Here is a 144,179-nt window from a genome sequence, read left to right as displayed (position 1 = left end):
AGCCGCACTTGCATATTCTGAAGCAGAATTTGGTCTGCTGTGTTCATTAAGGGCTTCTGAACTCAAGATGTTACTTTGACGTTCCAGAGGAGGCCTGAAGTACAGATAAGCTCCTGTCGATTCCCAGGGGAGCTCCCTCTGTAGCTGTTTCAGGGCAAGTCCCAACACTGAGCCTGCTGGTGTTCCCCTGCAGCGTGACATGCACCTACAGAATAATGAAGACATTGAACTCCCTGATTGACAGAGCCTTACAGAAATGATGCACGGTAAAGAACAATTATTGCAACATCGTGGCAAACCCCATCTTGGGGTTGAAATTCCCTTTTCATCTGCGGGCTGAGGAGCACGCCAGGATTATAAATGAATTATAAATGGCTATTTCAGGTACTCAAACACGCACGATGTCCTAGGAAGTTAAGTGCTACAGCTTCAGGCTCAAGTGGCCCAGTAGTGTGCACATGTTCCTGGCAGCTGCCCAGATGTTCAGGCAGTGGCTGGAACTCTAGCAAGAGCTGCCTGCACCCCTCACTCACCTCCACCCACCCAAGGATGGGCTCTGTCATTGGGCAGATCACAGACCTGACTTCCAGGGCCAGCTCAGGGCCAGCCCACAGCCTTTTTGTGGCTCATGGAGCTATTTGGCCCCAGGGACCTCATCAGCCACTTCTCCTCCTCCCAAGCCTGCCTTATATGACCCTCCTGAGATGAGAAGGGTTTAATCCCTAAGGGAGCACTTCCATAGAAACTACTGTCAAGGTCCAGGAACAAATAAAAGGATGGAGCAATTTTCCATGTTTGTCAACTTTGGCACAATTTGCACTATTCCGATCAGTGCTGCTCTTATTCTCTAAAAAGAAGTGGGTTTTTGTCTCAGCAGAAGTACTAAGCTTGTCCTCATGCCCTAATTTGTGAAGGCTTTGCATTATCTGTCTTACATTTCTATCTGGGTTATCGCATTACCTCCCTTCCTCTCTTCACCCTGTTGCCCTGGATAAGGCAGATTGTTTTTGTACTCAGGAATTCTGCAGGTTACAAATCTCGGGCACGGGCACCAGCTCAGTCCAAGCTCGCCTCAGGGCTCCCGTGGCACTGACAGACTGCAGAGCTGCAGACAAGGGAGGGCCACTGTTCCCCCCAGCATGGCCACTTCATCTGGAATCCTTGGAGCACAACGCCTGACCCCCAGCAGCTCCTGAGGAGCTGGCACATGGGCATCTTCCCCTGTGGCAGGCCCGGGGCCTGCAAGGCCTCCTTGGAGATCAGAAGCCTGAGCTAGGGATTGCCAAGTCATCATGACTGGGCCTTAGAAGCCCCTCTCTTCCACCTTTTGGACCTTGCTTATCTCTCTGCAAGCCTATAGGTCACTTTCCCCTGACCCTTACTGTTGGACAATTTCCAAAACCCCTGTAAGGTATATAAACCCCTGCCTCTGCCTGGTTTGGTAGAAGAGCCGTCACTGAGAACCTTCGTAGAGCAATAAAGAATTCTGCGGAACCTCACACTGCCTTCTCCTCTGTCTCCCTGCATCTGCTGCTGTGGCACCAGCATGCTAAAGAGCTGAAATCATAAAGAACTGATAATCACTAAGAGCTGAAATCACTTAAGCTTGCTTAGGTTGCCTGCAGCTGGGAGCTGCTTGGGAATTCGGACGCTGTGCTGAGCCCACTGAGCTATCCCAGCCAAGGCAGCCCACCGGGCATAGCCCGGCTGGAAGCTGCTGCAATATTCCCCAGCCTTCATCCAAGGAGAGGGATCTTCACAAGAAGAAGAAGGTGGCAGCAGGAACTGGGGAGTTTCTAGTTTTGGAGCATTTCTAGGAACTTTCTGATTTAAATCCACTGTTTTTAGGGGAAGAGCTGTAGGCCGGGGTCTTTTCTCCTGTCCCTCTGTGCCTCGGGGAGGAGCAGAGCCAGTGGATGGAGGGCCCCACATGTCCTTGCACTCTGGGTCAGCAGAGTCACGCTCCCACCTAATACATTGCCTCCAACTGCACTAGACCAAAACCCACACATTTAAAAGAAACAACACACTATTCCTGGTGCTCAGAAGCAGAGCAAGCAGATCACATCTCCCTATCCATCCTCTGCTGCTCCCCACCTTTGAAGACACTGCAATGCAGATGACCCTGTTCATGCAGCACAAGAGCCTGCCCCAGTCCTCAGCTGTGTGGGTGAACCAGCACAGCTCTCCAGGTTAAAACAGCAAACATATATTCTAGCTACAGTGAGTCCCATCTCCAGGAGATTATGCATCTATCTAGGAATTTGTTTCATCCATGTGCCAGAGATTCAACCTCTGCAGAGAGCAAAACAACAGCAGTAGGATTTTTCCAATGCTAGGTGCTGAGTGACACAATAAAATAAAACCAATCTCTTTCATTTCCCATAGCACCTTCTCTTGGAGGGCCCAAGACAAGAAGAATAGGCCTTATGGCCCCTCCATGGTTTGTGATCCTGAGGATCAGCTGTGCAGGGCTCAAATGATCTCCCTAAGACTAAACAAGAAATTTATGGTGGAGGCAAGAGGGGGACATGGCTCCTGTCTTTTGGACTTAAGATTGATCTTGTTCTACAATCCTGTGCTCCACAGATCCTGCTGCTCCTTGGCTGGAGCAAGGAAATAGCTATTTAGATTTTTACACCACAGCCCAGGCAGAGGCAATGAAATCTGACACCAGACTAACGTTTTAGCTGCCGTTCAACAATGGATTCATTAAAACAAAATGACCCTGCAGATTTGGATTATAAACAAAGCAATTAACAATGACAAAAATTTGCAACCTATTAAAACTATTTTGGGAGCCAGGCCCTCAGTGGTATCTCAGAAGGTCATACCAGCTGCTATCAGCCCAGCCTATGGTTCCTTGGCTCTGGTCAGTGTCAAATCCATCCCCCAGTGCCCACACCAAAGCAGCCCTTGAGTCAATCCATGTATTTCCAGCTTCCAATTAATTAATTTGGCAGCTGGCTGACACCACACCCTCCTTCCCTGGCCACACTCATTATGCTGAGCTCGGGGGAAAGAGGGGCTGCAGATGCTGTTGCACTCTTATTTCTGTCAGTGACTTGTGCAGGGAATTGCTCCCATCCCAGGGCTGAGCAGGTTTCATCCAGCCCTGGGAAAGGTCAGGAGATGAAGCCCTGACGCATGCAGATCTGGCAGCCATCTCTGTCCCACCCTCCAAAACCAAAGTCCAAGGGAATTCACTGCTATTCCATAGCTCTGTTGCCGTTTTGCACCTCGGTCTTGGGTTTTGTGGGCTGACATTTCCCCAGAACCCTTTGGAGTGGGGTGGGAGCAGCTCCTAGCAGGTGACTCAGAAAGTCTACGATCACCCAGGTGCACCCAAACAGGAAGTTTCTCTCAGGCAGTGATAGCAATCAGAGCCAGGCCTGGGATTTTGCCCCAAAATGTTTCTAAGTGATTTAAAGCCAGGATTTTATATAGTGATGCCTTAACTAGGGCTCTGGCCATCTCCTGCAGTTCTGTTGCTGGGTATCACAGGTTCATTGCTGTTTATTTATTTTTCCCCCGACAACCTTTTGTCAAAATCTCACTCCTCACCAGGAGCTTTGGATACTCTGAGTACTCCACATATCACTTTGACTATGAAGTTACATCTTATGATTCTTGCAAAACTCTGCTATAGACTCCTAAGTGCATACAATGTACTCAAAAATATAACTTGTTGAATCGTTTGCTCCACCTCTAATCCACTATTAAGGATTCTCTAGAAAATATTAACATGCTAGTGACTTTTGTTCCAATGTATTTTCAGTGGATGACAGTAATTCTCTGAGGCTGGAAGTAATGATGGAATGGCAGTGTACTCCTTCCACAAAGTAGAGACTAGTCAGCTCATAATAAAATGTAGAGTAATAGTTAGATTATAGAGATACTTCAGCACATGCTTTTGTTTTTAGAAGTTTTGAATTTCAAGATAGCTCTGTGATGCCCAAAAGTTTCTTACGTTTTAATCACAATACAAAAGTCTGTCTACTTACCTTAATTATTCATATTGAGGTTTTCAAGGTTCTTTGTGTTCCCATCCTATGAACACATCCAACATCAAAGTTTGGAGGGGTTTTTTTTAGCTTGTGTTCAGAATGTATTACAGTTGGCACTACACCATAAAACACTTTGGCAGCCAAGCAAATAGCTTTACACGAAACCCATCATAATCGTGGGTTTCTGAAATATGCTTCCTGTACACGTCTGGAATTCCCCTAATTACCAGAGTATTTTCTAATCTGCCCAGAAAATATCATGCCAAAACCATGATGCATTTTCTTAGTTGTCCACCCAGGACAGACAATCATTTCACTTCATCAGTTTTGGAAAACCAAATTTGGAAATTAATCACTCGCTATCTCTGAATTGACAATTTTTTGTCCCATTGACTTCATATAGAGATTGGTTGTCCAAAGGTCTTTCCCAGGATAACCCAAAGCAATCAATGTTAAATTGATTGTTAAATCAGTCTGTAAAGGCACCCTTAGGTGATGCAGAACTGCTTTGACAGCCAATACTACAAGTCCCAGCATGCACATTCACAGCTCATGACAGGAGATGGGTTTTTGTTTGGTTTTGGGTTGTTTTGGGTTGGTTTTTTCATTAATTGCATTTTGGGAAATGTAGTTCTGACCACTACATACTTCCCATTGACAAGACCCTTAATGTGCAACAGTTTGCCAATGCAGTCCTCTGCTGGCAAGTGTGTGATGAATTCCTTTGTAAAAACTTTTGTTAAAAAAATACACTTTTCCTTTCTGGGTATCACTGAAAATGCCTACATTGGACACATCTTCATTATTTATACCAGAGAAGATTTCAGCTTTAATATTAGATTATCTATATATTATTATTCAACTTAACTAATAAAGATTATTCTGTATTTCACTATCCACTGCAGACCTAAATTTCTCAGAAAGAAGTACTGCATCTTAAAAGCTTTCTGTGGTTGTCAGCACAGAAACTGGAAGAAAAAACCCCAAACCACATGCCTTTGGTGGCCAATCATGCAGAATAAACAGCAGCAATGATAAACTCTGATTTCAATGTAAGTGCAGTCCACAGGCTGGAATGTATTCAAATAAATCTTGCCATAAAATAAACAAATGTTGAAGGTCAAAAACTATGTGCAGATAGCTCACAAACAGCCAAAAAGACTGAAGAGTACAATGAGGTGTTCATTACAAATAAACCATCTCCTTTATTGATTGGATACAGACCTTTAAATAATACAGTTCATAAGTCTTTAAAAAAAGAGAAACAATCTGTGAAAATAAAATTTAAAAAATTTTCTGTTGTTGTGGTGAACGCTACCAGGGTTCGAGAATATAATACATTGTACAAAAACAGATTTACCTTCCCACAGTAATTTCCAGATTACAATCCTGTGGACTAGGTTTTGAATGTGTTGACTAGAGCATTTACTGAGATGATGCATAATCCAGTTGATTTTAGCAGTGATTTATGGTCTCACTTATGAAGTTCTACATCAATCTAGAAATTAATATTTCAGCCTAAACACCATTTCACATTCTCCACAATATAACTTGTCACTGTTAATCTCCAGCCTTGATGTTAAACATCTCCTTGCTACCAAACTGTGAGTACAGCATGGACTTAATTTTCTGTGCTGCTGGAAAAAAATGATTGAAGACTGAATTGATCGAAAATCTTGATTTATCTTGTCTACAATTTTCAGCAGTGTGCAGTGATTTATATACCAGAGAAATTTCTTTGATTAGCTCGCCATAATCTAGAAAGACTAAACATTATGGGCATTAAAATTTCAGCACAAATGTTATCTCTGCAGTAAGCACAATAGTGACATCTTATGCCTATCAATTCGTGTATTAACTGAAGTTCTGACACTTCTCAGCAGAGATTTACCTCCAGAGCTTTGAGGTTTGAGCAATCAATATATAACCTACTTTGATGCATTCCACACACCAAACTACATTAAAATAACATTAGGCTTTGCTTTAAGCTGACAACAGCCAGGAAATGCACAGCTAAAAGGCAAAAACTCAACTTTTAACCGATCCTTACGTAATTTCAGATCCTGTAAGCAACACGTGATGTTGTGCCACAGTAACCAGCTAGAGCCTGATTTCAGTGCCCCAGTTTTCTAGGCTGTATTTAACTGTGTTAAACTACCTTCTGCCAGTCTTTTATAAAGCATAAAGGAACATTATCAGCGTCCTTTTGAACCACAGAGGCCTCCAACAGTTCTGGGTTTGCTTCTTTCCCTCACACAAGGTTCTGGGACCCCTCGCCCTCCTCCTGATGCAGGTTCCTGACCAGCCCAGCTCAGGAAGGACTCTGGATACTTTTCCTTACAGCCACCAAAGAAAGACTGAGATTCAGTCATTTAAGTGTCCTAATAAATAGAAATGCAACCCTTGAAATAATCACAGTGCATTGGAATGTCAGCATTCAAGAACATTTGATTAGACATTCAAGGAATATGCCAGTTTTAGCAAATACTTTCTAATTCTATTTGAAATATGAAGTGGTTTTCTTTGTAAAAAACTATTCCAGTGTAAGTTCCACCAATTCCACAGAATGGGCTGAAAAGCCTTCATTTTCTCCCAAGAGGCAATTACCTGTGTAGGTTATTCATTCACAGTTCATCACACAGAAATCACTCAGAGCTTTGGATTTAACTCCTTCACATCAAGTGAACAAATAACCTGCTCTGCCATGACTTCAGGATTCTTCATAACTTTTGAGTTTCAGATCTACAACCTGCTTAAACAGGAAAGGCAAAACTTACTGTGAGGGAAGAAACACACCAAGAGAACATTACTGACAGAGGTAGCACCTCTCCCAGGCACCAAGATGCTTCCCAAGCAGGACTCCTTACTCAGCCCAAAAGAGCCTTTGGACAAGACTGAGGAAGTGTTCAGCAGAACAGTTATATTTATTTCACCTAAACAGAGGGAAAGGTAGATAAATGTAGAAAATAAGACCACAGGAGACTGTAATGTCTGATGCATTTGGAGTCAGTGATCTTTTCCAACCTAAATGATTCCATGTTTCTAATTAATGAAAATGAGTTCACTCAGAAAAGCTGGGTTTGTCTGTTGTGAAACTCTCTGTGGTGTCAAGTGGGTTTTCAATAGGTTAGAACTGTCAGCTGGGATCTGCTAGAAGGCACCCTATGCCAGCCTCAGACTACTTAAGAGCACTAGAAATAAGATTAACTCAGGGAGCAAAAAGCAAAGATGATCATCTCCTCAGGCCTCAAAGCCAACAGGGAAACAGTATTGTAGAAACAGTGAAGAAATCAAATTTGTAAGGCCAGTATATTCCATAAATGCTTCTCCACTGCCCCCTTAATGTTAGATAAATAAAGTATTCTTTTTATTCTATTCCTTTTTTGCTTTTTCTACTTAGATATCAATGAGGCCAGATGAATTCTGTGTAATTTGGTGAGAATGCAGCCCATACTCTTAAATTTGCAAACCAATCATTACAGTGCAGGTTCACTACTGCATGGAGTAAGTGCATGCATGATCATAAATAATAAAACCTTGAATTTCTACAAGAACAGGAAGAGATAACTTAGATAATGGATAAGATTGGAATACAACAGTTAGATAAGCTGAAATAGTAATAAGAACTTTTTTTGAAGGTTACAAATTCAGGTTTATGTTCTTCTTACTATTTCTACTTGCATACTCCACCTGTACTGACATTTGGGGAAGATAAATGAGATGATGCGTGCTTTTGGCCTGGGATTCTTTTGCTTGTGTAACTCAGACCTAATTGCAGGTCTGCACTGCAGTCCTGAAACTCTTTTGTATGGAGCATGCATAATCAGCAGACTTGGATGATTCTGCTAATACCACAGTTAACTGCCTTGAGCAAACACACTATTATAATTTTGCACCAATTTGAAAATATCCATTTAAATGTTAAATGAAGAGGAACTAATCAATAAAAACATGCATAGAGTCTCTGGGGAAGTACACTGGAAAATACAACAATAATCTGCCATTAACATGCAAATAAAGACACAGCAGGAAACAATAAGAGTATTGACTACACTGCAATACTTTCAGAAGAATGTTTTATCAAAATTTGGGCCAAATTTAACTTTGATTGAAATAATTGTAAACATAGAGCAGCTAATTTTGACATAGTGGAGAAAGGAAGAGAAGTTCCAAATTCTGGAGGCATGAGCAAGCTACTGGCACTGCTGACAGGCCAGGCTGACCTTGTGTGGCATTTGAGGTAAGGTGCCATACAAATATTTTTAATTAGATTGCTTAGCATCTGAGACAGCATACAAAAAAAGTAAGGAGTGAAAGGAAGTAATATAATGCACAATCAAAGGCTTGAACTGACAAGACTGGCCAGTGTACCTAATTATGTTTTATGCTAACATAAACACTGCTATGCATCTATAACCTTCTACTTAAAGCTTGTGAGCTAGCTCCCTGAAAGGTGCACATCAGAAATAGATATTTAAAAAGAGATTAAGTCACAAAGAACAGAGAGATTCAGACCAGGATTCTTTGTATCAGAGAAGAGAAAATAAAAATATGGACACATAGGGAAATGGACTTGGCTGGCTTCAAAAGAAACTGAAGAAATCATAGGCAAGAATGGGCAGACTGGTACTGACAGAGGTGTGAAAAGGGTGAATGAAAAGCCTGCTTATTTTTTTGAAGCAGGAAAGAATGAGCTTTTTGAAGAATAAAAAAGCTGGAAAGATAAGCAAGGAAGGTTTTCACAGCAGCTGCAACAAAGAAACAGGATGCACAAGAAAAAAGCAAACCCCTCATAATAAGTAGAAAAGCAAACAGAAAAGCTCACAGTAATCAAGATGCAAGAATAAAAGGGGTTTATTTTGAGAACTAGGTTGTTAGATGATTTTATAACAGTTTATCCTCAAATGCACAATTCATGAACCCTCTGTGCCACTGGATATCACTTGGGTTCCCTCTTACACAACTCCTCTGCAACTCAGCTGCTGCCATGCTACTGCCACATGCATGAAAAAAAAAGGCTCATTCAGGAGTCACTCTCTATTAATCAATAGTCTTTTGCTCTGTGAAAATAGTATCCTGGACCAGCCAGATATTTCTGGAGAGCAAACATTTTTAACTTAAAACTATGAGCATTTTTTTCTGTACTTTGTAGGGCATCATCTCAGCTCTTGCTGGCAGTGACAGAGCATTCCCACTGTAAATCATGCTGTCATTGGAAAAGTGAAAAAAAACCTGCAGTGTTCTTCTCTGTGCTGTCTCAAACATTGCTGCCTGCAGATTGTCATTTGCAGACTGGCAAGATCTTAATGCTTTGCTCTTCTTGCTGTGCTCCTTATCTGCCTCAAGAGCCTTTGCTCTGCCAAGGAGGCAGCTGCAGCTCAGTCCTTAAGCACTGACTGTCCTTTCCTACAGTTCAGAACTTGCTCAGAGAAAGGTAAAATTGAAGTGAATGCCTGGAAAAGGAATGTTCTAGCACTGCTAGGTCACTGCTAGAGGGTGATTGGTCATGTTGGAACAGACCAGTCATCCCCAAAAGAGGTTGAATGCTCATTTAGCCAAGATGCTCCACCTGAAATGAGGTGAACAACCTTTTGGAGAAAGGGCATGAATTCAGTCACCTGCCTGTCTTCTTCTCCTCACCTGCAAGGGCACACAAAGATGGCAAATTAAACCAGCAGCATTTCTTTTCCAGAAGTTCTTTGCCATCCTTCAGTAACAACTTATTTTCTTTAAGCCAACACTTATCTTTAGGATAATACTTCCAAATATGTTAATGTGGTAGTGTTAAAGAAAAAACACAGAGACTCCTAAATAATCCATCCAGGGTAATTCTTGCCTGACTTTGGAACTATTTAGCTTTTCTCTCTGTAGTCAGGTAACCCTGCTAGCAGATCTGGACATTGCTTAGTGACCTGCCTGCTGTAGCTCACTAACAAAAAAACAGAGAAAAGAGGTTGGCCCCTGCATGAGAATGTAAAGCAAGTGAAGACTCCTTATTTCTTTACATATTTCTTTATAAAAGCTGGCATAGATTCCTTTACATGCCCTTAAACAAAACCTCTCTAGCTAAACAGTATTTTAGCACTGTCACCTCGTTTATCTGCTTGAACCTTGCTTTAGATGCTCAGCCCACCTTACACACCTGATCTCAGTGAAATCTTTAAATTTAGCCTGAGGATAAAATATTGTATACTGTTCCTATTTATACACTTCTGCGACCAAACTTTCCTTCTTTTCCAAAGAAGGAAAAGAAAAAAAAATCACCTGATGAATCAGAGGAGAGGAGCACTGGCATTGGCCCATGCTCTGATCTCACTCCCAGCCAAGCTGCTGCCTGATTAATGAGCTGTGATATCATAGTCTGTGAGCAGGCATACTGAAGTGGCAAGGAGGAGAATAGCAACAGACACCACCAGGCTGCTTCTGTCTAAGTCTAGGAGGAGAAAAAAGTAAAAATAGAGGCTGTAGTACTAGTTTCTTTAAAGGAAAAAGGAAATCCCTCATTTATCAAGGCTCCTGGACCTGGGGAGATTTGTTGTTGGGGGTTTTTTTTCCCAATATAGATATATAAAACTAGCCCTTTCCCTGAAGTACAGAAGATTTTTATGAAAGTGCTTTGAAATATTAGTGGTTACTGGAAAAACAAAGGGTATTTTTTAACCTGAAGAACTCATTAAAAGCTGACAGCTTTTAAAATTGCTTTGTGTCTTGCTTACAAACTGGCAAAAAGAATAGCCACAGTTTCTTGGAAAAAGATGCTTCACAGCTATTGAAAGCAAAAATTGATGTGTCAGGGGAGAAGGATATTTCAAGGTCAGAGCTGGTCAGAGGAGACTAATTTCTGTCTTTTATGATGAATTTCCTAATAATTTTTAAATATGGCATCCAGTACATATTGCTAAATTGTCACCTGGCCCTACAGGCCCTTGGAGTTTACAAGAGACAGGAAGACAATACATAGATATTTTCCAGTTCAATTATTGGACTGGGATTCACTGCTGCATTTATCCCTGGGTCTTCCCACATATTTCCTAGGGCTGCTCTCAGCCACTTGGGAAACAAGCTTTTGGACACTGATGATAACTGGAAGATTTGCACCAAAAACCTGGAAAAGGAGAGTTTGGAGGCTGAATTTGGGGAAGAAGTGCCCTGGGCATGCACCTCCCTCTGTCTCCCTTTAAACTAGAAGTGAGGAATAGGAATATTGGCAGGGGGACATCCGCATATCCCTGGTATCAGACCCTGAGTAGGAATTAAGAGGAGGACTGAGGACAGGGCTGGTGCAAAGTCATCCCTTCCCAAAAGCATCCTCTCAAACATCTGACAACCCGTGAGTTGGGGCTTCCTCCAGGTGTCTTGCACCACGGTCATTTTGGTGATTTCTCACTAGAAAGGGACCAAACCCTGCTAAAACAGAGAAATTCAAGCTGGAGTGGATCCCCTTGTGCAGCAGGGAAGAGCAACAGTGCTCTTACCTCAGGTTTTACATACTAGGATTTTTAGTGAATGCAGTCACCTAGAATCAGTGACGACCTTAAAATCTTGCCAACTGCATCCAGTTATGCCAGTGAAGAAGACACAGACTTCCATGGAACTTCCAGACTTCCATGCGGAAAAAAATAACCAATTTAGAATTAGGGCCATCATTGTAATTCATATTAGAAAAACAGTGGGCTTAGACTCCATATGCAAATTTAATATAATCATAATAAAGCTACATATAAGTCTAACAGACAGGTAATATCTTTCCTTAAAACTAACCAGCTTCCACGGATTGATTTTTACCATAGAGATTCCAGTTTATAGCACCATTTTTCTAAGTGATTCTCTGCACTAGAGTATAATTTAGATGATGGATCCCTCTCAATTACTGTCCATTAGAAGACAGGAAAACATTAAGTTCAAGTGAGTATTATAAGAATTATGGGTTACCCTTTAAGTGAAGAGATTGTAAGTGAAAATTAATTTTTAACATGTTCATTTCTGATGTTGTGTAACATGTTTTTGAGGAAAAGAATTTCCCAATAAAATAATTGTTTTTCAAGTAAAAGCATCTTTCATTAAAGAATAAAAACACAGCGCAGCATAGTAAAACCATGTAACTCAAACAGCAAATATTGCAAAGTATTTCACATGACTTCCTTAACTGATTTTAAAGGAACCCTGCACCAGAAGGTAGAGGATGGCTGGAGTATGTTGCAGATGTTCTGAGCATGCAGATGGTAAAAGGCTGTGAGAAAGCACAAGATTGTGCAGCACAAGAAACATACTGGTGTGGCACATGCACATTTTTGTGTAAGTCAAAGTTGAAGCTGAAGGCTCTTACCTCAAAATATCAGAGATAAATAGTAAAACTTTAAACCAACTCACAAAACTTGAAATTAAACTCTTCCCTAGGCAAATTCCACATTTTTCACATGAACATGCCACGTATTTGCAGCAATTCACTTTAGTTACCTATTTATCAAAGTTGCTTACTAAGTTCAAAAAGCCAACTTGAAAAATAGAACTCTTTTCATATAACCTTGATACTGAGACTAATTTAGAGACATAACATGACCATCCTGATTTTAGAAGATATTTCTCTGATCTACTATTTCAAAATAAAGTTAAACCAACTTGAGGATTCTTTCAGACTGTTTTTTTTTCCTGTTTTTTTTCACTGACAGTATATCCTAATATGAAACATCATGTGTTTACCCTTTGAAAATTACTGGTATAAATTCCTCAATATTATTAGAAAACAAAATCTTTCTCCCTCTGTAGAGACCCATGTGGAAACAAGACAAGATGAACATTTTGCATGACACAAAGAACAATTGCTCTGCAGCTGCTGCCACGACCCTCAGGCTACACGAGAGTCATGGCCCACTTCCTTTCCCTATAGGGATCTTATGGTTAATGTATCCATTTAGTTTACAGCCCAAGTATAAATCCTATTTTATGCCAATTTACTGATCATTTCATAGCAGGCTGCTTTCTATCTGTGTGTCCTGCACATTCCCATACAATAAAATTTCTGCATTTAAGCCCTTTCTGACACTATATGAAATCCAGGGGATTTGTATGGTGAAATCTTTGTCCTCATCGTGTGATTGACAAAACTTCTAGGGACAGGAAGACACCATAGGTCCATTTCTTTGCTCAGTGTCTCTGGAGAAGTGACCTGGCTTGCCTATGGAGCAACCTTGTAAATTTAATATTCAATAGTTAACACTCAACATCTTTCAGAACTAACACAATGCAAAATGTTCCTAGGAATGCAATGCATGTCTAAATACCATTTATGTCTAAATTCCTTCACAGATGTCCATGCACACTCAGTCACCAATATTGTCTATGATTTGCATTCTTTTGGCATCTGCCGTGGGAAGACCTTGACCAGGATTAGTTAAGCCTCTCCCACAGCACATCTGTGGGATGGCAGAGCTCTCAGGGACTAGCACTGCATATAAAAGCATGTTACAGAAAAGGGAAAAGTCCTCACTCAGGGTGGAATATTGGCCTTTCCAAGGTCAAAAGATGTTCTGATTTCAACTTAAATAGAAACAGGAATTGAGCTCATCTGCTTTCTTTTTTATTTTTTTCTTTTAACCTATGAAACCAAGGGACCTTTCTATTCCTCCTCTCCTTTTGGCTGTACTCCAGCTCCTACACATGCAACAGAGATTGATAACAATAAAATATGCTGGTATTGAAAATCTGCCCATTATTAATAAGGCAGATGACTCATTAGTCCTTCAATATGTTGTTAACTCAGAATAAAGCCAGCCTTTTATTGCTATGGTGGTTTTGTTTGTTTACTTCAGAGCTCTGTTGCTCTTGCCAATGGTTTAGATCCATAAGAAAGTGAAATCATTACAAGTAATGCCTCAGTGACACTGGTTTGACCCCTGTCCATTCCAGACAGTGACAGCTTTTCCATTCTCCTGAATTGGAGTAGGATCAACACCACTGTAAATCACTGGAAACTTCCACACCCTCCTGTTGCTGTTTTACAACATCAGATTAGGACTCCTCTATGACTGTGCAATTCTTTAAGGTTTTAATATACACATGTGATAAATGTAAATTTTTTGTGTGTCTTCACACAAAAGGTAGCAAATGCAAAGTCTAAAATGCTGCCACACAGCAGTCCAGGCTGGACACTTGGCAGTTACACAGCCTTTTATTCCCCACCTCCATGAATCCCAATGTTTATTTAATGTATATTTTGAGTGAATGAAAAACTGGAGCATAAGGGGCAGAAAGTGAGACCAGGATAGTGATGGCAAAGCCACTGGGCCCAAGTATTCATCAGTAGTGGACCATGAAATGACGATATTCTGTCAAATTAGAACTGAAATGTGTTCTCAGATCTTGTGGTTGAAGCAGTTTCTTAGGATGTTTTGTTAGACTGACTTCTGTTCACCAAGTCTTTCTACCTACCAGTGAATTTTGCGTAATGTAATGATCTTTGATTTTAGGATTGTCCAAGACCAAAGACATCATGAAATTTTGAATCCCAGAATATATTTTGACTCTTCAACAGGAAGAAGATGTAAACATACCAAGATTTCCATTTAATAGCCTAAAGCTGAACAGAGCAGGTACTTCTCTGGGACATAGGAATTGTGCTTTCCTGAAGATAAAATTGGTGAGAAAAAAGCAGTCTGTCTCTGCTTTATGATAGAGCTGATACTGCTTGTCATAGAAAAGCTTTGTCATTAAGTTAAAAATGGATGAGAGGAAACTTCCCAGGCTGTATCTGAAATGAAGCAGCTGAATATCTGGCAAAACCCATACATCATAAACTGTGCCTCTAAAACTTCTCTTTCTTATATGTCAGAAAACTAAGAATTTCTTCCTTTTACCAAATTGCAGGAAACATGTCATCTCATTAATGCCACTCTTTCTCAGAATCTTTTAATATGTATTTTTCATTAAAATTCTAATTCTTGATAAACTGAAAGCAAGATCTGGTGACAAAGAGGTTATAATTAATCTAGCAAGAGCAGTCAAAGAAATCCATGTAATTGAAAGCGAATGTATGAATGAGGAGACTAATGCTACAGAACTTCCAAAGCCTTTTCTGTGGAATTAATACTACAGAGACCCATAAAAGATTAATCAAGATAAGCAATCGATAACTTCTCAAGTGCTAATAAGCACTGCCATGTTCCATGATATGTTGAGCAGTTTATCATGTTTAACCATATGAAGATTTATAGAAAATCCATTGTTAAAACCAAAGGATGAGGTAATGCACCACTTAGTAAATGAAGTGCAATTAAAATTTATGCTTGATATTACACATTCAAAAGATCTGTAAAAATCATTTTGATTTCCTCTTTCTAAAGGAACAAAATTAAGGTACTAGTTGTACCTTTCAGTCAGTAGTCCTGGGAGAACAGTGAAGACAGCAATGGCATTCTTCAAGTTAATATCTGCTTTCAAGTGAAAGGTGATGAAATAGACTTAAAAAATTGTTAAGCTCTCTTCTCACTTCATTTTACTCAGGCATCAAACTTTGCTTGAAAATTTTGAAAGTTAAATAGAATGCCTATTAGGAACATAAAGGTCTCTGCTATCCATCAATCTGATAGATTTGCAGGTCAGATGAGTGAATTACTTAATGGCTAATTAATAGTCCATAAACTACAGGTCTTGACCTTGGGGTCACCGTGACAGAACTCCACACTACAGCATATTATTAATTAAAACCATCAAATTATGTATTTAGTAATCAATTATTTAACATTATTAAGATCTCTCAAATGTATTGACATGATTTGTTATTTATTTACATGTCATTGGGCAACAATATATTCTGACAAGAACACCACAAGCATTCCTAGTGAGCTTTGGACAGAGTTATTAGAACAAGATGTATACTTTTCCTTTATAGGTACCTATTGTTTGTCTCCTTTTGGTTTTGTTTGGGGCAATACTTTGTAAGTGAGAATCTCCTCCACAGCTTAGCAAAAAATTTAATTTAGAAATCTTTATTAAGTCATAAACGTGTCATAGGGAAAAAAAAGTTAAGATCCTGCCTGGTTCCTTTATAAATTGCTGATTCTTAAAAGCCTCGTACTAAAACCAGTGACACTATGTACATCACTTTGCCTTTGCAGTGTCCTGGACCATATATTTAAGCTTATACCTAGATGATCAACTATGTACAGATATATACACACGCACCAAACCATTGCTATGTTCCAATTACAGTCACTCCTAAAGCACAGACGATTCCTGTTTTCCTGTGGCATGTAGATGATGATACAGGAGAGAAAATAAACAAACTAACCACTACCCCAAGAAGTACAAAATGACAATTGAGTTTCAGCAAGCAAGAATCAGATTTTCAAAACAGATTACTGTCACCTTGTAGGACAGAGGACAATCACTTCACTGGTACAAGCAGGAAACAGAAAGAAAGAATGAGCTGAGGTGCTCCACAAACAGATAAAAAATCTAGGATAAGAAGGAATTGTATCCAAGGCTGTGGAAACACAGCCTAGTGATTAGTGCTTAGTGCTCATCCTGTCTCATAAGATAAATTCTTTCATTTCATTGCTGCTGCCCACCAGAAGCACTTTCATGTGTCCAGATGTGCTCGATTTGGATTGCACTCAGAGGTACCTCTCCCTCTTCCCTAACATGGAAACTGAATGTCCTAACTTCTGGTGTGCTAAATCACAGCTAAATCAAATACCTTAAATAAACAGCACGGGTTACATCCCTCCATGGACAATAAATTATCCAGACAAATGTATATCACTATAAATTATATCAGTATGATAGATACATATAATTGAGGGTGTATAGTTCCTAATTAATTAACTGGCATATTCATCTGCAATTAGCAAATAAGCTCTCAAGTCTTGGCATGGGTACTGTAAATTGACTAAGGCATGGATGCATAATTACAATGAAGCATGTTCTTTTCCATGGTAGTTTCTTCAGGAAAACATATTTACTCGAACCTATAGTCACAAATTGCTCTGACTCACCCAAAATTACATTTTTTCAAAACAAGTATAACATTTAGAAGTCAATGGAAGGATTATTAAGGTTGTATTAAAGACATGCTTTGCTGGGACATCGCTTTTATTACTAACGTTAGCTGGTTGGTTTTAACCAGCTTTGCTTCAGAGTGGTACGAATCATTTTGTACCACCTACAACTGAAGATATAACACTCAGATCAGGACAAAAAGTGTTCCAGAAACACTTACAGCCAGGGGAAGTTTGCTTGTGAAGCAGGACCATCTTCTTCTACTATATAAGTAGGATGAATGAAATATTATACAGTGCACACTCGTGTGAACTGACTCTGAGTCGGCCTTGGGTCTTTGGGTCTCCTAACAGCTGACTAGCAAAAAAAAAAAAAAAAAAAAAAAAAAAGAAAAAGAAAAAGAAAAAGAAAGAAAAACTGCTAAAAGCTGTTCAACTCTTCTATTGATAGGCCCAGAATTGGCTAAATTGCCTCTGAAGCAGACTTCTCAAGTCAAGCCTGCTATTTTTTGAAGTATTCATTCTTAGCAGAACATTCCTATGCAGCCACCACCATTTAAGCAAGGAACCATTTAAAGTTTTGGTGCCTAAACACAATGCCAACACTTCCACTCTGAACTTCAATTATTGCTGTTTATCTGCAAGTCTTGCATGACTGAGGGAGCCCATGACACACCACCTTGCCAAAATCACGCTCGAGTACCATGTAACCAGTGGCACTGAAAAGACACCCAGTGCCATTTACATGCCATGCTGGAGGTATGACCTGCAGAGCAAGCACTGCATCCAGAGCAAGGAGCATTGCCTATGGAAACCACGTTCCTTCCTGGCATCTCCAGGGCACAGGACTCACAGCATTTATACTGAATGTCTTCATGTATTATTATTATTATATTAAACATCTCGGGCACTTTCACTTACCTTTCAGAATTAAAGATTAATCAATTCCATGACTGTGGACATCTAAACAAAATGTATTGATCCCATTCATTTTTAAAAGCAAGACACTCAGTTGTATTTCAATATGTCATATTTTAAGGCAACCTTATTGATCACATTTTGAGAACTCTTGATATTCCATTGGAATTTAAGATACAGAGTAAGCATAAGATTTTCATTATGATGATGTGCCCACGGAAACCACACTCTTTTGTATTGACATGCTTTTGTTTGCTTTGGGATCCACCCGCTTCTCTTACTGTAAGCAGAAGCTCAACCTGAGAACCATTGTCCATTTTAGCATTCCTGCTGTTTTCCCTGGGACCACACATACACATTGAAAATACTCCTACATGAAGACATGATCCTGAAAACTGGGAGCAGACTTGTATGAGTTTCACACCACACACAGTCTTATATTAAAAGCCTGCAGAAACCAGCTACTTTTCTGGGAGCCCTTTTACTAAATTCAGTTACAGCCTTCCATCTTTACAGCAGTTAAGTTCCTCAGTGCAAGACCAGAACCTTTGTTTTCCTCTTTGGTACTTAATGTTGACCTAGTTTGCTAACAGAGGATAAATTCCATGGAGCACCAACAGTTTATTGATTCCAGATATGACAGTGAGGGTCTCATAACACAGAAAGGTTAAGCAAGGAGGGGCACTGATCACATCTACATAATCAAACCAGCAGTCTGGAGGCATTAAGCAATGAATCAACCATCATTGGTTTGATTTTCAGGATTTACAGCTCTAAATGCTCTTGGAATGTTTATAAAGCAGCAAACAGAAAGTGAGTCTCTTCACAAACACCAGACACACTCCTACATGGTTCCATTTTTTGGGGTGTGTATTTCTGGATGCATGCACTGAAGTTGAGCCATAGTCCTGTTGGTATCCACAGAAGTCCAAATGCTACATACACACAGAGAAAGAATGCTGAAAACATGCTATTCATGTAGGAGTTCACTGAAACAGGAATACACTGGAAAAGAAGAAGGGAATGAATCATTTCTGGATGCCACTTGGAACATCCAGCTTCATAAGAGGGTCTCAAAGAAGATGGCAAATACCTTAAAACTACTCATCTGTGCATGCATTCCATGTGTTACTCTTCAGCATTACCACTGGAGCCTCTTCCATAAGTAATAAATATGCTATGTAAATAAAAACACAAATAAATTCTAGTGCTCCAGGCAAAAAAGAGCTTATATTATAATATCGTAAATTATGAAGACTGTAATTGCTACAGCCAATAACTTTTCAAAACAGAACAGTGCTGATAAATATGTGTGATAAGGCTGAGTAAGGCTTACTTAGTTTCAGAGTGGAGTAAATCAGTTGATTTAAGTCAATGTAATTATAGAAGGCAGGCAATACAGTAAGGTCCTCAAAAAGTCATCAGCTTTTTCACATTTTTTTTAATCCTGAGGGAAACAAATGTGAATGAAACCTGTGAAAGAGGCAAAAAAAATTATTTGAGTTAGAATCAAATAATTGTAGAATATGCTGGGTTGGAAGAGACCCCTCAGGATCATTGAGCCTAGCTCCTGGCTGTGTGCAGGACATACCAAGAATCTCAAAAGACACCAATGCTTCTTTAAGCATCTTTACTCTTTAGCTACTTTTAAGACATCAATACATTCTTTTCAGAAGAAATCATAGTCAGTGATTTCAATTTGTAAAATACAGAGAAGAATAGAAATTATGGGTTTTACACTAGATCACTTCTGAAAATGTGGTGGTTTAAACTACTAATTGAACAAATCTGCAACAAACAAACACATACACTTTGTGAAACAAAACAAAAAATGCAGCCCTGTCTACCTAGCTATGAGGGTTTCTCAAAATGCATGCTGGTTCAAAATACAGTTGAGGCAAAATCAGGGGTTTTTTTCCCAAGATCCCAGAGTGTTGATGAAACTTATTTCTGTTTTAATGGAAGATGCAAATTGATTTAATCCATTTTTTAAAACAGGATAAAATGTGCAGACTATCACTCATTTTTCTCAAGAAACAATTTCTCTTGTTCTAAACACTAAGCTTTCTGTTCCTGTATCTGTGTTCCACCAGTAGCAACTGCTTGGTGCAATAAATGTCTTTTATAAATCTTTAGGAGAGGTAGAACTGATAAAAAACAGTGACATTTCTCAGGCTGCATTCTGAAGCTTTTAATTTGATTTTTCTCTCAGACAATTTCCTCCACTCTAATAACCTCTCTCAGTCTCTTAGGTGATCTCCTCTGCCATACCCTGAAAATTTGTCTCCCTACATTCTACAGATCCTGTAGTTTCTAAATTCTAATCCTAAAATGTCTATATTTTTATTATATCATTAATACTCAAGATCACTTCATAGTGCACCCAGTAGGTAAAAACTCTTTCTGGTAAAGTCCATTTAGTTCACAGAAAATATGACCCAACATTAATAATTTTCCTTATTACTTGTTTGATAACACCAGCCTTTTTATTGATGAAATCCACATTGTTTTCCCTTGCAGACCCTGAAGTTTCTCCACTTCCTACATCTCCACTTGTGTCTTCTGTTGTCATCCTCGTTGCTATGACTCAATTTCCTATTTTCCATAGCACATCCTCACTCTCCCTTCTGGCTCAGCTGCACTTTAAACTCAGCTCTCTGTAGCCCCTCTCTCTTGGTGTATCTCCTCCAATCTCCCACATCCATGTTTCTTCTTTCTTTCAAAGCTTTCTTTCAAAGCCACATCTCTACTTTCATCTCCTCCTACACTCCTTAACTCTGGCAAATCCATCCCCTTCACCACCTTTCATGTATATTCCTTACTTTGCACCACCCAATTTGTTTGGAACAAACTCAATTATTTATCAAATTCTCTCGCTCTCCTTCTTCATCTGTGGAAAAAAAAATTTCACCTTTACTAGACATATAAGCCCCTCGGGTTGGCATGAGTGCATAAATTCATGGACATCACATCTTATAACATGCAATTGATGTTTAGGAAAGTATCCATGGCTGGGGTGGCCTTAAAGAAGGTAAATCACAAAGACTTCTTTCAAGAAATCTTGATCTTCATAATAGAGCCATATCTAAGAAGTAATTAATCCTGCTTCTGAGCACATAAATGTAGTCCCTCATAAACCCTGCAACATTTAAAACCAGATACATTTAAAATTTTCTTCCATAGATAATCCTTTATCAGAGCCAATCATTGTACCAACTCATATTTGTAAAGATGGACATCTAACTCTCCCCAGAAATTTACTCTTGAGGACCCAAAAAAATGCTTATGGTATGCCAAACTCATTGAACACACAATACTTTCTAGATTTCTTTAGCTTTGTACAAGCATCATGCTATGTGGTAATACCAAAGGTTGTCCTAAGGGTTTGACACTGGTTCAGATCTCAGGGCTTTGATTGCCATCCAGATTAAAAGCATTTTGTAAGTATGCCAAATTAATAAAAATGCCTCCTTGATACATTTCACCTGGCCTTGCACTACCTGTCTATACCCATCTACACCAGAAGAACAATGTAATTTCAATTCTGAGATTCCAGAGAGAGTTCAAAAGATCTTTCACTCCACTTAAGAAGACTTATTTATCTCTAGTACATAAACTCCATAAAATTAGGGTAAGAAACAGCTCCTTTGCTGTAACCTAAGCCTGTCTATGCAAGCAGTGTTTTGTTTTCTACTAATCCTGATTGTAATCACATTGTAGGTTCAATCTCTCTGCAAAATATGGGTCCAAATTGGCTTTTCCTACTGTTATGCTTTAACATTTCATGATGACTTAGCCTAGACTAAACTGTGGATTTTACATAAGAGAACTTATATTTTTTTAATTAAATCAAGAATGTATTCTAGAAGATAAGTACTTGAATTAAAACATTTGTCGCTTAAGACAGGTCCCAGTATTTATTCTAAGAAAGGAAAAAGAGCATATGAAAATGTAAATACATCAAAACACATTAGAATGCTCTAACTACAAAGAGAAACAAAGAAGACTGCAAGTTAAGGAATAATAGGGTAACACCACTCAATCCTAAAACATATCTGCAGAGGAAATAAGTCTAAAGCCAATGTGGTTTATGGGTTTATTTTAAAGGGTGGGAAGGAGAAGGGGAATGAAACAGGTTTCAAAGGCACAGAAAATTCCACACCATAGAATCAGTCAAGATAAAAAGCTTAGCTGAATCTGGATGTTCCATGGAAAATCTAAAATATCTTCAGTTCCTGAGTGGATTAAATATCTGTATCACTAGTGTAGACCAAGATTAGCAAAGCCATAACACTGTAATTCGATAATGGCCTCATCCCTGAAACTCCACATAATTAATTGAAGCAACAGTGAAGCATTGCCAGAACTGACATCAAATCTCTTCCAAAAACAAAAGTTCTGATCTTACAGGGTACATCATCTGTATCTCAAACACATTCTTGAGATATCATAGGTAGACATTATCATGTCATCCAGTCAAATTCTTTCTCCTTTTCCAGGTGTAACTTGTAAATGGAATTACCTGAGTTGTGGCCCGATAATTTCCACAGAAAATCTTATCTAGAATCAAGTAACTTCCTTCTATTCAGCAAAAATCCTCCATAAAATGTTTAGCCAAAGATAATGCTAGCAGCCTTGAGTGCTGGTAGTCTGGTATAAATCTTAGCCCATATAATGGAGAAACAGTGGCATGTTGTCAGGATACTGCTCACAATTGTAGATACAAATCTACTTCACCTTCCAGCTTATTCCAAACACTCATTACCATGCAAAATTGCAAATGTTATGTAGCCTCCATGTGCACAGCAGATAATCTCCTAATAATATTATTAATGTGTTGATATTAATAATATTGGCTTATGGTCAGAAACACCTGGTTGCAAAAATCACATGCTTTCCTTCTGATGGCAGGAGATAAAAGTCTACTTTTGAACAGAGAGCATGACAACTTGAATGGAATGCTGATCTCCTTTCGTAGAGTGCCAAACTTATCTACCATCAGCTCCAGAGTTTCATTCAATATCAGCCAGTCCCACTTCTAAGAGCACCTCTACCTCTTCTTGGAGAATTTACTCTGGTTATGTTGCAGTAAACAGAAACTTATTAATTCTATTTTCACATGCATAGATTTTCCTTAATCTCAGCAAATCAACATAACATTTAACTGATTTTGCTCATTCAGTAGGCTTTGGAGTCAACCTATATTTTACTTACTTTGAGGCAAATTCACTGGTATCAAAGTTCTAAAATAGGCTTATATCCTCAATAATTTCTGTTACAAATGACATACAATGACATCTCAGGAAACTGACACTTAGATTGAAGATGTCACTGTTTACTCATCAATTTAAAAAGTGGGAGAACACAGGTTACTGAAGAAAGAGTTGCAGAAGACAAGGGGACAATACAGACTCCAGACAGTGATAAACATGTTTGTGTTGTATAGAATCATCTGTTGGCTGCTTCTAAATTGTCCTCTACAGCATGGTTTAGTAGTCAGCAGCAAGAGATATTTCTTCCATAACTCACAAACTACGCTTCATATAGTTTTAATTACTTCATTTCTAATGAGTTCATTAAAAAAAGTCTCTTAAACACATATCAAAGCTATAGATGGAGGAGCACAATATATCAGCATTATGTGCTCATGTTCCACCAGCCCTACAAACCAGAGATCAGCACAGCTGAGTTTAACTTTCCCAACTTCTCCTCTATTGACTGTCAGGGCTTGGCTCAGCTGCCCAGACACAAGGATCTAAGGCCATTGGAGATCCTTCTGAGATGCTGCAGCATCAGATGTGACACAGGAGTGGCAGCTGAAGGATGGCCAGGACACCCAAAGGAATCCCAAAATGCACTAGATATCTATGGCTGGGCAGCTGAATGCCCCCCTGTGATTTCAGCAGTGTGATGACTAGAAGAAAGCTCTTGGGACACAGTGTGAGCTGGCATAATTTCCTGCATTACACTCTTTTATAGACTGAGCACACTCCACTCTTATTTCCTTAGTTTCTGATGGGAGGTGGCTCCAGAACTTTACCTGCTCTTTCTGATACAAATATTGTTCATGTTGCCAGCCTTGCTCACGGATGGCTAAGCCCGTTTGCTTTAGTGCCAACATCTTCCAGCTCCACCAGCACCTGTGCTTTTCCTCCCTTGCTGGGTGTGCAGAGAAGACATATTCACTTACACTGCTGTGTTTGCTAGGCTAAACAACCCTAGGCTTTAACCATGCTTTTTGGGATGATATTAATAGTCTTTATCATTACTGGAAACACTGGTTCTGAGGCTTTCCATTTGCCTTTTCTGCAGTCACTTGGGTGAATCACAGCCATCCTGTTGTTAGCTACCAGACTCCAGATTTTCTACCCTCTTTGTCATTTTGTGTGGATGAGCTTCCAGATTACAGCAATTTCTTTTTGTTAACTGCTTTCATATCATGATGTTTTATGTATTTTTTCCTCTTCCTTCTTACATACCCAACTAAGATACCTGTATCACAATCCAGTATATCCTTTCTTTTATAATACATGAGCTTTCACCTTCACTCTTAATCACTGGAAGCTCTCAATTTTTTTGGCATAACTGATGAGGTTCATTATTAGCTCAGAATTTACATCCTAGGCCAAAAAGGAAACAGGATTTCTTTCTGCTGAGAGGATATGAGAAAGAGAGAAGCAGGGAAAAGCATGTGAAAAAGCAGATTAACTTCAGAAAGACAACCTAATTCTTGTATCTAGAGAAAGATACTGTGAACTGCATGTTGATTGGGCAGGAAAGAATGCCTAAAGTAATGATGAGACTCAGAATTGGAGTTACTGTGGCCTTGCATGTACTATTGCTGAGATGGTCTGCACAAGGCAGTTCCAGACTCTCCTAAGTGGTATCCAAAAAAACAAGGAATTCAAGCAAGGAATTATATTTATACAGAAGAAAAAGCTTTTACCTTGTAGAGGTGACTGAACACTGCTATAGGTTGCCCAGAGAGGGTGTGGAGTCTCCATTCTTGGATGTATTCAAAACCCAACTTGACATGGCTCCAGGTAACTTGCTGTGGCTGACCCTGGTTTGGGCAGGAGAGGCTGGACTAGACAAATTCTAGAGGTGCCTTCCAACCTCAATCATTTTCTGATCCTCTATAATTGGGAAAGTAAGTTGAAAGCTACACAGGACTAAATTTTTGGCCAAATTTTGCTACACAATAGAAATCTTGTGGCCAGAGTTCCTTGAAGTAGTGAAATCCCTACTTCTCAAAAGCCTGCATCTTTCACTTCCCCATTCTGAAAAACACGTCTTTGGAAGGATCAAACCCATCTTGTTTCTTAAGTGCCCTTTTATTCACATGTCACAGACTCTGAAATGCAGATCTCAGAGACTATTCCATGTAACTGCAGCATGGACACGTGCAGCTCACTCCTGAGCTGGGATTAGCTCTCACTGTCAGCTTGGAGGTGACCCTTCCTCAGTGAATGCCCACTGCTTTCCAGAGCTGCAGAACCCATCCAGAATGGCCACACTAAGCAGTGTTGGATCAAAGCCACTTCTCCTTCACAGGAAACATTTCATTTCCTTCCTTTCCACAGGGCCCAGTCCAAAACCCACTAGAGAAGAGTCTAGATAAATTAAATGGCCACGTAAGTCTCTCACTCCTTGCAATCAAGCAAAGAGCAAGTCACACCTATAGGAAAGAACCAATTTGGTATTTCACCTCGTTTAGTTCTTGGACTAGGCTTGTAGTCCAAGATGGGTCTGTAGGCTCCACCTGTGCTGAATGGGGCAGAGCAGGACTTCACAAGAAGATCCAATTCTCTAGGACAGGAGGCACAAGTCACCACCTGAAGAAGCATCCCCTTCCCCCTTCACTCCATTACACCTAAAAAAGAATTTCAGGAAGCAAGTCAGGAGTGCTGAACCCTGTGGCATTGCCTCCACACCACCCTTGTCCAACTCCACAGTCACACAACCACTATTCCCCTCTCCTCAGCCAAATGCAAGTCCATTTGAATTTGCTTCCACTGTGTCTCCCGACTTAGTAAATCAAATCCATTGTAAGGCACAAAAGCAAAGGCTTCCTTCAAATCCAAATAAATTATGTTCAATGTTTCAGGATTGCCTCCCAATCTGCTGGTGTCTATAATGCATTTAAATGAAACGTATGCATATGAATGGTGATTGCTCCTTATTGAAACGCACATCTCTACACACCCTGTAATCTTGTTTCTTACCAGTGTCTCCCAGAAATTATTCCAGCATAAAAGGCTTTCTTCTTCATCCTCACACCAGATTTAAAGCCATAAAACACAAACTGTTACTCAAGCTTTTATATTGTCATTGTATTTATTATTTATTCCCTTTCCTCACACACATATTTATAAGTGTTTTGCAAATATATAAAGGAAAATTCTTGTGACTGGAATTTGGACAAAGACTAGGAAAACAAGCAATATATGATAGACAGAAAAGAAAGTCTCTAATATTCTTGTCAAAAATTGGTAAATATTTAGAGACCTCATCTGATGGTTATTGCCAAGAGTGGGAGACTTTTTCTTTCTGCAGTAATTTTTTTGCAGCCTGAATTCTTTTCCCATCAGTCAGTCCCCCAGAACCATCTGATCTCTTAAATGAGCAAAGTAAATGAGTTCTCTTTTCTCTGCCTGTGTCTTGTGTGTTCAGATTCCGTGTCCTGAATGACTCAAAGAGGCATTAAAATCTGAAGACATTGTCTCACAAAAATATATAAAGGCTTCCTGAGAAAATTTCTAGCATACCTGGGGATATATTTTTACTGAGTCTCAACTGCTGTCAAATTTAATTTCTCCCAATTTGCCTACTAAGAAGTAAATTTCACAATGAAAATTACTTTGAAAACCTAAACTTCATTTCCCAGATGACCGAGGTACTTCAGATTCAAATCACATTGAAAACCTCTTACCTGCCTAAATCCCTTTTGAAAACTGATTTCTTCACAGCCCTTTCCCAAAGAAACCTACACTCTCCCTGCTAATTTACAGATCTGACTATTTATTTTCTTTCAAGTAACAAGGTGACATTTTTTTCAGAAAACAGATTTCATCTACCAGGAAAATAAAATAATTTTCTAGAATGACAACATTTAAAATACACTAGTTGCAGTATGATTCGTGTGTGAACGGGTGATGAAAGAAATGCATTTCTTCCTGCCAAAACTAACAGCTGTATTATTAAAAATATTGATAGGATGCTGCAAAAAATCCAGTCAGATTACTATTGTGAAAAAGTACCTCATCTGCTGCTTCTTTTTAATACAGTAGCAAATATACTGCCTGGTTTGGCTTCATGCCAAGATTAATTTTAAATTGGACCTCATGAAATATTTATGAGGTCCAATTTAATGGGATTGCTTTCTCTGGCATTAAGCCTGTGTGTATAGCATCTTAAACACTGATGTTTTTAACAGAACCTCAAGACACACACACCAAAAAAATCCTTGGGTATTAATAGGCTTATTAATAAATTGTTTAAGGCTGTGACAGTCTATGTTAGAAGTATTTTGACAGGCCCTTTGTAGTGAATCCTTACCTGCTTTTCTCTGAGCCCTCACTTTGCACTCTGTCAAACAAATGCTGCTTAGCATTTAGCTAAATGGTAAATCATCATTAGTTAGAAACAAGCTGAAGTAAGCCTGGGTAAAGAGCTAATCACCCTTAGGTAGGCTTCCTGGGGAACTGACAATGCTCAGAAAGCTACAGACACCACTCAGCTCCTCTGTGGCTTTCTTGACTCACTGAGACACCATTTACCTTTGGTTTCTAATTACATTTAATAGTTCAATAAAAACACTATATTGAGACACACATACTTACAAAAACCCTCAGTGTTTTGTACAAAGAAAACATACTGAATAATTGATAAATCATTTTCCTTTCCTTTTTCAATTAAGAGCATGGGCCTAATCTCTAGAGCAAATTATTTCAACTGCATTTGAATCCATTTCTAAATAGCTGCTCCACTGCTTCTGCTCAGGGTCCACAGTGGACCTTCAGCAATCAAAGACCACGAATGGAATCAAAGCCAGTGCAGACCACAGCCAAATTTGCCCTCAGCCTGCTACTACTAGGCAGCACCATGGATATGTGACCCCTGTTAAATGTGAAAACAATGCTGCTGAAATCAAGTGACCCCCTAAGTCTAGGGATCAGCTCTGCAGGCTGCAACATGAGTCCTTGAGTAGAGAACCAAGTGGGTAACAGAGCACAGAACCTACAGAGAGCTTTGGGATTTCTGACCAAGCAAGGTTTGTCTGGAGTGGAGGGCAGTCATCTTCTGCGCCACAAAACAGAAAATATATTCCTGTTTTGTTTCCCAGCACAACCCCTTTTAGAAGGGCCACAGACAGCTCACATGTTTTGCGATAAAACAGCTAGCATGGGACAGTCAGAAAAAAAGATTGTCCATCTGGCCTGCTTGGTTTAACAAACCTTTCCAAAAAAATAAACACTGCCCTCCAGAAAAGCAGAACGCATCAGGTAAGCAGGAGTGAGTAGCACACAGTTCAAAAATTAGAGTGTGGGGAGAAATCACATCAAATTATGTGTTTGGGTAACTAGGGATCAGTAGCTAAAAGATACATCTTTCCATAGGATGCCCTCTGATTTTAGAACAACAACTGAGTCACAGAGTGGGACATGATATTGCAAAACATGCCTCAGTCCCTTTGTGCTGGAGCTAGATAGATTCCCATTTAAATCCCATATCCATACCACCAATACTGCACTCAAGGAGCAGAAATTTGACTTCACCATTTGCCTTCCCAGGACCCAACATGCTCAAGAGTGAGAGCCCTTTAACAAAAATAGAGCCGTGCTACCAGGAGTTTGGAACTAAATATAAAAAGATAATGATCTAAATAATGAAACTACAAGGGAGTTTTAGGAAGGCAGATTGTAATTAGCCAACTGGAATTTAGCCAGGACACCACAGCTAACACCTCTGTGACCTTCAATCAACACTCTTTTAATATGCATGAAGTTGAGTTTCTTTATCATTAATAAACTGAATGAAAATCCAATTGGAGCAAATACTCTCTTGGTTGATTTTCATCATTACAGAGCTGCTGGGATGATGAAATTCTTGGGGGGAATATTGGTGAATAGCCAGTTTTAAATGCATAGCAAGCTAGCGTTCTGTCCCCTCTCCAATACTTCTGAAGCTTGACAGCTGTTGGATGTGGACAGAAAATATTTTCACACTCATATCTGGGGTGAATAAACAACATACTTCAGATGTCTTCCTGGCAGAAACCCAGCCACCCAAATTCCCACTGAAGCCAGTGGGATGGAAGAAGAATCTGTGGAAGGATACCTTGAATTCCCTTTCCCACTCCTGTGAGGCCACCTTAGGACTTGGAACCTTTTCTGCACCCTCCCACTTTATTAAGGCATAAAAGTGCCAGGTCAGAGAGGCACAAACCCTGCTCATTTTGTTGTTCTCACACAGATCAACACCCCCAGCATTAAAGAAAAGCTAATCACAGAAAAGCCAGGATTCACAGGCAGATATTTCAAATGAAGGAATCCCACCCCACACAAAGCAGCTCTATGGAATAAAAACTTTGAAGCAGCTACCTCTGTTTAGGAGTGTTGATAGCAAGATTAATTATACTTCTGTTGAGAGGCAGAAGCTGCCACAATGATGTGTCACCAGCACTTACCGAGCAAGGATGTATTCATCACAAGTGACAAGAGTGCAGAGAAGTGAAATTCTTGTTTAATATGTGTCTGTATGCTAATGCAGTTTGAAAACAAAGTTCTCAAAAGCTGTATGAGAAGAAAAAAGAAAAGAAAAAAGAAAAGGAAGAAGAAAAAATGCTTTAGCCAAAGTAAATGACAGGAAGAAGTAAAGCAATTTAATTTTTTGACTCATTTTACAGACCTTTTGAGATTTAATCTGCACAGCCATTAGGGATTTAAAGAGGACTGATGTTTAACTTGTTTGCCCATTTGACTTAAGACAAATCCATCTGACAACAACAAAGCACTTTCTTTGTCTTCACCACCACTTAATTTAAAGGGGACATGTTTACTAACAGCTTAATCTGTTTAATACAAATAGGCTTTTACATTCTTTAATCTTGTCCAAAAAAATAAGAGAAAAAACCAAAACAAACCTTCAGAAACCATTTGGTCCCTTCCAAAGCTCAAAGCCGGACATTGTGGAACGTGATATCAATAAAATACCTTAGCTGTACAAACACACTGAACAATTTAAATCTTCTTTATAAATGCAGGAAAAATATGTTATTTTAAAAGTGTCTGTTGAACACTCTATGCTTTTTTTGGGAAAAAATGCTGTTGATCTGCAGGAATTCTATGGCAAATGCACATTTATTTCACAAAGCTGCATGTACAAAACTTTAGTTAGCATTCATGAGGATTAATGTCAAAGAACATAAAAACTATAACATCTCTCAATGTCACACTATTTCTAAAAACTGCTCAGGAGAGTTCAATGGGTTTTGTTTCAATGCAGGTATAGGCTTGAACTGCATATGGAATGCCTCTTTTTCTAGCATATTCTCTTCCATCACCACTGGTGTCACTTGGTTGTTTAATGCTAATAAAGATGGAAAATGTCTTATTCTGTAAAAGTGTTAACCACCTGCTGGTCAGTTTTATTCTTTTTTGATTGCATTTTCTCATCTTTGCTGTTGATGTTAATCACAATCCAGTGGGGAAAAAAGAAGAGTAATGAGAATCTACAGATTCCAATAGTCTCAGTTCTGGAACTGTCTGCTGTACCACCCCAAACAATTCAGCCCCAAGCCAGCATAATATGTAGGCATATATTTTAAAAAATTCATCATAAAGATGCATTTTATTGTCTCATTGCATTGAAGCCTTGCCTTTCCTCTGCATTTCATTTTCTCCATCTGCAAAATGCACTAAGAACAATTCCAGCAAAAACGTATTGCAAATACAAAGTAATATTCTTGTCACTTTGCCGGAGAACTTTGCTAAGGTAATGTCAAACTATCCTGTAAGGTGCCAAAGATTGAATTTTGTAGTTTGCATTTAAAATTATTCATCCACAGGGTTCAGAGCCTTGCAGAGCACTGTAGATGTACCATGTTACCATCAGATCTCTTTGTATTTCAAAAATTCTAGCAGCATCCGTCTTTCCTCTTCTATAAATATGAAGGAGAAAATATATATTTGTAAAATGCATTCAGAGTTTAGCATTTTTTTAAAAGGCAGTATAAAAATTGTGTACAATTTTACTTAATAAATCAATGCTGCTTCAGGAATTAGACAGTTATTAAAATAAAGTCTTTTATCTTCAGATTCAAAAAGGAATGTAACGTAAAGACACCTCTGTCAAAATACTCATAGTGACTACATTCATGAGTGAATGCAGGCACACAAAAGCTAAGTGATTATTAGTCCTGGTTAAACAAGGAGCTCATGGAAGAAATGGGAACAAGCCAATAGTAAGCATTTACACAGGCTTTTCACACAAGAATTTAAAACATTTTAAAAAGAAAACAACAACAAAAAAAGCAGCACTTGATTCCTGAATCTCAGTCTTCTGCTGTATCTACTGCACATCGATCTTCTCCAGAAAATGTTGGGTTTAACATTTCCTTTGTTACACGTATTTTCACTCTGCCTCTGTATCAGGTTGCTGAGTAAACTGCAGTTTTATACAGACATGCATGCTTTTGAAATCAGACAAATATTTGAATTTCACTGTGAAGGTTTCTATAAAATCCGATTACACCGTGTTCTGTAAAAACAATCTCTGACAGCAATAATAAAAACTGTATGAAAATAATTGTATTTTCATGTTAATGGCAAAATAAGGAGCTGCTAGAAGGTAGTCTTTATCAGCCTAACAATTATGCTATATTTTAAAAAGACCATGGCCACAGAATAGGTTAGATTTTCAGAGGTTTATCTGAAAATTTCCCCTTAAATTATTATTTAAGATTTTACATGGCTTTGGGGGAAGGATGTCTTTTTATTTCATGTTTTTATAGCACTGTATCCTATCTGTCAAAATCCTAGCCATAATGAAAAAAATCCTGGCAGTATTTTCATTAATATTGTGCTCATTGATTGATGGACACTTCTAGTTTGATCTCAGAAGTCTTACCATTTTAATCAGAGGCACAACACCTTTAAAAAACAAACCAAAATCTGTTGCCTCAAGGCATTTGTGAGAGCAGGACTGAGGGATCCACTTGGCTCTAGGTGTAAAATGTGCATCCCAGCTTTACAGACCTCTTTGGAAAGCCTCACTGGGCTGTTTTTGAAAGCATGAAGATACTCACTGAGAGGTTGTCTTTCTCTTTAGCTGCAAAAGTATACACAGGGGGCAATTAAATTGCAATTAACTTCTAACCACCTCGTCTCTCAACAAAGTGATTCTCTCCTGTGGGAAAGGAGAAAGTAAACGGGATTTGGAGGTGTGGTGTATTTCCCTCCCTGCTTTCCCAGAGCTGATGAATGCCTGCTCCAGCTGGAAAAATATAAACAGCTCCAGTGAATCACAGAAGTTTGGACATCTTGCTTGGTTACTTGATGCCAGATATCTGATAATGCAGACACTCACTAATCCCCCACGTGCATGGCTTTTTTGGAGTAAGACAGAGTATTAATGGTCTGTTGGTGAAGACAGGGACTTTAATTAACCTTACTTTGTGGGGATTTACAGTTTTAGACTATGCAAGTGGTGGCATTTAAATTTTCTGCCTTATCTCTTATCACACTTTCATGCATATAAAGAGTAAAAAAAGCCTTGGGTGTCCTCCTTTTTCAGAGGAAGGCCAAAAAATTTCCTTGGATACAAACTCAGTTAAGGAAAATAGACATAATAAAATAATTTTTAAAAAAGAAATTAAACATGAAGAATTCTACAGTATGTAACTATCCTAAAGGCATGAGAGCAACCAGGCATTTTCCAAACATGACCTCTGCCAAAGCCAGAGAAGTTCTGGATGTCAAACTGAGAAATGGGACATGTTTTACTGGGTTTTAATTAAGAATAATCACTTCAGCTGTGCAGGCAAAAGAATATGCCAGAAGCAGGTGCAGGTGAAAGAAAACAGCTTTTTGCTACAAATTTTTGGTGCAAGAATCTTCTATGCCTGCACTCCCACTCTAATATCTCACCATCACCCAAAATCAGTTGGAATTGGACAGGTTTCTGCATGGCAGGGGATGTCACGATAAGGAAAATCCCCCTTACAGCCAGGGTCCCCAAATCTCTGATCATTTTGCTGTGTGCTGCTTCAATTTCATCTGAAATGATACAACATGCAAGACAACCAGTAAATCCATTGTGGAAATGAAAAATTCTGCTTCTTTGAGAACACCCCATCTTCTTCAGCCTTTTTATGGGTGGAAGATTTATGGAAGCATTTTTCCTTGCCTTTGGACTTGATATTATTTCTTTATTGAGAGTGAATATGGACAATTTATGGATCAAAGACTCTCAATTTTTCTCTAATATGTCCATGTAAGAAAAATTAACCAACCCAACCCTGACATGTAAAAAAGATTAGGCATTTGGTGGGATTGTCTGGGTAGGAATTTGAAAATTTCCACTTTCAGTGCATACTTTCTTGTGTCTAAATCCATTTCACATTCAAAATATCCTTACCAAATGTGCCTCACACATTCCTCTTATTTTTAAGAAGCTCTTCATTATTTTCAAAATCATTGTCAACCTAGTCAGAAATCATCAGTATCAAGAGTTAAGGTAAAGATTATTCATTTATTCATGTCCTTTGCATTAAGAGCCAGGTATTCCCTATGAGGCAAATGCTGTGTGCTTAATTTACAGCAGCTGGCCTGAGCTCCACAGTAGAACCAGGCAATGTAAGAACGATGTTTCTTCACTGAAAAACAGAGGAAAGTCAAAAATGCAGCTTGTTATTACAGCAAATAAAAGAAAAATTGCTTAAGACATTTTCTTGTACACTTCTCTTTTTGCTAAAGGAGTCTATCAGGACACAGGAGGGTATTTGCAAGTGCACTGAACAAAGACCATAAAACGGATGACAAGGGAAATAAACTTGGAGCACATCAGGGCTCACAGTCAGACTTTCACCATGAGCCTGAGTGTGCAAGCCCAAAACAGTCCCAAGGATACTGAGACCTTTCAGCTCCTGATTCTGTCTCTAAGGGAATGTTTGGTTGAAGGTGCTGTGTGCAGGAGAACATTTTAGTTAATTTTGCTCACTGTAACTATTTTTGAGGCCAGAGAGAACTCCACTTTCACATGTCTATCAAAGAATGTGATGCCGAGGCTTCCAGAATAAGGTATGGAATCCTTTTACAATTTTATAAGTAATTAAACATTGATTTATGGTAAGTTTTGTTCAATTGCAATAAGAGCTGAGAAGGTATTGCAGAAAAGGTAAATTATTCACGTGAGTTCCTGCTTTTATTATAAAAATGCAGAAGAGGGCCTGTAGAATCTAGACATGCAGAATCTCATTTCATTATCTCATGATCTTTTATTCATGTGAGGATCTAATCTTATTTTGATGCAACTCTGTAAATCTGGCACAGGAAAAAATCCATTCAACTGTTTTGGTTGCCATTTGTACCCTTCCTCCTCTGTTTCACAGCTCAATTCTCCAACCAGCCTTCACCTCTCATGATGCACCAGCATGGTTCCATCTTACCTCACCCTGGACAGTTCATGGCTCAGGGAAGATTAACTGGAGAGGTTTTCTCATGGAGGAAACTGGGAGGAAGAAACGCAAAGATTGTGATCACTAAAGCCTTCATAAGCATCAATTTGATTCTTAAAATTGCAGTTCCTTGTAGCAGAGAGAATTGTAATAGGTTGTATTAGTGACAAAATATGAGTATTTGATGAGATGTCAAAGTGAAATGCAAACACCTATAATCCAAAAGGCATTTCTTTTATTGAATGTGTACAGGATAAAAACTGTCAGCAGATAACATTAGTAGCTAATATTTAATTAATGTCTGATTAAGCCAGGTCATGGCACTCAAAGTTTAAGGTCAAATAATGTTATAAATTATCAGAGGTGATGAAGAGAAAGACACAGATTAAAAGAAAAAAATGGTAGGATATGAGGTACAAGAATGCTGAAAAGAGGCACAGATATTAGGAATATGAAAATGCACCACTGGCCTTGATTCTCATTTGCATTATGGAGTCTTTATGCTTCTCTGTTTGTTTAATGTGGCTTTGAATGAAAGAAAATTAAAAATCCATAACCCCGCTGGACTTACTAGCATGACTTCATCTGCTTAGTGCTGATGAGAATTTAAATCTTATTCTTCAATAAAATTAAATTATTTAACACTAGAACTGGTTAAATACAGAAAAGGGGGGGGGAAAGTAACATTCATATTCCAAAATCTATTCAGACTAACTAGATTTCTAATTTTTTATTCTTCATTCATGGATATTTACCTGAACTCATTTTTAGTTGCATGAATAGAGAATATTTCAAAGAGTCTTTCTTGATGAACACCCTGGGATGTGCATCAGTCTATTCAGAGAGCAAAACCATCATCAGGTAACCAATCCCAAAGTACCAATATATACTACAAATATAATCAACTCCTTGTTGGACAAGTTCAGGTCAGGTTTTAGTTTGAGCTGCTTCAAATTGGAGTGATTTCAAATTTCTTACAGAGAATTGCACTGGTTCTGCCACAGGAATGGGTGTGTTTCAAAACAGCTTTTAAAAGCCTAAACCCAAGTGAAAGAATAACCCAGTCACTTAATTGGAAATATCAGGTGCAGACAAACTGGACTCATATCTTGCAGCAATAAATCTGAACACCAAATGTGTTAATGTCTAAGTCAGAGAGCAGAAATTCCTTACACACATTACCCTAACCAAACCTCTCTCAGAAAGGAGGGAAATGGAAAACTGTTTTCATCCCAGCTTCCTCGTATGAATCTCACTGTCAACAGAGTACCAACTGCTAATGAAAGGTTCCTTCAGACTGCCTTGTACTCTACTCTGAATCAAAGTATCATGACTGCTTTCACCTGCTGCTGCCAGGATAATCATCTGAAAGTTGATCAAACATATCTGAGCCTGTACAAGGGCAAGAAGGGATGGGACAGATGCTGTCAGGTAGGAAGATGTCTTCACGGGCTGTTTGCTCAGCACTTGTCACCTCTGGATCACAGAACCTCTGTGTGCACCTTTCTTTTTTATTATGACAACACTGCAGTCCAGCAGCTTTCATTCCTGAAAGCTTGATGAAAATACGTGATGATTTTTTGAAATATGAGAAGAAGCTGCCTATCTTTGGAAAGATGTTTTCTTTGATGCTGGTGTAAAAATGTATGGAATGCATCTAAACTCAATTAAGGAATATTTGTAGTATCACTTAACCTCTTGCAAATGCTTCCTGGCCAATTGTAAAGAGAGCTGACATTTTCTTTGAACAGAAGAAAAAAAGGATCAGGGAGATACATATTAAAACTTACTTCTTGTGGGAATATGGTCTGGGAAGTTTCTTTGTTTCTTTCATTTTATTGGCAGCCCTAAAATTTTCTGGTCTGGGAAGTTTCTTCCCAGAACAGAAAATTTTAGGGCTGCCAATAAAATGCAATATTATATAATAGCATGTCATTGCTTAAAGGCTGGATGTATAAAATATTCCAAAATGTCTATCTAAAGATGCTGGGTAGGTTGCAAAGACATCAAAATTTTTTTGTATTTCATTAAAGAATGTAACTACCATGAAGCACTGTACCCTAGTTCTTCTACTGCACAGATTTTTACCACTTCTTAATAAGAATATAAAAACATTTCCCACCCATGGAGTCTTAGATTTGAATACTCAAGAAAAAATGGTATTTTATTCAGAGGTGGCTTCCAGTTCATTCAATTCATTTAAGAGTTTCGTTACAGCAGATAAACAGGAACATAATGGAAAAGACCTGATAAAGAGCAGACTGTGTTAGTAGGATATACCTGTAACATCCCCAAGTCTGAAGGAATACAGAGCTTTTCTTCTAAGGTGGCCATTCCAATCTAAAGTAAGTCACAAGATGCTGTCAAGTGCTGTTACTATCTTACTATTCAAGTATTTTACATGCCTCAAGTTATTAACAAAAAAAATTAAAAAATAAAAAAACCCAGCTTCTGTACTCCCAGCTATTCATACCCACACCTGTAGGAAACACTCTGGTGGTCATTCTTCAACTCCGGAGGTCTCATGGTCCAGATACTTGCAGCCCAAACTCCAACTGCAGCTGTATGTTGCCTTTAAGCTTTCAAGGAATCTCAAGCATCAGAAAGCATCAAATAAGTGGAGATTAGACTGTGTGAATCAAGGTTCCCCATGTCCAGACCCATACCGTGTCTCTCCAGGGCTTTTTTAACATAAAGCCTTGGAGGAAGAGGGAAGGGAGAGTGCAGTGCAGCACACAGCATTTTCCTCCTCAACTCCTTCAGCTGAGACTGACACCTCCAGGAAAGTCATTCCCAACGGGTCTACAAGCATAAATAAGAAGTAACAGAAACTGAACTGATTTGGGGTTTTAGATAAAGTAATAACAAGGAAAAGTGAGCATAAAAACACTACATACTTTTGGGAAAAATCTCAGCTGTGTTCTTTCATTTACATGGATGATACCACCATGGCATCAACAGGCTCTTTAAAGAATGATAGTGGGCAAATAAAAATAGAAAATAAGAAAATTCTTGGTCTGCTCCAAAAATGCTTGCTGAGGGGGGTGTGTATTTATTCTGCCAGCAGTGGGATAAAGCTGAAGGTGACAGATGAGGAATTAAGCAGCCACCTGATAACATCAGCATTATGAAATACTATTCACGATGACAAGGCATCAGCTGTCCTTGATGACCATTCAAGAATAGTGATGGAATTGCTAATGTACCATGGAAAATCTTCTCCACCACACTTCTGCACACTAGAGGAACATGAGTGGAGTAACCAAAATGAGTGGAGTTTATGCTGGCAAACTGATGGAGTTTGCTGCTCAAAATAATGTGCACTGCCCCAGTATCTGCACACAGTCACTGCCATGCACCAAGCCATCCACAACCCGTCCTGAATGAAGTTTGCTCAGATACTCTTCATGCCAAATACCCAAGCATTTGCCAGACTTCCTGGAAGGGATTTACAGCCCATACTCCCAGGACAATATCATTAGTACTGGCCATTATCTACTTTTTGCACAAAGGGTACAAGCTGTTGACCAAAGGCTATTGTCCCATGAGATAAATGACTTCCTGGAATTCCCTGGATAAAGGCACTGAGAGATAATGCAAAATATAATGACCTCAAGTGGTCTTTAGACCAGGACTAAGTTTCCATAAGCAAGAGAAACTGGAATTTCCTATACTGTTTACTGAATGGAGCATATTTTAGTAGCTCCCAGTCAGTCTGCCTTTAGCATCAAAGAAACAACAGATCAGTGAAATTTGGAATTTTGAGTCCTGGTTCTTAGAGGGCTTTATTGCAAATAAGGACCAATCACATTTGCATATGTCTCCTGGCTCCTTCTTACTGAACATGGCAAGGTAACTAATGAACACAATAAACCATATGAGAAACACAAGTATTTCCAATTTGATTTCTCCAAAATATTTTTCCAATTTGTTTTGTTTCGTTTGCAAAGTGTTTCTTCATAAAGATTTATCAGAAGGGGAATGCTCACTTTTCCGCTGTTCCAATTCACACTGTTGGTGCTCTGCCCTCTGAACACCCCAGGCTTTTGATTTTCTTGTGTTATCTAAGTGACTCAGACTGGGAAGATTTGCCCTCCTTCAGGTTTTTGGATCATCATGAACAAAATATTCTGGGTCACTTTGGTGATTAAGCCTGAATCCAAATGCATTAATACCTGATAAATAAATACTTCACGTCTAATTTAGATATTGTATCCTGCCCTGGAAAAAGGATATTACATTGCATTTACTGTGTAATGAAGGACCAAAGACTCCTTCTACATGGAGCTTTAGTTATAAATCATATTTCTGTGGGAGATCAATTGAATCCTCTGCTTTCTCTTTTCATTCTTTCATTCTTCAGGTTCCTTCTCCCATGTAAGTCTTTCCTTCTGTAATGCTCCCTTTTTCATCCCTCTTGGAAAGAATGCTCAAATGCTTTCGATATATAAAAATAATGAAAATCCTTGAAAACAGGGGATCTTTACTGGTGGGGCTGAAGAAGAAACAAAATCACTGGGATGCAATCAGAAATAATAGAAACAGAATGGAAAAAAGTGTGGATTTGATAAACATCTATACTAAACATACTTGCATGTAATTTGCCTGAGATTTAAAGCCTTTTGATAGCCTAATCTAAAAGTTAAACATCCCAGGAACTGGGAAGAGCTGTTGATTGAACAGGGAGGATATCAAAGAGAGGAAGCCCTTGCATGTGGAGAAGTGTAGGCAGAGTGAGGTGATTGGCAGGTCACCACAAGAATCAATGCAGGGACAGTTTCACTCAAACTGGATGTAACATAAAATAAGAGCACAGAGCATGGCAGAAGAGCTTAGCAGTAATAAAAATAAAAATGGAGCCATATTAACTTGGCACTAATAATTTTACAAGTGATCTGAACAAACTAGGAAAGCATTTAGCTTCCTTATTGTAACCAGCATAAAAGCAGGTTACAGAGACTTTTACAACAGTAAAAACTAATAAAACAAAACACATTATGTGCTGAAAAACTTGGCAAGAAAGCTCTTCCTGATGAAGAAGTACAATTTCATCTCTTTGGTCTCTCCTGTCTGCTTAGGTCTCAGTGCTCAGCAACACCCTCTTTAAGAGAGTCAGAGCAGTAGAAAAAACACATACACATCCTAATATTTACCTGGAGAAAAATGTCCAGCTACACTTAACCTTCTCAGTGGGCATAAGAAAAACTTTTTCTGAATCTATTTTGTTCTAGTACAGACCACTACTTAAAATACTCTTTCAATGACAGAATTAACAAATTAACAGCAAGTCAAATATTTTCCTCTAGCACTAGGTTTAAGAGTATTATATCGCTTCTTAAATAGCTACCTAAATATTAAAAAAAATTACATTTTTTTTTACTTAAGAGACATGACACAGCAAAAATATCCTTAACAATAAAATCCTTATTCCTTGGCAGTTAGAGAGCAAGACCACTTTTTAGAGATCAATAAGGAAGAATGACATTAATTTGACCTACAAGAAAATTCTACTACTGGAAGTCCTAAGAGCACAAATGTGAATATGAGCAATAAGCAAAATTTCCAGGTAAACACATTTGGAAGCGAAGCACGCTGGTTAGTCACATTGTCAAACAAGAACAAAAAATTCTTGTTTGACAGTCTTTTAGAAATTCAACCTTTGTTTCTCTTATTGCAACCATTTTCAGGGAACTCATCATCTTACATCTATTCTAGCAATAGCCTCAAACAATCCAGGCATCATATTTGGATTTCAAAGCACTATTAAAAAAAAAAATAAAAAAAAATATATATATATATATATAAATTCTTTTGACGATGCCAGAGGAAACAGAATTAATCTGTGCGAGGACTGGAATTAATCAGAATAGGTATTTCTCAGGTGGTTAAGAGGCACTACAAAAACAATGAACAAAACTTTCTCACCAACAGAAGGCCATGGTTTATGGCAGAGGAGATACTACCTACAGAGGGCAGTGCTCTTAGACAAGGCTGTCTCAGACTCCCCACTAAAATACCATCTTTACAGGAGTTCATATCTTCCCCAAACTGTGATGATTTGGGTGGAGAGACTTGAAAATTGCTAAGGTTGAAATTTTTGGGAAATGTTGACCTAGAAGTATTCTGCTCTTTCTCAGGGCTGGGAGGATGAATATATTTCTTTCCTTATTCCCTCCTTACCCCACCTTTTACATTTTAAGTAAAAAATACCTTTTACAGCTGTTTGGTGGAGATGCTACTGCTCCCTCCATGACTCAGATCAGGATTTGGAAACATGACAGAGCAGTTGCCATAGCATCAATATTCTGTTGTTCTTGTGAAAAATGTCCACAAATTCAGCCAAGTGATGAGTTTCTGCACATCTGCCCACACAGACTGAGTGGAAAATTTGACTGTAGAGAGAATGAGCACAGCTGGACCCACTGAAACCTGCTGGGGCAGAGTGTGTCTGATCCTCCTGATCAGGTCCATCCTGATCCAGGGCTTGGTGAGCCTTTCTGTCTGTGTGCACCCACCAGGCCCACCAGCAATGAAAGCTGTACATTTTTTCCTTCTTCCACCTTTTATTTCCTCTGTCTGCTATCCCCCCTCTCCTTGGTCATGGTTAAAAAGCAACACTGCAAATTATCCCAGTAGAATGAGAATCAGGCAGAAAAGTTTAAGCATGATTAGATAAAGTTCAGTTATAAAGTTCAGAGTGGAAACTGGGCCACATAATGATGAACAAATGGCAGCAGATTGTCCAGCACATCCAAGGATTTTGTCTTTGCCAGTGTCTCAAGCAATCAACATGTGCAGTTTTACAACCACCTTCCCAACAAATTTGAAGTCTCACTTCCTTCCACAGAACAGCATTATGAAAAGTAAGGCTGGGAAAACCCAGCAGTCTGGAATCCCCCCATAACTTTGCTCCAGCACCCCAGTAGTTTTGGACCTTTAGATTTCATCTACATTAAAGCATTTCATTCCTTGCGCCAAGAGGCCAGCAGGCTGGGATCCCATCAGAGCTGGAAATGGGAATGCCATCTTTAGGACCCTCCCTCACTTAAAGCAGGAGTTGAAAGATGGGCAGTGCATGAAGAAAGTTAAAAATGAGGTCATTAAATAAAAGAATATAATCCTCAAGTATTGCAGTCAGGTCAGTTTTGGCCACAACCCGTACAATGTTGAAAAGATTGCCCTGAACTTTTCACTGCTGAGCTCTGGCCTAACTTTCTGCAAACCCAGATTGCCTGAAATCACAGGTCTGATTTATGAAAGAGCTGGGAATCCAGAACTGCAGAAGTTGGCCACAGACCTGCTTTCCTTACAAGAAGTGTATTCTGAAATGTCAGAGGTTTAAGGCATCTCGAATTCATAAAATTGATCACTTTACCTTGCATTTCACCATTTTTTCTCTCCCTGTGCATTAAATAGCAAAAAATCATTTAAACAGTGATTAAGCAAAGGATTAATAAACTACCCTCTTATGGTAGCACTATATAGAAAGATACTTCAGGAAGTTGAGAATCATGCATTCAATGCTGGACAGAATGGTGTGCAGCAAATAACTCAGTGGCATACAGTGAGCAATTCAGATAAAAACATTTCATAAAGCTCCTATTCAGCCATCTCTTTTGTATATGTTAAAGGCACAGACATCTCATAGAAAAAAGTAGCTGTGCAATCATGTAATTTAATATCCCTGTCAGGATGATGGTGAATGATTGAAAAAATAACCAGAATTAAGATTGTCTATGTATTTTCTGTTTTCTCTACACTTGACTTTACAACCTTAACACTCTTGTAACAAAGCATGTGATATACTGACTTAGGAAAAACCATTTTACCACTTTTGGGCACTTCCATATCAGGGATTTGTAAACAATGGAGTTTTTCTTTATATTGAAGTTCTACTAACATTTAGAAAAATCAGGAACTTTAAAACGTCACAAAATGTTATATTCAAAAATATTAGTTTATTATGCATTTCTAGTAATTTGGAATACTGAACCTGCCTTTCAAAAACACATGCAAATGCTATCATTTATCAAGCAAAGGTGTAAGACCATGTTCAGTGACCCATTTAGGAGTGTATGGGGGTAGAGGCCAGGAATCTGAAAATATCCACTTTAAAATGTCTCCCTTCTTTAACTTGGATCAATTAGGGAAATGGTTTGCCATTAAACTATGGCTCTCCCACACACCATTTAAATACACACTTGACTCCCATTGAAATGGTCAGTTCAACTTAAATTAGATTGAACTGTGCATAAACAAAAGGCTACTGGAGAGCACAAAACTCCCATAGCACCCTCTGCTGATAAAGAGGGAATGGGATTAACATTCACACAGAGCAATTCCACAGAACAGGCAAAGCAACAGAGGAAAGTGAAAATGGGTTTTCACTGCAGTTCAGAATTTAAGCTGCTGCTTTATAAAGGGACCCTTTCAAGACATTACACTCAAAGGTCCAATCCTGCAGTCCTTACTCTGGCAAAATTCCAGCTGAAGTCAATGGGAATATTGCCTGTGTAAGGACTATTCAAAATTAGTCAAACTGTCTGAATATCATTCAATCAGCTCTAATCACTGCATTGAGAATAAAGGCCGTAATTTTAGCAGTTTTTGTCACTTTAAATTCTTCAACAAATACTTGCATTATTCTCTGTAAATCATCTTGCCAAGCAGTATTTGTCAAATAATTGGACAATTTTTTTCCATCAACCATTGAATAAATTATGAATAACAAGCACTGATTTAACCATGTGACTCCCATCAGTCAATTCTTAAGTTTCCTGTGAAGGGCTTAACTGGAGGTTTTATTGGTGGCTTAAACATTAGAGAAAATCTCATTCAACAAGAACTACTCAGCAACCTTTCCATCAGTATTGACAACACTAAACCTGAATGGCAATTTACTTTTTTAATTGTATGGACTACCATAAAACTTAGCATATTTTTGACAGAATGTCTGATTTTACTCATTCTTCCAAATCCAAAGCATAATTTTAGAAAAAAATATGCAAAGCTCTACTTAGGAGAGATGATGTATGTAAAGAGATTTAATAATATTTGTCAAATTAAGAGATATACTCAGAATAAATATTTATTTTCTCTTGTGCACATAAGCCTCACACAGGCACAATAGCTACATCACATTAGCAACAGCATTTGTGCCTCCTATTCAACAAATATTAAGCTGGTTCTTTCACATCTGAGATGAATTCTAATTAGAAATATGAGGGTTATTAGGAAATTTTACTCTCTGTTAACAAAAAATTAAACAAGAAAATACATACACATTTAAACAAGCATTTAAAATTAAAAAAATAGGGGGGAAAATTAATTTTAAATGAGAAATAGTGGGGCATCAACATGTACAAATAGCCCAGTGACCAGTATCTAAAATATTAAGTGACTTCTGCTTTAGAAGAAGAAATAGTCCATTTAAAGGACTATTATTGTGCAATACAGTGTAGGGGAAAACCTTGGGTTTATCTGAAGTTGGATGGAACTGTAGTCACTATGACTTGGAACAAATAATTTTGGATATTAATGATGCCATATGAACTTGTTCTTCAGTAACACCTATCCCAAAATTATCGAAGGTGTTACTGTTCCATGCAGTGCCTTGCCCTACAGAACCAGCAGGGATTGGTTCTCTCTCTCCCCCATGTGGATGGAACTATTTGCACGGGGGTTTTGCCTCATTAACTCTCATTAACTTTGTGTTTCCCTCTCATTAATTCACCTTTTATTTCAGGTAGTATCAGGAAGTGCAATTAGCTGCATCAAGCACATCTTCTCTGCACAAATTATTTAGCTGGTAACTGTGTTTATAATTAAGTGGTTTAACACTACTTTATTACATATTTTCAGTTGCTCACAACCTTGCCAAACTTGAGTTGTTTTCCATGCCAGGTTTCTGTCTTGGGAAGAAACTTTTCTGGAAAATTTCTGTGGAAAACCTTCTATGTGAGTGGAAAAACTGTTTTGTCTGCATTCAAGACACACACTCCTTTCTCAGATATTGCTGGTTCGGTAATTGCAAAAAAAGAGATAAAACTGGGGCATGTCCTTCTCCATGTGCTCAAGGGAGTCTTGTTAGATTTGGCAGATATAAACCCTCAGTCTTTGGATAATATGTTCCATCTTCCCAGAGCTCTGAAAATGGAACCACTTTGACCATATTTTACCCCCAGAAGCTGACCAGCCTCCATTCTTGTCCTATTAGCCTACACAGAATGTTTTCTGCACCAGTGTAGGAGAATATAAACACCTAGGTCAGAGAAATGTGGCTTTTACACAGCCTGAGATCTGTGGATCCCCATCTTGGTGGAACACCCTGGGCAGTTTATCCACATCACCAAGCCTGCCTTGAGCTCAGTGTGGGCCACCCACACAAGTATCAGCCTGGTTTTCCAGAAGGATTTTCTAGCTCCCACGACATCTGTGTGATGCAGAGTCAGAGGCAGAAGGCACGTCCCCCACCTTGAAGGTAATTTGGGCAGATGGCAGAGGAGCAGAAATACAGCCCTGACAGCTCTATGGGCTTTGGAACTGCCTCCTGCACTCCCAGTGCTCCCCTTTTGCTCTGTGGTGCCTACGTAGCAGAGTTAAAAAACCCTCCCTGATGCCAGAACTGGAACTGGGAAAAGGTAGGAGAAAGGTCTAGACTGGAGCAGACTGGGATATGACAGAAGAAATCTGCATCCTACAGCAAAGATTAGAAAGCAACTTTTCATTGACTGCAAAAAACTGACCCTAACCAGCACTGAAAAACCCCCACACCTCTAAATACACACCCTGTAGCCTTTGCACAGCCTTGCTTTCATAATTATGTCAGTCTTTTGCTCTAGGTCTCTGCTATAATCACCCTGGTTTTTATATTAAAAACATATTGGGGTAGGTTCTCTGCTGGTGTAAACTGGCAACGTGCCCTGATTCTCATGGAAATGTGCCAATTTTCATCAGCTGCAAATCTGGACCATTCTTGCTAATTTACTTGTAAAGAAGCTCCCCACATGCCTCTAATCATTTCCATTTTCCCCCTTGACCCTTTCTGTGTTTGAGGTTGTTTTTTTTATCCTAGAAACATGGTGAGAAAATGCTTTATTTTGTTTCATCAGCAAATTGGGATGTTGTTAGTCGCCACTTCTAGCCTCTCCTCCAAAATCAGATTCACAATAGGGTGCAGCACAGAAAGGTCTGTGACACCTCCATGGTTTGGGAAGGTGCAGGAATGGACACACACAGGGCAGCTCAGGAGCTGGACCTGCTGTGTCAGAAAAAGAGGAGGCACATGCCCTGTCCCTGTGGTAGTTTAAACACACCTACAATGATCCTTGAATATCCCACTGATGTATTTTTCTAAGGATATCTTTTGTTTTATATCATCAACATAGTTTTCCCCCTCATTTGCATTATTTTTATCTCACCCTAACTATTAAGTTTTTATTTTTATGCTGAGCTGTGCTACTAACTTCTCTAGAAAAGCTTTGTCTAGTATTTTTTGGGGAACTCATGTCTTTTTGATAAAACTATATATGTACTTGTAAACTGCTCCATTAATTTGTTAATCTTTGAAATACACTACAAGGCTGGAGCAGCAAGATACACTGTTGCAACCATCAGGATTATTTTTCCTTAGAATTATATACTCCATCCAGGCTCTTTGTAGATTTGGGTCTTTTATCTTTAATGACTTTATCAATTAAGTTTCCTGACACCAAAAAAGTTCACCATTGTAATTCCTGGAAGCATTCTCAGAACCACTTATCCCAACAGGGTTTTGTATGAAGCTGGCTACCTCCAGTGTTCCTCCATTGTATCACATTTTCCTGATTAATTACCTAAGTTTTAATAGGAATTCAGTTAGCAATTCTTTAGCTCCTTCAGATTCCTTGGACGAATGCCACAAGTTCTGACTTTCACTGTCATTTAATTCCATGGGTTGTTGCAAACCCTGTATATACATCACTGCTTTTGGCAACACTTGCTCTTTGTAAATAGCAAATTCTAAGGCAAGTGGTTCCTTATGATCTGCTCTGCTGAAGTTCTAAGCCACCAAAACACTTTGTTTCTGCTTAAGCTCTTTGTCTTTTCAGTTTGTTCCCTCTGTGCCTTGGTGACTCCTCATGTATTTTCAGCACATTATCACTAGAAGCATTCTTCAAATTTCCTCTGAAGTATTTGAGTTTAATTACACTTGTATTACAAGCAAATGGCTCTGAAATAATAATAAACCCCTGTTTTTTAACAATACACACCAATGTTGTCATCTTTACTCATATTTGCCTTAAAACCCCGTCAGAGAAGAAAACAGTCTTTGCTTTGTGCTCTTTACTGTCACTCATAACCTATTCAAGGCAGGATTTAGCCCATGTATTTTCTCCTGGTCCTATTAACTCCTCACTTTTCTTGTCTAAAGAAAACCTATGGGATTTATATTGCAGCCTCCCACTTCCACATCCCAATCTCTTTCCTACACAGTACAGAGAAATGAATTATGGTCCCTCATTGATTTTTAACTTAGCACCATATTTCACAAGTGATAAATTATACCTACATTATCCTGATGCCAGACATTAAGCCCTACTCAGAGTTTCCTTTAAGCTGCTTATATCAGTATTTGCAAGTTTTATTATTCACAGAAATGTTCCTCTTTAGAGGTGTTTTTCCCCCTTGTTGCACCACAGATGCAGTTGTTTATCATGTCTTCTGTTCTTGGGTGTATTTTGCACAGATGAGAGGTCTGAGCAGCCTTTAGGAAATGGAACATTTTAATCTGCAAATACAAGAGGAGACAAGTGAAATTATAGGAAAATACCCTTTCTTGTAAAGATTGTTTTTTGCTGCATACACTTTTGCTCTATGAAGAAATGTGTCAACAGTAAGCAAGAATAAGAAATATTTTTGTTTTATATAAGCTGATGAAACAAAGAACAGAATACTATATTTTTCAAATATCTTAATTTTATTAAGCTGAAAATTTGTGTAATGCACGGGGTGCAAAAAAGACAGGAAAATATTCTAGGCCTAGGCAAATGTCTCAAGTGGTCTGACAAACCCAATCTATTCAGATTAACAACAGAAATTGAGGGATGACTTGATGACATCGTTAATGTATCTTTTCAAGGAGAAAATAATACCAGTTAATAAAGAGCTCTTCAGCCTAGATGAGAGAGGCATAAAAAGAGCAAATGGTGAGAAGCTGATGCCAGACAAATTCAAATGAGATATAATAAAGAGTAACAGTCATGATGATTAATCACTTGAACAAACAACCTCCTCCACATTATGAAATTTTTAGATGAAAACTGGATGTCTTTCTGAAATACATATTTAAACAAACGGTTTAAGGTCTAAACAACTGCATAAAATTCCTTGCACAATCTTAGAAGGCCAAAGTGGGTGATCAAACAGTGCCTCAAACCTCAAAGTTTTAATATATGGCAGCTTCCAGAACCACACAATCATTCATAACTATTGCTGACTTTTTATCATTTTCTCTTTTTTGAATCTTCTTAAAATGCTAGGGCTGTGAAACAGCAAAACAGTTTTCTAGCCCTCAGTCTTGTTACACAAAAGGTTAATTTCCCTTCAGACATATCAGGTAAAAAGCAGGTGAAAGTTGTATTTAAAAAAAACACTCCTGTTTCAAATAGCATTTAAGATAAAGAGAGAGAGGAGGAAGAGGGAGAAAAAGACACAAACACCAGCTCTGGAAGTATTAAAAGCATGCTCTGAAAACCTCTGTGATGACAGTTTGAAGAAAGCAGCTTTTATGTGCTACTGAGCCCATCTTCACAATGTCTTTTAAATGCAACTGTTTACCTAGAAAATATCAGCAAGGGCCAGAATCTGGACTAGATGAGGCACCTTTTGATTGCAGACACTGAACTGAATCCTTAACTAATAAATTGTTCCACACCTTTGTCTGAAACAAGAAAAGCAAAGGTCTTCATTTTCTCACAAGAATGCACAAGCCCTCTCAAAAGCAGTATGGTTTTCTACATCTAAGTCTCAGTATTTGTTGACTTAAAGAGTTTGTATGAATGACAATGCACATCACTGGTTTGTTACTTCTGTCATCTGTGCTACTGAGTGTACCTTGGCTCAGATCAAAGTTGAAAGCTTCTTAAAAGATACACAAACCACAATGTGACAAATAGCATGCTTTGTTTGACACAGCAAACAAGAAATTACTTTCATCAATCCAGGGAAAGAATCCTGTGTTTTCAGTGCTCATTCTGAAGGCTGCAGTGATGGAACCAGAGCTTTACTTCATCCCCAAGGAATGAGGACCTCTCCAAAGACAAACAGAAAGGAAGAAACAATTTCAGTGCATTAAATGCTGACAATGGTATGAATTCTAGGCTTGCACTCTGTGGAACACATTTGCAGAAAATTCCCCCTTTACACAGTTCAACAGATATACCACCAAGTGAAAAATATCTCCATTAAGCAAATATTAATCTGACTGAAAATTAGATATTAAAACACTCTCAGCACTTCATAAACTGATCCAAAATGAAACATTCCTACGTCTACCACATTACACAGCCTCCTACCACACAGGTTCTGCTGCCTACCAGCAGAAATATTGCAAACAAGATGTTTTGTTGTTTTAATAGCAACATTACCTAAGCAATTGCCAATGTATTCTTATAAAATATTTTAACATTTTCAAAAATATAAAGCACATTACATCTATAAATCCTCACTAAGTGTGCACTATTGGAGTAAAAAATATTTTCAATAAGACATATGCTCAATAAAAAACAATGGTAGTATGTGAAATCACATTTTAGTTGGAATCTAATTTGATCAAATATTTTATATATATAAATTTATCCTTAAATTAAGCTTTTTCTCGCTGAGGAGGAAGTAATATTTACTTAACAAAGCAGATTTTTAATTCAACTACGAACAAGTGACAACCTTTTCACTGGCTTGTAAGGGCTTTAAATGAAACCTAATAACATGTCTACTACCCTTACAAACTAAAATTGCTCAGCTTTCCTACTGAGTTGGAAGCACATGCCTGAAAGTTTACAGAAATTCACAGAAAATGCAAACAGTAAGAAAATAACACAACAATGACAAATACATAGTATGCCTGTGTACAAACAGATATTTAATATATGTGAACAAAGAGCAAACGAGGTAAAACATTTTCAAACTCCTGAGAAGAAAGGGCAGACACTGTATTTGTGTAATTAAGGATGTCTGACTCAGATCTCTTAAAACAACCTTTAACAGGGCAACTACAAAGGTCTGTGACATGGTGTTCCTTGCTGAGTCAAAGGCAGGGCTCACAAGTGCAGATTTGCCAAAACCTGCCCTCCTCAGCCAGCAGAAGTATTTCAAGCTGGAATTCCTCCTTAATGCGTTCAGACTCGGCTCTCATTGTTTGTGACAGCAGTGCACTTGGTTCTCAGAAGGAACACTGGCTTGTGGGCTTCCAGGAGCATAAATGTCCTGATTTCCACTGGGAGAAAAAATCTGTATGTTCACACAGCAAAAGATTACCCATCCTCCTCAATGCCTACACCCTGGAGCCTGGCTGGGAGGCAGGGACAGCCCAGCATCCCTGGGAGCATCCCTGGACCATCCTACCTAACAAAAGCCTTTAAGGGGTAAGCTCAGGGCAGGTAGAGCCCTCACCACGCTCACTGCTCTCCTCAGGCTTTACTTACTGTGCCAATACACCTTTTATAACACATCCTTTTAGAAAGCACCACTCAGTCTCAACCAACCTGCACAATAGTACTGCTTTCCTTTCACTTACATTCATATTTTTATCACACTTTTTTAACATGACTAAGTGTAAAAACACATTACAGGCAGCAAGTTTCATGACGTAAAGACACTATATCAGTGAAGCCCATTTCAGTTGCTACACTAAAAAGTTTGCTACAAACCTTTGCCCCGGCATTGCTGTTTCTGTATCAGATTTGTTCAGCCCACACAATTTAATAGCTCTTCCTGAAAAGTTGCTCTCCTGACATTGATGACAGCAGGCCACCTGCCTCTGCTGATTAGCAGTACCATGCCCAGTTGCAACTCTACAAGAAGAAAATAGATTGGCTCTTTGGCTGATTCATTTCATTCTAGAAGACCAGAAGCTGTTGAATCTGTGTCTTACTCCTCCAAAAAGGTTTTAAAATTTACTGCAGTGTACAGTACCTCAGATGAGTGCAGCTAACCTGTGGCTAAAAATCCTCATTTTTCCTAGGTCTTCTTAAAAAGGATTCTGTAAAAGTCAGTCATTTGAGACAGATCTGAGATTTCAGCACTATTTAAACTTACAATTAACATTTAAAAATTATACACATGGATAAAACCAGGTATCATTAGTCACTTATTAGTCACCTTCAAAACAGGCAGCGTGTTCATTATGTTAATGTCCTTGGAGTGTTTAAAGCAACCTTTTGCATTTGAAGTGGAGGCTCTTGGTAAAAGGTGGCACTTAATAAGAAATGGCAATTACTAAGGCAGGTTACTCTCCAGAAGACTGCAGTATGAATTTTAATTTCTTCCTGGCCATGTATCAGCTCAGGCTAACACAGGCATTTTAGTTTAGATGCAGTAGGAAGTACAGTAAAAGTGAAAACCAAAATAAGAGAGGACACTAATCTTCTCTGAGTTTCAATTAAGGCCCAGCACCTCTGGATTAAAGGCTTATTATAACGAAAAGCCTTAATTAAGCATACATGTGTATAGGATCACCTTAATGAGGCATGACAGAAATAGAAGAGACGGCAAGCATTATTTGAAAAGAAGCTTATTAGCAACTTTAGGAAAGTCAGTCATAGATTCTAAAAAAATTGAATGCAATACTGAAAAGACACAAGAATGCTGAATCATGTTCAAGCATAACACTGAAACTGAAATAGGCACAAGAGAGGTAATTTTCAGTATCTTTATATCCATAATGATACATCTCAGTGATTTTTCTACACAGCAGTGGGTTGGGTTTTGAAAATATTTCAGCTTTTACCCTTTCATTTAAATTTTAGACAGCTCAAAATCAAGTTTTCTACTTTATTTCCTAATTAAAATTTATTACTGAAAATCTTTAGAAGTTTATACTGTAAAATATCCCTTCATCATATTTGGTGTCAGGATAACGTGCAAGTTCGCTTTAAAAACCGCTATTTTATCTTTTTATTCCTGCCTTCAGAAACAATCAGTGATTTAATGTCATTTTAAAGATAGCCACTTCAGCTGCTTTTTACATCTTCCCCTACCGTACAGAGAGGTATTCTCATTTGCAGATTTGACTTTAAAGTAATTACTTGTAATTACAGAGAAGTGCATCCAGTAGATTAATCACTCCATTTATATGCTGCTCAAAGGATTACTCTCAGGACAGCCTAACTGCTTTTGCTCAGAAAATGTCACTTCCACAGGAAAACAAATCTCTCAAGTCAGCAGCAGCTGAGAAGGACTCTGACAAGTATTTAAACCCAAAAAAATCTAAGAAATTGCACACCTGGATTTGAGGCACCATCTGTGCCAGTTCTCGTGAAAAATAAAGGGTCACCAAGTGAGAATAACCAGGAAAATGGGCAGGGGAAGCCCACACTCCTTCTAGAAGGACTTCCATACAATTCTGCATCTGAAAGAAACACAGCAGTGCTAATCAAAGACATGGGCAGTGCTACTGGCTCAGGAAGTCACATTTTAAAATGTGGGAAGTCCCAGAAGGAGCTGATGCTGTACTAAACACATCCTTACCACGTCCCTGAGCCATTTTCTTTCCTCAGACAAAGACAGGATACTAGGGGACAAAGATCTTTCTTTGATCCATATGGATACTGTTCATCTGTCCTCTTTACAAATATTTCTTTTTTTTAGTGGTGATTCTATTACGGAGTTGCCCAAGACAGAGGTCACCCAAAATGGCAGTGAGGAAGCTGGTGAGGGCTCTGGAGCACAAGTCCTGTGAGGAGCAGCTGAGGGAGCTGGGGATGGAGAGCCTGGAGAAGAGGAGGCACAGGGGGGACCTTGCTGCTCTCCACAAGTACCTGAAAGGAGGTTGTAGCCAGGTGAGGGTCAGTCCCCTCTTCCAGGTAACGAGCAGAATGGTTGAGAGAAAACAGCCTCAAGTTGGGTCAAGGGAGGTTTAGATTGGAAATGAGGAGAAATATCTTTACTGAAAGGGTTGTCAAGCATTGGGTAAGGTTCCCCAGGGAAGGGGGGGAATCACCATCCCTGGAAGTGGTTTAAAAATTGTGTAGATGTGGCATTTAGAGACACGGTTTAGTGGCAGATTGGCAGTGCTGGGTTAATGGCTGGACTTTTCAAGTTGTTTCAAACCTAAACCATTCTATAAATCTATGATAATCACAGGGCCTGCCTTACTACCTGCCAGGTTAAAAATATACATTAAAAATTGTAAAAATTGAAAAACACAGCAAAAAAACCTTCAAATCCAAATGCACATGGAGGGACACAACTAATGCTCACTAACCTCCACATTACCACACAGACATAGAGCTAAAGGGGAAAACACTGCCAAGGGACAGTGGGACACAGAAGTGGTAGGGGAAACCAGAAGGGAATCATTCCCAGGGGCTTCCCTATGGACTGTGGCTGGTATCAAGCCAGGAGAGGCTGCACTCCACCCTCTGAGGAGAAAGGAGCAACATCTCCCACTGCCACTCTTCCCTCAGAGCCTGTGCAGGGCTGTGGGGCTGGGGCTGTGCAGGGGAAAAGGGACAAGAGGTTAAAAAGGATCATCATGGCTGGAAAAGACCTGTAAGACAAATAAATCCAACCATTAACCACTGCCACAAAACCACATCCCCAAGTGCCACATCTACAGCTTCTCTGGTCATGCCATTTTGAGCTGTGAGAGGAGAAGAGCAGGGCTGGCTGTGGAACAGCCACACACTGAAACATCTGGGGTCCCAAGTGTAGCAGGGACATGGACCTGGAGGAGTGAGTCCAGAGGATGCCCCAGAAGTGATCAGGAGGCTGGAGCACCTCTGCTATGGAGACAGGCTGGGAGCTGGAGCTGTTCAGCCTAGAAAAGGGAAGGCTCTGGGGAGACCTGAGAGCAGCTTCAAGTGCCTTAAGGGACAGCAGGAGAGGGAACAGAGTGTAGGACAAGGAGGAATGGCTTAAAAAGGGTAGATTTAGTTTAGATATTAGGAAAAAATCTTCCCTGGGAGGGTGGTGAGAGCCTTGCACAGGTTGCCTAGAGAAACTGTGGCTGCCCCATGCCTGGAAATGTTCAAAGACAGGTGGGATGGAGCTCTGAGCAACCTGGGACAATAGAAAGTGTCCCCAGCCATGGCAGGGGGGGTAGAAGAAGGTGATCTTCAAGGTCCCCTCCAAACTAAACCTTGCTGTGGGTGTGAATCAGAGCAGCCCTGTAAGCAGTGGCTCCTGCTTGTCACAGCTGAGGGGTGTCACTTCATGCCCTGCAGCCTCCTCCCTGGTACCAGGTCACGTCCCCTGCTGTTCCAGTGGGGATGGTGGGACCACGGAGCAGCAGCTTCAGCCCCAAGGGGCTGCCAGCACCATCCCTGCCCTGTGTGTCACAGGCTTCCCTCTCCACAACAAGCCAGTCTTGCAGAACAGTTCTGGGTTTATTGCTGCAGCCACCTCTTCTCATCAGCTCAGCCTGGAATTTGTGATTCCTGCCATTTGTTTGGAGTCCACTCCCTGTACACTGCAGGTGAAATAAAATGACAGGAGGGAAACAGACTTGGTGATTTATGGATCCAAAGTTAGCCTCTGTGCCTGGAACAGATGTGAAGCTCTTTCCCATGGCATCCTGAGGAGAAAACAGAAATTGTAGGTTTCTTAGCTGCTATTGATGAGGCTCCTTCTCCTGAGAAATATTATTGAAGTCCTTGAAAATATCTGCTTGTAAAGGAACACAATTCTTGTCAAATCAGCTAAAGATTAGCAAGGAAACATCATTATTTTACAGGGTACTCTTTCATATCTCCTAAAATAAAGAACAAGCATGGGGAGAAATGGAGGAACAGGTAGATAAGCCCATTCCCTGTATAAAAATAATACATTCTTGTTTATATTCAGTGCTCTGGAAGGCAAAATTAGCCTTTGGGATTGTTTTTAATTATATGAAATTAAAATGTGTTTGGGCATGCCAAACTTTTATGGTTCATAATGAGTTTTTTGAATATAATAATTATGAGCTCGGTAATTAAAACTTTAAAATTACTGTTATTTTATTTAATGTAAATGATAAATCAAAGATTTCATTTGACTTTTTATAAGTTAGAACTAGGATGTGTCAGAAACATCAATCTTAAATTTCATATTACAGTAATTGCATGTTAGGCTTCAGCTACTGGAGTTGTATGTGTATAAAAGCATTTAACAATCCAAAAATATTGGCTAAGTACAGAATTTCATTTAATTTACTATAATATGTATGGTTTTAAATAATTTATAACAATAATTATTCAAGATTAGTTGGGGTTTTTTTTTGCTTTTTAGTGCTGCTTCTCCAAACAAGAGACAAGAGCAGTTTTTGCATTTGCTCTGCAGGATCACATAATGCACAATCATCAACTGCAGGATCTTTTAACATATTCTTCTAAGTCAAGGACAAGGAATACCAAGAACTTTTACGTATCCCATGAATAAAAGAAATAGTCAGAATAATAGTAGATAGTAGACTAAGAAAAAAAAGCACAAAAGCAAAGAAGATGAAAAAAGGAGAATCTTCCTGACCCCAGTGCTCCACAGCTGACATTAGGTAAACTATTTTGATTTGTAATTTTTGTTTTTATTTAAAATAAACTAAAAGGTGGAAGCTAAGCTTTCTGTTCAGAAGATGTTTAAATGCTAAACAGCATGGTATCTTGTTTTAAAATTTATCAAAATTCAGCAGTTTAAGCCATTAGGTAAAAAAGGGATTGCCATCAGTGGCTTAAATGTGTCTTTTCATATCTGAAATGCATTTAAAACATTATTCTGGTGACAATGAATGTAAAAATGTGAAGCTAGGGAATCTTGATGAAGACATATTCTTCATTAGAAGCAATAAGTATTTTTAATATCTATTGAATGTCATAACTTTCTTTACTTTTTTTTTAAGAAAACAGTGATTTTCTTACTGTATTTACTTGGGGACAGGTTCTAGCATTAAGCTTTTTTTAAAGCGTATTTGAAATGGTCTGGTTTATTCCTTATTCTGTAAAAAGACATTTAATAATGCTGCATGAAATGTATTCTTTGTTAATATCTACCCAGCTTTGCTCAAAGTTAAAAAGGTTTGTTTATACAATGGTCCTGGGGCTAAACCAGGGAAGAATTAACACCTGTAGCTAAATACCTTTTTCAAATTTAGAAGCAAACATGCAGCAAGATAAAAGTCACAGATGTGAGGGCTTGGAATGATGCCTGGTGAGAAAATTCACTTTAGAATAATACAGTTGTGGAGCAGCGACAGACGATATTGCTTAGAACAACAAAGCCAGGGAGCATCTTAACAGACCAGGAGATCAAATGTGCTTCTGGCCTCTCTGTATTTCCCTTTTCTAAAGATTTCAACACTATTTTTGCCATGAACATCTTCTTGTGTCCATCTTTTCTGCTGCCTTGATTGGGCACTACTTAAAGAACCTTCTGGCTCCAAAATTTGCAGGTTTGAGTACAATAAACTTTCATCATCGTTAATAACGGATTTATTTATTCTTTTTCATGCAAACTCCCTTTGGCCTCCCTGAATATCAGGTTGGCTTTGCCACAGGCACTGTCCCAGTAGTCCCAGCTCCAGAGGCAGCCCATTAAAGCAGGGATGCTCCCTCCAAGCACATCTGCCTTTGGAATCAGCTGAAGATTCAGAGGGAAACTTCAGATAGTGCACAACAAGGGAGTGCAACCAGTGACAGGACAAAGGTAATAAGATGAAGTAATTAGCACTATATTTACATGGTTATAGTTCTAAAGAGGGCAGGGTTTTTTCTTTGTTTCATTTGAAGACAGGATAGCAGGGGGAAAAACAGAAAAGGTATTGGGGTTAAAATGAACATCAATAATGAGTGATTATGGAAGCTAAAGGCTGAGGTGAAAAAATGCAGCCCAGGTGTGAGCATGTTTTCTGCTGTTATTAGAAAGACTAAGTATTTTCTATTTAAATCACAGCACTGACTGAATTTTTCCACACAAATATTTGTGAAAGGGATTCAAAACACTGTTCTGAAATACGTTTTGAAATTGCAGTTGCTCCTGGGTTTTACTTTGTAGTATTTTCACCAATATTCTCATATTATTTCAAAATGCATCTGTCAAACTTTCTATTCCTTAATAAGGATTGTGTGGTTTAAACATTAAAAATGCAAAACAACTTTGAAAATGTAATGTAATGAAACATTTTATTCTTGAGTTTATGGCTAATCAAAGTTTCATTCCTTTTTTTCCTTCAATAGAGGTTTGATTCCTAAAATCCAGCATTAACAGTTTAAAGGTTAATGTATGTAGACACTTTGATGGGTTTATTTTAGGATAAATAACTTGGCTGTAAATGGGTGTGTCAGTAAATGGGTTGTGCTTCTAAACTTGATGCATAAGGATGAAAATTCTTGGATTTGAGCTGTGATAAATGTGGGTTTTCATTGCTTGTATTTTCTCAAAGTGCTGCTTTGAGAACATCTCCACAGAGCTTTTTGCCTTGACCACAGGTCCCTCCTTGGGTGCCCTGCTGCCAGTGTTCCCTCAGAAACTGCTGTAGAAAAGTTTTCCTTCTAAACAGCTGTACAACCTGTCTCTCACAAGTGTCCCATCTGGTTGTATTATTGAGAAGTTCAGCTTTGCTGCCAATCTCTTCTTGTTTGGCAGTTCAAATAATCCATTTGTGAAGGCTTTAAATAAAAATTTTCTCCTACCCTGGGGGTATACAGAAGGCTTTCCACAAAGCCATCTCATTTTCTTCCTTAAAACAGCCTCTGACCACAGTGCTTGGAAAGAAACCAAGATCAGGCATTTTTAGGTTGAGGTAGTGTCTTTCATGCTGTCACTGCTTTGCTTTCTTGTTCACTCCCCCTGTACCCAGATTTTCTCATCACAGAGGCCATCACTTGATAGATTGGGCCACCGAAATGAGATAACAAAAGTAACCAGGTGGGGTCTAGGTGAACCAAACCACAGGCAGGGAAATCACTCCCCAAACTTTTCCAAAAGCATAAACTGACCCAGCTGAAACCTCAAAGCTGTTGCTCTAAAACATGGATTCAAATTGATTTATGTTTGAAGGATGTCATGACCTCACAAGGAAATGGGTTAGGCAGATAGTTCAGCTAAAGGGAAGACAGTATTCCTGATAGATCCTTTAGTACCTCTCAAAAGTTCTTTTAAAAGATCAAAGGCAGTTTGTGCAAATTTTAGATGATTAACGATATACATCTGTAGATGGATGAGCTCAGAAGGAGAATTTTAGCCTCAAAAATTAACAAATCCTGCCCTAGAATAATGAGATACTTGAGCAAGGGGATCACCAAAGCCCCATGACTTGCTAGGATTCCTTTTTTCTTCTTGAGAAATGGGTTTGGATGCACAAACTGCCTGATAGGGGTTTTGAAAGCTTACACAGAACAAATATGTGCTGCATAGTACTGTCAGATTTATGCAAAGATTCTGGTATGAAAAAAAGAGTTTACCCTTTCCTTCCCATCTAGGATTGGAACTCTCATCTAGGTGTCATCAGCTTGCATTGCAATTATTGCAATTATTGTAATTATTGTATGTCACTTTTCCTTTCTTATTTTGCCAAACACTGTTAAGGCCTCACCATGGACTCAAGTTACTCAAGTTACTCATCGTGGACTCAAGTTACTGCCTTGTTACACAAACCTTGGACATTTCTCCGTGGATTCTGGTCAATCAACAAGCAGCTTCTTCTGGTCCTCAATGATAAATTTCTATATTCTGCTAGCACTTGGTTTGTACTGCTGAGGCACTGACACTGGACTCTCTCTGGCACTTGTGGGCAGGAACACTGTAAGTATTTCATATGGAATTTCACCGATTCCTTCTTTAAGAAAGCAGAGATTTCACATCTACATGCAGCAGGCACCTCACATTCATTGCTGGAGATGGGCAAGCTCAGCTGAAGCATTGACAGTGTCACTGGCCTCTCTTTGTCTCTTCATGCTCTTTATTTCTTATGTCACAGCCTCATTAAGCTTCAGAATTTTGCAGCAGTGGCCACAGTTCTTTATTATACTACTTGATTAATTTTTATTTTTAAGAATGCATAATTGCAACGCTGAGGAAAACTTCACAATTCTGAGATTTTATTTATTCTGATTATTTGAAATTATGTGTTGTTATATTCTTTAGTTAATCCCATTTTAAAGGCTCTGAAAAGTATCAAGTTCAAATTACTCAGCAAATAAAAATATACATTAAAAAATCCTCTATGTAAAAGAGGTTCTGATAGTACAGAATAGCTTATCCATTAATGGTTTAGGTTGGAAGGGATCTTAAAGATCATACAGTTCCAACTCCCAGAAATGGACAGGGACACTTTCCACTACCCCTCAATGCCCAGAGCCCCATCCAACCTGGCCTTGAACACTTCCAGGGATGGAGCAGCCACAGCTTCTCTGGGCAACCTGTGCCAGGGCCTCACCACCCTGCCAGGGAAGAATTTCTTCCCAATATCTAATCCAAACCTACCCTCTTAGAGTATGAAACCATTTCCCCCTTGTCCTATCTCCCCCTGCCCTTGTCAGAAGCCCCTCCGCAGCTCTCTTGTGACTCCTTCAGCTACTTAATAGTAAGAAGTGTGTTGCCTGATGGTGCTTTGTCTGATGATAGATTTATGTGAAGTACCTGTATAAAGTATTTCTAAGCAAATGCATTATTAATGCATTTCATAAGAAGAAAATTCATTGTCTGTAAAGGCCAATGGGGTTTATTCAGAGATTTGTTGTTATTGTTGCTCAGAAATCAGGTGTAGCTGAGCACCTTTCCTTGTCATTTCCTGCTGAAGAATGGATAAAAAGAGATCCAAACAGCATGGAAAATTCATACAGTGTTGTTCAATATTCAGGAAGGAATTTGCTATTCAACCCAGAGTACAAATAGAATAATTTTGTGGACTCACAATTGTATTTACTTATTTTATTTTCCTGAGGTACTGCTGAAAGTCATCAGCTGGAGGAAGAAATGAAAGAAAGATTCTACTTTCAGGCACCATTTAGCTTTTAATAAGTGGACCAACTCAGTGGCCAACTCTGATATTATTTTGAACATGACATGGTAGAGGAAGATTGGTAGTATTTGTGCACTTCTGATGCTATAACAGTAGAGAAGCCTTTGTTTCTGTTCTTGCAAAGCAGGTATTTTCTGCTTCAAATAAACTCCTGTTAGATATCACTCTGGCCTTCATTCATCAGGGAAACATTTGCTGTTTGTACAATTCAAGATATTTTTGCCTTCTCAAAAGCTTTGTTAATTTCAGATGAGTACAACAGGTATTTCTATTTGGGAAACAAAGCAGGTGTACACCCAAGGCCAGACAGTCACTTCCTCAGGTTATTTGATGAAATGCCTGCATTTTACCTTGATGGCTTGCTCAATGCCCTGTGTAGCATGGGCATAAATACATCCTGCTTTATTACATTCTCCAATCCATCATCTTGAAAATATTAAGCAAAAGAGACAAATGAGTGATGGAACAGAGAGCTGCTTCAGAGAGGTGATGATGGTAATTAGAGGAATTATCCCAGTTGCATAAAAGTTCCTTTCCACAGTGCATTTTAGGGTAGTTTTTCTGCCTCTTCCCCTTTTAAAGTTTTTTAGAAGACTTTTCACAGCCAAGTGTGTGTTGTGAATCAAAGTCTTTGAATAACCTTAGATACAGGGCTGTTACTTCTTTTTACATCAACATTATCTGGAGGTGAACAACTGTCCACAGACAGGTGGGAGAGGTCTGGAAAGATCTGCCAATTTCTGGCAACCCTGAAAGTCTGAAACTTCACAAGAAGGAGCAAAAGACAGCACTCATTAAAAAGGTTACTTCAGATTTGGCACAAAAAGGCAAATGCCTCTGGAATTCTTTTTGTCCTCAGTGTTTCCTTAGCTTTCCTCCCTGAAGGAAAAAGCCACTGTATCTGAAACTCTCCCTCCAGCTGGCTGCTGGCCATTAATCCTCCTGTGCTTGCCAGCTCGAGTGCTCTCTGCTTCTTCTGGGCTTCTCTCCTTCCCCAGTTTCCCCTTCCTCTAAGAGCAAACTGCTTTTTTTGCCCAACTCTGTATCTTTTGTCAGGACAGAGATCATCAGCGTTTGGTGGGAATCTAGGTCAAATAAAGATGAAGTTTTCTTGTAGTCTGTTGCCTTACTTTCTCTTTTTATTGTATGTGAGAAACGCTGCATTTGATGTGCATCACCTCTTGGAACATAATGTCTCTGTTGGGAAAGGGGAGAAAATGAGATTTCATTTTAAATGTTTGCTTTAGAATTTTTCCTCCAGCCAGTAGCTGTTGCCATTTCTTGCTTTCTGCCACCCCATGTGTTGTTAACACAAAATTCACAATTTCACAAAGTAATTTTGTTTTCACTCAAAAGAGTGCAGTAATCACAGAAGGAAACTGATGACCTTTCAGAATTTTTCTTGTCAGCATTTTTTTCCTTTTCAGCTGTTAGAATGCTTTAAAGTCAGGTTTGGTTCTGGGGTTGTTTTCTTTCCTTTGAAAAAACAGGTGCTGCATTCATGTTCCCATGTAGTCCATTAAGGGAGTACATTTTTCTATAACTATTCAAGCACATAATACATGAGTCTTTTAATTAAACTACCTAAGTGAATATCTTAATGAATTAAGTGTAATCATCTTGAAAAGTAATTTTGATTCCAGATTTTTATGGTAAGAAATATAATTTAAAGCTATTTTATGATGAAGCACTTTATTCTTTTTTATAACCTTTTTTTAAAGCATATGGGAAAATATAGCTTGTAACTGAGCTATACAGGAGTATACTAACCTGAAATAATTTAATCCATGAAATTTCATGTGAATATGTGGAGACTTACAAAATTCTCTTAACACTTTAATTTTAAAAACTCTCGTGTTGTAGAGTGTTCATTGATTGATTAATTAATTGTTTTTACATTCTGTAATCTAGCCTGTTTTATCTGTACCAACAAGATCAAATATATTGTAACTGTAATTATTTTCAGTGATGCCTGAAAACCTTTGAAAAATTTACAGGTAAAAAGTTGTCCTATGTATAGAAAAGAGCAGTATCAGACCAGAGTAATACATGATGGGACATGCTTAGTTAAATTGAATTAATTAGGTAAGCCTTACTTCTGCTACAGGTGTGTCACCAGGCAATATTTATTTCTTAATAATGTTCCAAATGCATTACACTTTTAGTAAAAAACTAGACAGAATGCATGCACTAGAAAAGCTAAAGTTAAAAAAAAATGTAATAAATCATTGTTTCACATAAATAATTAAATTATAAAAATTCAAGTTTCCTCTTCTTGAGCAGAATTGTGTCTTAGAGAATTTAAGTTTCCTGGAGGGGATATATTGTTAGAAAAAAGTCTAAAGACTTAAGGGAAGCAGTGCCTCCTAAGGTTAGAAAATTAAGATTTAGAAAATTAAGAAAATACATTTTGCTGTATTTGCTTCCTTGGTCTTTTTCCTTGGGGCGATTCAGCTTCCTTAAAGCAGAACTCCGAATATCAGCTCCCTCCCTTTTCACTCACTCCTCCTCATTCACACTAAACAGGCAGCACTGGAGCCACCCAGTTGTTTTGTCAGTCAGTTCATTCCATCCTCTTCAGAACCAACACAAAATCCTTCCCTGCAGCAGAGAAAAAGAATATGAAGGTGACTGAAGAATGCTGATGTTCCACTCAAAAGTGCTCAAGCCCTTAAGTTTGGAATAAATTAACCTGTCAGTGGCTTGTGACTGTCCTCAAGAAGCATGACTGGATCAGACAGCCCTTGGGTTTTCCTGCTGTGGGAGAGTCTGGGGAAGCAGCTGTAGGCTTCTTTCCCAAGAAGGATGCCAGTTTCCCATGGGCCCAGGACCCCATGCAAAGCCATGAAACAAGCAACAGAAAGCTGGAGAAGGCTCCTAAATGTGCTGAAAGCTGCAGCTGAACACCACTGGTCAAAATTTCTCTCACTAACCTTCAGTTGGCTACAGCAGCAACCCTCCAAGAAGCCTGCCCTGGGCTTTGGGGACCCTGCCCTTGGCACCTGGCTGGAAGCACACATTCCAAAAGCCACGGGAAGATCTTCATCCAGCAGTGTCCACAGAGAGGCCCCAGCAGTAGGAACTCCTTCTCACATGAAACACTTCAGGATTTTACAGGGAACAAAATGGGCACTGCTTTTCCACCTTCTATTAAGAATAAATTTATGAAGTCTTCTCGTAATGATTAGCCAGGTTTGAATAAATTCAGTGCAAGTCATGATTAAAGGACCTGCACTTATTTTTCTTAGTGGCTTTCAAGTGGGAACTGTAGATGAGTTTTCCTGCTGTTCACTCTTACACTTTACAATTAAGTTTAAAATTGGTTAATTAAAACATTAAAGTTTTCACAAGGAGCCATCCATTTCCAGACACTAAAAAGCCCTTCTAAAATAGAATTTGCTTCTCAAAATTGAACAGTGCTTTTAAAATGTCACTCCCTAAACATTAGCATAATCAAATGGCATCACAATAGCAAAAAAAAAAAAAAATTTTTTTTTAATAACCCTGCCGCCTTTGGAAGGATCACAAAGGTTAAATGTCAAGTTTCATATGCTTAAATAAATATCACAAAATAAAAAACAAGGTCTGAAATATTAGTACTAGGAAAGACACATATTGCTTGTTCCAAGGTGCTACGGTAGCCCTTATTACACCTGGCATTAAAATTTTTAATAATCTAGATCAAAGGAGATAAGAAAGGTCACTGAAACCAAAGTAGGCTACTTTTTAGCACTCCTATACACAGAGAGCAGGGTGTTGCTTCAGCATGTTAGGTAGTGAATTTCTTTGATCCTACCTATAAACGTCACTCTGTATGTCATTTAATTGTGGTGTAGCCTTTTATTGGTGCAATTAAATCTTTTCTAATGCATTACATTATCTCCTGCTCTGCTAAAAATCCTGCCATTGTTTAGGAAGCGAGGTAAGTCATTGTGAAATGATGCAGTTGACTTTAGTTTCTTCCTCCCCCCTTCCACATGATTTCTCCCAACGATTTTAATTTAAATCTCACCAAACAGTATAATGGTCCTGGAATTTGTTTAGTCGTTTGACTTCCTTTATCACACAGAGATGGTAAACATTCTGTTGCTAACCTGAAGTGGCTCCAAGCAGCAAAACTAGGAGGATATTAAACCAGTAAAAGCTTATCAACTGATTCATTGATATGCTGTAAATTCCAGCCTTTTCATTTTACTTTTGAGGGTTGCCATAAGTCAACACATTAGTAAGCAATTTGCTGACATTGGATCACTTAAAAAGGCTTCCCCATGGACAAAGTTCACCTCGGTGCTTTGTTTCATGGTTTCATTTTATCATAGTCCTGTGCTGCTGTACAGATGACTGATGCAGCTTTGCATACCGATGGGGGATTGCACACTCACTCTATGCCACTCTGTCCAAGCTTTAGGAAGTCTCAGACATAAAATGGACAGGGTATGGTGTTTGCAGAAATAAATTCAATTGCTCTGTTTCAGTTATTCTAGAATAAAAAAAAAATTATTTGGTATTACGCATTAAAATTTCATTTTTACATCCTAGAACATTACAATAACAGGGAATAAGCATTTTGAATAATTTTTCTTTTCACATTGATAGTTCATGCTGATTTAGCAGTTAGAAAAAATTCTGGGTTAAATTTCAGTTACATTTCTTTTTCTTCCCAAAAAGAAAGACTTTAGACTTTATTTACTGATTGATGGATATGAGTTGGGTCAGATCATACTACAGAAAATCCAGGAGTAGCTCAAAGATAGTACCTTAGCAGCAGAGGAACTTCATAGATCCCTGTCTCATGCAGGAAAAGAATTTTCCTCATTTTGGGGGGTTTTTTGTTGGTTTGTTTTGTTTTTTGGGGTTTTTTGTTTGGTTTTTTTTTTACAGTTCCATCTCAAGGATGCTCACTTGCTCACAACACCAGGTCAGGTCTGGTCAAGTCTGATACCACTAGAAATGAAGACCAAGCATAACTCAGGGCCAGAAGTGTTTTCAAACGGATCAACCTTTACCTGATGGTGAACAGAAACCCCAAATGATGTAAGAGCTGGGTGTAATCTATGGTGAACAGGAACCCCAAATTATGGAAGAGTTGGGTGTAATCTTACCTTGCTCTTCCTGAAGCCAGATTTGAATATGAAATCAGTAAGGGCAGTTAAAATTGCAATGCAGAGATTCAGTTCTAGAGCCCAGCTAGCAAAAGTCAGGTACAATTTACCAGGGTTGCTATTGATTAAACACACAGTCACATTAAAATATTAAAGATATAAGCAGAGTTTCACGAGTCATTCAGAGAGCACATGGTGTCACCAGTCGGGATTGTTTGGAGACCACAAAGTGTAAATATTGGAGGGGGCCCGTGGTGGGACTGTTGTTTGTTTATTTTTTGTGTTACACATACCTCTGAAGGTCAGTGTGAACGAGACTGGGATGTTTCTTTCTTGACACTGAGCAGTTGTGAGAGGAAGAACCAGGTTCCCCACCTGCTTTGTGCTACACAGAATTCTGTCACAGAGTACAGGCTGCTGCTTTTCCCATCACTTTGGGATTTAATTACATCCACAACACAAAGAATCTCAGGGAACTTCTTTCTTTTATGCTACATTGCTAAATCAGCATTTACTAACATGGCAATGTGTCTGATTTCTGCTGACAAATGGATACATCCTTTCAACATCCTGTTGTGTAAGGGATCATTTGGGAACATAGTCATAACAGTTCTCAGTTAGCAGTGAATCAGCTCACAGAATAAAAAGAATATGAGGTCATGTTAGCAGAAAATTAAGGAAATTCAAAGTTTATATAAATTCTGAGTGAGTTTTCCACATAATTTCTGAGGGACTTTTGTGATATTTGGGCTCTTGATTCTTTGGGTCTAGAAAAGTTCATTTTAAATACTCTGACATATGCTAAGAAGGGCCACTTTCACAGCTGGAAGGGAGCAGATGTGCTGGTAGGGAAAAGTTAGCGAAAGAAAAAAAAATTGAAATGAAACAATAGGAAAGTGTTCAGGTCCCATGAGACTGTCTGACCTTGAGGTCAACCCTTCTGCCACCTCACCTCCCACTGCCCAACCCACACTCCCTGAAAAAATGGCTCCTCCCTTTCCTAGCAGGTTTTCTCTCACAGGAAATGCATGGAAAAAAAGGCTCACATTGCCTGGTCATGATATAGATGTCAAAATGTCCCTTAAAACTGCTGCACACATTTATGGACAGAGACACACAGACTTGTGTGAATCCCTGCAGAGCTTTCAGACACAGGGGTACATTAGGAGGAGGTGGCCACAGTGAGCTGGGATTGCACTCAGGATGATTAAATTCAAGAAAAGCAATCCTTTTATGTATTTATTTTGTTGACCCCTGTGGGAGCATCTTCAGATAAGAAGATGAGATTGCCCAGGCCTATATGCAATATGCAGAAACTGCAATATGCAGAAACATATTCAAGGCAGTAAAAAGGCATAAAAGTCTATACTGAGGACAACACCTGAGATGCCTCTTCTCCCACTGTCTGTCAAAAAACCCAAACCAACCAGGCCAGAAAAAGATAAAAAGAAAAAAGTACTGAAGACATGATGTAGTGCCAGAGCTCAGGCTTGGAGGTTTCTGTGTCCACTTGAGTTCTGCATTTCCAAAAATACATAAGCATCCCCACAGAGAGCAAAAAGGATAAGAGGCCTCCATAAAACCGTTGAGGGAATTGGGGGTCACTCTCATATAGAAAATAAAGGGAAATGTAACCTTTCAGGTGTGGAAAAGAAAGGGAAATGTAACCTTTCAGGTGTGGAAAAAGCTGGTGCAAGCAGAAAGACTTGTTTTACTACGGATGTTTGAGAACAAAATTAAAGCTTAAAGCATGGCAAGGGCCCTTCACATTTGACATTTATGAAATCTTGGACAATCAAACACTGGAATATACTGCCTAGAGACAGCACAGCAATCCCATCACAGATAGCCCCTGCCAGGCTGGTTAAATACCAGGAATAATGCAGCTATGTTTGATCCTGTGCAGCTGGATGGATCAAACATCTCCAGGTCCCTTCCAGACACGTGATCCTTGAACTTTAAAAACAGCCTAGACTCTCCTGTGAAATGGAATTTAAAGTCTGAAGCTGTTTAAGTTACAGTTTAGGAAGCAGGGTGGTCAGGGGTTTAACATGCAAAAATTGCCCTTCAGTCAAACTATTAAGGAATTGCAAATTACTTACAAATTACATAATGAGCATACTTTGCTATAAACAATCCCCACTGGCCTAAAGCACAGCATTCCAATTAATTGCACACCTGTCTTAAAACACAGGGCTGTGATGCCTCAGTGTAGAGGAATCTCCATCACATTCCCTACCTCAGCTATTTCAGAAATGCAATCACTTGAAAATCACAAAAGCAGGTTAAATAGAGAGAAGGAGGAAGAGAGAGGAACACAACTGTTCATGCCAATTACAGACAGAATAACTTAGAATGACACAGATTATTTTTTTCATTGCTTATAATAAAAAGGGACAAAACTCTGCTATAAATCACACTTTACCTTTATTGAAAACACAGTAAAAAAAATTTTCCTACAAAACATTCAGTGAAACATCTCAAACAAAGGAAAAAAACATTACCACTGCTTTCCACAAAACAAAACAAAATAATCAGCCTAGCTAAGGCAGCAGATTTTTTTTTTTTTTTTTGTAACACAACAAAATACCCACAACAGAGAACATTATAAATCATAATTCTGGATAACCTAAAATGAACCAGGAAGGGCTGATGGGGAGAAGGTATCTACACCAAAAACTGTTGGGATTAAAGTAACACTCAAAGCACAATTTTTCAGCTGTGTTATACCTTGGTCAGATACATCCATGTGAAAGAAAAGTCAGCTGCTCAAGACTGTGGAGTTTACAAAACCTAAAGCACAAATCAGACCAAGAGGGGACCACCAGTTCCATCCAGCACCTCCCAGCCTCACACAGTTTAGAAATTGTGCGCAATTTATAACTGTTTTTGTAAACTGTGACATTAACCAGTAACACTGCAGTGACATCCTGAATGTGCACAGTGAAGGGACTGCTGCCACCATCACAGCCCAGCCCAGCAGCCATGGACAGGCCAGCTCAGAATTGTGTTTTTATGGTCATGCCACCTATAAACACACATGAAGCCAATTCCGTGTGACAGGGATCAGGGTGCCAGCAGCAGCACCCTGAGAACATCCTCAGTCTCCTCACTGGGAATTTTAAAGACAAAATTTAGTGGAGACAAGAGCAACACATGATTTCTATTTAGGTAATGTGGGGTTGGGTCCCAAAGCCCACAGGAAAGGAAATACACCCTTTTGTTGTGTATGCGTGTTTCACACACACACCCCCCAAGATTTCAAACCCCATTACCTAAATGTATCTTCTTTTTCTATCCACTTCTCCTTAAAGCAACAGAAATCATACCAAACAAGGCAAAAATACTTTGAAAGCTACCTTTAAGAAAGTAAAAGTAACTGAAATTTTTTTGTTACGTAAAGCCAAGGAGGAGAAGGTACTCACAGAGATTTTGTGACTCTTAAGAATTTTGGTCCGGACTTAAAAAACCTCATGGTTAGGGGGAAACGGGAAATCATGCACCAGCTAATTTTCTTTTTAAACATATACACACACCCACTGAATCCACTGCACAGGTATCACTACCATGCCACTTCTCTGAATGATCGATTCACATGGGGAGAGAAGGCCCAAAATATGCTCAAATACATGAAATACAAAAATCCAGAGCACAGGTGAAGAGCCTCACCTGAGCACCTCACACAGCCTGACCCTGCTGAGAGCTGACAGAGTGTGTCCACCTCTCTGTACATCCCACAGCAGATGAGCTGCAGAGCAGGTCCACAACAGGACCCCCCCTGCAGTGACAGCCACCCCAGGGGCTCCCAGTGGCCAAACCAGCTCGTTCCCCTCACTGAGAAGTGGGGCTGTACCCCCATACCACTGGAAGCTAAAAGCACAAATATATGCAATGACTAAACCCTCTCACTCATTATTCAAACTGACGAGCTCTTGGTAATTTGTTAGAGGACTCTCTAGTGACAAGATTGTTTAAATGAAATATAATAGTAAAAAACAAATTCATAAATGTGAACATTTCTGTAGTGGAAGAAGAGTTCTAACTAGGGAATATCTCTTTACAAGCAACGTGGGAAAAGAAATACATTCAAATCAAAGCAGGTGCCCCAATACTTCAATAGCTGCTATCTATGGAAGCAGGGAATAGAGGAGGAATGCAAAATAAAGCCCTGTTCAGGAAAGGAGCTTCATCCAGTGATGCCGACTATAAAATTTAATGTAATGGGTTTGGGGAGAAAAGCAACAGCAGCCTTGGGGTTAGTGATCAACAAACATCTAGAAGCAGCATTCCAAAGTGCTCAAGTAGGTACATATCAACATTCAGACACCTAAAAGTCTTTAAGAATTAGGATTTCTTAATTTCTCTTTGATGTAAGGCCTTCATACAGATAGTTTCTAAACAGCTTGGAATTCAGTATGTCAAGAATATCAGCATTTACAGGATATTTCTCACACTATCTCTCTGACTGTTTGGAGTCACCTTCTGTATTTGTTAAAATATTTAATGCTATGTATATTAAAAAAACTTCTTGAGCGATAAATGAAATGAAAAAGTTACTGATAAAATATGGTAGTTAACACAAAACTAGCAAGCATCCTAAGGTTTCTGCTGCCAAGAAGTTCACAGGCTTCTATAAAAGTCCAATATACTGCTTCACTGTGAATCACAAGAGATTTTAAGAAGTGATGAAATTTTTTTCAGTGTCAGTGAATTACTGGCTTATTTAGAGAACATACAATTGACATTTGTATACTAATGATACACATTTCTATCTCTTTGAAAGAAGAGTTCTAGGTGCTTCAATTGTGAAATATTGCAAAAGCCTTCCATTAAAGCTGCCTTCTGGTATGGTTTTTTACAGTGCATAAATCAAATCTATCTGGATTCTTCTGCTATTTCATGTTTTGTCTGTCTCAAGGGGGCAAGGCAAAAAAGGGGGCAGAAGTTGTATCACTGTGTGGCTGGTGGCTGTGGCCTTAGTTTGTTCTTGCTGAATGGGATAAATTCAAAAGTAGCATCTTTGTAAAGTTCAAATCTGACAATGTGACTGAAATAACCTGCCAGCTTACCAACAGCAAATTCAGTGTTCATGGGTTGGGGACGGAAGTCAGTGTAGGCAATATTGTCTCAACTCAGCACAAAATAACAACAAAAATCCTAATACTAGGAGGTAGGGAATCTTATTTCATTAAAGTTTCACAGTTCACATCAACACTTTTTAAAACAAAACTAAGTACATTTCTTTTTGAAGAGGTTATTATGTGGCCTTATGTCCTGTCTCTGCTTAGATTATTTCACCCTGATTTTTAAAAAAAGGCTATTTTCAAGATCAGAGACTATGTTAAACAGAATTTAGCTGTTTTCCTATATTTATTATTTCAAAATTTTAGATGCCAGTCCACTAAGGGTAAGGCTCAGTTGCTGTACATACACCACCATCCACTTCTGGGAGAGGAAGAAGAGATGGGAAATAACCCAGAGCATGCTTCAAGAACTCAAGGAAAGCCACATGCAGGAAGAGGCCAACTGCTTTCTGTTTCTTCCTTTCTAATTTAGACTGTAAATTCTTTATTCTTCAGGAAAAGGGCCATCATGTCTTCAGCACACAGCACTGGGCACATGTGAGCACCTCAAGTAGCATCAGCTGCTGCACAGACTCATGAGAGACATGGTGGGATGGACAGGGGCTGCAGCCCCTTGGCACTCCTGGTGACACGGGGGAGGACAAATCCCCAGAATCTGCTCCCATGTCCCTCCTGCCAAGCACCTGCTGCAGGAGCTCCTCCCTGCCTGCGTGGGCAGCCCAGCCCTCCCTCCACTGGTGCTCCAGGTGGTAATTGGGAACAGGACAAGGAAAACAACAACTCAAATCTTTTAATTTCTATGACACCAGAACAGCCAACAGGGTCAAAGGTATCAGAGGAACAGGGCCAAAGATAAACAGCACATTACAGACAGTAAACAAAGCTCCCTATGAATGCAAAACTGTTACTTGTACAGTAACCAATTCTACTATTTTTTAGCTTAAAGTGATAAGCATGTGTGCTTTATGCTTAGAAACCCCACAAATATTACAGTTCTGCAATTGCATTTAATATTGTGCTACCAACACAGGAAAAAAGCCAAAAAACAGCTAACTTAAAACACTCAGTTTACATCTACTTTTTTGGTCTTGTGTGGTATCTAGTTGAAGATGGAAGCATTGATGTGCTTTTTGCCTCATAAGAAGTGAGGCAGATGTTAATGTTACTAAGATCAGCTGTATATACCTTGAAGGTATAGACCACCTGACTCTACATGAGTCAAAATACTAGGAATGTATTGTCAATATCCATTAATGAATTACCAGTTGCTTGTACTTAAGTGACCGTATGATTCTGTGAAAAGTGACCTGTGTCTTGCATGCAGTGACACAGCTTTGCATAAGCACGTCATTTTCAAGGCAAAAGGCATATTTTAATGTAGACAGTGTCACAATATCAGCAGTTGATTTTAAAACAAAACACTGTCAGTAGTTGCACAGGGTAGTTCTGAATTTCTCATCCATCTTTGAAACCACACAGCACCTCAACCATCCCAGAGAGTCCAGTGTAAAGTCTTCCCTAACATAGCCTTGACCCACAGATCTGCCTGCAGAATCCAGCAGAAGGGGTGGGGACAGTCGAGGCCCTAACATTTGTTTTGAAAAAGAGTTTTAAAGTCTTGCCTGAAGCTTGGGTGCTTCTCAGCAGGAACTGCCCCTGCTCAGTTGAAGTAATTGCCCAACTCACTAGCAGAAGCCACACACACACTATAATCCACCTTTTTCTGTGTTCTTGGGTCACTGATGCCATGACAAACATCTCTCCAAAGGCATGAAGAGCAAGACCTAAGCTGGTTCATACTCCTAGGTTTATTCCTAATATTAATTTCTTCAGAGTGTATTAACTGCCTTAGCATTGTAACAGAAATATCTCTATACAGCTAACTGGCCTCACACACCACAGTTCACCAGCCCCATTAAGACATGAGGACAAATTTTGGTCATACAATGACTTGCATGAAAAAGTGGACATATTTCAGCAGGTTTTAACTATGATATCAATACATAAGGCTACAAGCTCTGAGAATACCTGACTGATGCCCCTAATAATATATCTCCTAATATTTTAAATATAAACTCATTTTAGAACAACTTTTACTTATAGCTCTCTGTTATTGGTGGCAAAACTTTGACTCAGATAAAGATTTCTCACTAAAGTGTCAGCACTAAACAAGAGAAAAGATGCTTGTAAATCTTAGTGAAATCAAGTAATTTTACTTTTTCTTCCAAGACTTGATACAACACATCAATAGTCAGTTCAATAAACCTTGAATTTATACTAATCACACACACACAAAAGAAGTCATTCTCTAGCATCATATTTACTACAGAAATATTTACATTACGCCCCAGTTCAAGTCAGAAAAGGCAGCTGCAAAAAAGATAAATCCTCATTTGTACTGGAGCTTGATTTTTGAAGCACTTTAGGGGAAAAAAACAAGCAGACATTCACACACACAGCAGTAAGGTCTACGGCCCAGAGCAGTCATCTCAAGAGAACAGCCAAAGAGTTTCTGACACAAGGTTTACCTTATTTTGGAACCACACTGGAAACCAAGTTGTCACTAATTAACAGAAGACCTCAAACCACAGACAGGCAGACTCGTTTTACAGAACTAGGAAATGAACAGGAAAATTTTTCACCTCCCTGCACGAAGGGGCACTCACTGAAGGAATCCCCATTCCAGTCTGTTTGGAGATTACTTGTGGCTGAGCAGGACAAAAGTGCAACCAGATTTTGAATACTTATTTGGTATTTTTCTTTACTATGAACTGCTTAAAGGACTCCTAAGGTTCCAAGGAAATGCTACAAGAAAGGACATTATCACCCACTGATGCCATCTTGAATCTAAGGCTTCTGAGCAGTTAAACACTTCAGAAATTCAAACTACCAAGACTGCACACGTTTTACTTACCAAACCACCTACTGTCATCTCTAGAACCTTAGAATTTAATTTATGATATCTACACATATAGGCCTATGTACATGTTCATGTGTACATTAAAAAACAGGCTAGTGACAGATAACTGGGTTATGCCACTGAACAGAAATCCTGGTAACTGAAGTATAAATTCAGAGAAATTTACTTCAAATTAAAGACTGTAGAAAACTGCAACTGCAGCCTCCCAGGCCTGTGCTCCTTGCATTGATTCCAGGTACTGCTTACACACAGTAGTTCATCAAAAATTTCACAGGGGGTCTTGGGGAGGGGAAGGGACCTCCAGGGCACAACAGCTCACAGAACTGTGAGAGCTGTGACAGTGGGTCTACACAGCTTTTTACAAAGCATTCTAGGCTCAGATTTAACACTGAAGTTAATCTTCATCTTGGACTTCCATAAGACATCGTTTGACCACCAGTAAAGCAAGCTGGCATTTGGAGCTAAGGACAGAGAGCTGAAAACACTGGCCTTCTGAGAAAGCACCATGACACAGCCTACTGCATCCAGCACTGTGATCTCTCCTCTCCTTTTTAACTCGCTCTCAGTAGAGCTGTTTATCTCCTGTCACAGGTATCTCTTCCAGCTACTTTACATTTCCAGTAAGGGTCATATTGGCCTTCAAGTGTGTTTTCCTCTTTTTCTTTTTTTTTTCTTTAATCAAGTCCCAAAGTTATTCTTTATAGCTGTGTTTGTATAACACAGGAGGTACTGTGCATTCAAATGGTAGCAAGTTTAAAAATAAAGATGTGAGACTTTCAACAAATAAAAAGGAATGCATTTTTCTCTTCAGCTTCCAGTCTTCAAGGCACCTCCTGCATTAACTTCCTGGGAAACAAACAAGCAGACCAAAAGTTCACTGGAAAGAGAAGAATCTGACACACCTAACTTCCTCAGAAGCACACAGCATCCAAGTGAGACAAGGCTCGACCCAAGCTAACAACTAAAGCAATATAAAAATGCTGATGAGATGACAGGAATGCCATGAGGTTGATGTTTTCAGCTCTGCTGATTGAAGGTGATTGTTATCACAGTGTTTTCTGATGGCCATTTGCAGAAGGCTTTGTCTCCGAGTCTCTTGGATTGTTTGATAGATGAAGTTTATCTAATCCTGCAAAACATTACAGAATAAGGAAAAACTTAGATTGCCCCTTATTTCATGCACACAGGTATTCAAAAGAACAGAGACAACCTAAATCTCACATCACGATTGCAGACCTGACACTTGCTGAAGACCAGAACTGATGTTCTACCTCCTGTAAGAATTGCTTCTGGGAAATTCCCTCAGTGTTGTTTAAGTGAGAAAATCCATAACAGTGGACAAGCATGGAAGACAGGGAACCCTAACTTTCCACTGCTTCAATCACAGACTCAAATGTTAAGAACCAAGAAAGACTTGCAATAATTTACCCTGTCACCTAAAAAGACCTAAATTATTACCTAAAATTATTAATTTTATTAACTTGATAATTAACAATTAATTGTTTCTTTTAAAAGATAACATCTTTTTGTAAATCACCCACTGCTCATCTTAATGTCATTGGTGATGACCAGATCACTTCTCTAAACTATTTATATGTCTAATTACTAATTTTTAGGACTACACTTATTACTGATTTATCTCTGTTTCCAGCCATTTGTTCTTATTGCACAATTCTCTATGGTGAAGGCTAATTCAAGTCTCACATCCTGCCCCAAGCAAGCAGTTAAATTACTCTTTTTGGGAGGGAGGGAGATGAGGAAAGATGGCAAATTTAGCCATATCTTGTTCAAAAGAGGCATGATGCCAGTCCTTCCTTGCTTGGTACAGTTTCTCTCTGAAGCCTCTATTAAGTCTCTAAAGCAAAGGATATGGGAAGAGTTTCTTATTCATTTTGTGTAGACCACACTGAATGTACATCATGGCACTTCAGTAAAACACAGTTAAAACTTCCTGCATTGTTGGAATTGGAATTCCAAAATTGACAGGACTACTAAAAAACAAAAATCTCCTTAATAATGCTTTATTTGTAGTCCTAATATGTTAATTTTTTGGTCATAGGCCAATTTTGGTTCTCATTCTTTGAATTCCATGGGATAGTTTTTAACAGACACTGTTTGTGATGTGCAGCACTGAAAACAAACCCAGTCTGTGCCAGGAACCTGCAAATTTCAGGGTTTGTGACTCTCTACTTGTGACCATTACCCTACTATGCCTGCCTTTTCATGTTTCTTAATCTGCCTTCAACATCTGTAATTTTTTATTAAACACTTTATTTCTAATTATTTTACAATAATTTTAAATTAATCTTCCACCAGCACTCTGGGAAGTGCATGGATTTTATTTCAGCACCACAACCCAAAGCAGTGAAAACTAACATGAGTAACTTCTAGATGACGCAAACTGAATCCTCAGTTACAAAGAAACACTAAAGTTTCACCATTAATCCTCTCAATTTAAGCAAATACTACTCTAGGAATCTAAAGAGAGAGGAGCTTTGTAAATTAGTAAATATAAGATGCAGTGACAAAAATAACTAAAAAACATTTTATGCTCTTAGTATCAAATGTGTTTCAATCCTTTCTTCTATGGTCAAGAAATATCAATGCAAGATTTGATCAAATTTTTTATTATATCAGGTACAGGTTTTACTCAGCCAGTTACTAAGGTTCTGTACATTCTGTACAATGATTTTCTGATTATATGTTCAAAAAAAGTATGACAACAAAATTGAGATCTCTGCTAACTATTTATAGGGAACTAATAAGTTGCTTTAGACAAAAGAGAAAGACAACCCATACACAAGCTGAAGTTTTAATGTGGGATAATTGCCTCTGTGCTCTCCAAAGACTGAAAATCCAACTGGAAACCAATAAGCACCACAGGCATATCATTGAAATCAACTTTGTACCTTAATTCTGGACTCCAAAAAACAACACATTATTTATCCTCATACTTCAACTTCGAGAAATTTCCGCCAAACAAAAAGTATTCTGTGAGATGTGACAGAAGTTTAGCAGTAGCACATAAAGGTGGAGAAAGGGAGTGGTCAAGCACACAGTGAATTTTCAGGGCTGTGTTACCTAATGCCTTCAGGAGCTCTTCTCTCACAGCAGACGTGAACTTTCTGACCAGACACAATGTTGTCATGATAGCAAAGAGCAAGTTGTAAGACAACACAATATAGAAGTTCCCCAGCCAGTTGAACCTTCCAAAGTCTCCAAGGAGATCAAATCTGGTGATTCCTGTTAATGGCATGCAAAATTTAGATCAAAATAATCATAACTTTTTTTAATAAACACAAAAATTTCCTTATATTAGATTTAAATTTGGATGCAAAATTCTTATAGACAGCACACCAGAAGACACATGGTTAAACACACAAGACAATGTTTGTTGGTCACTATAAAACTATAAGACACCTTTATCAAAATGTTTTTTAAATTTCGTAGTAAAATGCTTGAATAATGGGAGCTGAAATTAATTGTCTACTCTAGCTAAGAACTCTTTTTATAACATTAGTAAATGTAACTAGGAAAAAATCAGCTTTAGTATAAAAACTGCTTGAAACCTCAGTTTCTATAAAATCTTTAATGATTCCAGAAAAGAATGAAATGCACCTTGAGCTTTTATTTTAACAAACACAGGTAGCAAACAGCCCTTCTATGAGAGCCACAACATCTTATGGTAAACATTAAGCCTTTAAAGTGCTCTTCCAGAGCACTGCTTTTGAAACCAAAGTTTAAAGACATCCTTCCAACTGCAGTTTTTCTCCTGAATACACCCACCACTACAGCCATGCAGCATTTGCACAGCAGGAAAAGAGGCTGAAAGATGGTGCTGACAGGTCTCCCTCACAGGGCACCCCCAACCCTGACACTTGGGCTTTGTGCTGATCAAAGGCCTGTCAATCACTAATTAAATTAACAACACTTTTCTGAAACATGGAAACATCTACAAGGTGCAGGGCCCATGGTAGAAGGCAGAAGGGGAAGAACCACAGGTTGTTCCTTTGTCAGGTGTCATGGAAAACTGCACTGAACACAGAGCAGAACATTGAGACACCAGCCACATAATCATTGTCTAGGATGCAAATGCCGTATTCCCAAAAAACCTCTGGCACAGATGATGTCAGAGGGAATTGTGCCCTCACAAAAGTGCAGAAGCAGGAAGGTGACCCTGTCCCAAAACTAAAATGGCAGGAGCAAATGAGGCAATCACAAAGTAGCCCTGGCTCTGAAACTCCTGAAAGCTCCTGATTTTCTACCATCTTAATTTGAAAGTGAGGATTTTAAAAACTGACTTCCAAAGTGATAATAAATGAAGAGACAGAATTAAGAGTCAGCTGCACTTCTTGCAAGAGTAAACCTGACACTTAATCTCACTGTATCTGCATTTCCAAGACTTGCAAACCAGTTATCACAATGTTAAAAGATATACACACTTATACTCAGCATCAGTCATTTAAATTAAAATGGAAATTGAATTTGGTATCTAAGGAAAAAATACTAATATTAAAAGAAGAAGTTTCAAAGGATGAAACAAAACAACCACTGATCAAAACAGCAGAAGAGGGAGGGAGAAATACTAAAAAAAGCACAGAAGGTCTTAGCACAGAAAGAAAAAACTGACTGAATTAACTGGTAAAGAGATGAAGGACAATAAACACAGAGCTGCTTTCCCACTTGAAGGCAAACAGTGTCCTTAGCATTTCCAAAGCAGCAGTGTTTTAGCCAGATTGTGGAGCCACGTGAAAATTAAGAAAGTCAGGTTTGAATGTACAAGCTCCCAAAACTTTAAAGGAAAAGGAACAAAATAGGCAGAGCACTGGAATTCCCTGGAAAAGGAATAACATTCCTTGACACATAGAGGTCCAGAACAGTGAGCCATGGAGCAGTGTTACCAGGACCAAGAGAAATGAACCCTGACACTTCTGTTAAAGTAGGTGGGAAAATTATTGTCCATAAATTACATTCAATTTCTTCTTACAAACAGAAAAAGTCACTGCTCATCAGAAAAGTGACAGAGTAACAGTCTGTAAACTCATGGGAGAAAAAGGTTAAAAAAGGTTTTGATGTCTTTCTTACAGAAGCAATACCTACTCAGCCCTCAGAGAAAAAAAAAAATAAGACTTTTAATAACTCTTCAGTAATTGAAGAAAAACTTGCATATCTAGTGGCACAAATATATACACACAAAAGCTGATGAAATTTTACCAAATAAACTATTAAACAAAAAAAAAACAAATGGTAGGTTTTAGACAGGACACACAAATTTAAAATCCCCATTTACTTGTACATAATACTCAAGTGTAGAATTCTAGGAAAACTTCCATATACTAGAAAGTTCAATTTCCTTTGTTTTGTTTGTATTCTTGACTTTAAGTGCCTTGTTTCGAATTTGTTTCTCTGTGATTAGCAACGTGGTGTTGGTGGGAAACATTTCTGAAGGGCTACTAAAAGGCTGAAAAGCTCTGGGGAAACGTGAGTTAACTTATTTTAGTTTAAAACTTTCCTGGAGTTCTAGAAGAATGACAGATTAGACATATCCACCACCTACATATCTAATTAGAATGCTATGAAACATGTAAGAAGAAACTATTTCCATTTTTAAAAGTTGAAAAAGGTCAGTGCATGTATTAGATAACTTTTGCTTTTTCACCTTTCCCATAAGGATAAAGTCTAGTCTTTCTGCATAGCCTAGAATCTCAGTTTTTAAATAAAGTGAAAAGACTATGAATCTGCTTAACATATTTATTTCTTTTCATCTATTCAGTGCCACAGGGTGGTGGCATGTAGTGCAACACACATTGATATTTCTGCAAAAGCACCACATGACTCACTGTACTCTAATACACTCTATTAATCCTGTTTGGACAGCTGTGACTGTGCATTTGTTAGCTGTGTGTTAATTGTTCCATCTTTTTTCTTCTTTTATTTATCTCTATGGCAAACTATTCAGGAATTTCACTTGTTAGTCTGGTTTTTAAGTGAGTTTTACCATTAATCTGTTTCCTATGAGACAACAATGGAGCCAGCGTGTACACTGACTCCCACAGAATCTGGTTATTATCAACTGGTAATCTCATGGATCATTAACAATTAATTTTATTTTCTTTTAAACAAGTCTTGAATGCAGTAACTTTGTGGACACAAACTTATGTTACAATTCTATTCTAAAACAGTGATTTTTCTATGTAACATCTGGCTCTACATGCTAGAACTATTTCACTTCTTAGACCTTTATCATACTGGTTATATTTTAAAACTGCACTGCTTTAAGTACCTGAATCACCCTTTTGCATTTTTGTGGAGTTTTACTACAAATTTTTTAAGCAAGTCCTAGAATGCTTATTTTAAGATTCAACACTCCAAAATGCATTACAGAGGGATTTTCATTTGCTACAGAAATTATAATTTATTAAAACATCCCCTCTGTAGATACACATAGCATGAGAATATACAGTATAATACTGGAAAACCATGAACTACTCTTGATTCAAGAGTATTCTCCCTGAAATGAAGACCAGCTAGAGAACTACTGAGCACACACTGCTGGTCTGTGGGCCTGAGCTCAAACTTCTAAGCTTGTACTTAAGACTTGTACAGCCTGAGGTGAAGATTTTTGTTTTGTTCTATTTAATGTTCCCAATGAAATTCACATTAGTTACAAGGATTCTGCACTACTTAAAACATGTAATAGCCTTGCAATTTAACTTCAAGAATTCAAGCTGAAGATTACCTAATTAAAGTGAAGATACAACATGTCTTTCCAACTGGTTAAAACAGCTTAACTACTTCAAATGCTACTGCCAATCCTTAGCAATAAAATCAAGAGTTCTTCAGTTCTGCTATGGTAGACTCAGATTGTTAAATTTAAAAAATTAAGTTAAAAAATACAAGCTTATTATTGTAGGGGAAATGAAGGTAGCCTGGTATCACTGCTGATTAAAAAACTTAATCAATGAAGAGTCATTAACTGTTTTTAAAAAGCCATTTGTACTCAGTGTTACCTCAAATTTCAGACACCAAATTCCAAATGTATTTCTAGACAGGAACTATGCACTAATTTCACAGTGAACATGAAACTATTTCAGACTGCTCCGGACAATCAGTTTTCCTATCTTTTCATCTCACAATCTCCTGTTTTAAGAAGTCTCAAATCTGACCTTCTTAAAATAATATATTCTCTAAAAAATGCTTAGCATCTTTTTCTTTTCACAAAGCATGTTCTGCAGTTCATGTACATAGACGTATGTTCAACATTTCATGTTTGTGTAGAAATGAAGGCCACAGATACATAAAAGTGATGGCAAATTACATAACTACAATGAAAAATACAGCAACAGGCTCTTCTTTTTTCTTGTATTTTTTTTTAATTCAATTAAACATCCTTTATTATGATGTTACTTCCATTTCACTTACCCAGGGTCCTCGACATCACTGGCAAAGCAGAGCTCAGCACCAAGATTGAGACACAGTTTCCAATTATCTGTTTGAAAATGACAAACAGCATTTAAATGATAAATGAGATTGCTGAAGGGAACACAAAGAAAAACAGCAGTCAAGATGAAAAAGAGTAATTCTTAAAAGGCACATTCTTCAAATTGAACCTAAAGCAATTTACAGTAAGATATTGTTAGTCTTGCTGACTTCTCTTGTCACTCCTCTCCACATGGTGTTACACAAGACAAAGGTGATCCAAGAAAAAAAATCAAATATGTATTCACATGCTTTTAGTCAAAGTGTTATGTATGCTCAGATTCAAAATCATTCAAAACAATCATGTTGCAAAGCATCAACTGCTTACTTACTTCCTGTGAATGTTTTATAAAAGAACAATTCCATGGGCTTAGAATGGATGACTGATACATCAGCTTAAGCCTTGGATGTAACTGCTTGCAGGATTAGCACTATTTAAAAAATTACAACAAAGAGCTTCCTTTCAATTCAATGCCTGTTGTCTACTCTAAATAATACGAAAAAAGTCACAGCTGTTAGATTTTACTCTTGTTCTTGTAAAGCCTTTAGAAAGCGTAATTGAAACTTTCTTTCAAAAGGGATCATTTTCTTCAGGTCTAGTTCCATCAGAAGCCAAAAGAAAAAAAATAAAAACTTGGAAATAGATAGACATTTCTACATTCACTATTTATTTCCACACTATACTGGTGTACCATAAACAATCAATACGAAATATTAAGAACATTCCAACTCTCTACTACCTACTACTCTAATTATTCTGTGTGCATACCCCCTTTCTCACTTCCAACAATTTGTAGTAAAAGTATCTTAATCCATTACTTAAATAAAAAAATTAAAAAACAAACAATGAAACATATTGAAAAAAAAATTAAGTTCAACATCTGTTCCTTGGTTACTGATGACTTCCCCATGTCAGCTGTAGGAATACTTTGCCAAAAACCTAGGCATGTTCCTCCCAATTAGGTAACATCATTGGTTATTCTAAAGCCAGTGCTAAATTGGAGAAAGTCAAATTAGCTTCAGATTGCAAAATGTTGCTGAATAGCTGTCCTCAGTCTTAGTTTCATTATTCAAATTTGAATTACTTTCTCTGTATTACTTCTAGCATCCACGTTGTTCAGATCTCAAACAAGCTCCCTGAAGTACAGTTAACACAATCGAAGTTACTCATTAGCAATAAGTTTCCTTTGAAGGAAGTTCTTTCACTTGCTTTTCTATAGCCAGTTAACAAGCTCTGCCATTCCTGGCTTTTTACAAGTGAATGGATGCCATCCAAACTAAACAGAGCACATCCTTTTTCCCACTCATTCAGCATTTTGACAATCTTCCAGTTTGTGTTTACGAAGCCTACAAACAAATACTGATCACTGCAAATGAGCCATTCAGGGCAATTACTAAGAGAGTCAGTTTGTCTTGGGTGGCAAGAAAGACAGGAGGGGCCATGCCCATCCCAGATTGTACCTTACCTTTGTCATAGTTGTGTCATCCTTCCTGGGAGTGAAATTCTCAAAAAAACGAAGACTGTAGAAGCCGACGACAGAAGATACCATAAGATAGCTGTGAGAATCAAGGAAAAAAGGAACCTCCAAGGAATGCAAGTTTCACTCAAGTTCTCAGCACTCTCCTAAAAGTCTTAAGAACTAAAGAAAAAAGAAACAAAAACAAGTGTTTGAGAAGGACTGACTTATCTTTCTTCTTTCCAGGCTAGCATCTTAGTGTATTACCAGTGTCCCAGAAAACTACACAGAATACTTCTTAACAGACAGAATTCTTTCAGAAAGGATACAAAATCAAAATGATTTCAAGTGCTGCTCCCACAAAGCCAAATGTGGATAAGGAAGCATTTCCTATTCCAGGTCCCTACAAGGAAAAAGATACTTTACACAATTCAATATCATACATGCAACAGTTCATAAAGTTAACTTCTACCAAGAAGAAAACATGTAACATCTTATATGCAATACAGCATTTTCTCAATTCAATGTTTCAGGGGGGTTCTGATGTCCCACCCTCCAACTCCCTCCCCACCCCATGCAATGGCACCAGCAGCTTTCAAACTGCAGTTTGAAATGTAGTGAAATGTACTGCAAAGGGAACTGCAAACTCCAGATTACTGATCTGCTTTAGGGCATCACTGTGTCTACATAAAGCTTCTGCACTATTTTAGTAAGCACTCACTACAACATGACATGTAATAAATGTTTGTGTGGGCACAGGAATGAAACCTAGAAGCAAAGTCAAGGTCAAGGCTCATGGTTTCCATGATATTAAAGCAAAAGCCCTCACTTGCACTTCTGCAAGGCCTCCAAAGCTTTACTAAAATTACAAAAAGTATAAGAGAAGATTACTTTACCCCTGATCCCTTTGGCATTGCAGTCTCATCAACCAACAGGTAAAGAATGTTGAGAGCGACTAAAAGAACTGAAAAGGACTACAAACAAGTAGAAACAATCTTGTTATTGAAAAGTATTACACATTTTTAAAATCTAAATTGTAGAAAGTCAAATTAGCTTCAGATTGCAAAATGTTGCTGAATATTCCTCATTTATCCTCACCAAACTCCATAATATCAAGTTTTTGTTAAACAGTCAAGAAAAGAATATCAAGATTGTTGCTTAAACAATCTTCATTCAAAAAATTTAAAACTATTCCCTCAAATAACCAAAGAACTCTTCATACTTTTTGCTGGGAAAAAAAAAAGTAAATTCTTACTGTCTCAATCAGGAGCAATATCATGACAGCTGGATAAACTAAATTCCTTTCCCAAGCAGAAGCTTTTTTCCTCCGTTCTGTTCAGAAGAGAAAAAACATAAGCCTATAATACCATAGATCACCTTAGAATAAAACAAGGAAGAATTATTCAGCTACCCATAACCTCACTATAAATATTAGTAACAACAGTATCCTGATGTGGAACAAACATCAACCAGTTCATAAGAACATCCACCCTGTACAGATCTACAAAGCAATGGCAAAAATATGAAACCTCTCTAGAGAAAGGCTGGGGAGACAGAGACAAGCAGATTTTTCTTAGATGCATGTTTTCCCTTAACCTTTTTCTTCCCCTTGCACACAACAGTTCCACAAAGTTGAAAATCTGCTGAATTTACAAATGCATTGTTTACATGTATATTTTAGCATGACCTAAAGGGACAGAACAGAATTTCAGATATTTAAATAGTATTTTTCTCTTGTAATGCAGGAAAGATAGAACTAACTTCACTGGACATCATCAGCAAGAAAAGAAAAGACTGTTTGAATTTTACAGAACTAATTCAAACACAAAAAGGAAAGTAACAGCATCAATTAGCCCAAATATTCATAAGCGTATTATAAATTAAAAGCTCCATGCAAAGAAGTGTTACAATTCCTCTAAAAGAATGCTAAAAATAAGATCCAAATCAGACTCTTCCCTTAATTTGTTGTTGTTGTTGGAGGGGTGCAATGATTTAATGTATTGTATTTGCAAATGCACAAATTTAGTTAGGAACAAACTGGAATCAGTCAAGCAACTGCTCCAAAGTAAACGTAGCACCTGAAGGTCATTTAGTAAACTACAATCTACATGAAACACTAAAAAGTTCATTACCTAGATTTGTTTTCCTGCTTCTCACTTTTTCAAGCTCACGTTCCAACTCTACTGTCTGGTATTCCACTGTGGAAGATACACCTTTGAAAACAAAAGACATGATTTTCTTTTGGATGTGACTGCAAGGCACACAGTGACAATTTGGATTTAGGAAGCATACAATTAAGCACTTGTGACTTTAAACTGCGGGTGTTTCTTGGAGACTCTTCAAATACTTTTCAAAAACAGCAGAATCTACCCAGAAGAGTTCAGCACAGAGGTTTCAGCATCATCTCCTGTGATCCCAGCCTGTTTGCTGATGCTGAACTTTCACACAAGTCCAGTGACCAGCCATAGTGTGACAGACAGGATGTCTCAAATGCCTCATCCTTTAATCCCTATATGATTCTGATACCAAGATGTAAAGAATCCCTGGATGCCCTTCAGGAGAATTATTATTTAGCAAAAGTGGGCCTTTGCCTTTTAAGTGGCCAGAGCTCCAGATTCAGCTTCTGCCCCTCCCTCCCTTTCCTCAGCAAGCTGTTTCCACACTGCTGGCCTGCTTGCTGATGCATCTTCTGCTCATACCAGTTTGCCTACTCCATCCCACAATGAGATATTCCCACAACCACCCATGAGACCAACCTCTTCCACTTTTCAGTTTACAACATACATGTGTCACTGTTGTGCAACTCCTCATACCTTCTCCTGTACATCAGCTTAGCCCTGACAACCATAATATTAATCCCTTTCCTCCTACTAATTTTCTGCCTAAAAGTTGCTCATCAACTTTTCTTCCTATCTTTATGCAGCCTCGAGGAAACCCAGCCCAGTTCCTCTCTCCATCCTTTTCTTCTTCAACCTTCCATTCTCTTCCAACCACTCCTCTTTTCCAGTGCAAGCACGCTGGGGTTTCCCTCCTTGATGCCAGTTCCTCTACAAACCCTGCACAGTGCTCAGGCACTGACACAGCTCTGCAGTGCTGACTAGAAATCTGTTGTTTCAGTTCCCATGCCATTATTTCTGCTTTAGCTTTCACTCTCTGCAATCACAACCTGGAAATATTCTGCCTGGATAAATTAGAAACTCTCCACTCACCTTTGTTCAGAAGTGGGATAAAAGAAAAGGGATGAAAGTTGGGCAATCTCACTTGAAAATAAGTTAAGGGTTTATATTTTCCCCGTCTATTCCAGGCCAGTTTCACTCTGCAATAACACACCATGGCAGTGACAGTTCAAGGTCTTACACCCAAAGTCCTCTCTTGTTGTTTTGCTGATTTACATTCACACCTTTCACCTGCTGGCCATCCCCTACCCTCAGCCCCACCTTTGGCCCTGGGCTAACCTGTAAGAGCACCATGCTCCATGGACTTTTTTTAAACAGTCTCTAATAAATTTATATGAGATTAATATTCTTGTCCAGGCTTTCATCTGATATCTTGATCACTTGCCTACAAAATCCAAACAGCACTTAAGTTACTGGCACAGCAACACTGCTTTGTAGTCCAGCCTCATTATTTCCTTATTTTCTGTTGTCTCCTGATCCATCCAGCAACCACAATCCAAGAAAAAAGGTGACTCTTTTTATTGCAGACTATTAAATACTGATTTGTTTAATGCAGTCAAATCATCAATGAAACATCCAACTGTTTAAAATTTTAAATGTTTAATCTAATTAACGGAATGTTTCTTTCAAACATTTTTGCATATAAGACAATTTCTGTGCTTTGTCTAAACATTTATCTTGGATATCAGTGAAATAATGAGTATGGGATAATATATATTTGATAGGGCTTCAAATATATAAATTGGACTCAGGATATCCAGTAAGAGCTAAAGATACTGTTCATTAGAACATCTTAGTACTTTTAGTGCCAGTTCCACTTCTCAGTGTTTTTAAAAAAATTAATCATAATACACAGGTTTTCAGAAAAAAAGTCTTTTAAAAGCCCAAGCTAATCATCACTATAAAAATAAGCTTTTGTGATGATGCATTTTCCCTCAGAAAAGTCTAAAACATCTGTTTTATGGAATGACTAATTACCATTAGGTGGGAAAAAGGATAGCAATAGAGCTCAGTGGGAAAAGAACTTTTATGGAAGCAGCTGAACAAGAAGGAAAATTCAAGTCAGCATCTGATGTCTTCTTTGCTGTAACTGATTTAGGAGTCTCTGAGGAAAAGCTCAGTTCAATATATATGTTTTTTTCTCTTCTCAACATAAAAATCCAGAGTTCAAAACACTGATTTCATGGGAGTCTATCCAACAAATCAGCATCATCACACAAGGTCCCTAAGACACAGGTCAGTAGAAATTCTGAATCATATCTAAGTGGTGTTGTGTTTCCTCCTTAAAAATAGTTGCAAACAACAGGTTGCTACACAAAAGGATATTTTATGAGAGAGGCAAGGTTTCAGATCAGTCAAAAGAGTATTTGGAAAGGATGCAGCTAAATTCTTAAAAGCTCTCTAACATTAGCTTTATTTCAAACACGCACAAAGTTCAATGTCAGCGCTGTCTAGCCAATAAATCAAATTGGTAGACGAGACTTGTTTGGACTAGCAATGAAAAGTTAGAAGGGATTCTCCAAGAAAGCCACAAAGCAGCTCATTTAAGGTCAATTTAACGGTATTATTCTGTTTTTCTTCCAGCCCCGACATAAGATTTCAGTACCTCAAAGGAAATTGTAAGAGTATCTATTTGCATTCCCCCAAGGTGATTGGCAGTTCACCACCAATTAGTTCAAAATTACACTGTTACTAGTGTGCAATAAAAACAACACCTTTCATCTTTCTTACATAGGTAAGGATACCTTCAGAGCCAATAACTTTGATCAAGTAAGTATTTTTGATCCTACCCCACCCGTCTCTTTGGATTCAGGAAAACTAATAGCTGAAGGCAACTTTTTTCTTTTAATATAAAAAAGTCCCAGCTTTATTTTTCAACTGTAGGAGTGATGTGGGTACTGAAACATAATACACTGGAAACAAACATTTTCCCAAAGCCCAGTATCTCTTCAATAGATAAAAATACTAGGGTAGATAACACAATCAAACTTTCCCCTCCCTCCTCCTCTGATTTTCAGTTAGACACTGCAGACACCTGAGGAGGAAGAAAATTAGTTCCCACAAAGAAGATCTACAGTTTCACAGATAGATTTATTTTCAAATATGAAAAGCTTTACAATCATCAAGTATCACTTAAGCCTCTGCTCTGGTCCTCTTCATTTTAATCAAAATTCAACTCTTTAGTTATACATATAAATAAAGTATATAATTTCAGAGGACTTTACTGGAAACCTGCCCAGTAGTGTTACTTAAACACCATTGGATTTCCACCACCAACATGGTGGAAGAGTTGCAACAGCCATGGCAGAGGAAGTGTGCAGCTGAATATATCCACTGATACAGCAACAAAGTGACAATCTGGGTGCTAAAACACAGATTATGGCCTCTAAACATCACAGCACGACATTCACTGATGTAATTAGCACCACCCCCATTTATACACAGTTTTTACAATGCAATAATCATGGCAAGCATGACCTTTCGTAGTTCTGGCAATAATGATGTCAATAATTCTGGCATAATTTTTATGTATTAGAAAGACTTCTGGAAGAGAAGATGAAGGTTTCCATGTTCACCATAGTGAAAACTGTGCTTAAATTTACTGAAGTAACTACTACAAAAATCCTGCAAACTATCTTCCTACACATATAACATCTTGCCTCAACTACATGCTATATGCAAGTTTAGATTTTCATTAACTTTCAGCTTAACTGCATTAATTTTCTCTGTACACCAACTTAGGGGTTTTCAAGCATTCCTTTTAGGGGTGTCAATGCCATTCCCTCAGCACTGGAAACAGAGGGAATGCAGTTCCTCTCCTGTCTCAGGACATGTAAGCCCCACGTCTTTCACTGCTCAAGAGCAGGCTGGTGAGTGCTCCATGGAGTATGGGTGGGCTGCAGTTCCACTTCTCACTGAATACCAAACCATGTGCTGAAAGCAAATCCAGTCTCTTGGCTGGTGTTAGGGGAGCTCCTGGCACACACCCAAATCCATACCCAGTTAGTGGGCACCTACAACAGCCTAGGTCCACTCCACAAGTGACATCAAACTGCAATATAAGCAACTGTTGAGGGACTTGTGCAAGAAAAAGAGCAGCCAAGCATCACCTAAATAATCACATTCCCCATCTGAACACTACTTCCAACAGATTCCTGAATAACTACTGGGTCATTGCTCTGTGTTGTACACAAGCAGAATCACCATGACAACATAAAATATTCAATAACAAATATTTCAGAGTTCCCAGCTAACATCAAACACACAGAATTATTATCATTACCCCATCACAGCTACAAAGACATTCACTGCCTGCACCTTTTTGTGTGCCTGTGTGTAAATGCACACACAGTGTGCCACTATAAACATCTGAAAAGCTGAATATTACTTTTAAACTGAAGTGATGGCCGATTTCAGCACAAAGAAGTCACTACTCCTCCACAAATTTTAAGCAGTGGAATAAAAATGACCACCATGATCTCTGCTATCAAAGGTACTTCCCCTGACCAAGCAAGTTCGAAAGGAGACTTCATAAGACCTCAGAGAAGGAAAGCTTAAGATATATGACAGAAGACTGAAAAGCAGGAGAGAAAATACAGGAAATTTTAAAAATTAAGGCTAAAATAAGTCATCGTGACACATACATTGTTGTGCTACCTTACATGAAAATTCCTTGGTTTTTGAAACTGCAGTAATTGCATAAATTATGGATGGATGGCTTATCCATGCAGTTAAAAGCAAGTCAGAAGATTTGTACAACATGATTTCCAGGTTTACAGAACCAATAAATTTTCCATAAGTGGAGCCTGCCTGTTGCAACACTCCTCTCTATTCTAAGTCAAAACTTCATACTTTACTTCATACTTCATGTTTTTTAAACACTTCATAACAGAAACACCTTATCAAGAAATGCAAAATTTTAAGACTAAACACAGTAAGTCTAAAAACATTCTTGTAATTATTAATTTTCATTACTTATTAATAGGATGTTTTTATTTATTAAATTCAACAAATAACTCCTAGAATACAAAGGAGTGCTCTGATTTTTAATGGATTACTACCTAAGATTTTAAATAATAATCAACTAAAACACAAAAAAATCCTTCAAATTAAAAACAAACTCATATTGTAGGAAGTCAAGCAAAGGAGTGCTCTGATTGTTAATGGATTACTACCTAAGATTTTAAATAACAATCAATTAAAACACAAAAAAAAATCCTTCAAATCAAAACCAAAAACTCATATTGCAGGAAGTCAAACCTCTTGCTAATGTCAGTTCATTGTCCTTCAAACAAGGCTGCAATAGAGCCATTTACCAATCCAAGGTATTCTGCAGTAAGGGTGGTGGGTCAGGACAACTACTCAATTGCTCTCTCAGGCTCAGAACATTCCCACAATGGAGAGCTGATGAACAATTCAAAAACAAAACCAAAGCAATGCATAAGAGTCAATCTTGGAAAACCCAGTGAGGAAATGTACAGCTCTAACACTTCTTACAGGCTAAGATGGTGGAATTTTCTGTTTTGACAGAAGAGGCTGCACAACAGTGAGACTCCAGACCAGAACCACTCTAAATACTGCATATGAAGCAGTACCATTACAGGTATAACATACATACCATTAAGCTTCCTCTGAATTGCTTCTTCCTCTAAAGTGATGATATACATCTGCTCATCTAGGTCTTCCAGGATCTGTGTTTGCAAACAGAAACATGAACTCACTATCAGAGACACTTGTTTTCCTGACTGAACTTACATAATCAGATGCACTTTGCTCCTGTAACCTGTACTTTAAATATACAATCTACAACTTTACAATAGTGACACAAGTAAGAATTTCACAGATTATTCCATTCTGTCACACAATTGTGTCTTTACTGTAAGAAAAGTTACTTTAAAGTTTCTATTTCAAGTTAAGGTTTTTATGTTCAGTTTCAATCTAAAGAGACAGAACAGTATGTCTGACCTACATTCAAATTGTATCACCCTTCACACCCAATTTAAACAAAAATAACTAAAGATTTTGGAAAATTGCATTAAAAAGCAACTTTTCACACAAGCAAATATTTCCTGCAAATATAAATTTTTATTGCAAGCTTAAACCAAATAAATGAAGTCAGTGTATCTCAACTACCAGGTGCTTTGAGACTAAAGATAAAAATAGCAGGTATTTTCTTTGTATTTCCAGGGCTGAACTAATGAAAAGGAAAGCAAGATCTAAGTGCACCCAAATATTAGTAAATACAAACCAGGACATGTGACACCCAAGTCACAAGAGCACTTGTATATGGTACAAACTCCCTTCCCTCACAGCATTCAGAGCATGAACCAAAGAGCATCTGTGTGTAACAAGCTCTTAAAGATGACAACTACCCACATTTCACCCAACTGTGTACCCCAGGTACCCTTCCTGTTATCCAGACTTTGTCTGCTCTTGTATTCTTTGCTACTGAACTCAGAATATGCCCACGCTTTTCAAGCACTGGTAAAACAAAGCAGGAAATACTGGTAATAAATAATATTAGTAGCATTGACATAAACTGAAAAATCAGAGGAAGTCTGAAAAAATTTGGGGAAAAAAACAGGCTTTTGTAGAAATGTGAAATGAGTACATAAATAGTGGTTATAGAAGCGCTGATGAACTGAAGAGTTCTGTAGAAATGTAAGTATTCTAGAAGAAAGTACCCACCATTCCACCTTCTCACAGGTAGGACAGGACAGAAACATGTAGCACAGCAGGACAGAACTGTGGAGCATGGAAATGTGGAGCACTTACTGTCGGCTTCACCAGCAACTGCCCCATGACTGTAAACATCCGCGAGAGCCCCACTGGCGTGCACACTGTGGGGGAAGGAAGAGCATGCACAACAGTCATTTGTAAGACAAAGACCAGGTGTTTTTATTTGGATGCTTAGTGTGTATTCCACATATAACCATTTTTTGGTTTTGAAAAGAACTGCAAGAGCTTAAAGCTCCAACATGAACTTTCAAGCCCACTGCAATCACATGAATTTTGAACAAGACAAGCTTCTCTCCTCTCCAAGACCTTAACTGTGACTTTTTTTTGTCAACAAGGAACACCACATGATCAGAGACCTTAAACTTGCTCAACTAATTAATTATTTATTCAAAGCATGTGGCACCAGAGGCTATGTCTTCACTAGTAAATTCAGCAGTGCCAGAATGCATTCCTGGGCTTTAAGATTGGATTGCTTACACCAGTAAATGGTAAGAACTATTCCTGGCATGATTTGCCCTGGGCCAGTTAACACTATCCCAAATGATTCTCAGTTCTTATCTGGAGTTCAGGCAGCCCAGGGACCATTGTCACGAGGCAAAGCTGCACAGACACCTGCCAACTGCAATATCCTGGATGGAGTGACACTGGGTGGCCACAGCACTGGAGAACATCTCAGGCACGTTTCATCTTTTAGCACAGGTGTAGCTGCAAGGCCAAGAGATCCTGAAGCTGCTTTCGTCTCAAAGTTATCCTTCAACTTCCACTGAGAGTAGACTCAGCTACCAGATTTTAGATTATTTTCTGTGAAATAACAACGGGCCCTTTCTGATCCTAGCCTGTGATGGTTTTCAGGAATGATGCTTCCTGGGAGAAAGGTTCAACCATGATAATAGAAAATTGTCAGTAGAAAAAAAACAGTTTAGAGAAAACAGCCTTCAAATACTGAAATATGTCAGAGATGAAAGAATTTATAACAATATGGATGAGCATGTACATCTATAGTTTCCATTATAATAAAACACTGTTGCCAAAAAAAAATAAGACAAGATTTTATTATGAGGATTGCATTTCTTTTTATTAACTAGTGTTTCACTATAGCTACTGCATATTACAGGAAAACTACAAGAGTATTCAAAAATCTAACTTAAGCTAGTCTGCCTTTAGTCCAGAAGAACCCTGCAGGAAAAGGAGAAAAGACAAACAAAGTGATGCTCCCATCACTGCAATAGGCTTTATCCAAACACTGCTTCAGCAATTAAACCAGCTGAAGATCTAAAGCTCTACCCAGCAGCTGCCCCTACTGCCCTTTCAGCTACACAGCTTGGAGGATCCAAACACTGCTTCAGCAATTAAACCAGGTGAAGCTGCCCCTACTGCCCTTTTAGCTACACAGATCTAACAGCTTGGACACCTTCACCTCAGTGATTTGCTTAAGTTACACATTTCCCAAACCTGGGATTTAGTCACAATTCCAGTGAACTGGTTTACAACAGCCCCAGAAGAGAGGCTGAGTTTTCAGCTCTGCTGAAGCAAACTGCAGGGCAGATTTGAAGTTTTGTAAACCAACTTCCCATTAAAGTGTTCAGCACCTCTGTGAATGCCACCTTGGAACAGCCTGCACAGGATGTTGAGAAGCCCACTGTTAATCCTCCCACTTTCCTCCAAAGGGGATCTGAGGACCTGCACATACAGAGAACCCAAGGAGACTCACTGAGGTCTCTTTCATAGATCTGTTTAAAGGATAGCAAAATTATCAGTCCCCACCCTTTCTCCACAGCGACAGCCCCATGCAAGCTTTGAACCTGTCAAGCTTGGAGAAGGGATGAAACCACAGTAATCTAGAAAGGGAGATGTTCTGTCCCTCTCAGCCATTTCCTAGTAATTTTTCAAGGAGGGGGCTGAGACTATAAGTGGGATTTGGAACTTTCCATGTTTCTTATTCCCCTGAACATGGATGACTGAATTCTGGTTAGGAGCAGTTGGTGTAAGGTTGGGTTTTTACTGCATTTGCTTCAAGTGCAATTGTGTAACTGACCTGCAGACTGGCCAGAGACCAGCTGTGTGGTTATGAAAGCTGGCTGTACTGCCTTCCAATTCCTGCCTATACTGCAACATTTTCAATTACAAAAGAAAGAATGGTAATTTACTGAATATAGGACAAAATGTTCCAAAATAATTTTCTCACCATACTACCGGCCTCCTGCAGATATTCCATTTTAAAATTGTGCTTTTCTTTGCAGAATGGAGTCCCTATTTTTTCAACTACCTACTTTAACAAGTTATTAGTCAAAACTGGGTGAGTTGGAAAGTTTCTCAAAAATTGAAAATCTAAGGTACCATTTATTTAAATTTCAGAACCCAAACCTAACAAATTCATACCTAAATTTAATCAGAAAAAGAAAATCCCACTCAACTTTCATAATCAAAAAGTTTCCTTTAACCATAAAAAGACTGAATACAATACACAAAAAAAACCCCACCATACTATCATTCATCTTTTGGAATAATGAAGAAAATACTTACACAGCAGTAACAAGCATCCCATCAGTGATATACAGGAATATAAATATGGGAGGTAGAATTCCCAGAGGTCTGTAAAGAAAACATTGAGCTTAGCTTTAGCTAATTACCAAGAGGCTACTTATGTCACAGAATTTAACATCAAAATGGTGCTGACTTAATTCAGACACGTTCTTCACAACCTGTGCAATACTCACATAGCATGTACTAGAAATACATTTAACTGGAAAGCTGCTTTTCTGTATTTACAATGAAACTGGGAGAAGGTTCTTTTGCATCCCATACCATATAAAGACTCCATACTGGCAGCATCATTGTCTATGAGTGCTGAAGCCACCCATACGATTCCAAGGATAAGCAGTGCAAGAAGAATGAGCATTACAAGGGTTTCCAAAATCCGTGCTCTGATGCCCTATGGGCAGAAGAGGGGAGAGGGAGGAAAAAAACACAGCCAAGAAGTTTGAATCAGGTATTTTCAAACGTTTGTAAAATTACAAGTAAATAGCAGATCCTTCTCCCTGAATACATACTTACATTTTATCATGTAGACAAAAGCATAGCATGTAATGCACATTTAAAAGGCAGTGCATAAAAAAAGGAAGTACTTATGGCTTTATAGTGCCCAGATTGCATTTTTCCCCTTAAACCCATAGAAAAACGTTTTAAATTGTATATGCCTTACAGTTCTCATTAATCTCATTATTCCATAAAGTACTCTTTATACCACATGATTTTGTTCGAGCATTTTTAAAAGATGGATTACTTTTCTAATACTTTCAGCAAAGAAAGTGGATTAGCAAATTTTTATCTATGATTCCAATCAAGGGAATGGAAAGCCAATTATGGCAAATAGCCAAATGGCCCGGCATGCATTAAAGCCTGCGCAGGTACAATGCAGCAATTCCCTCGGAGCCGCTCGGCAGCCGTCAGTCTGCGGAGCCCTCCAGCGCCCGGCTGCGGGACTGCCGCTCCCGGCTGCGGGACTGCCGCGCCCGGCTGCGGGACCGCCGCCACCTCTGCAAAAGGGAACAACGATCCGACAGCTGATGCTCCATTCGCTAATATATATACACCAAATGAAAAATCACATTTACTTTTTATTTACTTTTTGCTGGTATAAATCAGATTTACTGTTTACTGGTATCACTAATTTAACTAATTTTGAGCAGTAAGTGATTGGGATGCTTTCTTCAGGCATCCACGCCATTAAGGAAATGTCAGACTGATATTTAAATAATTTTACCTTTTTTTTTTCCTTTGTTTGCCAGTATACATCTCCACGAGCAAATCTAACTTGTTTTTCATACAGGTTCACCCCACCTTGGGGATATTTCATTGCAAAGACTACTTGATAGTTAAAAGCAGAACATTTGTTTTATTTTATTAATTTTTTTTCTATTTTTATCACATCTTCCCTCACTGCTTAACTAGGGGGTTACTTAAGGGTAATCTTCATATGACATTTACCCTAAAAATTATGCTCTCTACATAATCACTGCATCCAACCATGAACGAGGACCCCAGGCATCCTAACCATGAGCACTGATCTCTTGTAGCACACCAGTTCCTCTCCAGAACAGGAAGATCACCACTGACAACTCTCTCCATTCTGCTCAGGGCAGAAGAATTTTTATATTGCACAGCACACACAGACTAGGATTCACACTCATCTAAATATAGTGAAATCATACTTTAAAGAACTTTAGTGAAGTGATAAATAGAAATATTCTGTCAGAGACACTAATGAATACTTGGTAATGGTCCAGGATAAGAAAGAAATTAAGACACTTAAAGCACATAGGTAAATACTTAATCTCAATTAGGCACCCATAAGACTGTGCCCTATGAAAACATTAATGTTCCAGGCACATTAGTTCATACTTATATACATTAGAGTACCTGCCAAATAGCTGCTATTTGAAAGGAATGAAAGGTACAGAATTTTCCCCTCTGGGCACATGGAGAAAACCTCTGGAGAATCATGGAATGATTGAGATTGGCAAGGACCTTCAGAGGTCACCTCGTCCACCCCCAGCTCAAGCAGACCTAAAGCTACTTGCCCAGGAATTGAGCACCTCCAATCTTGGAAACTCCAAAACATCTCTGGACAACCTCTGGCTTCATTTTCAGTAAAACAAGCTGCCCCCTGGAGTACTCCTATTGTAAGGCAGTCAAATTTTCATTTGACATTTACTTTTCATTGGCCAAATAATGCCGGGATCCTGATTAAGTTGGAGGAGAAAAAAAAAAAAAAAGAAGTCACAAAATACACAAATTGTAATTAAGCTCGACATTATAAAATTAAGTGGGCAATGGAAATGCATATTAAGGTGGTGGACTTTCATACACTCACTGCTGTACACTACAAATACTGCTACAACTTCAAGTTACATTTCTGTGCATGAGGGGAAAAGGGTGGGAAAGAAATCTGTGAAGTAAGAAGACCTGGAAAAATATATTGCTTTAAAAAAAATCTTGCATAACACAAAGCCTACTATTAGAAAAACTATTTGCCACTCTAAGATTAGAAAATTTGAATCTGTAACCAGGACGCATTTTCATCAATGGAAACAGATGAAGTAATATAAAGCATGGCTGGTTCTTCAAACACACTGAAGATATCAGAAGAAAAAAAAATAAAGTGTGACATGAAGAGAGAGAAGGGGCTCAGAAAGCACCCTCACTTTTGTACACACTGGCGTTATTCCTACTCTCCAGGGACATGCAGAGAAGAGGGAAGGCTGTGTACACCAAGAAAGAGAAAGAGATGAACTACACCACAATGAGCAAAATGATAAAACTAATGCATGCTAAAAAGAAAGGCAGAAGTGTTGAAGAGAGCCTGATCTTGGTCTTCAGTTCATGTCAGTAAGGAGAGGCACATGTTCCCAGGATGGACCCAGGATCAGTGATTAGAAAACATGAACATCCACCAGTTTGAAGGAAGGCAGTACTTCTCTTTCTCAACAGTGATTTTGGTTTTAGCTCTCCACTTTAATATCTTTTGCCATGAAGGTATCTAGAATAAAGCATCAATTGTTGTTGCACTACAAACCCGTATCAACACCTCTGGTAACAGCTGAACAGGAAAACAAAACACACCCAACACCTCACAGATTCTTCCAGCTGAGTTTAACTACCCATAAAGCAAAAGCCACTCCTGAAAGTCAATGCCTGCGTGGTTCCCTACTGTCCCTAAGCAGAAGTCTGACACCTTACAGGCTGACTGACACATTAAAGGAGTCTCTTGTGGAAGATGAAAAATAAATATTATAAACAAAAACTTTTGGAAGCAAATTACTATAATCCAATAGAAACTGTAATTTAGCTGTTTATCAAGAAAATTGGGGAAAAGAACTGACAGATTATACCCTCAAACCCCCAACTTCTTTTTTTTTAAACTTCAAAGTTTCACAGCTTCTAAGTCCATAGCTCACCTACACTTTCACTCACAGCATATTTTCAAAATCCACCTAGTTCTTTAACATGAGCACTTAACCAAGTGAAGTATTTTATTAAAGGAAAGATATTTAACACATCAATCCCAGCAGACTGCAACTTGCCAGGAGCTCAGTAATATCTGTCATCTTCTCTCTGCACTAATGGGGGGAGTGGAAAAAAAAAAAAAGAGCATTTGAAGCTCTCAAGGCCTGCCTGCAAATAAAAGCTGTCCTACAAACACATTCTAAGGATCTTGTGGTTTGTACAGCCTTAGAGATATCTGACTCTCAGACTTCTAATTCTTTAAAATTCAATTGTCAAGACAATCAGAAGTTTTTATAGCTTAATCCTGAGCTACTTATGCTGCCTGGAGCACCAGGCCTAAGGGTTCATGTTTCCAGAAAAGCCTAATTTTAGCAGGAAAGGTTTTAATTATTTTAGAAGTGTTCTGACAAATTTTTAATTGCTGCTCTGTATCATCAAAATCTTACCATGTTTCTTTTCTATTATGATTAACACAGATAAGTCATCCCAGATGACAAATAGCCAAAAGATATACAAAAAACAGCACATGGCCAAAAAAGGTAATTCTTCATCTGAAAAACCCAATGAAGTACAAATGGCAGCAACAGTCCTGAAGGAATAACAGATGTCAAACAAGCAACTCAGCATAATTACCAAGGAAACCACCTCTCCTCTGCAGTATACTTGTGTTGAGGGATGACTATTATGCCACTTAAAACACATTAAGACTTTTTCTGCTTTATGTGTTCACACGTAACACCTAGAGATTTGTTTTACTTTAGAAGATAACATGTGATGATAGGTCCTTACAGCTTTTCAATAAGGAAAAAAAATTTCTTGATAATGGAGGCAAAAGTGTTGGGAGTTTTTTTCCCCATTTAAAATTCTGTAACTACTTTGAATTATACAAACATAACAACACAACATGCTTTGTTATTAATCTGGCACCAGTAACAAGTGAAGACCTTGCCTTGCACGCTGGCTGTCCAGCAGGTTTCAGGCCTCTCACACAAGCAGCAGTTGCACAGGGATCTCTCCTGACTCACAAGGACAGTGCAAGAAACCTCCTGCCTGCTCCTCTCTCCATTTAGAGCTGCATGAAAACTCTGGAAAGTTTAAAAGGAAATGCTATTCTAACAATGCTAACGTTAAGACATGCACCATATTCCAGGAGAGACACTGTGGAAAGTAATGTGCCACAACCTGGGCCAGACAACCACAAGCTGTTATTTTTTGGGAAAGAATTATTAAATAAATGAAAGCAATCGAGCCGTTTGTTGCCGATTTTTTGCTCTGCCAGTTGTGAGGAGAAACCCAATTATTATTCTTCAGAAATTTAAGCATAGTTTTTAATGCTGTCTAATGCTATGTGGATTTTAACATGTACATCAAGATACTTACCAGGAGTTCTTTTGTTTTAATGCTGATGAATGATCAGAAACCCTTTCAGTATGTTGTCATCTCTTTTGGCAAGAGGCAAAATTCCTGGTAAAGTGAAAGAACTACAGCCCCATCCTCACTTTAAGAAAAAGCAATTCTTTGTTGGACCATTACCTGACTATACAGATTTTGATGAACATATTAGCTCCTATAAAATGGACATTTTTGGAGCTACATTGCCAATGCAGGACATGGAATGGCTTTTATTAACTCGATATTTTAATCTGGTTGCAAATTGTGCAGGAAAAAGAACAATAAAACACCCTATCATCAATGAAATAAAAATTACACGTTACACAAAACCAGAGAGTGCTAAGTTTCTATGGTGCTGAATATGTGAACACAGCTCTGCTTGGACATCTTGACCTCTTGCAAGGTAGGTAAACACCACTTTTTACACCATGCCCTGACCCATGGGGAAAGCCTGGGAAACATTTCTGCAATCATGGCACATTTAAAGTACACACGACGCCCATTGTTCTCACGTGACAGAAAGGAGTCTTAGTAACCTCAAGATTTGCTCAGTGAGGGGCTGATGGCAACAAACACACATGATAACATCTGCAGGAGAAGGGGAGGCACTAAAAAAGGGAGAATTACACTGGGTATGAGGTTGGGGATGTTATATATTAACCCCAATTATGTTTTTTAGCATGTGACACCCCCTCTTTCTCAATTTGTTAGCATTAGTGAAGAGATGTGTCAAGCATTTCACCCCTTTCCATGGTTTGACACCAGAACTGGAGCAATCCTTGCTGTGACCTACTCAAGACAGTCCACAAACAAGTTTTTAATAAGTAAAGGAGAACAATTTTGCATCAGGCAACATTAAACACATACTACATTTAGCACACTGATATTTAGTCAAGGGGTTATTACCTTGAGACTACACAAATTCCTAAGTCAAAAAAAGATGCTGTAGTTTTAGGAAAACTCAGTTCATTTTAAAAATGTAGCTGCTAATGACTCAGAACCTTCATGAAGCAAGCTAAGAAATTTTAATCAAGAAGGAATAGATTCAAGCATCAGATTCAAATAAGTAGGGGAAAAAGAAAACCAACATTTCCTTGCCCATAAAAGAATCAAATACTTCAGACTATAACTAGCACTGTGTCTTCCCCCACACCTCTTCCCTCACAGAATCTTCACAGTTTATAGGGATTTTAAGATTAAAATGAGCACTTTACATCACAAGTGTATTTTCAAGTTCGTATTTCTTTTCCACACAATACAAACATGAAAAAGTCAGTCATAAAACATTCCCAGCAACTTTCAGATGATTATTCTGTTAGCATCTTTTCTCAAATGGTTTCACAGTTATCATGCTGTTCAATGGAGCAAGAGTAGGCAGCCAAAATACTGAACTGTATCAAACTTAACAGCCACACAGGATAAGTAACAAAAACCAGAAAATTCTGAAAATCCAGAAAAATTGAAGTTTTGTTGGAAAAACCCAAAATTATTTCTTTGGGTACCGGCTAAAGACATGTAACAATAAGCATTAGAGTTATGCCTGCCAAGCTGGAAGTGAAGGACCAAAAATCCCTCAAATAGAGCTCAAGAAAAAGATGTCTCTACTTAACAGCTGGGGAGGAGTCCACCTATTCAGGATCCAGTACAGTCACTGCAGTGAGTCCTGTGCCAAAGAAAACTTGTGCTCCTTTCTTCAGTGTCCCAGAGAAGCACCCAAACCACAATGTTCTAGCATAGTTTGGGCTCCATACCCATCAAACGTTCCTGTTGACACCACTGCACACAAATAACGCCATGAAATAACCTAAGAACCAAGATGGACTCCTTGCAGACTGGAGTCCTTGTGACCAGAATAAAAAACAGTTCTTTGTCACTTTTTTCCTAGGATCCGTTTAATTATCCACTGCAAGATGGACTCCAATGAGAACAATAAGTTGGGATTCATTTATGCCAAGCAGTTAAGGCACTGTTTCAAATACGTGAATTGAAATTACTCAAGCAAAGAGCTGGCCCTTCCACATTAGGCATTGCTCTTGAAAATTCAACAGAGAAATAGTACATTTGATGTGTTATTGCTTACAAATTTTGTATCTGAATACACACCAGAATACAGAATACATACCATTTCTTAAAGTGAGGAAAAGCTAGACAGAATAGCAGCCAAAATGCAAGCAGACACTAACTATAATAAAATAATTACAATCTACAGCTGTCAGGTCAGATTGACTACCCTGCTGCAGCTTGCAATAAAAGGGATGGATGCAGATCTGTGGACATCCAACCCACACCTTCTGAGGAGAAGGGAAATGAGAAATGAAAGGATGATCACAGTAAAATGGTCACTTCCCCCCACAAGTTTGCTCTGTTGTTCCATTCACTAGCCCAGCTCTCACTAATTAGCTCTCAGATGATCCACTCCCTCCACCTACCAAGTTTCCCAGACTTTCCAATGCCACCTGCAACAACAACATGGGAGCTGTGGGATTTCTGACACTATGAGTCTCCCTCTAATCATTTACTTTTGGATCAGAAAGAATCTTTCCTGCTAGACTGGCCTGATAGGAAGATAAATAGATGTTTTCCAACTTCTTTGTAGCTTGGCAGAGCATTAAGATAAGTAACATTAAGTATAAAGAAAGACTTGGAATTTGTGATTGTGTTTCTGGCAGAATGAAACCCTGAAGACAGTTACCAAAAGCAAATGACATGTACAAGCACAAAGGTCACTTTTAATGTTCTGAAATAAGTAAAGAAAACAAAAGTAAATCCCCTGAAGTCATGTCTATTACTAATGCCCTGATAGGGTGAATAAGCCCAAGAAAAAAGCACACTGCTAGGAACTGGCCAAAGCATCAGAATGCTGGAATTTCCTATTAAGAAGCTGGGATACTCTTGAAAAAGGTACCAAAAAAAATGGACAGGGATGGGTGAAAGTCTTTGGTTCTCCCTCCTCCCCTCCTCTGTAAATAAAATTGTTGTCTGCCTCACAAATTTTCACTACAGATCTGTAAGCTCCTTGTCAGTTCAGAATAAGTGCTTCCTAATACAGAACAATCCATAATGTGAAGTAATTTTAGTAATACTAAGTAAGTAATACAGACTACAAGTCTAAATATCACATGGTTATCAGTATCAAAAACCCAGTGCTTTCAGAGAAGGAATGAAAAGTGGTGTTTGCCTAGTGAACTTTCATTTAATAAATGAAAACCCATCAGAAAATGCCTCTCTATGATTAAGACATTATGTTAAACCTTTCAACTACTAATATAAAATTCCCTGGAAATTTTCTTCTGTGAATTAAAATTACAATTATAGTAAATCTGTAAAATCTTTTTAAATTTTATTAGAAAGCAACAAAAGTGCATAAATAGACTTAAAATAGAGACAGTTTTTGTTCTGAACAGTCACTACTTGATGTCAATGGAGACTCAAATGAAGACACTGCCTAATGTGGAAACATTTAAATATTCAAGTGTTAATAAGACAGTCCTCATGTATAAACCAGCCACTTTTATAAAACAAATCATATCCTCCAACTAAAACTAACAGCAAATCAACTTAATGTTTCTGACCATTTATTGAAATAAATCCAAACACACTGAGATGGGAAGATGCTCACACTGCCTCTTAAAGGCTCTAACTCAGGTATGCCAAATTCTTTGCCTGTTTCCATTGACTAAGAAAGGGATCTGAATCACAGCTATTTCAGGGATCTTGCATGTGTAAATACTTCCTTCCCAAAGGATAGCAAAATTTTCCATGAAACATTTCAGTTTTAAATTAAATTGTTACATGAATTCTATTATAAACTGACAAGTAAAATAAATTAAAAATACATCTCTAGGTTTTTAGATACACAGCTATCATCTTCCACAAACAGAAGTGCCTATAGAGGACATTAATAATGCTCCATACATACAAAATTTAAAAGCTACTTATTTCTGCCTAAAAAAAAGCGTCTTAGGAAGAAGAAATATTCTAGTATCCAGTGCTTCGGTTTACATCAGTGATAAAATAAGAGATTGAAGCTCAGCATTGGTAGCTGTACCACTTTACAAGTATATAACATGTTTAAACATATTTTAACACTTTCTCATGCAGAGCTCTGTAAGCTATCCTAAAACCAAATAAAAAACCATTAAAAACCCCCTCAATTAATCCACTAAGAAAGCAGCAGAGGAAAATATTCTCCTCTTATTCCATTTGCAGGCTTCCAGCTACGTGTTAAGGCTCTTAACAGAAACTGTGGAAATTCTACAAAGCATAAGCATGCTACATACAGCACAAATGTGTAAGTTCAGGGCAACGTAGGCGTGGGGAAAGCACAAAAGTTCAGCAATGCAGCCCATTCCTGGCTGGGGTGAGGTGCAATAACCAGTGCTCCAGTGCTAGCTTCCAAAAGTGAGTAGTTTTACAGATGCCTCTACCTACTCATAATGTGTCAGTCAGAAAACCACATTTCAAAATAACACCATTTTCTTTGTGCAGTATTTTTATCCCAATATTACTAACAACACGAGGTTCATCTTGCTGTTAGTAGTATTGGGGTAAAAATACTATTATCAGCTCAACTGTGAATTTCCATAGCTCAAATACATTAAAACACTGCTGGAACACAAACTAACCTGACACATTTTGATTTTCTATCTACATTACAGAATAGATCACAAAAAGTAATTATAATTTCAACTCTATTCACAGCTGCAGAAAGGCTGAAGCCCTGCCCAGATAACGAAGTGGCAGTGAGGCAGCCAGTGCAGAAAAGCTGTACCAAATAAACTTTACCATCAGTTTATCTCCTGGTAGCCTACTTTTTGTACCTTACACTGAGGCCTCTTTAAACGAAGTACCATCTAATTTATGGAAGCAACCAACTGACATTTAACTACTTCAATGAAACGGAGCACAGATCACATCTCATCACATCTTGATCCAATGTGTGCAACAACCAGCATTCCCTTATTTCCCCCTCAGCTGTCCCCAGATCCAGAACTGTTACTTGTATTCAACAAACCAGATTTCCTATGCTAATAGAAAAAAGGCAGATTTTTGCATATAATGCCCCCAACTGACTTAAGCACGAAGTCTAATAAAAACCTGATAAAATATTTTATATATATACAAAACCATTTAATGGTTTTTTAACCATAAAAATTATTTAATTCACATTAAATCATTATTCCTCGCCTAGCAAGTTTCTCTCTCCTGGCCACTGATTCTTGAATTCCTTTTTATCTCCCTCTCAGTGAAATATGGTATGGTCTTAAGCTGACAAATACATGGATGTTATTTACCTGTCCTGCACAGCCTTTGATCCTAAATGTCTAAATACAGACATTTAGGGGGAAAAAAAAAAGTATTTTGAAGTCAACATTTTGAAATACAAAAAAATAACACAACCAGGATTCCCAACCTCTTTCAACTTACCTGTAGTAATTCTCATGCTCTTACAGCCATAGTGAAAGGACAGCAGACATCACTGCAAACAGACATGACTTTTACAAAGGTATTTTCATTTTCACACTAATTTACACTAGAGTTACAGATTCCAGTCACAGATTCACAAAAGCAGGCCAAACACTCAAACTCTAATTTGCTAATACATATACTGGCAAGGTAAGAATTTTTTTTCCTCTGCAGAAATGCAAGCGGAGGACTTGGTAGTGTAAAGCTGTAATTTTAACATGTTTTCAGAGTTCAGTGTAACACTTGTCAATGTTGCATGCTAACAAGTTATACCAAACCTTCTCATCTTCCCAGAAGTTCTATAAGCTCTTCTCATTGTTAGTATTAGATGGGGTTACCCTCTACATTACAAATTACAAACACATTCTACAATTAGCCATGCACAAGCTGTTTCTGAGACTTTGGTGGAAGCAGCAACCACACAAAGGTTCAGCAGGCACCATCCTTAACACAAGATCTACAGTTAAATATAGTCCTTAACTCTGCACCTTACATCCTACAGATTGTTATACAACTGGTTTGTACAACTAAATGTTGTTGTTGCTAAATATACTTTTATTTTAAACAGAAGAAGGAAAAGCCATAATCAAGCTACTTGCCAAATCAAAACTTCAGAATCATCAGGATCTGCTTTTAAACTCTAATAAATTTTAGGTGGTGTCATTTTAAAGGACTCCAGTTTAAAAACTAGACTTCATATCTGAACTTAACAAGTTAGTTTATGTCAAAAATACAACCCCAAACAGCTGCCTTTGATGTGACTGATTAAACAACTTTTGTCTCTGGTATTACTAATGGAATGAGTAAATGGGTTGTAATATAATGTACAATAATTCAGTTGCATACTAGTAAACATTTCATAGAGATCAGAGCACTAAAGTCTCAGTTCATGCTAAATGATTTTATAGACAAATAAATATGAGCTTAAATGCCAAATAATCATCCACTGCCATCAGGGCACCTCAAGACTATTTGGTGAGCCATACACACAGTGGCCTGTGGGTACTGCAGTCAGGGGTAGAAGTAAACAAAGCACAGTGAAATTCTGTTTGCAAACAACATTCAAGGTTCTTGAACTCTCTAAATCCATTTTACAGAAAAATCAAGGCAAATTTTAAAGACTAATTTTAATTAGAGATCATTTCATATTGGAAAATAGTTCCAAGCCACTTATTTCCCAGTGTTTTGCAATACAGGAACAATTTCTTTCCATGGAAAAGTGCTTGAGAAAAGTGAAAAAGTTTCCAAATGTAAATACTTCAAAGCTAACCTTGAACATACTTCCAACATTGTCATCACACACTGTAAAATGTCTTTTACAGTAGTCTATACCTACAGATGTACCAGAGTTCTACTGGTACAAACAGCAAAGCTGGCAGTACAGATTTTCTATAAGGAAAAATACGGAAATTAAAATTTCCATACCCACCAAGAAATAAAAAAGCAACAGGTTCACTTTTCACTGTGTTCATTACTATGTTTAGGTACCCGGAATTTGCAACACAATACATCAGAAACCCAAGCTTAGTTCAGTCCTATTTCATACTGCAATGTCTAGGAAAAGCCATTATATTAAAAAAGTAGATCAAATAAAATACTGAGGAGATGGAAGACATACAGACTATGGTTTTTCAGCAAGCTAACAGCAGAGTACAACAAAAAAAAGCAGTTTGAAAATTGTTAATAATAGTATTTTTGCAAAGCTTCAACTTTCACCCTCTCCCCAAATAAGTATTTTATTTACAAAACGTATTTTTAAAAGAGATGAAGAAAAGAAATCTGCCTCTAAAAGCAAAGACCCCTGCATTTCACTATTTCTGAGGAACCTGCACCCCCATGTTTTACTTGCACGGGTTAAGCTGCAGCTGCTAACACAGGCAGGGCTTTGCAGCCACAACAGCCAAATCTTTCTACAGTAGCAAGCACAACACAATAAATGTTCTGACCACTGCTCCAGCTCACCTGCCTTCAGCTTATGAACAAACTGCTACATTTTTAAGTGTGTTTTTATAAAAATAAACTGAGAATTTGGGAAGAGCCATCAAGGAAAGGCAAGCAGATGGAGAGACTAGCTGACACATAACAATAGCTGGTGAAATATTACTCTTATTTTCTGTAATAAACACCAAGATCAAAACATTACGCAAGTTAAATTTCCTTGAAAGGTTCCCAGCAGGAGTTTTCCTTTTTGTTTGTGCAGTACACGATTTCCTCTCACCCACAAAAAACATACCAAGAATGTGCATGTGCCACTAACACTAAGCAGCACTTCCTTAATCACTCATTTCCAACAATTTATGGATGATCAGTGGCAAAAACGAGCAAAAATAATGAAAGCATGCAATGAAAGCTCATTGAGACAAACCGGCTTGGACTTCCTACTCATTTCTGTGTCTCTTTAAGATGGGGGTCTGATACAAATTAGCCACTGGGAAAAAAGTCATCTGGTCATAAAATACAGTACAGGGTCACTTTTATGTAAGTTTGCCAAAAGGGACATAAACCAGGACAATTTCAAACTGTGACACAGGATAGAAGTATATTAAAAAAATCTTTGTTCCTCCTCCATTGTGCTGTCATGTTGCTCAGCTTTATAGACATTCTGAGCACCAGCTCTGGCCTCTTCGCTTCCACCTGGTCTACCTAATTAATTAAGCAAGGAAGTTACCTCAAATTTTTGTACTATTTGTTTTTATTATCATGCACTTCTTTTGATGTTCCAGGAGTTAACCTCTTAATCCACAGACTCTGTGTGTTGTGTTCTGAACATTTTGGGATGTCTGGATAATTTGGATAATTGGTCAGGATGTTGCTGTCGCTCATGTTAAACTTTATGCTATGACTACAAGTTCAAAGATCAGTATTAAGGTAATATACTTCATAAAGCCTTTTTAAAACTGCACTTGTGATTATGCAATACCTAGTTTTTCCAGTTTCTTGCAGTAGTAAATTGCACTATTTGTATTTTCTTAAAAGGAAATTACTCCAAAACATCCTTCTCTTTGTTAACTTCAAATAAATACAAATTTCCATTGAAGTTACATCAAGAGAAAGGTCATATTTTAAAGGTCAAGAAAAGGTATGGCAATTATCTCCTCAAAAATGTTTGCCTGCTTCACACAGCAGCACACATGTAATTTTCTGTGCAGTCTGTTACCACACATGGAAACATCAGCACTGTGACCTACTCAAGTGCAAATAGCACAATTTTTCTTTTTTTGGAGGGAATGATAAAGAATGAGGTTAATTCTGACATTAAGAAACACTGTTGACAACTTTGTTTCATAACTACAATTGGAACACATCAGACAAAGAACTAGAAGATTATCTAAACAAGAAACATAATTTTATGCACAGTCTCTACAAAAGAAGACAAGAACAGAGAAAGATGCAAAACAGTTTTTAATACTGATGCAAGAGATTAAAGTGATATCAGGTGTATCAACAGCTCAGTTAACAGCACTGGCTAAGCTGGAATGTATCACAATTCAAAGCCTTAAAAAATCCAATCCACACGTGCACACAAAAACGTGTGTGCACATATACACACATGGCAGACAGAGCCATACACACACATATATATACACATATATACACACGTATATATATAAAGATTACCAGCACTGGCTAAGCTGGAATGTATCACAATTCAAAGCCTTAAAAAATCCAATCCACACGTGCACACAAAAACGTGTGTGCACATATACACACATATATATACATATATACACACACATATATATAAAGATTATCTATATACACATGTATATTATACAGCTCCAGTATTGGCTGGATTATTACTAATATATTATCATGTATCATAATATTATTATTGTCTTGACATCAAAATTGTTCAATTGCCATTCAGTGGAAATGAACAAGAGCAAAGCACAGCATTTAAGCTCTTTAGAAGGGCCTGGTCAGCCCCCCCAGGCCCAAAATGCCCTTTCTGAATTCACACAGTGGATTTAATGAAAACCTAGCAGATAATCAGTCTGAACTCCAGTGCAGCACTGCATCCATCCATGGCCAGTGACTCGTTTCCCTGTTTCTCTCTTCTGCACAATATGCAAGCCCTTGGTTGTTTTAAACTGCTGCCCTGGGGAAGCCAAGAGAGCCTCTCAAAGAGGCCATGTGCCATCTAAGAAAGTAAACCAGCAGCCAGGGAAAATGGCCATGGGAAACTGGAAGATGGTTAATCAAACCCATTCTGACTCAGAACAGTTAAGGGAGCAATGCTACCACTCAGGAACATGGAATGAAAAGTTATACAAAGCTCACAACAGTAATTTATGAGCTATCTGAAATATCAGAACTCGCAAAAAAAAAATCACATTACAGTCAATACACACAATCAACTTTTATAGCACAGTCTGTGATAAACAGATGGCTAAAATCTTCAGGAATCAGACCCACACGTGATAATGACTAAAATTACTGTTGCTATTTAATCTGAACAAAGGCATCCATTAAAAAATGAAAAAATCATTTCAATTTCAGGAATGAACCTCTTTTAATTATGCACTTTCAAAACTTTTATGGAAGTCCAACAAGTAATTGATATATTAAGACCTTCAAATAGACATCTTCAGTGCACACACCTATATCCCAAGTGACCTATTTAATCGTTATGATGAAGGCAATTCAATGACAAAAGGACCTGCATAAAAGCTTCCACTGGAACAGTCTTTTTATCCAAATTTTTATCTGAGCTGGGTATCTAGAACCAGCTGCTTTCCCAACTCCCAACTGAAAGATTAAAGATCCATGCCAAACCTCTTTACTGAATGTCTTCACATTTACAGTAGATCATTCTTCTCTTAAATGCTGTGAGATTTGCCAAATGTATGAAATGTTCTTTTAAACTGAGATCACCAAAATCTGATTTTTCCAGTGCACAGTAATAGTATTTGAACAACGTTTTATCTCTCTGGTCCATTACTTTGATGCAATGAATGACAAAATATGACTTTTTTTTTTAATTAACACACAAATAATTTGTTCAAATACCAACATTCTATAAAGCAATCATGGTCCCAAAATCTTCTTGGAAAAGAGGTAACAAACATGACAAAAATCTACTGAAAGTAAAACTTGATGGGAAACACCCTTCCTTCACAGATGCTACAACTGAAAACTGTACATGTAATCATGAGTTTGACTGATCATGAATTTTCCCAGATTCTAATCACCCAAGTATGTGATAAAATCTTTAAAACATATCTAGCAACTACTACAAGTAGAACCCTTTATTTACATCAGCATCTGAAAAGAACAGCACATTTAACTACCACCTTAGTCCAGAAGTGCCATCTGCCACCTACTCTCCAAGAAAAGCAAAGACAAGGTATGTTCATATTACAACATCCAACAATGCCTCAATCCTGACCAGCAGCTTCAAGGCTCACTTCAAATTGGCAAAACAATTCCATCCATTTTGGATAAATTTAAACAGAGAAGTGAGATAGAACAGACATTGCAAAAAATCCTGGAGTACTTGTACCAGGAACCACACTTGGCTTCTGGGATGGAGCAAAAACATCCAGAACTCAAAGAAAAAAAAAAAAAAAATGGAATTTCCTCCCCTCTAATAAGTGGATTTTGATACTAAAATCTGACCTCATGTGTCCCCATGAAGAAGCAAACTTCAAAGCACCAAAAAATCATATTTTCCCTAGCATCTACAGAAGATTATGATTCTATCTTACCCATCTTATCTCACAAATGCTTTCAAGCATGAATGTGCAATAGTGATCTGACTGATCCTGAATGGGGTTCATTGATAGCCACTACCATAAGAAAGTACCACATTAACTATTAAAAGTTTCCTGTGAAGTGCAAGTTTCACGTAGCTGGGATACACAAAGCATCTGTTGGAGCCTACCAGAGTCTACTGGAGTCTACCCCCAGAAGGACCTTACCCAGTATGCTAATGGAGAGAATCCTTGGTTTTGTTTGGTTGCAGGAAACACAAACCCCACTGAAATCAGTTAACACATTTTTAAGAAGAAACGATAAATATTAGCTGTGGCTAGATACTTAAGTGTCAAAAGGAAAATGGAGTGGCCTCCACATGAAAACTGGAAAGGCAGAGTTGCCAAAACCTCTCAGCCCTGTAGATACCTGAAGTGAATGAAGAACAGAAAGTGTTTTCCAGCCAAGATGGAGGAGTTAAACACAGCAGCCCATCACCAAACTCCTTGGAAGTTGAATGCATTAGTTTGGTCACTCAAACTCATTAGCTGGCTGAAGTGACCTGGCTACTTCTGCAGCTTGGTCAATGCACAGCAATGCTGCAGCAGCATCACCTCAGCCCAGGTGACACCAGACAACATTCACACACCACCAGGCCCTGCAGGTGTTTTCTAACACAGCTGCATGGCTGTAATCCACCAGTACCTTTTGTTGTGGAAATAAGTCTCTGTTTCTCCACATTATTCTCTCTGAATTAAAATTTTCCTTCACACAGTAGATCCTAAGTTGTTTTTCGTTTGTTTTGCTGTCCTCTGTTTTCAAGCGAGCCCAAAAATCCCAAATTGAATGGAACACCTCAGTTGAGCTTTCCCTAATCCCACCAAGAACCAAAATGGTAACTTCACTGCCTTCATGCCAGTTCCTGCCAATGCAACCAGGAATGATGTTTCCCTTCCAAACACAATTACTCCTTAATGGCCTGACATGCCACACCATGCTTCAGTGACTCATAGTCTTTTGCATCCATCTTTAATTCATTTTAATTCTCCAGATTTCAAGATCACTTTCCAAGACCCTTTGCTTTCTGACAATTGTCATCCAAAGGGAGCAGAATTCCCTCAAGGGTAGTATCATTAAAAACAAAAGTGTAATCATGTGGATGATAAAGATTAATGGAAAACTGCTACAATTGGTCCCCAGACACTCATTCCAGTTTAATCTATTTGATATTTATGATTTGAAATTAATTTTGACGTGCCTCCCACTACAGTAATTTTTCACTGTATTTCTTTAGTTCATGTATTATTACAATCATTATCTTATTGTTCAAAAATTGCTTTGCCAAGTTCCCTGCTTTACTCAGCCCTCAGCCTGCTTCAGCCCTCTTACCCTCAATATACTGAACTAAGTTGAATATTTTACGACATGTTTTTTAATATATTATTGTTAATATCCACCATATTTGAACCTTTTTTGGGATGTCTGTAATCTTTAAAATTAACAAATCAATCTTGTATTCTCATGGTCATCTGTTATTTAACCACCCTTCTCATTAGCAAAAAACCTCTCCTCCTTTTCCTTATTATTTTATTCCTAGTGCATTTCTTGAACCTTCTCTCCTTTTAACATCCCCACAGAAACATCTTCCAAAAAACAAAACCTGATTGAATAATTTCTTTTTTTTAACGTAATTTTCTTTATTTCAGTACACATGGCTTTTAAGGAGTCCTTTTTCCCCCTGTATACCTGGCCCATGCCAGAGTGTGCAGCTGTATACAACCTTCAACATAAGCAGACATGCCAGCACCAAACCCTCCCCAATCTGTAATTTCAGTTTCATTAGAAACAAGGGCTGAAAATTAAGTGTACACTGCAATTACTCTGTATTTAATAGTGTTTTCCTACCTTTTTTAAGCCAGCAAATCCTTCTGATTCCAGGAAGAAAAATGCAAAGGGCATCAACACAAATAAACACAGATTTGAAAAAAGAGAGGCAAGATTCCATAAACCTGCAACAAACAAAAAGTTTACATTATAAGTTTCACAGTTAAATATATTACATTTTCCTCCTTCACATATAACAATGTAATGTATGTACAAGTGCCAGGGGTTATGGATATAGTTATTTTCAGGTCACTGCTGAAAATATTCATTTCCCTGCATCATGATCTTCAAACAAAACCTGGATACAACTTAGCTTTCAACAGCAAATGTCTGAAACCCTGGGAGACAGACTGCAAGCTCAGGTGTACCACTTCCACAATCTCACTGAAGGTTCTTTAGAGAACCACTGCAGAAGTTCTCAGGACAAAGGTATTTTACCACTCTCAATGAATCTCACAAAATCCCGTTTTGTATACTCCCTTTCTCCCATATTTCTCCCAGCAAACCATGGATTTCAACATGTGGAGTACACAAATGCCATCATCACCTCCAAATCAGAAGAAGACATCATGGTAACAGCAGCCTTCCACAATGGGATGACTGGCTCAGCAGGCAAAACAAGAGCAGCAAATATTTTCATCTCAATTTTATAAGGCTTTCAACATCACCTCCCATGAACCCCCTCACAGCTTAATTAATGAGGTATGGGCAAGGTAAGTGGACTCTGAGGTGGACTGAACAGTGGCTGAGCTTCTGGGCTCCCAGGGTTGTGTCACCAATGCTGTGGACACGCTAGGGGAACGATGGTGGGTCAAACACCTTCACCAGGGAGCTGGGTGATGGGAGAGGGCACGTCCCCAGCAAACCTGCTCAAGAGACAGAATGGGGAGCAGTGTCCTGCAACTCTGATGAACCTCAACAGGCAAACAGAGAGCAGAGAAGAGAGGACTCAGGGAGATTTTATCCATGTACATAAATATCTGATGAGGGAGGGAGGAAGGAATTCAGGGTCAGATCTTTACAGTGGTATCCACTAAACTGAGGAGAGGCAATGAGCATGAATTGAAAAACTAGAAAATTTACTTATTCATAAAATAAAACACCAAATAAACTAAAAATTCCAAACATTTTCCACTGCCACTGTACTCAAGCAGTGCAACAGATTGACCACAGGTTTTGTGATCTCCATCCTTCAACATACTCAAACCTAAAAGTGGAGTGACCCTGCCTGGATCAGGTTATTTCCAGAGGCCTTTCCAACCTCAACCACTCTGTGATCTATGTGAAAAATCAACAACTCACTACAACAAGGACATCTGTAAGACACATGTGACATCTGCAGGAAGAGAAAGGGTTTAGAAAACAAGCTGAAGTGATAACTAATCTCTGTTCAGGTATCTGCTCTACTAAGACTTTCTAAGCTGAACACTTTCTGAACAGCCAGTTTCTGGTGCCTAAACATGAATCCATCATCAATCATCCTATCAGAAGTTGTGCAGGATGCAGTGTTTCTGCTTTATAAAAGCAGAAGCTTATCTGCAATTTAGTAGCTAACAGGTCTAACTACTGTCACATGTTCTGCATCCTTAAAAAAAAAGTCTGTAGAGAAAAACAGGTTTCCTTCCCCTCCATCCCCAAACCACACACATTTCCACAATTCTGCAGGACTGTGTTGTATCACCTGAATATCACTCAGAAAAGAATATTTCCCCATGATAAAAAAAAAATTTAACAGCCTTGTTCGTTTCCTTCTTCCCATGTACAGGCTTGTTTCTTTTCCTCTTTGAAACTTGCCACTTTGTAAAGAATAAGGAAGGAAAAAGACATTTACTGGATGTCCAGGGTATTCATTTTTATCAAGAGAAATTTCTTAATTAGATCCAAGTGTAAAAAACTTAGCAGTGATTTTTGCCTATACCCTCTCAAAAAAATGCTTCTATCATAGTCTTCCTTTTTTTCTTAAATGACAACATTCAAACTTGAAGGAGAAATAAAAGTTGGAGGGGAACAGGGGGCCGAGTGAACTTCAGCAATTGACAGCAGCAGGACATCAGCAACCAAACTGAGCCAAACAGGCTACAGAAAACAAAACAAGAAAATTCCAAAAGATGCCTGAAATATAACACTCATTTGCTAAAGAAAACAGAGTGCCTAAAGGTGGCTAAACTTCAGTTAACAAAGAGGGGGATTTTTCCTTTTGAATTTGCTTTGCCAGGAAGCTCCTGTTACCATTCGAGAAACATTCAGGCATAGCAACATCAGCAGGAATGTCATTAACAGCCCTTACAAGGGGACATTAACTCCAGCAGTCTGCACTTTTTTTTCTTTCCCCCCTCTAAAAAAGACACCAGAGGAAGAGTAGAAATACAACTTGATGGGGGTGGGAGTCTTATTTCAGCAGTTTTCTCTAACTGAAGACTGAGTGCATTCAGTTAATGCAAAGCTGAATACCTGCTTATCCTAATTTCAGCAGCTCTATTACACGAGTATTTTGCAACAGAAAACAGTGCTCAGGAGCTGCAGAGAACACTGTGCATTTTAAGGGAGAGGAGACTGGTGCATATCCAGGGTGATTTTCAAAAAGTTAAAATCCATAAATTTACACATTAGTGGCATAGAGGAAACACATTTACAGAATATTAAACTACAGAGTTACAATATGCACATAAAGTTAGGAAAGACAAGGGCAGTGCTGTTCTGCTGCTGACAGGCACATGCATTTCCCTCAGAGTAAGGATCTTCTCTATTTCTCATCCTCATTTAATAGTTCAGAAGTCAAATTAAAATAGACACAAAAATAATTATTTTCTACTATACTGACTGCATCATAAAATTTCATAGGACACTTGACATCAACATATAGAAAAGCTTTAAGCAGCCAATTAGAATTTTTTTCATTTGTAGTGACCAAAGATTATCCCCCATAAAATAAGTAAATAAAACACAAAAATTAAAAATTTCTCAGGCTTTGGCTAACAGATTAGACCCCAAGCAATTTCCCATTTTTCTTACTCATGGCAGTTTCATTACGCTTTACCCCCACCTGGTGGTTGTACCCAAAAGCAGCACAAGGGAGCACTCCTGTCAGAACTAGTGTTAGTTCAGCACATTAATTAGCTAAGTGTGTTTATACTGGATCCAGGTGCGGCCTTTCTGCCTAGTTTCAAAAGTTTCAGACATATATTTTCAGCTTTTTTATTTGCCAGACGTAACGCAACAACCTACAGAATAAAACCCTCAGCGTCAACTTCAAGTACAGCTATCAGATGATAGCTGTAAACCACAAATCTAGGGGGGGAAAAAAAAAAAAAAAGTGTTTTAAAGCAACACAGGATCTGGCAGCATTTTCGAGGCAGCACACAGGCCACAGGCGCAGGCGGTGCGGGCCGGGTGTGAGTGGCCGGGCGCCCTCAGAGCTCCCCGGGCGCGGCGATCCCGGGCGCGGCCGCGTGGGGGAGCCCGAGCCCCAGGGACCGGCCCCGGGCCAGCTCCGACCCGAACCCGCCGGAACTCGCCCCAAATTCACTGCCCGCCATCGCACCCGCAATGCACACACCTGGAAACGCCAGAATGCTCCATTCCCCTCCTTGTTAGCCTCTGCTGCTGGACTGGCCAAATAGAAATTATACTGTGTATCCATAAAGCAGTATTTTCAAACATCGTCACGCTAAAAGATGGTCACTGGCAAATTCAAAGGCTTTCCTATTTAACACCAACGATTCCAGATTTCTTACTAACCCAAATTTGCTGGAGCAACAAGTGACAGTAAAAATTTCTGAAATGGTTATCATATAATTTTCAGTCTCTGATGGATTTTACTGCTCTTTTTCCAAAGATAATCCTTCCTTCTGTGTCTGAATCATCTTCCAATAATTTATTTTCTCATGTTTGGGAATAAAGAATATAAATGTCTGAGCAGCTGAATCTATGTAAAAACATTTATTTAGCTTGGGATTTTTTTCTCCCACGTAGGAGACATACCAAATTAGCAAATCTCCACGACGTGTCACAAAACACATCATAAAATAACTCAATTAGAAAGACCCTGTACAGTCACCTGGTCTGACCTGCCCTTAAAGAGCCAAACTGCAGGTGCCATCAGGGCTTTGGCCACCTGAGTTTTGGAAAACTTTCAAGAACTCCCAGTGTCTCTGGACAGCCTTTTTCACTGTTCAGCCATCCCTGCTGTGAAGAATTATTCCATTATGTCCTACAAACATCACTTCGCACCTCTCACTTCACAAAACAAAACAAAAACCCAAACTAAAAAAGAAAAAATCCTTGCAAGTCAGGGATCCAGAAATCCATGAATTTGCTATATGTGAATATTATCAGACATTTAGCAAAAAGCATGCACTTTTCCAAGCAAAACACAAAACAAAACCCCAAACTAAAAAAGAAAAAATCCTTGCAAGTCAGGGATCCAGAAATTCATTAATTTGCTATATGTGAATATTATTAGACATTTAGCAAAAAGCCTCCAAAGCCAAATTGCTCTCTCTTCACAAGACTAAAGAGAACACCACAGTTAACCTGTAAATTATTTGTACCAGATTAAATATTTTCATACAGTGAACATACTTTCTGCAGACAAACCTAGAAAAGAATGTCCTGTTTTCATCAGTTATTTTATTGCACATCTTTATCACGTATTTATATTCCACAATTTTCCTTGTTTGCACATAAATCACCAACAGCTGAATTTAACTATCTCGTCTGAGCTGCCCACAGCTAGCAAGTTTCATAAAACATGTTTTTATTTTGAGAATAAATTTATAGGTATCACCATAAAGAGAAAGGCATATAAATCTTGCATTAACATAAAGAAGTGTGAACAGCATGTTTCAAGTTAGCTTCTAGTAGCTCTTATTTACATTAATGTTCAAAGCAGTGAATTTGGTTTAATTCCATCAAGCCTGCATAATTCTTTAAAAAAAGAACAGAACAGTTAAGACAGACTTTTGTGATATGTCACACAGCAGCAAAACCAACTAGCCAACAGCACATTAACAATTAGCATATTAAATGAAAAGAGTTATCAGTTTGAAAATAAGGACATATCTGTGCACACATAACCAAGACATTGATTTTAATTAAATTATGCTGAGTACTAACCATGAATTAGTGAGCCATTTAACCACTGAATATAGTAGTTTTGTGGAAAAGAAAGCAGGATCTCATTGCTGATTATTGAGAAAGGTAGAAGCAGGACTGCACCAGCTGAAACTGCTAGAGTGAAGGTACTCAAGAACAGCCTGAAATTTAAAGAAATGTACCACTGTTACCACCAACATGCTCTGAACAGCAGGGAAAAAAGTAATTAAACTACCTGCTAATCAGTGTCTAAAGGCAATACATTCTTATATTATAAATGGGCAGGAGAAACTGGGATTTCCAAAACATCTGACTTTCAAAAAGCAAATTTAAAATAGCTTACAGAACCCAATACAAATAATTTGGTTTTCCAACTACCATGATTACTCTCTTGGCACATGCATGCATTCAATTCCATTTAATACAAAGGTTAAACTACTCGAGTTCATTAAATATCTTTTCACCAGTCTCCTCTGTCAGTTTTAATTTCCCACACAGACACATACACAATAAAAATATTCAGTTTCTACATTCTTAGCACAATTTTTAAAAGCAGAGCAACATTCTAACAACTAAAGAGTCACTACAATTATACATAAATATTTGAATACCAAACTAAAATAAAAAGTTGGGTTTTTTTCCAAAAAGGAGTTATTCAAGTTCTTATCTCATAAATGTAAAGTCAATATACAGAAATTGTCAGAAATGTTTCAAATATTTAAGCTTATTCCTTTTAGATCCCAAATACAACTTACACCAAATGCCATCTTGTGGCATTAAAAAGAACTGTGTCCTTAAAAAAAAAATCAACAAAACTTTCTTACAGAACTAATCTAATGCATTAATAAAATTAGAAATAATTCTCAATGCAAAACTGCATGACAAAATAAATAAAACATCCCTACAACAGCAGCATCTGTAAGCTGCTGGCAGAAATCTTACTTTTCCTTAATAGTCTACAAGTCCATTTTTCATTCATACAATACTTCAAAAACAAAGTATGAGTAAGTAATTTTAACTTTTAGAATATGCTTATGTTGTTGCTGTTGGCTTCTGAGATTTTTTCTTCTATTTAATGATGTTTAAGTATTCTAAGCCAGAACTGGGAAACCTAACAAACTACAGCAAAATGCTACAGCCCTCTGCCTTTGTTTTCTCATCCCTCCACACCTCAAATCCTGACAATTATGCCATGAAGAAAAATCTATTTACATATGTTTCAGAGTTATCGCTTTTAGGAAAATAACATGCACATTTAAAGAAGCTTAGGCTGAAAGGAAAAAGAACATTTTCTATTTACAACACTTTTCTCCAAGCTCTCCTTCCAAGGGGATGCCAGCAGCACCAGGGAAGCCAAGAGCACTGGGACACAGCAGGAGCCAGTTCACACAGCTCAGCCAATGATGTAACTGGGAGGGCAGCACCAGCCAGGGCAGCTCTGCACATCCTGAGGCATATTCAAATAGGAGATACTCATCTCTAACTTCACACAGCAAGAGGATAAGGAGAAGCTGCTGGCAAAGGAGAGACCAGTGCTTGTCTTCCACTTGTCACCTTCCTGCAGCTTTTGTACACTGATCAAAGGTATCTTCTTCAGAGAGAGCTAACTTGCTTCACAGGATCACTGCCTCCCTTCCATCCACTGCTGTGGCCACTTCCAACACCTCCCATCCAAACACCCATGTTTGGAGACCTAAATGCATGTCTTGCACTCAATTCCAGCTCTTGCAATGTTCTGGCCAACTTCATACCTACCAGCAGAACTACAGGTGAAAAAAGGCCTAAACCAAACTTTCACAACACTTTTCATAACTCAAGGTGCCACTACACCAAATCTTTTTCCCTGAACCTCTAGCAGTCTATTTAAAGTATACTTAAATATTTCAAAGAGATTGTTATTTATTTGGAAGCACAGAAGATTCCTATCATAACAATACATTCAGGAGAAGTTCTGCCAAGAAGAGCTATACATACGATATTCTGTTAACGATGGCATCTTCATCCTCTTGCTCATCTGAAAATTAAATTACATCAGGTTACATTCAATACTCATTTGTTTTTCTTCAGGCTAAAATGTACATAGATAGGAATCATTTTAATTTACAATTAAAATTCAGATGGACTAATACAATTCATGAGCATCAATATTTTAAGAAGGTTCCTTCCAAAAACGAATACTCTCATCCTGTTTTTTCACTAGTCAAACTTTTTTTCATCAATGTAACAACAAAGTTATTTCACTTTTAAAAACAAGAAAGAATACCCAGAACAAGAGTGATGACTGCTCAGCTGCTTCCCTTTACTTACCCTTCTTTCCACCTCCTGGGGATTTGGGGGAGAGGAGGAAGGAGAGGTAGTTGTATTCTTGTTATTTGTTTTGCACTTAAGATACCATAACTTCCTTCTGATACTTCACATTTTAGACCATTTTTATTCACTTACTCCTCATTTCATACTTCACTAAAACAATCTTTTTCAAACAATAACATTTAAGATGAATCACTAACACATCCTTCATTTACTCTTTACACGCTTCTCTATGCCTTTTTATTCACTTACTCCTCATTTAATACTTCACTAAAACAATCTTTTTCAAACAATAACATTTAACTCAGATGAATCACTAACACATCCTTCATTTATTCTTTACACGCTTCTCCATGCCCATCAGTACACAAAAGTAAGCATTTCTAAACTTGAAATAATGTAGGCATTTTGAAATAAAAAATTCTGAATTTGAGATAATTTTACACTCAGCATTCTAATTTTTTTCCTATTTTCCACTGAAGATAGTACACCTGACTTTATTTATTCTTGAATTTTAAAATAAATTTAAGTTCTTAAGAGTCATGCACACAGTTGAAATAAACACACAACCATTAACCTCATGCTATTTTGAAATTCTTCTGTGAAAGAACCTGGAGTTGCTGGTTTTTTTTGATGGATACCTCATGGTGTTTTGAAAGACTAAGTAAAGGTCTCTTATGAATCATTTTGGCTAAAAAGCAGTGAACAATTTGTCCTGAAAGAGTTGCAGTTGTGTTAACACTTCAAGCATTTCTCATCAGGAAGATCATAGCAGGCTACAAAGTGTGCCTAAGTACATGCTCACAGAGCTTTCATAAAGTCAGGGCAGCTGCAGGGCAGTTCCTCTTCCCAGCTGAGGAGTTAACTGCCAACAAAGGGTAATAAAAGTGTCTTTGCATCCAACAGTGTTTGCCAAACCAGTTTCCCCTTCCTGTTCTTTCCATCTCCAAATGGTAGCAGCGTTTTGATGTCCAAAATACATATCAGGATCAGAAGACAGTATCTCTCTTACTTCCTATGTTTACCTTTCCTTTTTTAGATGTACCTTTTTTCCAAAGAATTAAATTCCACAAAAAGTTTACTTTTTAAAACACAAATCCATCCATGACAGCAGCTCTACATTAACATAGGTCACTCAAAAACAGTTTCCAATAAAGTTCAAAGCACCAAGATCACCACACAAAACAATGTTTCTAAAGCCTGACTATTATCAAGCACCAAGGTCCCAGATAAGCTGTCAAAAATCAAAGATTCTGTGATTTTTATACTGATTTTTATGCTATTTGTCTTTAGAAAAAAATATTGAAGGAAATGACAGGGGTTCCTACAGACTAGTTTTAGAATGTAAATTAAACAGTGTTTCCAAAGGGAAAAAAATATAATATTATCTCAAGGTATTTTATAAACTTCAGTGGTGAAGCCAAAGAGGTTAATACAACTGAAATAATAATTGTACCTGATCAGAGCAGAACTTTCTGAAGAAATAATGCTACCTCCCTTCTGTAACACTGGCAACCTCTCACTTTACTAGCAAAAGCTCAGAACCTGATTTTGCTGCCAAAACACAGCTGAAGATACTTATCCTGGAAAAGCTGATGTGAAAGGAGAACAACAGGATCTGAAAGCAAGGGAGGCAGAAGCACCTACTTTGACATGAACCCCTTTCCTCCATCTCAAAACAATTAACATGTTGGCTGCCATACACAACCAGGTCAGTGCAGGCTGCCATAGACCAGGAGCCTAACAAAAAGTTCTGTTTCTTCCACTTTCTTTGTGAAGATGGACAGGAAAAGAAAAATCTATTTATTTGAAAAACAATTTTTTTGACATATTAAAAATTATATTCTTACCTGCTTTTCTTTTGTATCTTGTGATTATAAAGTAGGAAACAATGTAGAGAACAGCAAACAGGAGAAAACAGATCTGGAAAAAAAATTGCATTAGGTCATGAAGAAATGCCTGGATTATAATAAGCAGTAAATCTAGTCTAAACAATTTAAAATTTAATTCAGATTAATATCAGCATATTTTATGTAAATTTCAAGACTGTTATGATTTATATCTTATTAACAAAAGTTAAACTCGTTGAAACAGCTTGATTAGAGCAACAGGTACTGTATCAACTACATGGTCAGCAAGTTTCAGCTAAATTTGAGAAAATACTTATTCACAATGTGATTTTTTTGTTTGAGGGACAGTGAGTGGAGTGGGGTGGGCTGATTTTTGAAGTTTGAATCCACTTGATTTGTAAAAGTTATCAGGCTTTGTATCCCCTTCCAACCTACCCAAAGGGTAATTGTATTTTATATAATGGGCTCTTGAGGATCTGTTTTGGACTATGCTGTCACACATGTGGAAAGAAACAAACATGTTTACTATTTGCATCCTGTCTTGAATCAAATTCCAGGTGACAACACAGACAAAGACTGGTGCCTACAGTGGACGTCCAAGCATGAGCTCATCAAACATGATGTTTCCTTCACAGTCAGAAGCCAAGGGCACAACTTCCCTTCTCACAAGGTTGGTGGTTTATTTAGGTCAGATACACCTTCAGCCCACAGTGCCTTGGACCAAGTTGTTTATAAGTTTTAGCACTACCATTACAATACAATAAGACCAAAACACCTAAAAGCATGCTGGAAATATTATAGGAAAGGAACTGAACAGCAGCAAAGTTTTAACCCTCCAAGCCTTTGTGGGGTAAAAAAACAAAACACAAAAACAAACCCCACACATTTTATTTGCTCCTGAATGAGGCATCAGTGGCTCAACATTGCTTCCTTAATCCTGGATGCCTGTGCCTATTAAACACATGAGTCAGTCAGAAATGGAACATGCCATTCCATTTTGGAAATTTACTCCACTGGACAATAGCTGACAATAGCTTTAAGCTATTATTTGTAGATTTGTTGCTTTTAAGACTCACTGTCTTAAAAAAAATCAAGAGCAGAAAGGCTACCCTAAGAGAAAGAGAAAATGAAGGTAGTGATCATAGCCCTGATAAATCTGCATCTAAGTAACAATACTGCATCCAAAACAGCAAATCGAGTGGAGAACAATGTATTGTTCATGAAAGATAGACTTTCTAATAAATACTGATAAATATAAACTGAAAGTGTTATTTTTCTGGTGGAGTCAGACATTTCACATTTTAAAAAACCAAGTAGAGCCAAGTATCTGAGTATGACATTTGGGTGACGTCCAGGTCCCTGCTGTAAGTCTGAAAGTGGCAACCCAGCTCATTCTCTGTGCAGGAAACACAGCAGCAACACCCAAAATACAGGCACTGTAAAAATGAGATTTCATAACAAGATTTCCGAATTCCAATCTTTAATCTGAATAGAGCTTACCACTCCAACTTTAAGGATGCCTCAAAGAAGAAATGGTTTTGATAAAGAATTCAGTGCTTTAAGTAAGTAACTCTAAAGAACATTATTAAGATTTAACAACAAAAAGCTGGTATATTTTTGAAACAGGAAGAGCAAAACAAACTGAGAACAGCCTTGGTTTTTCAGAGTACTCTGACACAGCTCGTCCTGTCAGTATTGGAAAATGCATCGCCAGTGCTGAAAGAGAATCCTTCTCTAAGCTTCCAGGTCCTCTGAAAACTAGACCAAGGCTACAGCTAGAGACATCTAATTTTAGGCACCCACTTTTGAAAATCAGGTATCACATATACAGGGTAAGTGAATTCTTTCAAAATCCGTCAGATGCAAATAACACAGCATAACCTGTGTAAAAGAAAAATAGAGTTAAGCTCATTTTTAGTCTGATTTTATTTAAAACAAGAATAAAAATTACTGCAGTCTTGTTTACACCTTCAAACAGAACAGATGACCTTTATTCTATCTGTGATAGCAAGGTTACAATGAAAATGTGGGTCTGTACTTACAAGGTACCACTGAGATAACAGAGGTATTTTGAGGGCAGAGCAGATGAAAGCTGTCCAGTAACACAAACTGGCAAATGCTGGATTTCTGGTTTTAGATAACAGCTACTTTTCAACACAGAAATAAGGGGTAACTCTACATCCTGATGTAATTCCCCCTCTACTTCTGTCAGATTTGAGAACAACTTTGTAAATGTTTTATAAAACTGTTTATTACTGAAAATCCACAAAATTTTGAAATTGTTGGCTAGAAAATAAATAAATTCTATTAAGTGAAAACTTTATGATCTGAAAAAAGAACTCAGATTAAAAGTCCTTCATTACTGACCAAAACAAGTTAAACAGCAAACTCAGAAACATCACTGCAGTCTCAATTCACACTCAGTGAAACCTCTGATCCTGAACTGTTTCTAACCATGCATTCTGAATAGCTTTCTGAAGGAAACAGCTCAAGTCAGCATCCCAACTATTTTTAGAGTAGAACTCAGTTAAGCTGGGGAAAAGGAATGTGTTGCCTATGATAGCTGAAGAATAGGCTCCACTGTCCTGTCAGCACTGCAACCCTGGCCTCCTATTCCTCATACTGCTGTTTGTTTCAGGATATTTTTGTATTAGGAAAAAAACATCCCGCCTTGTTTGTATTTGCTGTAGTTTCAGTTCATGTTTCTCAATTATGAGTGGCTGGGCTTGTTGTATGCAGCACTCCAGGTAAGATTTTACAGCTGTAGGTAACAACACTAAATCCTTCTTGTGCACTGAAAATGCTTGTCCATGCTCACCTTGATATCTTGGGTTTTAGCTTTTTATTTTCCTTTTTTTCCGATTTTGTGCTGTTTTGGTGTGTGAGTCTGGGTTTCATATAAGGGAATAGTAAGGTGTGGGTCTGGGTTTCATTTTAGGGGATGGCAAGGTGTGGGTCTGGGTTTTAAATGAGGGGACAGCAAGATCTCTTCACAGAGCAGGCAGACACAACAATTCCTTCTCTAGCCTGGACCCAAGGACAGCCAATCTGGATCTCAGGCCCAAGAGCATAAACAACGTGGACTGAAGAGAGAAAAACAAGAAGGATGGGACTTCATGGGCTAAAGCTGTAATTGGACAATTTGTATTAATTTATAAAAATGTGAGCTCTTGTGACCAAGCCCTCTTCTGCTTCCAACTTGGAGCCATCCAGGCAGAGCCATGGCTGTGGCCTTTGAAGGCTCTTCAGTAAATATCCTCTTTATTCCCCTTAACTCTGTCTAGTCTCTGTTCAGGCTGAGGACCACACTGGTAACTCAGCATTAACCTCCTGCCACTGGATCCCTCAGCACTGTCCTCCACAGTTGCTTACAGCAGAGTGGCTCTCAGGTTTCAGTAGAAACTTGGTTTCATTGTTCATGTCTTTTTTTTTTAAACCACACCTTAATGTCACACTACATACAATCATCTATCAATTCCATTTCTAACCACTTATTAAAAAGCACAGGTAGTCATACTGAAATAGGGCACTGGTCACAAAAGAACACCATACACAAAACTACATTGATACCTTCAGTAAAAACAAAAAAGAGCCTATATTCTGTTAATTCCATCTTTCCTTCAGAAACTGTGTGTCAGTATTAGAGGCAACACTGGAATACAATGTTAAATCCAAATTATACTGCAAGTTGTTTCCAACCAAAAAGCAGTCATTAAAGCCATCACCCATCTCTACAACAGCTGACAAAAGGATGCTGCAAATACAGCAAATCTAGGATGAGCTGTATTCCTCAGATCCCCAAGTTCTCTGCAAGTTTTTCACTGGAGCTCAAATGAAGCTTTTCCAGGTTTTACTTGAGGAGACAGTCAAAACACTGTACAGACAATGTACCCAACTGTGAAGAATAAGGATTTCTGACATCCTCCACTCCACAAGAAATAATACCTTTCAATCTTAAAGTGTATTTCCTTAAATTCATTCCACATTTGAGGGACAAAGCAGTTGTGGATCTGTTGCCATAATTAGACTGGGAAGCTACTTTAAACACAACCAGGGTACATTCTGACTTTACAGGGGAAATACACTGTCCATGTTTAACCAGGTGGATCAAAATATAAAAGAAATTACAAGGAGCCCAAGACTTGTCCATGGTTATAGCCAAACAGTCATCCAAAGCAATTCTTAATAATTTTAATGTCTTTGTGTGCCTGTCCCCTCCACAGCACTCATTATTGAAAACAAGACACATGGACTCTGTGCCACATCCCGGGGCTCCTTTTTAACAGATGGCACATGAAGAAATCTTCAAACCTCAAACATATAATTCACTTGCATTTCTTCCCAAGGACTAAACACAACTTCTGCTATGACATGCAAAAAGAAATCCGTCTTTTCCTGAAGCCCTTAATCTTTATTTGGGAAAGGAAGTGCCTTCTGCTCCTGCTTAGATGACACGCCAGGAGAGGCTGCTTCTGGAGACACACTGCATTATATTCTTATGTCTCTTGTAACCAACTCTTCCACAGTGTCATACCTTTGGATCTCTTACCCAAAGGCATCCAAGTAGGATCCACACCATACTTTTGGATCTGCACCACACATCTCCCAGCTCCTGTGAGAATTACATGCATTATCTGTGCCTCTAAGGGCCAGCACTGAAGGTTACACGAGCAGTAACAGTCTGAACCAGGTCAAATCACATTTTAGTTATCCCACTGACAATTACTGAAGATCAGCTGACACTAATTTGTCCGTGTGGATTATCTTTAAAACTCTGGCACTGAAATGCATGACTCAGATTGGGAAAGCATCATCTTCTGTTGCAAGTATAAGAGCTACACTTTCATGCTAAGAAAGGCTATGCTCAAAACATGTAAGGTTCTCTTTTCCCCCCTCTTACAAACAAGATTCAACCATCTTTTACAACTGCAATTTTTGTGTGTGTGCACATTAAAAGCTGCATTTCTATGTACAGGATGCTATTTATATAGCACACCACAGTGATGAGACAGAGGTAAGAAGAAATCCCCTCTATGAGGGGAGCCAAGCAGCGGAACCAGTTGCCCAGCAAGGCTACAAATCTCCATTCTGGAGGTTTTTAAGCCCCAAGCAGTCTGATACCATAGCTGACCCTATGAGCAGGAGCCTAGAGTCCACTCAACCTGACTAAATAAGCACCATTACAAACGTAGTCACTTCATAATTTATGCTCTCCTCCAGGTCACTCATGAAGGTGTTTATTAAGTCTGAGCACAGGCCCCTGTAGGGCTGTGTCAGGGATGTCCTCCCACTGTGAAAGAGCCAGACAACTTGCAGAACAACTTTTAGCAGCAAGGAACCACCACAGAACTCCTTCCCAGAGAGATGTCCCACACCTTAGTAATGTTCTTGAACCTACCACGCTTCCAAGGATGAAACACAGATTCAACACAGGTTCATTTCCACTTGAAAGGCATCAAAGCAAATAAGTGTTTCCTCCAATTTAATTGCATACTAGCATGTAGAAGAGGGAAAATCTGGAGGAGCAAGGGACAAACAGCAAACAACTTTCTACTATACTGTTAGGAAGATGAAACATCAAGAAGCTCCAAAACGTAAGGGAAGAAAGCAAGTAACTTTAAAATGAAGTGGCTGTGTCAGTATTAAAATAAAGTTACTGCTATTACATCCACAAGCATTTCTATGCAAATGATACACAAAACAAGGCTACAGACATGAAAACATTTCCACTTCTAGCAGTTACTTTACAGAATGTGTCCTTTCCTTAAACAGTAAAAAACAGCACAGAGAAAAGAGAAGGCACAGATCACTCTGGGTAATATCCCCATGTAGAATATGTCTATTTACATGTTTAAGTGTTGAAAATGAAACAGTCAGTATTTTGCTTGTGATTACTATCTACAGAAAATAATAGTGTTGCCCTTCTGGGTTTTAATTTCTGTAATAGAGAACAACAAACACACCATTACACACCCATCTCTTACTGCTCTAATGCTGTTCAAGTATTTTAATGTGCATTACAATACCACAAGGCAACTAAAAAGCTTCCTCCTACTGTCCCACTTGGCAACTGCTTTTACTTACTCATAGAAAAGATGGTGGGAATAAACAGCAAGAAAATACAGGTGGAGACAAGCAGCTCTGCCTGGTCTATTTCTAATAACTCAATTATCCCACTGACACCTAAAAAGCAAACAAGGCATTCCACCAGTTTTGGATGTGTCAATAGTAAGTGACAAACCAACAAAGCACACTAAAAAAAAATTAAATCTTTATCTATGGTCTCAGTTTGACCTTGGCATTCATTGTATCATCTGCTCTGGAAATCTCATTTTTCTCAAATGAGACATGAACTCTGCTGTAGTGAGATTAAGTTCACTCTAAACCAGCCAGCTTTATACACTTGGCATGACACACTAAATTTAACCTTATGAGAAAATATCAAATATGTCCTATGACTGTCTATGACCACAGATGAATTTTGCTCTCCATACCTATGATTCCCCTCCATGTATGGTCTCTTCTCAGAACTCCTCCCTGGCTTAAAACATTTGCAAGAGGCTGACCCACTTTTTTTGATTCCTAAGTCATGAAGAAATTATAAATGGTTCAGAGGCAGGTGCCTAGACTTGCTCATCTAGAATAAACACCCAGGATCCAACAGAAAGAAACAAATACTCAAAAATACATTCTATTTTATAAGTATATATAAATATATTACAAATATAAATAAATTATAAATATATTTGTGTACTAGAAATTCTGCTGAAGATAAAAACCAGCTTCTACAGCCCTTCAGTCAAAAATGTTTTTCAGCATAGGTACAAGATTTAAAAACACTCTAGAATTAACAAAATGGCACCAACCTAGATCATTCTAACATTCTGTCCCAGAATGAGGCATTATTCAAAAACTGGAAAGTCAGGCTGTAACAATCAGTTATATCAAAACTCCAGAGTCATACCATTAAAAATCCATTTCTGAAAAAATAACCCCAAAAGCCTCATTAATACAGACTTGGTAAACAATTTATTTAACACAGCTTCTTCAACCAATATTAATTTTAAGGGCAGGATGCAGAAGATCTTAGAAGACAGAGCTGACAAACTTTCTCATCCTAACACATAAAAACACTCTTCCTTGTCTCCTCACACATATATCCTGCAGCATTTTTAAGCAGCACCCCCAATCCCAAAACACAAAATACCTAACCTGCAATAGCTGTATGTTTCCATAATTCTCACCAATTATGCAGACTCTCTACTGGATAAAAGTTATCACAGTCTGAAAATCAGCAAATATTTGAGACATGTTGCTATTGTCAAATTCAACTAAAACTCATCAGCACAATTTTTTTTCCACAAACACATTAAAAACAGAAATTCCAGTTAGATAATGGAAAAAATTGGATAATCAAGGCCTAAACAGGCACTTAAAAAAACAGCAGAGCTGAAGCACCATGTTTTGATGACAATTGCAAAGCCTATCCTGGAAACCACACAAGAAAGTAAAGGGGGAAAAATAACACACAATACACTGCTTCTGTCCTCTGCACATTAACCCAGCAACCTGCAAACTTCAATGCCATCAATACACACTACCTGCTGCAGGAGCACACACGATTCAGAAATAGAGAAACTGAAACATAGTTCTGTATTTTCCAGATAATCCAAATTTTCAAAAATTATTCAAGTGTTTAAATGTTAGAACAGTACAAAGTCCATGGCTTTCTCTTGAAATCATGTTGATGGTAGTTAGAAACAACTTTTAACACATCCAGCGAATCAAAAAACTAGAAAGCTCTGTGTGGGGAGCAACCCATACTGTACATGAATATTCAACACCCAGCTGATAAAACTGCAACATGAGTTTTGAAACCATCTTTCAACTGGGTCCCAAAGAGCACAGGTCAAAGCTGTGAAAGCATGAAGCAATCTCACCTGTCACACCTAATCAGGGGGTTAGAGCAGCAGCCTGTTCCAGGTCACCTCTGCCTGGCTCTGTGCTCACCCTCCAGAGTGGCACAACAACCAAGGCTGTTTGTCACTGGATGCATAAAAACAAACTCCAGTCATGACTTCCAAAGTCTCTCCTCTTCCTGTGTTAGAAGTCATTTAAATTCTTGAGCAAGACTGTTCTCAAGAAGTCATTTGACAGCACACATGAAAGAGTCAGTGGTCCTCAAGGTAAGGGGGAGAGCGTGGGAGTAGAGAGTGATGCAGAAGTTAAGACTTTCTCAACAAAAGTTATCACTGCCCTCCTAAATAAAGATAAATACCAAATTAAATAGGAAAGGCTGAAAGACAGGAAAGGAGAAGGCACTTCACTTTATAACAAAGTGAATAATCTTGCATAATCTTCAAATACAACCAGTAAACTTATAATGAATGGAATGTTTCCTTTAGTGTTTCTCAACCCAAAATTCCATCCATGTCTACAGAACCGAGCCCTGAATTCATCATAATGTCACTGGCAACATGCTTCAGATTCTCTCTCTGACTTTACCACCATCTCCTCTGCTACTCTGGTCACCTGCTCAACTCTCTTTAACCTCTCTGAAAACACCCATTTCCAGAGGGTCTTGTGCTCAGGAACACCCAGCAACCTCCCCAGATCAAAGACTGAGTTGTTATTACAGCCCTCCCATCTTACCCAGTCCCTCTACTCCACGCCCAGCCACTCAAACAAAACCCAAGATGGATATGCTTGGTTTAGGTCACATTATGAAAACTGGTTTTGTTTGCTATCAATGCTTCCTCTTTTCATTGGATTTTCTCAAGTCTAGTTACACCTTAATACAAAATTTTCTTAAACATATGCCTGTACCCTCCATGATGTGTGCTGCCCTTTTGGTCAATTGCTCCTCCAAAGAAACACACCAGTAACTCAAAAAGAATTATTCTGAACTGTAACTATTTAGGAATTTTTACACTTCAGCCTTTCATGCTTATTTCACGTAAACAGAAATAGTGGAACTCTCCAAAAGCTGTTTCTGTTTTGGGAATAAGTATCTCTCTGCACTTGTCCATGCCAAGTATTTTGAGATGCCTATTGATTCCAGATGGACCCACAGTGCTGATCCCCAGGACCAACAGCCAGAAGATGATTCATCACTTCTTAAAGTTCAGTACAGCACCCATGTTTACAAGTGAAAGTACACTTTTAAGATGACAGAATTCTGCCAACATTTTATATATTTAATTATGTTAAATGTGCATCAATCTTTCCGCTTTATCTCTCACATCACTGCTACTTCTTTATTCGGTCACAAATCTTCCCCAAAATATTAGGGGGGGAAAAAAAAGAAACAATACTGAGAAATCTAGACAAAGTTATTTTCTGAAATACAAGAAGCCATTTAAGATACAAAGTAGTCCTCAAGTTTTCAGTGCACAGGTGAAAAAAAAAATGAAAGGCGTAATTTTTTTTAATAAAAAATAAACTTGCATAAGCATTCAAACAAAAACATTTCAGTATTTGTAATAAGTTTGTTCTTACAAATCACCCACACTTCTAATCAGAATATCATCATTGCTGGCAGAAAAAGTCTGTGGAAATCTCAGGTTTTTAAGGATGCACAACTGGTCACAGACAAGAGCCTGCTACCAACAAAAGTCAAGTGCTCAAACCAGCTCCCTCATTTTACAATGTGCCTTACAGAGCACAAATGCCAGCAGTAGCCACACTGAATTAACCTAAGAAATAAAGAAACTAAGTTTCTCAGAATATTTAACATCTCACAGCTGCACCCCTGAAAACATTTAGTCCTTCAAATGGAAGCACATCACACTTAACATCTGCCTGAACTTGCATGGAACACTTAAAAGTTATAACAGCACTTTTGTATTTGAACTTATTCTACCAGGACTGATTTATTACATATTTAATATAATAAACTTAATTCCAAATATACTATGTTTATGCCTAACTAATAGTTCTATGGTGCTGGTAATAAAACCTAGTAGTTCTGTTGTGCTCTTCCACAGTTCTCCCCACATTATAAATGCAAGCACAGTGTATTTAATTTGCCAAGGAACCCTTATCACCAGGTGTATCTGCATATTTTTACATAGTCAAAATCCTACATTTTTAAGTGGAAAAAGAACAAAACAATTAGCTTGTAATTTTAAAAATACAAGCTAATACTGAAGAATAGAAGCCTCAAACTGGAAAAAAAGGAAGTTAATATTCTAAAAAGTAAACCCAGGGGACCACAAAGAGGCTCAAGCATTGCACTTGCTCCATTTGCATTTGAAATAAACAGTTCACAACAATACCAGTGGAACATGGAACACTTTATAAACAGGCATAATAACAGGACCCAAGGGAAAAGCACTTCCACAGAAGTTCAAATATTTTCCATGCATGTGCAAGATCTCAGCAAATTATAAATGAATCTAAAGGACCAAGAAGGGCAAACTAACAGAATCTTGTCTGGCCTTTTCAACTCTTTCATACAAACAGTGACCAAGTACAGCACACAAACCCTTTTCTGTACTTTGCAATCAACTCAAGCTGCTCTTCAGAAAGATGCTGCCTTTAGCCAGAACTGAGGATGACTCCTTGGCTTTGAAGTCAAGAAGGATCTCACTGACTCCAAGAAAACTCCTGGCTGTGCCATGTCTCTTGCACTGGGTCACCAGCTCACAGACTCCACATTTACCTCATTGCATCTGAATTTTAAAGTTCAGGCTCCAACCAAGTCTTGGTGTTTTCAACAACTGTTCAAAACACCAGATCCTCTACAGAGCAGACTCATGTTTGCAGAGCCATGCCTGACTAGGGAGTGAACCACCTTCTAGGAGCACAGATGATCCTCATGAAGCAACAAAATCCAAGGCAGATGATTCTGTTGCAAACAGCTCCCTCTTGAAACACTGGTGCCATGCAAACACTCCAAATGAGGTCAAGAGCAAACAGGCCTGAGTTATATTAAGCCTTAAACCACTGAGTCACCTCAAAAGGAGATGAAGGATGTACTTTTTAAAAAATAATCTTTTACTACCCTTGCTCAATCTATAAACATGTCTCAGAAATATTTGGTTTTTGAAGGTGGAATTAGCAGAAGTTGGCACCTGCAGAAAGAGACAGGCACCACCAGCAAAAGCATAACAAGCCTTGAATTTTTTTTATGTTACACAACTTTATGGAAAACTTTGTAGCTTGCCAGTTGAGAGAATACATGAAACAGAAATAAAGCATTACACTGAAGCTAAACTCAGCGTGCCCTTAGGACTCTGATTCCATCAGAGAGCACAATATAGAAATTCTGTATGTATTCAAAGAAAATTTGTAAGAGAAAAGTGAAAAGGATTTTCTTTTCAACTACATCAGCTTACTTTGATTTATCTTGTCTCATGAATGTATCATTCTTGCTTCCAGTAAAGACTGCGCCACACAACTAGCTCTTCAAAGGTACTTCTAACAGACAACAGAAATTTCTCTTGCTTCTAACAGGCATAGAGAGGTCTCCTCTGCTGTAATATTCCACAACAAACTGGAATGGAATGGTTTGGGTCAGAAGGGACCTTAAATAACATTTGTTTCCAGCCCCCAGCCATGGGCAGGGACACCTTCCACTAGAGCAGGTACCTCAAAGCCCCATCCAAACTGGCCTGGAACACTCCCAGGGAATGGGGCACCCACAGCTTCTCTGTGGCAACCTGTGCCAGGGCCTCACTGCCCTCACATTAGAGAATTTCTTCCTAATATCTAACCTAAAGCTACCCTATTTCAATTTAAAGCCACTGCTTCTTGTAATGTCAAGTGCCTCTTTGAAGTGCTCTGCTGCCCCAGCCCACCTGCAGCTGGAATCAAGGTTTAATGCATGTGTCAGGGTGGAATATGTTCCCTCTCCAGCTGAGGGGCTGATGATTACACCCACTGCCCACACAACAACTGTCTATTTGCATATTTTAAGAAATTCTATTCACCATGTAATTCATGAGCAGCAAGGGCAGGACTGGTAAGGAGAGGATGTTAACATAACTGCACATGTAAGCAACATACTCTGGGTGCTCCAGCATGCTCAGGCTAACCACAAATGCATTTATACCTGCAATATTCTCCTGCAGCCACGTGGGAGCCACAGGAGGCTGCACACTCAGATGGGGGTGGCAGCACTCCATGCACTCATAAAACCTTACGGTGCTCCAACATAAATTAAAGACAAGATCACAACTGTACCAATGTGTTATTTAGAAGGCAACATTGTTATTATTATTCCAACTGGTTAAACAATAACAAAGCTGGCCTGTGATGAATATTAAGATCAAAGTGAAGTTTCAAAAGCAAGACTATTCTGAGTCCACTGTCCAAACAAAACAACGCTGCACCTCTAAAATATGAGTTACTGATGTCCTGTGTGATTTCTCACATGATCTCACAGTAGGGAGATTGACCAATTGCTCTGGAGAGACTCAAAAATCCCTCTGACTTTGGAGGAGTACTTGCAGTACAGATGAACTAGTTCCTTAAGAATTTAATAGACTTCACCATCTGTAACAGTATCCAGAGAGGCTGCACACAGCCATTCCTTCAGACTCAAAAGTCTGTTTCCTACTGAATGAAACCACAATGTGTAGCATCCAATTTATCAGAACAAGACTCTGGTGAAAGTAAGTAGGAGATAATCAGCACACAATGGAATACAAATGGAAAAACATATGAGGGAAAAGAAAGAAGATTTGAACATACATTCATGTTTCCACACCACAAAGGTGATTAAGATAATACTTAGAGCCTTCTTTACAAAGAAGTATTTTACTTTTAGTGCCCTCCACTAGTTATGACTTCTAGGACATACACTATATCCATGCCCAAAGAAGAGAATTCCAAAAAATCCCCAAAAAGTAGCTGTTCTCCTCATAGAGGCTTGTTTTGCACTGTCCAGAAAAATAAGTCCCTGAAATAGAATATTTCACAAGAAAGGTCTTAACATGGATTTGTACATTATAGAAGAGTAATTAACACATTCCATGCAAGTCTGCTATCAAGTGACCTAGCCATAGTGCTACATAAATCATTTAACCATGGTATTTTAGAGTCTCCCAACAAGGCTGAAAAACACTTAAAGCTAAACTGTGAAATTTTAATTCAAGAAATCTGGTTTTTTCCCCAAACAACAGGGATAGCAAAGAAAATATGATTCCCATGATTCCCTGTCCTGCTGAGCCAGGACAGCAAGTTCACAGGACACGGTGCTGCACGTCTCCCTTGTGCAGCCTGTATTTCCTTCCTGGAATTGAAAGAGGAGAGACATGAGCCCCATCAAAACACCTCTATCAGATGTGAATAGTCCTGAGAACAATTAGAGGCTGTCAAGGAGGAAACTGAAACTGCTCTGTCTGCAGACAGGGTGTAGTGCTGTATGTGCCTACAGAGGGCTGAGGGAGATGGGACAGCACAGGCACTGCCATGTGCTCCACTGGGAAAGCACAGGGCATGAGGAGTCAGGGAAAACATCAAAGTTACACACAGCACTGCAGACAGCCCAGCAAGGCAGCAGAATCCCAGTATGACAAGCAATACCATGAAATCCCATGAACACCTGACAGGAACCAGGCTGCACCTGAGGACTGAGGTGCTCACAGAACCCCTGAATGGGTCACGGCTGGAAGGGACCACAGTGGGTCAGCTGGTCCAGCCTCCGTGATCAAACAGGGTCAGCCCAAAGCACACGGCACAGGATTGCATCCAGGTGTTCTTGAATACCTCCAGGGAGGGAGACTCCACAGCTCCTGTGGGCAGTCTGTTCCAGTGCTCAGTAAAAGTTCTTCCTCATGCTCAGTGGAGCTTCCTGTGCATCAGTTTCTGCCCATGGCCTCATCTCCTGGTGGCTGGCACCTCCGAGCAGAGGCCGGTCCATCCTCTTGGCCCCTGACCTTTAGATTCTTGTGCACACCCATGATGTCGGCTCGCAGCCATCCCCCACCGAAGCCGAGCGCTGCTCCCGAGGTGTCTGCAGCGGTACCTGCCCCGAGCGCACTCCCACGGAGCACACACCGCATCTCCATCTTCCGCCGAAGGCACACGAGAGGAAAACCCTGCAGGGGTCAGCGCTGGCTCCTGCAGCTCCCGCGGCACCCCGCGAAGGTGCACTCGCCTCTCCCACCGCGACAGGGCCCGCTCCCTCCGGACACCGGGGCGAGGGGCAGGCAAGGACAGCGGGACAGAGCGGGACAGCGCGCCCGGGGACGGGGCACAGAGCAGTGACAGCTCGGGGAGGGTCCGCGGCGGCACCTACCGTGTACTCCCGCACTTGGCTGTGGAAGTTCTGCTCCCGGATCGTCACCTCGTCCGCTTCCATCCTTCATAGTACCGCGGCCCCCGCCAGCAATGGCGGCCGCCGCCGCCGCGCCTGCTCCTGCCCCGCCGGCGACGAGCGGGCCACCATGGCCGGAGGCAGCCCGGCTGCTCCCCCGGGCCCCGGCAGCGGCTGAGGAGCCCCGGCTCCGCTGCTCTGTCCCCGTCCGGCGGGCGCGGAGGAGGAGGAGGAGGAGGAAGGGCGGGAAGCGCCGCCTCAGCTCCTCCTGCTGCGTCACCGCGCAGCGACCCCGGCAGGGGCGGGGCCAGCCCGCGGGGCGTGGCTTACGCTTAAGTGAAAGGCGCGGGAAGTCGCGCTCAGCGGCGGGGCTAAAGGGGCGGGGGCGGGGCCAGAGCGGAGTCCGTCTGTCTTTCTTTACCGGCAGGGCGGGGTCACAGAATCACGGAATTGTTCAGGCGGGAAAGCCCCCCGAGATCCTGGAATCCGGTATCTCATTATTCCCTGTTCCCTCTACGTGCACGGGCAATCTTATTTTCTTCTGAGTTTGCAAGTAGATCAATTGTCTAAATATACACGGAAAACTATTAATCTAGGACACACTATAAATTATAGATTGTGGTCTAGCAAATCAAACTTTTATTTCAATTCAAGTATGTATCATTAGTCTAAAGAAGTTTCAAAAATAAGGATCAGAGCTTTCTGCTTATTTACAACTATTGATACATTATCCATGTTGTCAATGCCAATTACAATTCCAATTATATTAATTCCCCAGTCTCTGACCCATTTTCTTGGTTAAAAGCAGATGTTAAAGTATTTATGAAATTTTAGAGTTAGAAAAAGTAATCTTTGACTGGTGTGTTCCTTGTAGTCCTGAATGGATGCAGAAGGTCCTGCAGCTTCAGTATGGCCACAATTCCACCCTTGTTCTTTTGATTCTTGTGAAGACACAGACAAGGAATTTGCAGGCACAATCATACCAGGCCAGAAATGTTCCTGTGCTCTCTCCTCTTGAAGCCCACTGCTCAAGGAGGGAGACTTTAGGTGTTCACTGAGGCTGTAGGAACAGAATACCATTAAAACAGAGTTGAAGGAGCAGGGAGCACAGTCTAGGAGCTGTTTCTTGGGAAAAGCTGTCCTACTTTACATCTGTTTTCTGCACAGCACTTGATGCTGTCTGGTATTATTAGTTCTCTGGGGTTTTCTTGTTCACCTCTTCCCATTTATCTTCAATCTCTTTTTCTTCTTCACATGCTGCGAGTGATGAAAGTGTCCCTAGTTTCCAAGATGAATTTGACAAAGAATTAGGCTTTTAGTTGAAGCCTAGTTCTAATTTTGACTAGAATTAGGCTTGTGCTGTTCTCTGCTCAGGAGCTAGTCCAGACTGAGCAGTGTTACTGAAGGCAAGGTTACAGGTAGATAAAATATCTTTTATTATAACAAACACAGCTGACAAGAAGAGACAACTGGCATGGGCAAACCTGACCCCAGGGAATCCAAACTCTCTTAGAGCTGCCTATAGAGGTATTGGAATAGAACAGGCAGCATCCCAGCTCTCATCATCTTATATAAAAGACCCACACAATAAATGGCAATGGTACTGGAGCCAGGCTGTTAGGAACTGAGTGTTAGGCCTTCACTGGATTTGTGATGGAGACAGAAATGCTGACACCAGAGCAAACCTGCTCTAAGAACCTGGGAGACCAGGCAGCCCAGTCAAAGAGGAGGAACAGGAACAACCAGAGATTCAGCCAGCAGCCCAAGCCTGAGCTGAGGGTTAGTTCCTGCGATACCTGGGAAATGACTCACCCACTGTCAAGAAACAGCAATTCAAGCATTTCTAACATTATCTGCAGGCATATCAAACACTGGAAGATTGTAAGGAAAATTAATTGTATTTTTGTAGCTTATAGAAATTGCGATTTAAAAGACCTGAAGCTTCCACTCCCACGTGGGCAATATGTGTTCTTTTTAATTTACTGAATTTGAAGTAAACCCAAGGAGATATAGTACATTATTTGTCTCATACTGCGGACTGTCAAGTTCTTTCTTCCAGTTCTAGCAGATGAATCATCAGAAACAACACACACATTTATATTTGCTGAAAAGGCAGGGGAGGGGTGGAAATAGCTTCGATCCTTTCCTGGGCAGAAGTTACTGCTCAGTTCTGAGGTATCTACATCACAAAGGAAGGTCAGAGTAGCCACCACAGCAAAATCTATTTATACCAAAGGAAATTCAGTCTAAAGTAGGCAGCTCTTGCAAACTGATGCATGTATTGATCTGATGGGAGTACAGAAGTAGTAGTTTGAAGCATACTAGATGTAAAACTACCAAAGCAAGTGTGTGGTACTTTACATCAGAGAGTGGTTAAACACCTCTAGGTGTTTCTCACCCACATCCCAGACAAAATGAGACAGTGCTGGGGGGGCTGTCCTCAGCCATTCTTAGGACCTCCTCAGTAACCCTAAGGGACCTGGTGTAAGCTGTACATGATTTAGGTGTAAACAGGAAACTTTCTCACACTGGTAATGTACACATACACACACACAAAAGCAGTAATAGAACCCAGACTTCTTTTAAACTTATATTTGGTGATCCCTAATCCCTCCACATAAAAATTGAGAAGATTGATGAGATTTTGCTCAGTTTATTGCTTTTCAGCATAGTTTTAACACATTTTTTTTAGCTCCAGGATGACTGAGTAAGTAACTGGAACCCTGAATGCCCAAGGAGGACTTTATGTGCACAGGGTTTGCTCTGAGTTTTTCCAGAAAAAAAGTGTTGGGATAGTAAAGATAATAAAATTCATTAAAATTGTCAAAGATGGAAGTTTCTAAAGTTGGAACTATTTCTCTAGGAAGGTTCCCTCAGAATTTGCCAATGGATTTTAAAGCACTCTTTAAGTGTGAATGCAAAATTGGCACTATGCCTTTAAATCTAAATTTATCTCACTGCATTTGAGTAGGTGATACCTTCTTTTCAAATCATCCTTCAGACAAATGAAGCTTGGTCTAAACAGAAAATAGGAAGTTATTCTTCCATTTAGCATGACTACTTACATACTTATATTCAGGATATTACCAAAGAATTGGTCATATTGAAGCCCAAAGCTCACTTTAATGTGGTTCCAAGAATGACCACTGACTTTTAAGAGAACTTTGGGCTCCAAAGTTCATGCCACAGGCGAGATCCATCACTTTATAGTCAAAAGCCAGTTATGGAAGAGAAAAAGAAATATTCAAAAGTTAAAATATCTTGATCATGGTATAAAAAAACACCAAATGTTATCATATTTATGTACATTAAGTTTATTTATTAGGTGATTTTTTTCAGTGTCTTATATTTGGTAAGCTAAAGCATAACAAGAGTTGCATTATAACTTTAGAAATCCAACTCAATCAGTCTTGGATCTGGATTCAGCTTAAAATATTGCTAACTTATACTTTCTATTTCTTTGGGTTTTTTTAGAAAAAGAAGGGGAGTTTTTTGGTTCCAAATTCTTCTAGCCTATATTTTAATTGCATCAACTCAATAACAATAACTCCCCAGTAAAATGCTATATTATAGCACTATATATATATATATTAACTTTTTGAAACAGCCAAGGGAAAGAAATTTAAATTAAAAATTACAATGTCAACACAAAAAAAAAGAGGATATAAACTAGTTTAGTATAAACTCCTATAGGTATGTGCTGAATTTTATATATATATAGTCATAAATGTATTGATTAATATACACTCCCCCAAAAAGAAGAAAAAAGTACAATCAAAGTATTACCATTTTGAGCAAGCTTTTAAAATTAACATTTTAGTAAAAATATACACTATTTCTAACTTAAAGTTGGTTCACTTGTAAAAAATTAAGTGAGATTGTTTTCTATAACAAGGAACCGGATTTGGTAATGAATAAAACCCCTTCAAATCCTTAAGTTTCCTTCACTGACAGGAGCCTAGAGTTGGAAAACCTGCAGAGTTTATTATGGCAGGAGTTCAGTGCTGTCAGGTAAAAGAAACATAAGTCACATTATGAAGCTAGAACAGTTTCTCTTCCATATCTAGGCAACATGAAGTGACTGAAAGCTCATTTTGCCTCCATTCACCCTTAATGGGTTTTTCATGTCCCATTGGGAGCATTCAAAGCACTCCTGAAAGCAAAACAAGGCAAAACTCACACCACATTGCAGCTTCAACTTGATTAGGAATAAAATGAAAGGTAATATTCAAGGATATGCAGCTGCACCTGCAAGCCAAAGTTCACCTGCTGTGTAGATATGAACGAGGCCAGGGCCATCTGTTCCATGCTGTGTGCCCATGGCTGTTTGGGCTGATTCTTCAAATAGGAATTTATTGGTAAAATTCTGGAACTGCTGTCTGGGTCAATGTTGTTACAGAAGAACCAAAGAAGCACATCAACTTAAAAAAAAAAAAAAAAAAATAAGTGTCCCTTTCACCACTCTGTGTCTGGTTTTAGCTCAGAAATTAGTGTTAAGCTCAATCAGCCTTTAAAAGGCATTCAGCTAGAGTAGATGGATGAAAAGAGTGAAAATTCATTACTTCTCCTTATGGTGTGCTCAATATTTAATTCCTGCTAATCACAATTCTCCTCAAAATCTCCTTTTCAGTCAGTTAAAAAGATTTACTCTAAGTAAATTTACCCTTTGAAGATTTTTCTTAACCGTGAACTCTTTTTTTTCCTTTCATCCCTGAATTGTCTCCAAACTTTTAACCTTCTTATTAAAATGCAGACACGAGAACTGAAAGCAGTATTCTAGGCTCAGTTTCAGCAATTCTATCAAGAGATGTAAAATCACCTTATTTTATGCTTTTGTTACAGACCATTTAATCATGACAGAGGAAAACAGCACACAGATTCAGAGGTGAAAAACATGATTGCTTCCCAGAAGTAAATGGAATGTGCATTTGAAGACACTTTTATCTACTCCTGTCTTCCTGCTGTCAGAGGCCTGGCTGTAAGTAAAAGGCAGCCTTGTGGATTTGATTGCCATGTCCACTTACTTCCTTACAAAGAGTAAAGCAAATTTTAGGGACATTTTAATCCAAATGCTACAGCAATCATTGCCTTGACATAGAAATTAGTGGTTTCCTCTGAACTTCACTCATACCAACCAGCAGCAATGCGTAATTTCTATTCTGGATCACTGCCCTGCAGATACAGCCCTGCTTCTGTAGAAAGGACCTCAGTCCCTTGTTCCTAGTGCATTCATGGGATTGACATAGAAATTAGTGGTTTCCTCTGAACTTCACTCATACCAACCAGCATTCATGGGCTGTTGACTGAATTCAAGCCTCTTTTGTTTTCTGCTTCCCAAATATTTCAGATTGGTCTGTATGATTAACTCATCTTTGTAATTTACCACTCCTCTTTCCAGTATTTGCCAGCATTTTTGTGTTATCTGCCAGTAGCAGTAGCAGTGATTTGTCGACCAGAATAAATATATCCTTTAAAAAATGTCATTACCATCTCTGTGGGGTTTTTTAAAATTTTTCTTACTTTTCTTACTTTTTTTTCCTCAAAAAAAATGTCATTACCATCTCTGTGGGGTTTTTTAAAATTTTTCTTACTTTTTTTTCCTCATCTTGATGTACAAAATACATAAAATAATTATTTTACTGGTTGCAAGTGTTATGTTTGCCCATATGTAACAGGAGTTTGCCAAGATCATGGGTTGATTCCATGGCAACACCATAAGGGGATTAAAAGAGTTATCCAAGAGTGAAGTCAATATTATTTGTGTTAGCAAATAATCATTAGAAGCTTTAATGCTGTTTTTCCACTGGCTGAATTGTAGCGCCAAATGTGTCTCTGAAACCCAAATGTCACAAACAATTCTTCTGTTCTTCCAGAAGAGATGCTCTCTTCACTCTGTGCTTTCTTTTCAGCCTAGTTCCCACTCTTGAAGTGCCCACAAGTCCCATTTTGGATGACCCCAGGCCCTGCTGCCCTTTGGTTTGCTGTGTACGTGGCACCGCGTCACATCTGCACAGAGCACGGGCTGCAGACTCTGCCCCTGGGCTTTCTGCACCAGCTGTGCTGATCACTCCCCTTGTTACTTACAGTGTTTCTCTGTCCTTTCAGAATATTCTCCTTTGATTTGTGGACCAGTCAACAGCTTGCATTAGATATCCGAGTCTGCCAATCTGCTATTGATTCAAAAAGATGTGATCATGCATTAGCTGTATTATAAATGATGAAATTGCAAATATCCACCCATATGATCAGTTCCTGACTACTTAACATGGCTGTAATCATCGTCCTTAAAAAAAAATCAAATCATTAATCTGCTGTGCCATCTGTGCTTACTCTGAACTATCCTTAAGCTATTTTTTTGTTAGTTACATAATTTTGAGAAATGGAATTTTGCCATTTTTGGAGAAGAGAGGTTGCACTGTGAAGTCCCTAAACAATAATAAAAAAACATTTGGTATTAGTTAAATAATTTTTTTCTCTAAATTCAGCATCTGACTCATCATGACTAAGATCCTTGTACTGTTAAATACCACATGGAAGGCATTTCAAAAATCTATTCAGTATTAACTACAACCGTTTTTCAGTCTGGGTGACAAAAATCACATCGTATAAATTTAGTCTTTGAAAGTAAGCCATGCACCTTTTATGAAGGACTTTTATCCAAAATGCTAGAAATTTTAAAGGAAATTAATCATCTTAATTTCTCAAATTAATAGGTGCAAGATTTATTCTTAAATCATGGATACTCCTTTCTAATTAAATTCAAATGTGTTTAATGCATCTCAGGAGTGTTAAGATAATAAGTAGTCCTTTTCTGGAACTTAACATCCTCGATCCCTGTCAATAATTATATTGGGTGACTAATAAAATATGATGCCAGGCATTTTTTAAATCTTTATCTTCCTCCTCTGTCTCATTAGCAAAATGAATAGGTTTGCTCCACAGGCACCACCTAATCTGAGGAATTCAATGTTGTTCAAGGACACAGCAAATAAATTTCAGCAGGTATTCCTTCCTGCAATGGGCATATATAAAATGCACTTTTACAGCATCTGCCAGTTGCTCATTGCTGTATAAGATTATTGCCCTTGTAAAAGCCACTAAAGGCTGGAAAACCAAAAAGGTCTGTCAGGTGTGATGTCCTGACTAGGAGAATTTTATGCAGTTATCCCATCAAAGACTACACTCCTCATAGAGCTCCAGTGTCCAGTAATTGATCCATAGAAGACATGGCACTCATCCATGCCACCAGTGGTCTAACAGAAAATGCTGACATCAAGAGAGAAAGTTATTTTATAACATAAGACAATACTTATTTTCAGAAACTGGACTCAGCTCTAGCAGGCCTTTTAACAAAAATCATGCCATTAATGTGAAATTAGCTAATTTGTTCTTGAGAATTTAATTTCCTTTCTCTAGTAGGCATTACATTACAGTAATTACACCTGCAAGTAAGAAAAAAAAAAATGGCAGAATCCTGGGATGATATATAGTCCTCTGGCCCTCATATAAAAGCAAAATCCATCTCTAGTCACTTGGGTATATCTAAGTATTTGAATGGAGGACTCCAGAAATTTCATTTCACTTGATGGTAGGAGGATAGAACAAGGAATAGGTTGTGATTCATCCAAGTCTTTAAAATATTTTCATCTTTCTAATATTAGGTCCTGTACACCATCCATTGAACTCAAATGATACCCACCCTGCCAGTGATTGCAACTGCAGAGGTGCTGCATGCTGATACTCCATCTCTGTCTGTGCTACAAGGCATTTATGTGATATTTGACCACATTTTATATGCGGTGTGTCATCCAGAATCCCAAAATCTTTTGAGTTGAAAGGCACCCATGAGAATTGTCAAGCCCAACTCCCTGCTCCTTGCAGGACTACCTGGAATTAAACCATATGGCTAAGAGCAATGTCCAGATATTCTCTGAACTCTGCCAAGATTAGTGCCATGACCACTTCTCTGGGAAGCCTGTTCCTGTGCCCAACCACCCTGTCAGTGAGAACCTTTTCCTAACTGAAGGCCAGCCTGAACTTCCCCTGACACAGCCTCTCCATTCCATAAGGCACCCCTTTGAAATCCATTACCACACTGGCCCTAGATTTTTTTTTCCTATTTTATTGAGTTGTAGCCCTTGGCCTAGGTGAGAGGAAAGGTCAATCTACACAACATACAGAAAAGCATGTGGCTGTCCTACAAAATCTCTGAATCCAAGGTTGTCTAAAGACTACTGTCCACATACATCATCTTGCTCTGTCTACTTAAACTGTAGAGATAGTCAACAAAGTCAACAAAGTTTCATAGGATGTATCCATATTCTTTTACATCATATGTATTGCTACCTCAACACTTACTTGCTTTTACAGAACCAATATTTTTGGCATGGTTTTTAATTTGCCAATAGCTAAATATAAATTAAAAGAGTACATTAGAAGACACTATAAGGCACATGGGAAAACATGAATACAAAAGGGTCACTTCATCCTGAATATTAAAAGCAACAAACCACGGGAAATAACTCTGCAGTTTGTAGTCATTGGTAAAGTATTGCAGAGGAAGTAGTTTTCATTGCAGTACCATTAATGCTGCATAGCATATGACAGCTTTGCTATTTATGCAGTCATGTCTGTTTCTGTAGCCTGACAGCATCTCCCTACCCCACACTCTGTCCTGTCTTCACTGGGGGTATCCAAGTGCCAGTACCTTGGGCATATGCTAGCCTGACATCATCCCCACCTTTAATCCTAGCCTGCAGCACCCTTTGGTCTATTTATAGTCACATGCCCCAAAATTAGCATAATTAGAATATACTTTCAGACCTATTTGCTTTCTCATTATGTATTAACATCTGAATATCATCAACAAAGTAAGAAAACAACTCATCTCTCTCAGAGAAATCTTCTCCCTATTTCAACTCTGTTACCAAAGTGGTATTTAGTCTGGAATGCATTCAGGCTGCTAGTAAACCTGTTAGGGAATTAATTATTGAACATTGCTCTTGTCCTAAATAACACTATGGGCTATGACATACATTTGGCTTTTTGCTGTAGTGACAGAGATAGCACCCCAGTGAGCTCATCATCTTTCCAGGTTCACCCCACAGGCCACAGTAAAACATCAGCAGCACTCTGTTGAGATGAAATTCCAGCCTGCTCCTTGCTTTCCTCTGTCTTGCAGCCCCATCATGACACCATCACCATGCAGCAGGATCTGCTGATGCATCCCTTCATATTTTCCCAATGGACCTTGAGTCACGCCAGGCTTGAGGCTTTAGCTTTCCTGTCAACAGCTCTGCAGGAAGTCTCAGGTTCCTTCTCTGTGGTCTAGAGCACCTTATAGAAATTCTAAATCAAAAACTATTTTGTCTATTCAAGTTCTAAAATTTTCACATAATTTGGCACTTGTGAGTGAATGCTGCAGACACGGTACAACTCCAAGTTCCCTACTTCTAATTGATTTTTATATTACTGCAGGC

At 38.6% G+C, this 144,179-nt stretch overlaps 2 protein-coding genes across 4 annotated transcripts; one reads left to right on the top strand and one right to left on the bottom strand.

Annotated features, from left to right (window-relative positions):
• Positions 1 to 52,558: 52,558 nt before the first annotated feature.
• Positions 52,559 to 64,797, top strand: RNF32 (ring finger protein 32). Its single transcript, XM_039705687.1, is given in 11 exon segments — positions 52,559 to 52,660; positions 55,065 to 55,211; positions 55,214 to 55,267; positions 59,520 to 59,568; positions 59,571 to 59,650; positions 61,278 to 61,306; positions 61,750 to 61,791; positions 61,793 to 61,848; positions 62,094 to 62,202; positions 62,727 to 62,862; positions 64,669 to 64,797. Coding segments are annotated over 11 exon segments (933 nt in total).
• A 2,502-nt stretch (positions 64,798 to 67,299) lies between these two features.
• On the bottom strand, positions 67,300 to 134,998 carry LMBR1 (limb development membrane protein 1). Of its 3 annotated transcripts, XM_039706778.1 has the most exons (17): positions 134,683 to 134,998; positions 120,438 to 120,510; positions 118,255 to 118,294; positions 116,302 to 116,441; positions 111,208 to 111,311; positions 93,550 to 93,676; positions 93,268 to 93,336; positions 90,781 to 90,845; positions 89,624 to 89,696; positions 83,962 to 84,042; positions 83,085 to 83,161; positions 82,726 to 82,803; positions 82,159 to 82,232; positions 81,839 to 81,929; positions 80,316 to 80,382; positions 75,975 to 76,136; positions 67,300 to 74,022 (listed from the first exon to the last, which is right to left on the bottom strand). In XM_039706778.1, exons 1-17 carry the CDS (start codon positions 134,743 to 134,745, stop codon positions 73,940 to 73,942), a joined length of 1,467 nt encoding a protein of 488 aa, XP_039562712.1. In that variant the 5' UTR covers positions 134,746 to 134,998; the 3' UTR covers positions 67,300 to 73,939. The 3 variants fall into 3 exon arrangements, with proteins under 3 accessions (XP_039562712.1, XP_039562718.1, XP_039562728.1); XM_039706784.1 differs by lacking the exon at positions 116,302 to 116,441 and having other exon boundaries at positions 134,683 to 134,751; XM_039706794.1 differs by lacking the exons at positions 116,302 to 116,441; positions 118,255 to 118,294; positions 120,438 to 120,510; positions 134,683 to 134,998 and adding an exon at positions 103,570 to 103,621 and having other exon boundaries at positions 111,208 to 111,266.
• Positions 134,999 to 144,179: the final 9,181 nt, after the last annotated feature.

This window comes from Passer montanus, unplaced genomic scaffold (genome assembly GCF_014805655.1).
Source record: "Passer montanus isolate IOZ18808 unplaced genomic scaffold, ASM1480565v1 scaffold10, whole genome shotgun sequence".
NCBI lineage: Eukaryota > Metazoa > Chordata > Aves > Passeriformes > Passeridae > Passer > Passer montanus.
The sequence above is the reverse complement of the archived record's forward strand: the minus strand, read 5'-3'. Positions and strand labels throughout refer to the sequence as shown.

Bases quoted from the DNA above. Each gene is read 5' to 3' on its own strand.
- LMBR1 (XM_039706778.1), bottom strand. From the start codon at position 134,745: ATGGAAGCGGACGAGGTGACGATCCGGGAGCAGAACTTCCACAGCCAA. The intron at 90,846-93,267 runs GTAAGTATTTTC...CTTCCCCCACAG, and splicing joins GGGATGCTTGTTACTGCTGT to TGTGCACGCCAGTGGGGCTC. The intron at 76,137-80,315 runs GTAAGTGAAATG...TGCCATTAACAG, and splicing joins AGTGATGTCGAGGACCCTGG to GAATCACCAGATTTGATCTC.